The sequence below is a fragment of the Pelodiscus sinensis genome, chromosome 4 (genome assembly GCF_052426305.1).
Source record: "Pelodiscus sinensis isolate ZL-2025 chromosome 4, ASM5242630v1, whole genome shotgun sequence".
Lineage (NCBI taxonomy): Eukaryota > Metazoa > Chordata > Testudines > Trionychidae > Pelodiscus > Pelodiscus sinensis.
In genome coordinates this window covers 51518900-51663078 of record NC_143055.1, presented here as the reverse complement: position 1 = coordinate 51663078, position 144179 = coordinate 51518900, and the positions used below count along the sequence as shown (strand labels likewise).

The window sequence follows — 144179 nt, the reverse complement described above, 5'->3', positions numbered from 1 at the left end:
TTAGCACCTCACATGGTTAAGCCCCTAGAGCGGCGTTTCTTAAACTGTATATACCATGGCACATCGATGTGCACGAGGCAGTCGGAGGTGTGCCGCAGAGATATCGTGACCATACGTCCCTTTTTTTCCGGGATAGTCCCGGATTTAAAGACACCCAGCACTAGCGTGGCGCAGCAGCAACTTCCCACCTCCACCCAGCATGTAAGCTGCTCCATTGGTGCTTTGCGCAGGCAGCCAGGGTCGCTGCTGGTGGTGCGCAGTGTCCTGAGCTCAGGTGCAGCACACGCCACTATCTGGCAAGACCCTCCCCCCACCATGTGGCCCTTTCCTCTCGCTGCGGGACTGCCTCCACCATTTGCTGCCAGCCCGGCCTCCTCCATCCACAGACTGCCACTGCTGCTGCCAGAGGGGGAGGGGCGCTGGTTGGAGCTGGTGAGCTGCTCCTGGGAGCTGCCACCAGAGTCCTGGCAGAGATCGCGCAGAGCCCATCTGGAGCGCTGCAGAGTGGGATATGTTCGGGCTTTGCCAGTGTATGCTGTGCATGGCCCTTTCTCCCCCCACCCCTTCCCACTCCGCTGGGGTAGCAGCAGTGAGTAGCCTTATTGCCTTCAATGGGGTTATATGTGTGCTTAAACTGTTTGAAGAAGTGGGCCCAAGACTTTCACAGGCTTTAGAGGCATGGTGATGGTCACGTCTATCCTACAAAGCTGTGTTTCCTCTGTCTATATTCCTTTCCTTTCCTAATTACTAGAATAGTCTATCATTATATTTTACAATTTATGCTTGTTTTGTAGTTGATATTTTTAAAAGCATTGTATACATCTGTGCCAGAAAAATAGTTTGCTGTAAATTGACAGAATATTTTAGAACTTGACATTCCTACTCCTGCTTCTTTGACAGTCACTTGCCTAATGGCTTAGTTTAAGAAAATGTCTTTTTGAAATGAAAGCAGTCATAATAATAGCTGTCATTTCCCAAATGATTTAATAAGTACTTATTGATGGTTTCTGCATGACTCCCCCATTAGGAAGGTAGAATAAGGGATGCCCTGAAAGTATGGAGGTGGGGCGGGTTCTGGAGTGGCCTAGGGGGTAGGCCATTTTCCTGGGGAGCGCAGGGCTGTAGATTGGAGTTCCGCCCACCCCTTGCGGTGGTTGGATTGTCAACACCAATTGCCCCAGGATGGAGCTGGCTCCCCCATTAGGAAGGCAAGATCAGGGATGCCCTGAAGGTAACGGATTACTCCTGGGAGGGTGGGAATTCTTCATCACAGAATTCATATCCCCTTCAGATTTTTTTTGCTTTCCTGCAGAAAAATGACTTCTGACAGGAAAGCAAAGGGAAGCTGCAAGAGTGGTCTTGCCCCCTTTCCTGGCATTCTTGGCATAGAACGGCAGGGCTCTGGGGAGTTTCTGAAGAGTTAAGCATTGGGCAGGCTCTCTCCTCTCAGGCAGAACAAAATATAGCAGCCTGCCTGCTTAGTGGATTATTTCCATTGTTTTTGTGAATTCCCTCAAACAGTTGTAAAAGTTTTGAGGCTCCTTTACATTGCAAGACTGGTTAACAGCCCTCACTTGCTCATCAGTTGCCTATGATGTAGCACTGAGCACATGGCTGGATATGTTTGTTTACTAATAACTAGAAATAAAGGGTCAAATCTAGTTACATTAATTTTAGGCAAGGAAGGTTGGTGATTTCCTCCCATTCTTTATCCATTGTGTTGTAGTTTAAATAAATTACTGAACTAATTGAAAGGAGGATGACTATATTGCATTATTTTGACAAATTAAATATGCTGAATTTTAAACATTGTGTGCAGCAGTGAAAGGGGGAGTTCACTTGAAGCGCCTTTGCCTTTATGGAAAAAAATGAATGAAAATGCTATTTGCTATTTATAGGGCTAAGGGGGGGGGGGGGACAGGGCGGCCAAAAATGTTTTGCTTGGGGCAACAAAAAACCTAGAGCTGGCCCTGGGGGAGGGGAGGGGAAAAATATGGGGAAAGGGCTTATGCTGAGGGGAGGGAAGAGGAGGGGAGGAGGTCAGGAGAAGAAGAAGAAGAAAGGGGAAGGCACCAAAGGACAGGGGTGCAGGAGAGACAAATCACAGAGGGCCAAGTGCAGACAATGAGGAAAAGGGCAGGAAGGGAGGTGTCAGTGGAAGGGGGAACAGGGTGATGCTGGGAGAGGAGAGGGTAAGGGCACTGGGGGCTAGAGGGGGAAGGGGGAGGTGCTGGGAGAAGGCTTGAAAGAAGGGGTGGGCATGAGGAAGGCGGGGATGGAGCAAGGCATGTGTAAGGGCACAGGGGCATGAGGGGAATGGGGGCAGAGGGTGGTGAGGGGGTGAGTATCAGGGAAAAAGAGGGCAAAGGGGGAAGGGGCAGTGAGGGAAGGGGGAGGCACCAGGAGGGTGTAGGTGCCAGGGGTTTCTGGGGGTGAAGCAAAAGTGCAGACACCTGCAGGGGAGGGACCAGCAGCAGAGGAGAGAGGCAGGGCAGGTGTGTAGTGGCAGGTGTTAAGAGCGGGGATGAGGAGGGGTAGCTCACATGAGCAGAGTGGGGCTACTGGAGGAGTGGGCACAGGGGGGACAGAAGGGCTGGTGGAGGGGGGCAGGTCTCAGGAAGACTGAGGGCAGTGAGAAGGGCAGGAGTCAGGACAGCAGAGGAGGGTGAAGGGGTTGGGGGGCAGCAGGCACCAGGGGAGCTGATGGATCAAGGGGAAGAGACATGGCAGCAGAGGGAAAAGGTAGAGGTTTATATGATATTTATTAATAACTTGGGTGATATTTATTAATAACTTATTAGTAATTACTGTTGTTATTCTTATTAGGAATTTATGCCATTAAAAAAACACTTTTTGTGGGGGAGGGTGGCGAGTCCCTTTTTTGTCTGGCGAGTAGGGTTTTCTATAATTTGTTGAGCCCTGTTTATAGGAATAGGAGAATAGTTCGAGGAGGACACTGGATTTGTTTATGGGTAAACAGAGGTGAGACGATAGAGACTGATCATACCTGGTTATGGGTGATGTTCCTTAAAGGAGCTCACAATACAACCAGGCAGTTTCAGTATTTTGGATGTCAGTAGGATCTATTACTAGAATTGGTCTGATAATGACTAATATGGTTGTGAGCAGGCCTGGGTTCATTAGCATCTGGAGCAGAGATTTCCCATCAGGCAGTGCTTCTCTGCTTTCGGTATCCCATAGTTCAGTGCGGTTCCTGCTTTGGGAGTGCTGGTCTCCACTCTCTATGCTAATGGAGATGTCTCTGTTCTATCTTCAATGCAGATGAGGCTGGGGTGTTTCCTTAATTCTATCACCTTTGTCTGAAGCAGTTTAGGTGTGTCTTCCCCGGCCTTCTCATTGCTTTGTCTTAGCAGAGGCCTGGGGGAGGGGGTTGGTTTTCCATGAGTGTCACTCCCTGACTCCCCAAGAGCACAGGGCTGGTAGGTAACATTTGAATGGCATAAAAAAAAATCTTCTGTTAAGATACAGTTAGCCTCAGAACTTTTCATATCAGAGAGTGACATATCAGTGGCAGAAATGAATGGCAACATTGTGAAAGTTACGTGGCTCCTCCCTGTGGACTTTCGCGAGACTAGCACTTACTGCAACCTTTGCGAAGTGCCTGAGCTCCCCTGAGTGCTGGGGCCACATTGTCTAGCTCTTGCACAGAGATGCCAGGAGCAGGACTGCTGGGCTGGATTTCTCATTAGACACATTAGGCACGTGCTTATTGGTGCCCACATTCTAGGGGTGCCTAAGAATCCAAATGTTGCTCTTCTTGAGGCTGGCTGAGGGGGAGACAGCCCCATGCAATCCTGCTGGAGCACTCCTTGCTCAGCCCATTATAGAAACTGTCCAACAAAGTCACCGCCAAGCAGGGCCAGTGAGTGCAACTGGGGGACAGCGCGCAAGAGTGTGGGTCTCTGGGGGGGAGCACGCTTGGGAGTGCTGGGCAGTGGGTGTAGCGGGACAGTTAAAAGTGGTGGGGTGCCCCTGCCACCCATGGCTGTTAGGACCTGAGAGCCATTGCAGGCAGGGGGGTGACCCTGCAGTTCCTGCCTGTGCTGGACATTGGGACCCCTGGAATGCCAGGTCCATTTGGGACCCAGCAGCTCCAGTCCCAGCCACCATGGGTAACATGGAGATGCAGGGGGTTCTCCAAGGCCTCGTGCCTGGGAGAGCCTAAGATATAAATCTGACTCTACCCCGGGGAGAGCTCTTGCACGTGATTGGCTACAGGTTTCCCCTCTACATATATTCTAGAGCCATGTGAAAATTACTTTATGTTGGTGCTTAGCAGTTTGTTGGGGCCGAGTTCACCCCAGCAAAAAACAAACAAATAAACAAGATCTTTAAAAAAGTCACTCAAAAAGATATTTTAATTGTCACTTTCAAATCCATCCATATAACACTCATACCTGTAAGGTTTTTTCTGGTACATGCATACAACATACTAGGCCCAGATTCAGTAGAGCACTTAAGCAGAGGGTTAACTTTAAATACGTGAGTATTCCCATTAAAGTCAGTGGACTTTAAAACACTTTTAAAAAGTAAAAGTGCATGCATAAGTGCTTTCCTGAAGACTGGAAATATAGTGGTGACTGTATCCTTTACTAAAGCAACAAGCGGGGTCACTTATCCCAGGCAAGTCCCCGTAGAATACCAAGGAGAGGAAAATAGTTTTTAAAATTTGAAATATTGCATGGCACTGGAGCAGACATTCCATCAGAGATAGATCATTTGAATTATACATTTTCTGTGCTGTATTAAATTGCAATGTTTTTCACTTAGAAAGAGTGGGATAGTTCAGCCCCATATTAAATCACGCTAACTTTTTAACAAAGTTCTTTATCATTGTAGGCTATATCTACACTGGCATGATCTTGCACAAAAACTCATTAGTGCAAGAGTTCTTGTGTTAAAGTATCAGAGGGGTAGCCGTGTTAGTCTGAATCTGCAAAAGCGACGAGGAGTCCTGTGGCACCTTATAGACTAACTGAAGTGTAGGAGCATAAGCTTTCGTGGGCAAAGACCTACTTTGTCAGATGCATGTAGTGGAAATTTCCAGAGGCAGGTATAAATATGCAGGCCAGGATCAGGCTGGAGATGACGAGGTGGATCCAATCAAGGAGGATGAGGCCCACTTCTAGCAGCTGATCTGGAGGTGCTTAAAGTAGTTATGCAAGAGAGCGTCTACACTGGCATGTGCTTTTGCGCAAGAGCATCCATGCCAGTGTAGACGCTCTCTTGAACAAGAAAGCTCTGATGGCCATTTTAACTGTAGGGCTTTCTTGCACAAGAAATTCATGTTGCCTGTCTACACTGGCCTCTTGCGCAAGAACAGATGCGCAAAAGGACTTATTCCTAAGTGGGAGCATCATAGTTCTTGCGCAAGAAGCCCTGATTTCATACAGCAGAACGTCAGTTTACTTGCACAAGAACACACAGCTGTTGTAGACAGGCAGCAAGTTTTTGCACAAGAGTGGCCGCTTTGGCACAAGATCGTGCCAGTGTAGACACAGCCATGGGGTTTGGCAGAAACAATGGACAAGTTTTGTGGCCTTCAGCTCAGGTTGGTAATACTGGGAGGGAAGGTGGTAAATATTTTGTGTGTGTTGTGGTGTTTTGTTCTGTTTTTTGTAGGCAGCAGCGATCCTGTTCTGAATTTGGGAAATTTGTATTTAGAGAAATGATAGCAGTCTGAACTTAAATTGCTGCAATTTGGGCCGAGACTATATTCTGTTCCAAAATAAATATAAAATTAGCCTTTTCCAGAGAAGCTACACAGAAGCATTAATTTTGTGGGAAAATAGAGATTCTGTTCAATTGTATAAGAGTATCAGATTTTTTAATTTCATGAACATATATAAATAGGAAAAACTTTAAAAACAACAAATAGACTTTTTAAAGTTTTCCCTGTTACAGACTAACTCTGCTACCCCTCTGAAGCTTTTGAATATACAGATATGCATACACTACGTATTCACGGCAGGCTTTCTGCGCAAGAACAGCCATTCTTGTGCAAAAACTTGCGGAGTGTCTACACTGCACATGTGTTCTTGCACAAGTAAATTTACAGTAATGCATCGGAAAACAGGGCTTCTTGCACAAGAGTTATTCTTCTCCCCACAAGGAATAAGCCCTCTTTTGCAAGAGCTCTTCCACAATAAGGCAGTGTGGACGGGCAACAGGGGTTTCTTGCGCAAGAAACCCCTATGGCTAAAATGGGCATCAGAGCTTTCTTGTGCAAGAGAGTGTCCACACTGCCATGGGCGCTCTTGTGCAAAAGCACATATCTTCCACAAAAGCACATGGCAGTGTGGACGCACTCTTGCACAAGAATTTTTGCAGAAGAACTCTTGCACAAAACAGTTCTTGTGCAAGAAGCCTGCAGTGTAGACGTAGCCAACAGGTTTAGAGAGAGATGGTAGAGAAGAAAATGTTATCCAGGTGCTCTCAATCATAATGAAATAACTGGATAATAAGAAATAATAAGGGTTAAGTGATAGAAATGTAGCCGTGTTAGTCTGGGGTAGCTGAAGCAAAATGCAGGACAATGTAGCACTTTAAAGACTAACAAGATGGTTTATTAGATGATGAGCTTTCATGGGCCAGACCCACTTCTTCAGATCAAATAGTGGAAGAAAATAGTCACAACCATATATACCAAAGGATACAATTAACAAAAAGGAACACATATGAAAAGAACAAATCACATTTCAGAACAGGAGGAGGATGCGGGGGGGGGGGCGGAGGGGAGAGGAAGGAAGGTAAGTGTCTGTGAATTGATGATATTAGAGGTGGGGAGAGTGGGATGTTTGTGAGTTAATGGTATTAGAGGTGATAATTGGGGAAGCTATCTTGGTAATGGGTAAGATAGCTTGAGTGTTTGTTCATTCCTTTTTGGAGAGTGTCGAATTTTAACATGAATGACAGTTCAGAGGATTCCCTTTCAAGTGCAGATGTAAAAGGTCTTTGTAGCAGAATGCAGGTGGTTAAGTCATTGAGAGAGTGTCCTTTCTGGTTCAAATGGCAAGAAACTGTTTTTTCTTTGTGATCTTGTCTGATATCTGTTTTGTGGGCATTGATCCTTTGACGAAGTGTCTGAGATGTTTCTCCAATGTACATAGCAGACGGACACTTTCGGCACATGATAGCATAGATTATATTTCTGGATGCGCAGGAATATGTGTTCTTGATCTTATAGCTCACTTGGTTAGGTCCAATAATGGTATCAGCAGAATGAATATGTGGACAAAGCTGGCAACGGGGTTTGTTGCAAGGGAAGGTACCAGGGTTGGTATTAGTGTGGTATGTCCTGTGGTTGTTGGTAAGAATCATCTTGAGGTTAGGTGGTTGTCTATAGGAGACTATAGGCCTGTCTCCCAGAGCCTCTTGGAGTATGGTATCCTGTTCCAGTATAGGCTGTAGTTTATTGATAATGTGTTGGACAGGTTTAAGTTGGGGGTTGTAGGTGATGACAAGTGGTGTTCTATTGTTGGTTTTCTTGGGTCTGTCTTGAAGTAGATGGTTTCTAGGTATTCGTCTGGCTCTTTCAATTTGCTTTTTTATTTCTCCGGGTGGGTAGTTGAGGTTTATAAATGCTTGGTAGAGATCCCGAAGCTTCTGGTCTCTGTCAGTGGGATTAGAGCAGATGCGGTTGTATCGAAGGGCTTGGCTATAGATGATGGATCGTGTTGTGTGTTCTGGATGGGAGCTGGAAGCATGTAGGTAACTGTATGAGTCGGTGGGTTTTCTGTAGAGAGTGGTGTCTAATTTTCCATTGTTGATTTGTACTGTGGTGTCCAGGAAGTGGATCTCTCGTGTAGAATGGTCCAGGCTGAGGTTGATGGTGGGGTGTAGGTTGTTGAAATCTCTGTGGAATATCTCCAGTGTTTCTTGGCCATGCGTCCAGATCATAAAGATGTCATCGATGTACCGTAGGTAGAGAAGGGGTGAAAGGGGACGGGAGTTGAGGAAACGTTCTAGGTCAGCCATAAAGATGTTAGCATACTGTGGGACCATGCGTGTACCCATGGCTGTGCCGCTGATCTGGAGGTATAAGTTGTTCTCAAACTGGAAATAATTGTGGGTGAGAACAAAGTTACATAGGTCTGCTATCAGGTTGGCAGTAGTGTCCTCTGGGATAGTGTTTCTAATTGCTTGTAATCCGTCTTCATGTGGGATGTTGGTATATAGAGCTTCTACATCCATGGTGGCAAGGATGGTGTTATTGGGGAGGTTATCGATGTTTTGTAGTTTCCTTAGGAAGTCAGTAGTGTCTCGGAGATAGCTGGGGGTATTGGTTGCGAAGGGTTTGAGAAGAGAGTCTACATAGCTGGATAGACCAGTAGTGAGCGTGCCAATACCAGACATGATGGGACGTCCGGGGTGCCCAGGTTTATGGATCTTGGGAAGTAGATAGAACAATCCTGGTCGGGGGTCAGAAGGTGTTTCTGTGTGGATTTGTTCCCGAGTAGCTGTGGGGAGGCTTTTAAGGAGACAGTGTAGTTTCTTTTGGTATTCCAAGGTGGGATCAGAGGGGAGAGGTTTGTAAAATGTGGTATTCGAGAGTTGTCTGGTTGCCTCCTGGTTATAGTCAGCCTTATTCATAATGACCACAGCACCCCCTTTGTCAGCTGGTTTGATTACAATGTCCAGGTTGTTTTTGAGACTCTGGGTGGCATGGTGTTCAGCGCGGCTGAGATTGTGTGTCGCTTGTTGTCGTTTGCGAATAATGTCAGTCTGTGCGTTGTTGCGGAAGCTTTGTATATAGAAATCCAGATTGTAATTCCGACCGTCAGGGGGAGTCCATATAGAATTATTTTTCCTTTGATGTTGATAGGGGGGATCTGGTAGGTCAGATTGATGTTCATTGGTGGTTTGGAAATATTCTCGGAGGCGGAGGCGGCAAAAAAAAGCCTCAAGGTCACCACAAAATTGTATCCAGTTTGTGGGGGACGTGGGGCAGAAAGAGAGACCCCGGGACAAGACAGACTCTTCTGCTGGATTGAGTTTGTAGCTGGAGAGGTTAACAATATTATCCGGTGGGTTGAGGCAGTTGCTGTTGTAGCCAGTGGTATGGAGCAGGTTAGAAAATTTATTGTCTTTTCTTTGTTGTAGGGAATAGAAGTGTGTATAGTAGATTTCTTGTCTGGTGAAACAAAAGTCTTGCAAGGTGTCAGTCGGTGTGGATGTTTGTCTTGAGATGAGACGATCTAAGTTAGAAATGTCATTCTTGATGGTTTTCTGTTTCTTGTATAAAATACTTATCAGGTGATTTCTTAATTTCTTGGATAGTGTGAGGCAGAGTCTTTCACTGTAGTCAGTGCAGTATGTTGATCTTAATGGATTGTTCACTTTCAGTCCTTTGGGTACGATGTCCATCTTCTTGCACTTGGATAGAAAGATGATGTCTGTCTGTATCTGTGCAAGTTTCTTCGTATGGTTGATGGATTTCCATTCCAAACGGCTAAATGTAGTGCCTTGCATGTAGAATAGTGATAGAGATGTAGCCGTGTTAGTCTGGGGTAGCTGAAGCAAAATGCAGGACAATGTAGCACTTTAAAGACTAACAAGATGGTTTATTAGATGATGAGCTTTCGTGGGCCAGACCCACTTCCTCAGATCAAATAGTGGAAGAAAATTGTCACAACCATATATACCAAAGGATACAATTAAAAAAAATGAACACATATGAAAAGGACAAATCACATTTCAGAACAGGAGGGGAATGCGGGGGGGAAGGGTTAAGTGTTTGCTTTTGAGGACAGTGGTGTTATCAGGTTAACAGTAGATAAAAATGAAAAGTACATAAAGTGACAGTTGCCAACAAGAATATAAAAAAGAATGTATTGTCAAGATAGAAGTTATGTTAGTGTGGCTTCCCATGCTGACCAGTGTTGTTTCAGTGTCTCCATCTCTGCTTTAAAATTCATCTGTTATTTGTCATCTTACACTACAGTGTGGACTGTGTAGTTGAGTGTGTAAATTGTAGCACGTCAAAGTGTTGGGGGTAACTGCCCATTGTGTACATTCCTGGCATGAACAAAAAGGTGCCTACTTCATAATTTGGTTTCAAAGGAGAGTAAGTGACCAAGTACTACAGGTTGAACCTCCCTGGTCCGGCACCCTGGGGACGTAAGTGTACCCAGAAAAACAGCTGTTTTTCCGGGAAAACTCTGCAGTGTAGACATACCCAATTAAACAGCCCCTTAACCTAAGCCAAGTCAGCTGGCATGGGCCAGCCGTAACTGTGTAATTGACGTGTAGGAATACTCTTATAGGTCTCTATTCAATTTTTATTACGGGCTTGTCTATGCTCTACCACAGTGTGGAATATGGGAAGTGTGAGATACACTGCAGAACACATTAAAGTGCTGCGTTGTAACTGCCCAGTGTAGAAGGTGCTGGAATGAATGAAAAGCTTCCTACAGGTTGAACCTCCCAAATCTGGGACTCTGTGGTCCAGCAACATCCATAGTCTGGTAGGGGCATGGATGTTGCTTGACCAAAGAGCACTAGAGGCATCAGTGGGAGACAACGTGAAAGCTGGGGAGCTCAGGCTGGATGAACAGCAGCTGTGCCAGAGCTGGGGAGCTCCTGACCTGGCTGGGGAACCCTGGGGAGTCCCTGCCCCGGCAGGGGTATCCTCAGTGTTAGCTGCAATTGTGTTCTTTTGATAGAAAGTTGAAAGAACACAGGGGGTTTCCAACAGCGATAAACCTCTTCTTACGAGGAAACAGCCTTTTCCCGAAAGAGCTCTTTCGGAAGAAGGTGTGCATAGACGTGGAAGAGGGTGGGTTTTTGTTTGTTTGTTTGTTTTTCGAAAAAGAGGCCTCCAGGAAAAAGCACAAGTGCCCTGGTGGCCACTCCATCCATAGTAATCACAACTTAAATGCGAGATAGTATCCGATCAGTGTGGACGCTATCTTCTGAAAAAGCACATCGCTTTTTCGATGGGCTATTGCTGTGTGGACGCTGTCTTGCAGAAGACGCTGTCTTCTGGAAAAGCTTCTTCTGAAAGATGCCTGCAGTCTAGACATAGCCATTGTGTTGTAGACATTTGGGGTCAGGCCATTTTTAAGAGCATACCACACAGGAAGTACTATTTTAGAGCACACTGCCCTGCCCAATTAATATGACCTCAGACACATGATGCATAGGAGGTCACAGTTGCTGGGATGGAGCAATGCACTCTTCAGAATGGTATCTGATACCGGACAAAACCACACCCAGTTTTATCTGAGAACTGAATGGGGGACAAACCCTAGAAAAAAAGCAAGACTCTCTAGTTTGAATGGCCTGACTGTTGGGAATCCTTTTCTTCAGCTGCATCTGATAAGTTAACAGTCTGACCCTGTTCCGGGCAGGCCACCCTGCTATGGGAGCTTTTAAAAAAAACAAGTGTTAAACACCTGCCAAGTCTGACATTTACTGTAAAATCTCGAGTATAATGTGCACTTTTTTTCCGATTTTTTTCTGGGTCAAAGTCAGGGTGCGCATTGTACGTAGCAGTTATTTTTTAAAGTTTTATTTTGGCTCCCGGACAAGGCAAGGAGCCGGCAGCGCCGCCAGGCTGCAGCACCCTGGCTCCTTCAGGCTGCGCCCCGGGGGCCCCCGCAGCAGGCTGGGATTGGAGAGCAAGCCGCAGAGCGCGCCACCCCCCAGGCATAGCAGGGCATAGGAGGAGAAGGCGGTGAGGCACTCTGCCAAGGGGCCACCAACTTCCCTGGCCCAGGGTGTCCTGGCCGAGCCGTCCCCCTACTCTTGGCTGCAGCTACCAATGATGGCCGGGTCCAGGCTGCGGGTCTGGCGGAGCGTCCACTTGAAGAAGCTCCTGAAGGAGGTAGTTGCGCCCAGGGCCCCCCACGGCAGGCGTGTGCTGGGTGCGGCGCGCAGACAGCTGTCCAGGGAGGCAGGGGGCCCCCGCGGCAGGTGCGAGCTCGGTGCGGAGCATGGGCAGCCTGGGGCCAGCTCCGGGAAGCAGGCGAGGCTGGGCTTGGTGCTGGTGGACCTGTTGGCAAGAGTGTAGATATATAGGTGTGCATTATATATAGGAGTTCAGTTTCTTCTATGATTCTGACATTGAAAAGGTAGGGTGCTCATTATACATAGGTGTGCATTATATTCGCGATGTTACGGTATTTTGAAGGGCTAATATTCTCTCCACAATGAAGGTTGCAGTCAGTATCCATTATAAGCCCTATATAACTTTGACTTAGCAAATTTGGTTTGGCCTGAAAGCTGACAAATTTCCCTTAAAAACTAAAGAGAATATATTTATTTCCCTGCTATAATTTTAAATCCAAGCAACTGCTCTAACTGAATCAGCATCACTCTCTGCAGAACACAGAATGATAATTCCATTTAATCCTAGTTTAACCTACCACTAAATTAATAAATAGGAACTCAGATTTCATTATCCTTAAGAAAAAAAATAAACCCAACATTTTTTTAAATGAGGAAAATATATTATTTTGTATAATAGTATTTTTGGTCTTTTCCATTTGTGAGCTACAGAAATAAATCAGAATGGATGGGCAACTGTTTTATGCTGTCTTTGTCAACTTTCTGAACTGATTTTGAAAGATTTCTTAGTGTGATATATAATGCAAACACTGAACACACTGTAATAAATGAAGATGTATTTGTAAACCTATTTCTAATTAATAATTTACAGTGCAGCTATTGGAAGAGTAACAGTATGAAGTTTTTGTACTGCCTAGAAATCAACACATGGTTATTCTCTGTTGTTTTATCTCTCTCAGATCAGTGAGTGATCAGAGTGCATTTTTATCCCTAAAAGAAGTCACTTAAAATATTTTATTCCCTATTAGTGTGTATAAAAGTGAATTAAGCAGTCTCAGAAAATGTTCACATTGTCATTACCGGACAGTCTGGTTTTTGGGGCCTCTGTCCAGTAAAAAAATTTAGAAAATACCAGACATGTGCAGTGTCCGGTATTTTCTGGTTTTCCAGTTGGGCGCCAGACGGAAGCCTGGCGGGGGCGGTGGGAGTGGCTGGGAGGTGGGGCATGTTCAGCACTGGGAGCCTTGGGTTGCATCCAAGGAGGAGGGGAAGCCCTTTCCCTGCTCCTGAGCGCTGGTCAAGCGCGTAGTGGAGCTGCAGCCAGACTTGCTTTGCCGGGACCGTGTGCAGGATGGACAGCACCCTGGAATCTGCACATGCCCAGGTCAGTCCCGCTGCCCACCAGCCAATTCGCTGCTTCCCCTCACCCGCGCCCCCCCCCCCCCGGCCAGTCCCGCTCTGTCCGACTCCCCACTTGGACCAGCTCTACTTCCTGCCGGCCCCCCTCCCCCAATCTGGCCAGTTCTGCTGCCCCTGACCCCTCCCCCCCGGCCAACTTTGCTTCCTCCTCCCCTTCCTTCCAGCCAGCCTCGTTCCCCTCCTGGCCAGTGTGTCCCCCGCCCCCCCCCCCCCCACCAATCAAGTGTGTCCGGTATTTTGTTTGAGACTACCTGGTAACCCTAATTGTCATTGAGTCTTAGCCTGAAATGTAAAAGCACGCGAAGTTTTTTTTCTTAAAGTTACAGAAAAAAAGCAGAACCTTTGTTATTAGCTTAACACCTGAGAAGCTCTGCTAAATCGCTGTTTCCCCGCTGTCACTTGATCACTTGTGGAGGCCTGTGCTAGAAATTTTTAAAATCTATTTGTGAAAAGGTGATTGTAATGGTGTACCTGGCCTTTGTACCTCCCCACTGGAGGCCCTGCAGCCTTACTACTCCCCATCCCACAAAGTAGCAAAAGTAGGTCCTCCAGACCTGCCGAAAGAGGCTTCACTAGAGCAGCGATCTTGGCAAGTAGAGAGACTTGGTTCTCCAGTGGATGAAAGAACTAATGACAGTCAGTCACAGAACAGCAGGCTCAGATAAAAGAGGCTGCAGGGGCTTAGCAGTTGAGTTGCTAGATGGAAATATAGGAATGAGGGATAATGTTTGTCTCTGGCTAAAGATACTTGAGTGATAGATAATGGTTTTCTGGCTGCATTTGAATCAGGTATGTGGTTGCTGTTGACAGGATCTCTACAGTGGAACCAAAAGTGGTGTTTGGGCCTGGGTTCCCCTACTGGCCACAGGTAAAATAACATAAATTGAGCATAAACAAGGGGACAGATTAGTTGGGTGTGGTCTGAAGAAAGGGCTGTGTTTAAAGGGCCCAGCACCAGGGCTTAAGACTCTGAAGGCAAATAGACTATTTATTAGATTCTTTTAATACTCTGGAAGATGTTCGTTTGACTTTAGGATTTGACAGAAGGCCCAAACCTCTGAAGACCCTGCCAAGATTGACTGGTAGCCTGTAGGGGAATTGGGTGAGAAAAGGACCATATTATCCTGTCCTGCTGCTTGGAGGTGCTCCAGAGGTGAGTGCCTGTTACAGTGATGGAACAGCATAATGCTATCCATGAGTTTGTTGTTTTTTCACAATTATTTTAATTCCCATTTAAGGTATATTTCACTTTTACAGAAGTAGAATACAGCATGCAACATTAAAATATATGAAATGTTGAAACCTTCCCCTCCAAACTTAGGAAAAAATTCTAGTCCACTATAAAATGTCCACTCATATAGCCCTTTCGTGCTCCCAATCATGCCTCTAAAATGAATAATTAGAAAGATTTGCAACTGAACATTGATTATCCGAGTGACATTTTTCTGGCCTTCATTCTTCCCTCCAAGCAATAGGCAGGTTTTGCCTGCTTGTTTCCACTGGCTCTGTATAGAACTATTGGATTTTGTCAGAAAAGAAACCCAGAAGCTGTGGGTCTGAGACTGTTATTACTCCAAGGTTTCTCAGAGAACAGCCTTGCCTATGCTGTCTATTAACTCAGTTTGTGAGCAATACAAAACAGCTTCCATGGGCATTCCCTTGTGAGCAAATTATCTCCATCTGGAAAATTCACTGCTGATCATTTTGGTTGTAACTGCTTCTGAAAAGATGACTAGCTCCAAATCACTAGCATCTATAAAAAACCCAAAATGCTCTTTAGCTGGCCTTGGTTTTCTTTTAATTTTATATTCCAACCAGTGAAATAATTGACACTATTTTAAAATCTCATATATAGAAGTTTCCTCATATTCTAACATGAACTATTTTCCTGGGCTAGGAAAAAGAGGGAAAGAACAGTTGTTGAATGGAAACATATGCAAATATCAAGATAGAGAGTTAATAATAACTAAATATACATTTCTAAAACCTTTCACTCAATGTGTTGGATACAGCACATGAAGTCTTAGGAGTGATGAAATCAGTGCCAAAAAGGTTAAGAAGGAAGACTGTGATGAGACCCTCATCTTAAAGAATCCCTTTAGTGGAGGGGGAGATAACCTTCCAAAAAATGGCAAATTTGACCAGTGATAAAATTGTGTACAAAGAGGCAAAAAAGTAGTGACAATTCATCACAGGGCACACTTTTAAATATTCTCTTCAGCTACGTCTACACTGCAAGGTTTTTGTGCAAAAATGGCCATTTTTTGCAAAAGCCTGCGGAGCATCCATACCTCAAATGAGCTTTTGCGCAAGTACATCAGCAGTAAAACGGCAGAACAGAGGGTTTTTTCTGGTGTACATAAACCTCCTTTTACGAGGCATATCTCCTTTTTGTGCAAGAGTTCTTGCACAAAAAGGCAAGTGTGGACGCTCCACAGTTTCTTTCTTTGCACAAGAAACCCTATGGGAAAAAGCGCAGGTGCTCTGCTGGTCATTCTGTGACTGACCATCAGAGCTTTCTTGTGCAAGAGCATCCATGCATTGTGGATGCACTCTTGTGCAAAAGCACATCGCTTTTGCAATGCACTTTGAGGTGTGGACGTGCTCTTCTTCAAGAAATTTTTACGCAAAAACTCTTGTGCAAAAGGCTTCTTGTGCAAGAAGCCTACAGTGTAGATGTAGCCCCTCTCTCTCTGACCTTGTGTCTCTTTGGGTATGTCCACACTACAAAGTTAATTTGAACTAATGGACGTTAGTTCGAATTAACTTTGATAGGCGCTACACAAGCGCTCCGCTACTTCGAACTTAATTCGAACTAGCGGAGCGCTTAGTTCGAACTAGGTAAACCTCATTCTACGAGGACTAAGCCTAGTTCAAACTTACTAGTTCGAATTAAGGGGTGTGTAGCCCCTTAATTCGAACTAGTGGGAGGCTAGCCCTCCCCAGCTTTCCCTGGTGGCCACTCTGGCCAACACCAGGGAAACTCGTATGCCCCCCTCCCGGCCCTGGACCCCTTAAAGGGGAACGGGCTGCACCTGGCACGGCTCGAGCCAGCCACCCGATGCCCCCCAGCCCTCCCCCTCTTCCCGGGACCAGGCTGGCGGCTCCCGGGAGCTTGCCCGGGACCGCAAGAGGTGGGCACCCGCCTGGTCTAGTGCGGACATCGTGGACCTCGTCCACGACCTCCGCACTAGGCACAGGAAAGTGGCCGTCTAGGGCAGGAGAGCTGCCAGCCTGGCCACCCAGGAGCAGGTGTGCATGAAAATCAAGGTGGTCCACTGAGACCCCCGACCCTGATCCCTGAGCTTACAATGGCCGTCCTGAGTCAGACCAAAGGTCCATCTAGCCCAGTAGCCTGTCTGCCGACAGCGGCCAACCCTAGGGACCCTGGAGGGGATGGACCGATGACAGTGACCAAGCCATTTGTCTCGTGCCATCCCTCTCCAGCCTTCCACAAACTTTGGGCAGGGACACCACTCCTACCCCCTGACTAATACCACTCCATGCACCCAACCTCCATGACTTGATCTCACTTCTCTTTAAACTCTGTTCTAGTTCTAGCCTTCACAGCCTCCTGCAGCAAGGAGTTCCACAGGTTGACTCTTTGCTTTGTGAAGAACAACTTTCTGTTACTAGTTTGAAGCCTGCTACCCATTCCTTTCCTTTGGTGTCCTCTAGTCCTTCTATTATGGGAACTAGTGAAGAACTTTTCTTGATGCACCCTCTCCACCCCACTCATGCTTTTATAGACCTCTATCATATCCCCCCTCCATCTCCTCTTTTCTAAGCTGAAAAGTCCCAGTCTGTTTAGCCTCTCTTCATATGGGACCTGTTCCAAACCCCTCATCATTGTAGTTGCCCTCCCCTCTCCCACCCTTTCTCTTCCTCTCTCCCACCTCCTTTTCCCAGTCTCCCCGAGTTTTGTTCAATAAAGAGAGATTCTATTTTTGAACACACGTGTCCTTTATTTTGTACATCAGGAAGGGGGGCTAGGGAAGGGTAAGTGGGAGGAGGTGAGGGAGGAATGGGGTACGAGCCCCCGATGGGGAGGACTGGGCTGGCTCTGCGGGGTTCTGGGGGTGGAAGCTCTCCTGCAGCCCCCCAATTGCCCCTTCTCCCCAGATGGCAGCCTGCGGCAAGTGCAGCCGGTCTGATGGCCGAGTGCTGTGATGTGCCCAGTGTGGGTACTCCGGGCAATCCAAGCCAGGACTGCTTTGCAAGCGGGGCACCCCTGAGAATTGTCTGTCCCGGGTGGGGGTCGGGTCCCTTTAAGCACAGCCCTCGGCTAGCCTGAGACAGCAGCTCCACGCTCTAAGTCCTCATCTGATTCCCTGCCGGCACTGCTTCCGGCCATCCTTAATCCCGGTTCAGGGTCCACTCTGTGTGGACATGCTAGTTCGAATTAGTAAAACGCTGATTCGAACTAGTTTTTTAGTCTGGATGCGTTAGTTCAAATTAGCGCTGTAGTGTAGACATACCTTTTGAGGCTCATTTCTGCCTTTGGAAAGGCTCTTCTCCCATGGGTGCTAACAGCCTGACAGTGCTGTGCTGGCTCACCAGGGAAGGACTGCAATGTACCAGAAGGGTACAGCTCAGAACATCCGCTTGTGCTTCCTACTACACTTCCATACTTAACCACTTCAGATCCCCCATTAGATCTTTAGTAGCATCATTTAAAAGCTCCAGTGCATTGTTTCTTAAACTTTTAAAGACCGAGGAACATGAAACAATAATTTTTTTTATGAGGAACAAGGATTTTTTTGTTGAGCAAAAAAAAAAAGTCGGGGGGTGGGGGGAAGGTCAGAGGAAACATTGAGCATAAATAAATAAATTAATTAATTAAATAAAAGGTTGCCTGCCCTTTAAGGGTGGCCATTTTGAATTCTGTTGTTCTCCGTGGCACACCTCCGACTGCCTTGCGGCACACTGGTGTACCATAGAAAACAGTTTAAGAAACACTGCTCCAGTGCCTTTTCCAGACTAGGGGCTGTCCCCATGCAGAACAACTTGCAGGAGGGATCAGAGCTTTCCTTTGTGAAGTCTTTGGGTCAGGAACTGTTGATATGCATGTGCACAATACAAAATTGCTGATGTATTATTCCTTTTGGAAATGAAGACAACTGTAGTAAAATTAATACATTACATCAAACCACTGGAGAGGGTTATTTTTTGTGATAGAGTACAGAGAAACCCCAAGTTCTCAAAAATATATGGCAAAAGACTACATTTTTTTTCATGCTTCAGTGATCTATCATTGCTATAGGGTGACAGAAGCTCCATCTCAAATGTTAATAACATTGTACATATACAATAAAAGAACGTGTCCATATGGACCAGGAGTTTTTTAAAATTGTGTGCTTGTATTCGCTATAGTCAGGATAAAAAGAAATGTGTATCATGACCGTAGAGTGGGTTTATTTGGTTTAAAAACTAATTTAATGAGTTATGAAGTCTAGCAGATCTTCTCAACAAATGAGCCCATGACAGTTTTAAAATACAAGTTTAATACATGAAAAGATTTAATATGCATTTCGTCTTGAACTCTAACTATTAAATTAAGAATGAATTATGCATAAATGAAATTATTAATGAATTATCACAAGTTAAATTATAAAGATTTTATAAGCAGTAAAACACCATGGAAAGAGATGATTGAATTTACATATGCCTTCTTCTTTTAAGGGTTTGCTGCAATGTTTATGTATCTCACCTTGAGAAACAACCACCCAACAAGGAAGCATAACAGTGTTTTTAGTACTTAGGCATGCACCATGATGTGAAGGGATGAACACAAGGTTCAGTATCCAGGGAATCCAAGTTCTAATACTGGTTCTACTAATCAGGCTGTGGGCAAGTTTCTTTGCTCCTCTGCTGCAGCTTCTCCCTCTGTACAGGAAAGGATAATCATACTTTATCACTTCAGGAGGTTGTGAGGAATATGTAGCCTTCAAAGGTGTGAAGTGTGATATACACATTGAGTGCTATTGATAGTCTCAGTGTGTTGTGCATGGAATAGACATATTTATGGAGGTAGCCATTCTCAAGCTCTCAGCACTGCGCAGAGCGTGCTGCGCTGCTCCCCTTGTGTCTCCCAAGTAGCTCTCAACATCATGGCGTTCCAGCGAGGATTTTGAGAGTCCAGGGCTCTGGCCATGGCCGCAGTAGCAGCAACAGTAGCCAGTAGCCCTGGGCCCTTTTGAATCGCGAGGCCCTGGGGCAACTGCCCCCTTTGCTCACAGGCCTGGTTGTATAACTTTGCTTACCATAATGGGTGCACTTAAGCGAGGTAACACAATGATTTTGGTTTTACTGTATACAATTTTAAACTATATAATTCCTAACATGCCCTGAGGGTGTTCTGTGTAGCTCTGCACTACATAAGAGGGGGTAGCTGTATATTTGCTGTTTAGTTTACAATTGTTCAGTTGATTTGCTGTTTTTATGCCTGTAATTCAAGTGTATTATAGTCCATGTTTTCGCTCTCACAGACATTCTCAGCTATTCTTCTTTTGAACTCTGACATTCAAAGACTGTTCAGTATTCCTTGTAAGTTGGGTGCTTATGTGGCTGCGCAAGAGAGATTTAAATGCTACCCAGTTGATTAGCAGAAAGCGCCCACAACTAGGTTTGTGTTTCTACTGGTGCCGTGGTGCACATTAAAAAAATATATTCTGCACATGGATGGAAAAAATTAGAGGGAATATTGACTCAGTGGTGCATTCCAACCAAAGCAGGGGCTCAGCTCCATTCCTATCACAATCTAGGGGTAAATCTTGCTCACAGATGCCTGTGGTGCATTTCTAATGATTCAGAATTTTGACTTGAAATGTTGCACCAAAATTAGTAGAAATTTTTGGTAGGGTAATGAAGAGCAGAAAGGGTGAATTTTGTCCCAGAATGTCTGCCTGACTATAAAGATATTAAAATACCGTCACCACTGACAGGGAGTTAATGCAACAAAAAGAGTGCATACTGCTGGGAAACTGTTATTACTAGTCTGTGATTATGGAGCAAAAGTAGAGGGGGAAAGATACCAGAAACAAGCATTTCACATTGGAAGAAAGCTGAAAGTCATTGAAACTGGCAGTGATACAAAAAAAGAAGCTACAACGAATGAGAACAGGCCAAACTCTCAACCACATCTTCTGAGGAACTGGAAAGTGGAGGAGAGAGTTCTGTCTCTGGCTGAATGGTGCATTAAAATATTTTGGCAGATGTTGTGGATTTGTATTTGTGCATGGTGGAGCTCTTGCAACAAATGGATTTAAATGCCTCCTAATTTGGGTATCCAACAAGTAGAACAATGAGAGAACCACCAACACTTGCACTCTAAACTAACTTTACTGTTCAGCACATTGAAATTAGGAAGAGGAATTATATAAACATATTGGCCATGTCTACACCAGGAAATGATTTCAAAATTACTAAATTCTGCTTAAGAACTCCGGTTTTAACAAATTCAAACTAGTGTGTCCTTACTACGGGGAATCCTCAATTAGCCTGAAAGGGTATGTCTACACTGCCACCCTAGTTGGAACTCGGGTGGCTAATGTAGGCATTCGAACTTGAAAATGAAGCCCGGGATTTAAATATCCCGGCTTCATTTGCATGTTCCCGGGCAGGCACCATTTTTAAATGCCTGTAGTTCGAACTACCTGCCCGCGGCTACACGCGGCACGGACTAGGTAGTTGGAATTAAAGCTCCTAATTCGAACTACTGTTAAACCTCCTTGCAGGAGGAATAACGGTAGTTCAAATTAGGAGCTTTAATTCGAACTACCTAGTCCGTGCCGCGTGTCGCCGCGGGCAGGTAGTTCGAACTACGGGCATTTAAAAATTGCTCCCGCCTGGGAACATAGAAATGAATATTTAAATCCCGGGCTTCATTTGCAAGTTCAAATGCCTACATTAGCCACCCGAGTTCCACCTAGGGTGGCAGTGTAGACATACCCATATAGCATGTCCACATTTAACAGAGCCTGTCTCAGATTTGGAGCCCCCAGAAGCACTTTGGGGAGGGCACCAGGAGGGCAGATACTTGATCTGGCAAACTGTGACAAGTGCTTACAGGGGCTCCTCTTCACGCCTGTGTCTCACATGGCACTCCTCCACTGCCTCCCCCGTCATGGGACAGAAAAGGGATGCAGTGGACATGCACCTTCTTATGCTGTGGTTGCTCATGCGGATGCCACAGTACTGGCATCATGGAGCCAGAGCTGCTGCAAAGCAATGCCATGCTCATGGCCCTTGTGCTGCGTCTCATAGGGCAGTACTTCCAGACTGCCCGCATGTTGCTCCAGCAGGACCAGGATGAGGATGAGGAGGACAAGGAGCACAGACCGCAGGCTCTGCTCAGCCAAGTCCTGGTTCTCCTGCTACTGCACATGTCCCTCAATCCCCTGGACACAGTAGAACATGGATTCTGGCTTGGACTGGTGGGACTGCATCATCCTGCAGGGATGGGACGATCAGCAGTGGCTGCAGAACTTCTGTGTGCAGAAGGCTGCCTTCCTGGAGCTCTACAAGTGTCTCGCCCCTGCCCTCAGGTAACAGGACACCCGCATGAGACCTGCCATCCCCATGCAGAAGCATGTGGCCATCACCCTGTGGAAGCTCGCCATGCCAGACATCTACTGCACATTCAGGAACCAGTTCAGGGTGGGGAAATCCACAGTTGGGGCCGTGCACATACAGAGAGCCAAGGCCATCAACCACATCCTGCTATGGAGGGTCGTCACTCTGGGTAACGTGGACAACATCATAGACATGGGCTTCTCTGACTGCGGGGGAATAGATGGCACATACATCCCCATCATGCCCCTGTGCCTTAGAGTTCATCAACCAAAAGGGGTATTCTCTGTGGTGCTGGAGGTGCTTATGGACCATAAAGGACACTTCACTGACATCCACGTTGGATGGTCAGGAAAGGCGCATGACACATGCATCTTCTGGAACCCCTACCTCTTCTGAAAATTGTACAGCGGCACTTTTTTCCTAGACCACACCATCAGAGTCGGAGAGGTGGACATGCCCATAGTGATCCTGGGTGATGCAGCTCCCCTGGCTCAGGAAGCCCTATATGGGCAGCCTGGACCCCAACAAGGAAGAGTTCACCCCAGGCTAAGCAGAATGGTGGTGGAATAAGCAGTCAGGCATTTAAAGGGGAGGTTCAGGAGTCTCCTTTCCCATCTGGACCTGAGCGAGCACAACATCCCCTTTGTGGTGGCAGCCTGTTATGTGCTCCACAGCCTGTGTGAAAACACGGGTGACACTTTTCTGCCGGGTTGAGGGCTGAGGATGAACACCTGGCCGGGGACTTTGAGCAACCAGACACCAATGCCATCAGGAGAGTACAGCAAGGAGCTGTACTCATCAGAGAGGCCATGTAGGACAGTTTCATGCAAGGCCAGTTCTGAGACTCTCCCCAGTGCCTCTCCATAAGGGGCCTCTGTATTTCCTGTGTGTGCCTTTCATCTCCCACCCCCTCTTCAGCTGCCCTCCGCTCCCACCTTTTCCTCCCTCCCCCCTTGCAGAGCAAGCAATAAAGACATGATGGTTGAAAAAACAGGAATCTTTTGGGGGTACATACAAAAGAGGAGGGACTGGGTAAAGAACTGGAATGGAGGAGGGGTGCTCAGGGGCACGGCTGGGACTGGCGCCTGTCTCCAGGTGGCCTGGAGGTTCCAGCTGTCCTAGAGACCTCCCCCGCCACCCCATGTTCTGGAGCCCTGGTGGCCCCTGGGGACACTTGCAGGGGAAGTCATTGGGCAGGCAGAGAGGTGGCTGGAGGCCTGGAGTTCTTGTGTGTCCATGGGCAGTGAAGGCCATGGGTGCATCAGAAGTGCTGGCAGCTGGCAGAGGGTCTATGGGCATGTTGGGGGCACTCATGTCTCTCTGGTGCTTGCTTGCACAGGGCTTGCGAAGCTGGCCATGTGGGACAAGCCATTCTTTTCTTCCTGGGACTTTTACAGCTCCGCAGGCGGAGGAGAGCAGTGGAGATGCCAGGTGTGGCTATAGCAGTCAGAGCTGACAGCTGCAGGAAGCCTCCAGAGGCCAATTAGTTCAAATCAGCAGCACCAGAGCATTTACTAACGTTATTTCGAATGAACAATTTTGGAATTAGCATTATTCCTGATGAAAAGCAGGAATACAGAGTTTGAATTCTGTGGCCTGTTATTCTGAAATAACGAGCTTGGTAGTGTGGATGCACTTCTTACTAATTCAGACTTGGGGGGGGGGGCTATGCTGAACTAAGGTGTAGACCAGGGCAAAGTGCTATATGGATGCCTTGTGTAACTCCAACAAACTCAATGGTATTTTACTAGGGATAAATGTGACACATGGCATGAGCCAATGGGCAATTCTTCTATAGCTTTAAGCATACAGTTGTAAAGACTTCGGACTCATTCCCTTTTGTGACCTTGCTTTAATTAGTAAACTGCATCTGCTTATTTCTTACTGTGCAGAGTCATGGGTGTGATCAGCATCACCTTTTTCTTTTGAGTGGTGATGGAACAGGGGAAGCAATGGTGTGCCTAAACTTGGATCTTAAGATCTCTTATATACCTCAGAATAGAGGGGGTAGCCAGGTAAATGGCTGCCACACTTTCAGGGTGAACATGGGTTGGGCAGTCATCCATATGTGTCTGACAATTTGCACCACACCACAGTTGCAGTTTGGTGATTCCCTCACTTCCCATTGATAGAGTAATTGTGCACAGCTTCCATGCCAAGTGTTACTACAAGATCAGAGCTGACTAATATATGCCATGTGGAGAAGCCTGGCACTTGCAAATGGTTTTTGTTTTGCTATGTCAGCAGCTGACCAGGCTTTAGGCCATCCTCTGCAAAGATCCTTATGCCACAGCTCACTTTGTGGGGAGGAAAGTAGAAGTTATTCCTTTATTTTAGTAAGTGGTGGTGGTGCTGAGAGGGAGGGTGTTCTAGGTCATGAGGGAGCAGTACTGTGGTACTTGCTGTGATCTTTATGTACCTCCAATGTCTCAGATTGTGCTAGCAACTATGTTAGCCAGTACCAATAGCCTTGGAATTGACCACTGCCTAGCAACTTTACAGAAAAACAGACATGATGTTCAGCCCCAAAGAACTTATATACAACACTTCGTGCCATTAGAGCTTTCCATTGTAATCAAACACATCTGATTATAGCAATGAACAAACAGATACCAGCCTGAGTATAAATTAAACTTTCAGGGTCATTAATCAAGAGAGTTCCAGAGCAAGAAAGTTTTTAAAAAATATTTGAAGGCTATTTCACAAATCCTCAGGAAAATCACATGCACTCGTGTTGTCCAGACTGATCAATTGTGTAAGCATGTCGGGGAGGGGAGAGTAAATTTTCATTTCTCTGGAATGCCAGCAGTGAGGCCACCAAATGAGGCTCCATCAAGCATACTCCAAGTCATCCAGACTACCTTGTATTATGCTTTTCCCCATGATTAACTTGTGATTAGGACACATGACAAATAAGCCGAAGGGTAGTCAGCAGCAGTGGAAAAGGCATTAACAGTTTCAGTATGTCATGTATTTCAGAATTCAGGCTGTGTAATTGGTTTGAAAAATGTCAGAACATTGCACTGAACAATAAGTTTCTGACAGACCCAGCCTTGCTCCTTGCACACTCCCCATGAATTTGACTGGAGTCCCAAATCTTTTCAGAATAAAGCCCTGAAACAAAGTGCACTTGAGTGTTTTCAGTTTAGCTGTGACTGATGCATAACAAGCGAATAATAATTTCTGCGGTGCCCTGTGAAACATTTCCTGTTTTGCTGAAGTGCACATTTAAGAAATACAGTAGAGTTAGTTAAATCTTATTAGCTGGAGCTCATTACCTTGAAAATCAGCCTGGACTTGTGCTTTTTTTTCCCTACCGTCTTTCACGCAAAGCCTGAAAATCTGTGTTTACTCCTCCCGACGTGTCAAACTTGATGTTCCTTAGTATTATTGGAGAACTTATTTGAAGGGGAGAAAGGAGTAGAATTTACGTATTGGCTTTTCTATTTTCTATAGCCCCATTTCTGTAGGATCTGAATGGGAGGCTAAGTCCATGGATAACTGCCAGCCATCACTCCTGTTATGGATGAAAGATAAAGCTCTTAATCAAACTGACTTTTTTGCTTCTCTCTCCAGAAGGCCCATCTCACCACCCTGGCCTTATCCCCAATTTCTGCTTGCTTCACTCTTGCTGCTGGTATTATGGAGACTATGTCCATTGCAAGTCAGTTTTCTCCTACCTCCATGATGCTCTTTTCCTGGTCCAGCAGTACAACTGGATACATTTAAGGACACTCCCCCAGAGCAGTGTATCGCAGTGTGGAATGAGCCACCCAAATATTCCAAGAAAAAACATAAATAAAACTCTCTCAGAACACACACCTCTAGTCATCACCTAGCACCCTACATTGGAATCCCTATGGTTTACGATCAAATAATTACAACACATACTCAATGAAAACCACACTCTAAAAGGAAACTTTTCCTGAATCCCCTCTTCCGACCTTCAGATAACCCCTAATGCCATTACAAGCAAGATCCTCACAACTCAAATCAGCACCATGCGCAGCCAGAACAGATGCTGTAAATATAGCTGCAATGCTCAATTATGTCTGGGTTTCTCTTAACCCAAAGACCTCGATAATTTTTAGGGTGTCTCCACAGAGCCACTGACCAGTGTCCCCTATAAGCTGAGCACTTAGGTGGCCACCCAGGGGAAATTCAAATACTGCCCAGCTGATTAGCAGAGTGGTCACAGGTGGCAGCATCTACCGGTGGTGCATATCCCTACATGACTCAGTGCACATAAAATTTATACCACACATAGGTGAAAGAAATTACAAGGAACATTACCACTGACCATCCCCAACAGATATATTCCACCCACCTGCACATCTAGTCTGGAGCTCCATGGACTCACCTTATTTAACCTCAGGGTCACTTGATGAACATTAATATGTGTTGGTCAAGCATGACACATCAGGATACCTTTGTATACATGTGTGTTTATTCAACCCTTCACTTACTTCTACTTCAAACTATACTAGAAGAGTTACCCGGCATTACCCGAGTCCTTCAGGGCAGGGTGCGGCAGTGCAGGGGTGCAGGAGTCAGGGCAGGGCCTTGAGGATGGGGGGGCAGGACAGGAGGTGGGAGGGTGCAGTACTCAGGGTGGGGGTTTAAGGAGGGTCTCAGGGTAGGGAGCTGGGGATGTGGGGGTGCTAGAATGTGGGTTGGGGTAAGAAGGGGCTCATGGTGGGGATCACATCTGGAGGGGCTTTCTGTCCTCCCCCGGCCATCAGGGGCCTTCTTTCTTCCCCAGCCCCTCCCGCCTGACAGGAGTCTCCTCTCCCTGCCCACAGGGGCCTTCTCTCTTTCTCCCAGTACCCCTCCACCCAGCAGGGGCCTTCTCTATTCCCCAGTAACTGGCAGGGGCTTTCCCCTCCTTCCCTGCCTCCCCTGTCTGGCAGGGCTTTCTCCCTCCTCCCCTCTGGTGCTGTGGCCAAAGGCCGGGGGGGGGGGGGGGGAGAAGGATGTTACTGCATTGGTCTGGTGGCAGGCAAGATGGTAAGCCCCGGCCCGGCTGGCCACTCTCTTGGTGGTGAGGCTGTCACGAGTGGTCTCTCTGCACTATAGCACTCCCATGTGCTCACTGCCCCATTGGCCATTCTCACTATCGTTTCCCTCCTCTCTGCCTTCTCCCTTGCCATGTTACAAAAAATAGTCCCATTTTAGGGATTTGGTTTTCCTGGCACAACCAAACCCTGACTTTGCTTTAAGTTAGAAGAAGAGGAAGCTATATGCCAAATTTATTACACCTAGTTCATGCCGGTTAGGAGGAGTTCTTGAGCAAATGGACTTGCAGACAGATTCATAGACAGACATACTCTAATAGATAGATTTCATAGAACTTGTCTTATGAAACATTGCTATGTAGGAAAAAACTTGAACTATTGTTAAACACCTTGGGATACAGTATGCGTTTCAGATCATATATCATTCTTTTGTAAATCTTGGCTGTAACAGGCCTAAATTTTACGCAACATGGATTACTTATATCAGTGCAATGGAAAATAAAAATATCTGTAACTATTAAAGTCACAGAGGAGCTCCTATTGTCTCCAATGACAGGTTAGTAAGTCACCCCAATTAATGTATGAGTGGGAAATGTCCAGGGCTGGTAAGTCATTCCTTACTGCTTTGAAGTTCTCCAAAAGGTTTATCAAAATATTTGAATTTTAGTTCCTAATATTAAAATCAGCATAGATCAATGGTGCAATCTAGTATCAATGACTTTTCCTCCTCCACATAAACAGCTACTCTTTCTTTGGACTCCATTTGTGAGTGGTGGCCTTAGGTGTATGATAATGTATCTAAATAATAGTTCTACCGCTCAGTAATTTTCTGCACTGGTTTGGATATACACATGCTAGCTCAGCGCTTCAAAATCAGCAGTTTGATAGTTGGTTAGAGACCATTGTCATTGCAACATGAAAATTGCTTTCACTCTTTCATGTCAGTGATCTAGCACCAAAAGCACTTGACTTCACATATTTTAGTGTGAATGATTTATTAGACTTTTCCATCACAAAAGAAGGAAGATGAGGGAAAGTGCTAAGAGCTCATAAAACATCCCTGGCTGTCCGGAAGGTGCTCTATCTCTGAAATACCCTCTCAGACTGCATATCAAATCTTCCCTGAGTACACAGGGGAGGAGATTTTATTATACATTGCTCGAAATGAATTTGAGGCTTACATGTAATCATGAAAATTTTAGATGATTTCTACAATATTAAAAAAGTCTGATGTGACATAAGTTATTTACAATCTCCAGTGTGGGATCGTATTTATAATATGGCAAACTCTGTACATTTTATCATAAAATTAATTGTCTAATTTCTGTTCCATTTTAATTACTTGTCCTGTCTAGAGAAAAATCTGAGATGAAATGTGGATCGAGGAGTTAAGAACTCCAGTTAAGAATTTTGTTACGTTGTGAAACTTCCCAGTGTGGCTGGAGAGATGGAGTCAAGTGGACTGCAGCAGTCACAACTGGGACATAGGTGGTCAAATCTAGTGGTTGGAGCAGGAGTTGGGAGTCAAGCCTAGTCAGTTACCAGGAGGTCAGAGTCCTAGTAGGTTAGAAGGCAAACTAAGGGTCAGGCATCAGAAGTCAGGCAGGGTCAGAAGTTGGAATGTAGAGCAGGTGTGGACAAAATATAGCCCGTGGCCCAGAGCTAGCTCATCAAACATTTGGATCCAGCCTGCAGCCCAGTGGGACTATCAGGCTGCTGTGGCTCCACACGCTGCTCAAAGCAGCCAACTGCAGGAGCCAGCGTGTATCTCTGTGCAACACATGCACCTTGGGTGGAGATGGGTCTCCATGCCCTTCCCCCACCCCCAGTAATATCCTCTCAGCCTCCCACTGGCCGGAAACTGGCCAATGGGAGCTGCCAGGCAGTGCTTGCAAGCATGTGCAGCACATGAAGACCCACTGCTCCCAGCGGGTGCCATGCAGGGACACATATGTTGGACCAGCAGTCAGCTACTCTGAGTGGCATTTGAAGCCGTGGCAGCCTAGAAGCCTGCCCAAGGGCCCTACTGGGATGCCAGCTGGGAGCTGCCTACTGCAAACACCTCTCAGCCACAGCCTGCACCTGGCACCCTAACCCCTCCTACACTCCAACTTCTTGTCCTAGGTCACAACCACCTTCTGCACCCAAAGCCTTTGCACCTGTGCCCCAGATCACAACCCCTTCCTTCATCTAAACTCCCTCCCTGACCATGCACCCCTGCCTAGGTCAGAACCCCTTCTTGAACCCAGACTGCCTCCCAGGACACTCCATGGCCATGCAGAAGATGGACAAGTCCTGTCCCTCCCCAGCCCAGTGAGGAGTTGGAGCTTGGAGCCCGCTGGATGAGACACTCCTAGAAGCAAGGGGAGATCAGATTTCATGAGAGAGGGCTAATTTCACAGTCTGGTCCAGGACACATTTTTCACAGCTGTGAAATTAGTAGGGCCCTGTTTATAGACAGGTGTATTGAGAACAAGACTCCAATGTGGTATGCATTTATAAATAGATTAATGGACCGTCTCTGTCCCTAAGACTTTACTATTTAAACAGACAAGACAGACAAAGTAGGAGAGAGGGAAAACACTTTGTTAGTTCCACAATTATTTTTAATTCTTTGGGGTGGTTTAGTTAGGAGGAGGTTCACTAAACAGATACAAGGATGGATGTGAAGGGAAGTAAGACAGGAGAGACAAGGGAAGGAAGTGTCAGACACCTCCATGTACTTTAAAGAGAGGGTAAAGATTTAAAAGTTTGGGTTTTGTTTCATTTTCTCTCTTAAAAGGGGGTGTAGTATGGAGAGAAGGCAATGGGGCCTTGGCAGTCCTGGAGGCTGGAGGATGCTATTTCCCAATAGAAAAGATGCAGTACAAGGCTTGTAGATTTGTACTGTCTACATTCCAGAAGATGCATAAGTTAAAAACAAATGGTATCTATTGAAGAGAGGGGCTCTGGCTTGGTTAATGCTGTCAGTAATATATCAGTCCCTATTTGTGTAATAGGGACATACCATTGCTGTGTTTTTGTTGCAATGCATCTAGCACTGAAAAAACTTGCTGTACAATTTCCAGGCCTTTTACTGAGGGTCAGGAAATGTCATTTAAAAAATAAAAACTAATGAGGTCTCCTTTGCAATATCTGTCTCTTGTAGAAGCTCCTAAGTTATTTGAGCATGTCTGCTCCACTAGCTCTTGCCAGACTTCAGGAACTTTGACATGTAATAACTGCACAACAAAAAACTCATGTAAGCAGTGCAAAAAGAAATTAAATTGCATTAAACAATACACTCCCTCAGCCAATATATTAAATATGTATTAGTTATGCCAAGAAAGCAAAGTATCAGAAAAGGTCAAATATTAGTCTGTTGAATCAAGACTATAATTCTGAGATAGTTTTTAGTATCCTACCATATTAAACAGAACAACTTAAAATGTTAAACATGTAAATGAATTATTAGTATTCTAAAGGAAAGACATTCAAACCATGTTTAAAATGGGCATTACTTCTATTTAGATCCACAACTCGTATTATTAAATCCCATAAATAGCCAAAGTATGACAGTGGTAAAAATGTTTGTACTTCTGTGACTGTTTTGGAAATCTCAAAAAAAGAAAAGCATCTCCTCCCTCCGCCGTACCCTTGCTTTCCTTACAGCTTATTGGAGGTAGCATGAAACCCATGGAAATTCATCTCTTTTTAGAGATTTCAAGTGGAGAAGAAAGAAGGAAACATGCTTGCTGGCACAGTGGAAAGCTCATTCTAGTAATGCAGAGTTGCTTCCTCTTTTCAGGTGTGCTTCTTTCATCAGCAAAGATGTTACTGACATGACTTCATACCACTCAGGAACCACTGTTTTAAAACCAGTGAACTGGCAACTACTCAACCATTGAAGTTCCAGAAAAAAATCACTTAAATATCTAAAATACCACAGCATAGCAGAACTGATAAATAGTGATCTTTAGTTAGTAATCTTCAGGCAATTTATCTGTTAGCAGAGATGTGTGCATTCATACGTTATATTATTTTATGTACGGATATATAAAAACATTATCAGGCCTCTTCCCTTTTGGCCAGTCAGTTCTCACAATGCCATGAGTGGTCTATACTATCTTGATTGCTGCATTACTATTGGATGGAAATTGCAATTCTCTATGTGATACATCAAGATCTCACGTGGTTTCTATATTCAGGGAAACACTTCTAGTAGGTCAGTAATCTGGAGAGAGTGCTCCCTTTCTCCTGCTTGTCAAAAGAGGAAATAGAATGGGACAGTCAAAAGAATTCAAGGCTATACGGAGGAACTACAAGGAAACTTGGTTTCTCATTCTGTTGTAGTTTCTTCTAGGAAAGCTGTAGTTCTCAGGCATTTGGAATCCAGTTCTTTCCAGACCTACAAAAACATTATTCCTTCTCTGAAGGCCACCAGACATAACATCCTGCTTCCTTTCTTTTATTTCCTGCACCTTTCATTCTTATTTCCTGCAGCTAGAAGAGACCTCCTGCCCCTTCCAGTCTTGACACCCGAGATAGAGGTTGTTGGGTATGTGGGCTTAAGAGCTGTACCCTTAAGAGCTTTTTTAGTTTTCCAGACAGAAAGTGTGGGAAAGAGAAGTTGAAAAAACATTTGGAACTCTGATAGGGTATGTCTACACTACCACCCTAGTTCAAACTAGGGTGGTTAATGTAGTCATACGAACTTGCAAATGAAGCCCGGGATTTGAATTTCCCGGGCTTCATTTGCATGTTGCCGGGAGCCGCCATTTTTAAATGTCCGCTAGTGCGGACTCCGTGCCCGCGGCTACACGCGGCACGAACTAGATAGTTCGGACTAGGCTTCCTATTCCGAACTATCTGTACGCCTCGTGGAACGGTTGGGAGAATTGACCGGTGAGCTGCAAGAGTTTGTTTACATTAAGCATCTGCAGTTCACTGTTCCCTGCTAACGACAGTTGTGGGAAGCAGTGTGGGCTGCAGGAACGTGCTGACCACTGCTTCCTGCAACCCTCATTGGCTGGAAACGGTGAAGTGAAGCCATGAGGAGCTGTGGGTGGCTGTGCCTATGGATGCTCGAGGACACAATTTCTGATGAGCAGGGGTGGTCTCACGAGTTGTGGACTTGGCATGCTCCAGACAGACTGAAAAATGGGGCTGTTGCAAACTGTATTTGCTTTTTGGATACTAATTTTAAAAACTCCTATTTCAAAACACACAGTTGTTACAACTTTTAACAACTGGATCACTTGCCTTTTAGGATTTGTTGCTCCTGCTGCGAACACTATTTAGGGACCTTTCTCCATCCTCTTTCCCATGGCCTCCTGCTACTTTCCAACTCATTTTCTCTCTCCGTTGCCTCTTCCCTCTACTTCCTCACCACACCACCATATCTCCCTCCTCTCTTGCTCTTCCTCTCCTGTCTGCCTGACTTTGCACACTCTTAAGATAAAATGACTGTCCACACTTACCAACTTTCTCTCATCCTCTGCTGTCTTGTTTATCTTAACTGTAAACCCTTCAGAATAAGAATAGTCTCTTACACTTGTAGAATTATGTACAAAATTTATATATTATCTACTATATATTTGAGAGCATTTGTGTCTATCTGTGAGTCTGTTTGTTCAAGAGCTCCTCCTATACAGTAAGAGCTAGGACCACCTAATTTGGTATGTAGCTTCCTGTGATCATAACTTAAAGCAAAGTCATAGTTTGGTTGTACCAGAACAATGGGATGTTCATGGAATGCAACAGTTTTTCATCAAACAGAGAGGGAAGGGTGTGGTAGTAGGGACAGTTATACTCATAAATGAGCACAAGGGAAAGTTATACCCCAGAATGAGCAAAGGGAGACAGCAAGTGCCCCAGAACCAGGAAGCAGTTACTGGCCAACAGCATGACCCTTGTCACTCCTGGGAAGCAGCCACTAGCCAGCCAGCGTGCTCTGCTGGCTGCATGGCCCTTGCCACCCCAGCTGCTTCCAGGGAGCAAGCAGTGCACTGAACTGCAGATGCTCAATGTAAACAAAAGAAGCAACGTGATGAGGGAATCCCAGGAGCTTCCTGCCTTTCATTAACACCATGCAGTGCACATTTAGGATGGAAATGAGTGGTTGCAAAAAGCAGTGGTGTTTTGTGGGGGATGCACTGTGATTTCACAACGTTGTCAATGCCAGATAGATGTATACTGAGGAGTAATATCTGGTACCTTTTCCAGTATCAAGGGGGATGGGAGATATGGAGCATTGTGTTTGCTCTTTTGCTGGAGGAGGACTCAAGGAACAACCAAAGCAAGTCAAGACAATCAAGCCCCAGGACATAACATTGCTAGACCAAATGGACTCACTGAGCTCTGACGATAATACTGATATTTCAAAAGAGACTCACGAGTCTAAACAACAATGTAAGGCACCTCAGAGATTAAACAAGCATTGTTAGTAAATTCAGCTAACTGACCGGTTATAACTATTTAAAACTGCGTGTTATATAAATGATGTTCAAGTGTTGTTCTTATTAAATGTGAACAGAGTCTGAAGGAATATTTCTCTCGCAGCTAGTTGGAAAAGGGGAGAGACCCTGGGTGTCTCTATTTACTCCTGCTTTGCTGAGATTTTCTGGATATTCAGGAGATGGGAGTGGTATTTCACTCATTGTAATCAACTTAATTTGTGACCCAGCACCAGTTATGTTTGTATTAAATGTATGGATAGCTAAAATATAGTTACTAATGTTCTTAATTTTGTGGGAATACAGAAAAGCAGGACTATGCTAAATCTGTTCCAAAGGAAAGGGCTCAGAGTTAGCATAAAGAACCTTGCTAAACAGTGGCTTGACTTTCAGAGCTCTATGAGAGTGTCAACCCTTCAGCCCTCCCCCGCAGGAGTGTAGGATGGGATCTCCCTCATACAAGAGACCAGGGCATCCCGTCCTGGGTTTAATCTAGGCCCCTCGGCTTGGGTGTGGGCCTACCTGTGCAGTTGGGCAAGGCACTCGGCGCGGTAGCCCATTACTACCTGAGGGCCACTCGTACCTTTCGCTAACCGGCGAATCAAGGGTCACTTCTCTGCAGCCCCTTGGGGCGAAGTCCCGCAGTCTCTGTGACCCCACCTCCAGGCTGTGACCCCACTCAACCGAGCTCCAGCCCAGGACCCTGAAGGGTAGGACGCCTTCGCACTGTCGGAGTGGTGAAGTGTAGGTTGGCAGCTCACCATTCCTCTCAGAGGGGTTCTCCGCAGCTCCCCGTCCTGGGCTATTCCTACTAAATCTAAATGCTCCTCCCACACCTGCCGCTCACTGGCCCTGTCACGGTGCTTACCCACCGAGTCTGTTGTCGTCTTCACTGGGGCAATGGTGCTTGGGTTGCAGGCTCCTGTGGCTTCTAGGGGAGTCCAGATGTCCCAAGGCTGGACTTTGGCTCTTCTCCCGAGGGGCCTCCCTGCCAGCGCTCCTGGGTCCACTCACCCAGCTCTGCAGGGGTTGGAGCTAGCCCCGCGGCTGTTCACCCAGGAGACTTCCCGCCCGGGATCTTTGGCAGTCCCCTCCTGGGGCTGCTGGCTGATGCGTGGCCTTCTCCAACATCCTGTGCTGCCTCTGGTTTCCTTCAGACCTCTGCTGCTGCACCTCCCTTTGCTCACCTTGCCGTCGCGGCGTTGGCATGCTCTGCCCCCCTCCTCAGCTGCACCGGCCCAGTTTTTAAATTGCCCGTGGGGCCACCAGAGCATGCGCAACAGTGCTGGATAACACCGTGCGGCTTGTCCCCTAGTGCTGGAGCCGCCGGTGCCTTCTTGCCTTGGGGATGGGGTGGGCTCGCCCCGTCACAGAGAGTAAGAGAGATGAGGAAAGGTTATTCTGAGCAGAAGGCTATACCTCCTTCCTGGACTAGTTTGACTGTAGGGCCAGATTATTCATTAGGCACAATAGACACAATGCCTAGGGCCTACGAAAAGTGTAGGGCCTAAAAAAATCATAATTGACTCAAAAATAAGAAAAGAAAACTGCTAAATCACACTTAATAATTTGCTATTTTTATTAGAATACATGTGCAAATGTTGAAGTTCAATTAAATGCAGGTGTATTAAATCTTTAGTCAACAAACAACAAACAGGGATAACACAACTAAATATTTACTTTTCAACTCTTTGTTAGCAAAATCACAGATTGCATCATCAAATGTCATTCTTCTCAAAAGCTCACTCAATTGAAAGTAGTGCATGGGAAGATAGCCATGTCTGTCTCATGGTAGACCACAGTTCTTTATGGCTCTTTAAGGGATGCAAATTAGACGTATTGCAATTGCTAATGAAGCGGGGATTTAAATCTCCCCTGCTTCATTAGCATAAAAATGGCTGCTGCTTTTTTTCGACACGGAGCTTTGCCGGAAAAAAGCGCCAGTCTAGATGCGGATCTTTCGGAAGATAAAGCCTTTTCCGAAAGATCCCTTATCCCTCTTAAAATAAGGGATAAAGGATCTTTCGGAAAAGGCTTTATTTTAAAATAAAGGATAAGGGATGTCAGGCTCCTGTAGAACTTTATTCATAAGATTAGTCTTTTGTAGTTTGTCATTCCAAATGATGCACATCAAAGCTGTCCTGAACTGATCCAGGATCATAGTGACTTTGCCTCCTGGACAGCTGCTGCTGGCTGTCAATCACTTTCAGCTATGTTTATCAAAGCCCAGTGAATTTCATAATAGCTCTGGTGACATTTCTCTGAGCTGACCATCTTGTTTCTGATCCTCTTTGTACAACATAGGTATTTTTCTTCATGTTATTGCTAATTTAGACCACCTCTAGGATGAAGCTGAGAGGAATGTAAAGAGTGACTGCAAAATCTCAAAAAAACTGACTGCTGCAAGACAACACTCAACAGCAGCTGATCCAACCAAATTCATACTATGGGCAGCACCTGGACCCGATTCAGCTAAACTGTTTTTGAAGAGATACAAATATTAAAAACAGGTGAAATATAATTTCAAATGTTTTATTATATAATAGAGTTAAGACTTTATTATATAATACTGTTGTTTACTATCATCAAGTTTTCTTTTTTTTAATTCTCAGGGTACCTTTGAATTGGATTGAATGTCAGATGGTTATAAAAGGAAACATGATTCTGGATATGTAAAGCAAAAGAAAAAGGAAGAAAGGAACAAGCTTTAAAAAGATGATGGGTTCTCTGCTGAATTTTATGAGAGAAGATTTGAGTGACAATGCAAGCTCTCCCATCGATCCATCATCATCATCACTCCAGTACTCAGATTCAAGCATTTGTCTACTATTCACTAATCTTAAATTTGTTTTTAATGCTGAGATAGTAAAGGTCAATTTAGAGCCCTACTTCACACTACAAGCCTCAGGACCTAATCTTTTAAATAGTTTGAACACAACATTTTGTAATGTTTCCACTGCTTGTATATAGATTTTTAATGCCACACCTTTCTACTCTGTCAGGCTAAGAGATTTAAGAAATGTCTATGTGCACTCAAGTCACAGCTGCAGGCTAAGCATCAAAGCTTAAAGTTGTTTTCTTATATAAAGCAGTTCAAAAGCTTAGACCTGCCAGGAGAAGAGATGTCAAATCAACACTTGACTTTTGGAATCAGTAGAGTCCAGGGGCATTATGTTGTGTTTGTGTGAGGGGTTTTTTTTAGTTTGTTTGTCTGACTTAGGTGGTGCACAAATAATTAGATTACTATATGTGCCTACAGAGGTAGAACAAGAAATCTAAACCTTGTTTTGTCTACTATTGATCAAGAAGTGCCCATGAGACATCTGAGATACTGAGTGAGTGATAAAGTTGATTGAAAACCTGAGCCTAGTATTTCACATTATTGGGTACACTTATTTCTAAAGTTATCTATTCTCTTAGAAAGTTTTTTTTTCTCAGTGGGTAAAATTAAAGTATTATATAATGTCTTTTGCAGTCAGTCAGTAGCAATATACCAGGGATGAATTTGGCCCAATGTATTTAAACAGATATAGAGGAATTAATATATTAAAAGTTACTTTCAGAAAATGATTTGCAACAACAGAAGGCTGCTGTGGTTTAGTTGTTCTAGGGAACTGCAGAACTATGAGTTCTGGGACTATGGGTGCGTGGAGTTATCCAAATTTCTACCTCATTACTGGAAGCTCAAGTCAGGTTTCTGCTGAAGAAGCCTATAATGCTAGATGTTGTAGGAAGTACCACCCAGTGAAACCATTGTGGTGTCTTCCACAGCCCACTGATTGATTGATTGTCTCATGTCAGGATATAAACCAAGAGGCCTGTGTGGTGAGCCAATTGAGCAATGAGGCAGAATGTTTGCTTCTGCTCAAGATCTTGCCTTGCTGTGAACCCTGGATACCATTTCTGACCCCAGTTACTTGCCTGTTATCTGTAACCTGATACCTGACCCTGACTTCCTGGTATCATGACCTGGTTTGGCACTAACTCTGCAACTTGCATCCCACTTGGCACTTTGTGCCTGACTGATTTTCTGGTATCCTTACCCATTTTGACCCTAATACTGCTGCTTGTCTCCTGACTGCAACTTGGTAACTGATCAGTGCACACAGTCCAACCCTGGACTGACCCTGACCGTTTGAATGTATGTGACTTGTATTCTCTGAGGGCTCGTCTTCACTACATGGTGGATCGATGGAAGACACCGTAGTATGTACATTAACTTCAGCTACGCTAAGCACATAGCTATAATAGCATAAGATAGATCAATGGGGGCACTTAGTATAGACTAGCCCAAGGTATTGGGATGGGGTTACTGGCAGATATCATTAATATGGGTAGGAAAGTGTTAACTGAATTACACAAACCCACAGCCTTTATGACTGACTGATATTTTCTGCAACACCTTTACTAAGTCATCATGGGTACATAAAGATCTTGTGAAAACAAGCATTTTTAATTTTCTTATTAGTGAAAGACTAGGCAAGAAGCTTAAGGCTGTCATTAGTTTCAAATATTAGTTGCCGTCTCTGTAGCCTGAGACAGCTTTACACTGGATAACAACAGCAATCATTGATATCTGTGGGTACGCATATACAGCATGCTTATTTTGAAATAAGCTATTTCCGAATTTTTTTTCAGAAATAGCTTATTTTGAAATAGCACGTCTACACTACAGGGAAGCCTCAAAATTACTGTAGTCCGTAATGTGGACGTAATTCCCTAATGTGGATGTGCTACCCGAATTAAAGCTCCAGGAGGCACTGGGAAGTAATTACTTTGAATCACCCTGGGAAGGAGCTATTTTGAAATAGCAGCAGTAGAGCATCCACACTACCGCTATTCTGAAATAGCTATTCGGAATAAGCGTTATTCCTCATGGAATGAGATTTACAGATATCAAAATAAGCCATCTATTATTTCAAAATAATGGAATTGCTCTGTAGAAGCTTGCATTAGTACAATGTGATGCATAGTATCACATGCAATAGTACAAGACCTGATACCTTTGCCAAGAGTTCTTGGGGCCAGAGAGCCTCACTTCTTGAGGTTAGCAATCCTTAAATTTTATCAGTGTAATTCCAGTTTTTTTCTTTCACAGGAACAATGGTAGGAACTGGTAGTATTGTCCCAGCATTTGATCAAGCAAACTGCAACTATGTTGTGTGCATTCTGCCACCATGAATTCATAAAGTAGAACACCACCTAGTAATGGTTATGCTGAACAAGCAGGGATTCTGCAGGTAAGGTCAAATGCTAGCCACAGGCGTACCATTTCTGCTAATCAGAATGGGAAGAGAGGTAAGAGAGTCAATAAATAGAGACTGAAGGAAAATAAGTAGGTGGACTCCTTGCATTTAGGCACCTTTTTTTAGGGTTGCCAGCTTTGCCAACCAGAGAGACCCAACACCATTGAATGGTGTCCAGTCTGTTCAGTTTGGAAAGTTGGCAACTCTACTTTTGAGTGAGATTGTTAGGAATGTTTTCTTGATAAGTAGTTTACTGAAGTTAAGAGGAGTGATGACCTAATAGGGGTCTCTATGAGCTACACTTTTATAAAAGTTAGTCATAAAAATAAAATCAGATAAAAATAGAGCATACTTTGGAGCAGTAGTCTGGAGCTACCCTGAAAGACTTTCCTGACCTCCTCCTTCCCAGTGACCTACTGGTAGTTATTCAATACCATCAAAGATTTTTAGTAATTATTTGGAATGGTCTAAGTCTATTGCTTATGTCTGTATGTGCTTAAATCTAATAAATTGTAGTTTTAGGTAAGAGTGATACAATTAAGTGTAATCTGTCATCAGCTGGAAGTGCTGTGTTCCCATTGATTTATTCCTGACATTGCCTGGAGTGAAACAATTAAGTTATCACTGCTTTGGGATCTGAAAACCTCAGGTAACAGTGGAAGAATCGTGCATAATCTAAGGCTAGATTCTGATATCAGCTTTTAATTCAATGTATTTAGCCTGGATTTACACTTTTGTAAATGAGAGCTGTCACTAAAATAAGCTAGCATGACTTTGGGCTTGATTCTTGTTTGCATTGATTGTGGCTACTTCATGCTACCAGAAAAAAAGGCCATTAAATTACATTTATACTCACTTTATGCTGGCTTTGAAGCCACTCTGCACTGCAAGAGTACATCTACACAGCACCATTATTTCGGAATAACTGACATTATTTTGAAATAACAAAGTGTACATTTACACACAAGGGGTTACATCTAGACTGGCATGATTTTCCGCAAATGCTTTTAACGGAAAAGTTTTTCCGTTAAAAGCATTTGTGGAAAAGAGCGTCTAGATTGGCACAGGCGCTTTTGCGCAAAAGCACTTTTTGCGGAAAAGCGTCCGTGCCAATCTAGATGCGATTTTGTGCAAGAAAACCCCGATCACCATTTTCGCCATCGGGGCTTTTTTGCGCAAAATGGTTCTCAGTTGTCTACACTGGCCCTCTTGCGCAAAAGCATTTGTGGAAGAGGGCTTTTTCCTGAACGGGAGCAGCATAGTATTTGCGGAAGAACACTGACATTAGATCGTCAGTGTTCTTGTGTAACTTCAAGTGGCCAGTGTAAACAGCTGGCAAGTTTTTCCACAAAAGCGTATGTTTTTGTGGAAAAACTTACCAGTCTAGACGCAGCCAAGCAATTATTTCGACATAATGTTGAAATAATATCCAGCCGGAGGGCTTCTTACTCCTGTAACCCTCATTTTACGAGGAGGGAAGGAAGTCAGAGGAGGAGCGCTCTATTTCTGTGTAGAGGTGCCCAAATTTGAAATAAGCTATTTTAACTTAAAGCTACACAATTAGCATAGCTCTAGTTGCGTAGCTTATTTCAAGTTTAGCCCTGCTGTGTAGACATACTTCAAGAGAAGTGTAAAAGGCCCTGATTGCAAATGAAAACTACAAACCAGGCTGTTAGAGCCCTAAAAGGAAGTTAGAATAGTCCAGCACACCCACCACAGTGCACTATTTGCTGGACTGGCACAGAGCTCTGCTCAATGTTTTTCTAAACTTACAAAACGTCTTGTGTGCTGTGAATACTTGGTCATATTAGGAGGGCTGAAAAGGGCTTTTGTACTAGGGCCACAGCTTGTGACACCTAGTTTTTACATAGTGCTTCATTACATGAAATCCTACTGCCTTTATAAAGCTGTAAATACTTCATGATTTGACCCAGTAATTTATTTGGGAAGTGCAGATGCTTGATGCTCATCAGGATTTAGCCTATTAATACACTTCAGTGGAAGCTCTGAGTGAATAATAATTCAGTCAAGACTTTAGGTTTTGTGCCAATTGTTTTGACTATTTTAAAAAAAAAATACCATTCTTGGGCCTATGACGTGGTGAACACTCACTTCTTCCATCATCACAGGAAAATCTTACTGCGTTTCTACATTTTCATTTGATTATGTACTGAAATACAACAGGGGTTGCAAATCTGTTAAATCCTTTACATGGTCACTTTTCCTATACTCAAAGGATTTTTTTGTTTATTTCCTATGGTTTGTGTCCCCTGGAGTCATCTCTCACACCGTGTTTTAAAAGATCTGATCTACCCATTTCAGACACCTCAGAGAACCTGCTGCCTTTTCTGGACTGAATTCATTTGCAGATCAAAAAGAAAGAACTGACCTGTCCAGCACATTGCTCCTGCTTCTAATGGGGGCACTTACTGATTCATCTCCACCTGTGTTACCAACATGCACACCTCAAATCCCAAGGTGAGGAAACATCATACTGCTCCTTCAATGAATGCCTCCTCCCCTGGAGCTATCAGGGAGGACACCAAAAGTTCCCTAATATATGTACCCCTCTGATCTTGGAAGCACATACATGGAAGGCAAAGAAGACTTATCTTATTCCATGACTTACTCAGGAGAACCTTTTACTTCATGGCTGTAGCTTCAGGAGGAGAAGAAAGGGTATCTAGATGCTGAACTTAATAATTAACATCAGTACACAAATACCTACTATTTAGGTTCAACCGTTCCTAACTGCAAGTTCATAGCCAATATCTTGTCCACTTTCACTCTTGAAAATGGAATGGCCCTTCTGCTTTCTGCATCTCCAGATTATATGCTAGATGGCATCCACTGTGAAAAAATAGAGTGGTGGAAGTGTGTATCATGCCACAATTTTTAGACCACACTAAATTATTTAACTATCATCTTAAAACTAACTGGACTCAATATAAATGAAATTAACTTGATAAAATTTATAAGGAAGATAAATAGCAATTGTGTTGAATATCTGGCCACCACTAGTCTTCTTAGTGAAGATTAAAAGGCAATAGGCATTAACAGAGCTTGACAAATGGTGGTGAAAGCTGCTCGCCAGCCCCACACTGCACACACGCAAGAGCCGCGTTGCGCAGGGCAGTAAACAGGGCACGTGGCTGAAATCTACTCGCCACGGGTGAGTAGATTCTGTAGTTTGTTGAGCCCCGGGTATTAAACACTTCAACCTTCCTGATATCTGTTAGCTCACCTTCCTCTCTGTGCAGAGGATTTACACTTACCTTTGTGTTTCCCTTCCTAATAATGTATTTTAAAGTACCTCATTTTATCGCCTTTAATGTCTCTTGCTAGGTGGGATATTTTATGCCTTAACTTTTCTGATTTTGTTTCTTCATGCTTGTGTTATTTTTGTACCCATCTGCAGGCCCCCCTCAGACGAGGCCAAGGCTCCTCCCCCAAAAGAATTGCCCAGGGCTGTGCCTCTCTTCCCCCAAACCAATCTTCCACTCCAGGGAAAGCAGCAGCAGCAACATCTTTTGATTCAAAGATGCTTTGGATATACCCCATGCAGGTTGCTGGGCCCAGTAAACCCCACCCCAGAACCTGCATGGAGCATGTCAAAAGTGGCTTTGAATCAAAGCATTCTTTTCCCAGAGCAGGCCAAGATACAGCGGCTGGGGCTCCCAAGCTCTGTTAAATCACTATGCCCTCTGAGCAAATGCCCTATCCCTGTGGCAGGTCGGCCCATCTGTATCAATTTGTTCATGTCCCTTCTTTTTTGTAAGATTCCTTTTTGCCTTTCAGGTCACTAAAGAGTTCATGAGGGAATCATATTGGGCTCTTCCCAGTCTTCCTATCCTTCTTTGACATCTGGATAGTTTGCAGTTGCACCTTTAATATTGTTTTTGAAAAACTGTCAGAAGATGAAGAGAGAGATTCCACTACGCTTTCTCTGAGAACTGATGCAATCTACCGCTAGGTTACTGTGGATGAACAATGCAACAATACACATGGTACATCAAGCTCACAATAAAAAACTCTGTGCTGGCTCTGAAATAACTAGATGTAAAATGTAATTGTTTTTTTCTCTTCATCCCACAGTTCATGGCTTCTGAACTGGTGGCAAACAAATACCTCAGTAGCAGCCAGCTAGCAGGGATCTGGCTTGTTGCTTATCCACCTGTAGGCAATTTTAAAGGTTGGGAGGCAGGGGCTACTTTTTTGCTTTTTTGACACTTTCATTGTGCACTGAAAGGTAACTGCATCACTAAGACAAATGGATTCTTTGTTTATTATTCTTTTGTTAATATCCCTTTGTGAGATGCCCCCCCAAGCATTCAGGTACATGTAAATGTTTTTTGAGCAGACCTTTGTAAACCTCTAACACTCAGATGTATATCAACAGGCAAATTTGTTCTAAAACAGAATTTTCAGTCAAATTAGAAATGAAATAAATTTTAAGAAAAAACATAATTACCAAAAATTACACTGAGAAAAAGGTATGCCTATAGGTGGAAATTGAAATTAGCTATCTCAGAATAATTTGTTTTTAGATGTTCAGGCTGGACAATGACCTAGTGAAATCATGCTTTCTAAATGCCACTGAAAACTGATTTCAAACTGCTTTCAGTTTTGACTCAGCAAAAGTAAGTTATTGATGCTAAAATCATTAATAAAGTGACTAAAAATTGAATCATAAGGAACAATAACATAGACAAAACAATTCCCATTATTTATGGTTTTATTTTTTAGGCAGAAGCTGGAGTTAAAATGACTAAAGAATTCTAATTTTTGTCTGTAGAAAGATTCTCTTTTTTCATGCTAATTGTGACCCAGAGCTGTCAAGTCTGAGTTGACAACCTATCTCTATTTATTGCCTTCAGTCTGGGGCCATAATCAGCGTTCAGTCAAATATTCTGGATCCTAAACTTTCATCTCCTTCTTTAAGGAGCACAGAAAAATCCTAAAACAAAACAAAACAAACATTACCGCCTCACACAATAGCAAGAACAAACATATCTAAACCAAACCTACTTTTGCTATCAGGGACAAAAGAGAACTCCTGGGCACAAGAAATAAGTGGATCCCAAGACATCCTTGTTCCTTTGCAATTTTTGTGGAGTTCTGCAATATTCTAAATATAGATTATCGGCATTCGTTTTAGTTATGTATGTTGCTATCCTTTTTTCTTGGGAGAGATATTTCAATTCCTGCACCTGGCACAATCAGGTCCCTTAGCAGCAGCAAAGGGAGGAGCTCCCTTCTCCCCATCAATTCACCTCACCTTTGTCAACATTTTGAAGCGTGTTTGTGGCCAAGATTAAGACCAGCTAATTTTTTTTTGTACAGTAGTGTACAGACATATTAAGGCTGGATTCTGCACCATTGAATTCAAGGAGTTTTGCCAGTGACTTTGATGGGTTAGACCCAAAGATTGCTGTAGAATATGAGGACACTTGTCGACTAGCAACTAGTCTCAAACCAATAGCTCATTTACTCTTCGCATAAGACACTAAAGTTATGTTAAATGACGACAACTTTCATTCATGTTCAGTTTAAATTGAATTTGAACCAGTTACATAGAAGTGAAAGCCTCAGTATCTTAGGCTGTGTCTAAACTACATGGCTCCATCGATGGAGCCATGTAGATTAGGCTGATCGGCAAAGGGAAATGAAGCCGCGATTTAAATAATCGCGGATTCATTTAAATTTACATGGCTGCTGCGCTGAGCCGACAAACAGCTGATCAGCTGTTTGTCGGCTCAGCACGCTAGTCTGGATGCTCCCGCGCCGACCTGAAAGCCCTTTATCAACCTCCCCGTTATGCCTTGTAGGATGAGGTTTACCGGGGAGGTCGATAAAGGGCTTTCATGTCGACAGGGGAGCATCCAGACTAGCGCGCTGAGCCAACAAACAGCTGAACAGCTGTTTGTCGGCTCAGCATGGCAGCCATGTAAATTGAAATGAAGCTGTGATTTAAATGAAGCCGTCAACAGAGCCATGTAGTTTAGATGTACCCTTAGTGCCAGAAATTCGCAGAGCTGTTGAGTTACTTTATAATACCCATCTTAGTTAAGATTTCATTGACGCCTGAGTAGTGTGTCTAATAATCCGCCCAAATGCTCATATATATACCAGAGATTAGAGAGGAGAATTCAGGGGATTTATTACTAGCTTTTTTTCATCTTGAATCTAGATGTTGAATCAAGCTTTCCTCCAAGCAAATTTGATCAGGCATCTGAAAAAAATACAGTAGAGTGTGAAATGAATTTTATGTTTCACATCATGAAAACCACATTACATTCAACTCAGCTTTGTGTTAAGAAAAAATAGACAAAGATCTAGGAAAGCATTTAGCTAGGCAAAAGCTATGCTATTTAAAAGATATATACGTTTGTGCCTATGACTATGGGAACAACCAAATGAAATTATCACTAACAGCCATCAAAAAGAGAACATAATACATGCCAAGTTGTGTTTTTCCAGGACCTTTCTGCTCCAGTGCAATGGAAGAGAGAAATATTTGTAGTGCCAGTCAGATCCTTAATGATCACGAAGTAAAATATGTTATAGCATACCTAGTCACCTTTCAAATAACCTGGGAGAATATCAATAATGTTTATAGATCCTGGCAAATTATTAGAGTTCATCAGCAAAGAAGCAGTAGTGAAGGAGCTTCTGGAAACGGTCTGGTGCTGGAAACCATCCAGGGAAATCTTAACATTCCAGGGGAGCAAGATACAAGAGAAAAAGCACAAACTCAAATGAATAATACAAATACAATACTATTCAACTGAAGGCCTAATAAATTGAAAGGAAGGAGTAATACTCTGTGTGTATTAAAATATTAGAATGGATGCAGATGTTTTGGTATTTTCACATTGTGGACTGGTTTTTGTGCTTAGCTGTACAAATCTGAATTTGTTGCCAGGATAATTATAATGTAAATGCAACAGCCTTTAAGGCACACTCTCAAATAATATATTGGTGACTGTGACCTCTGCTTTAAGAAGGAAATGTACACAGGTGTAGATATTTTTATTTCTCTTATTCACTGTCTCTCTAATTGAAAATAAAAAAGGTAAAAGACTGAATCTGTTAAGAAGGAGAGAAAGTGTCCCACACTATCTTCAAAAGAGTGCAGTGAGGAAAAAGGCATGGGTAGTATAAGGCTCAATAGGGTTAACTCTTATGTTTTGTTTAAAAAATGGTTTTAGACTTATTAATGTTTAGTGGAACAAAGTTCAGGGCCTTTGCACTTTTATGCATAGTAGCAGTGAACAAACCCTACAGGGAAAAGTAAATTCCTAATAGATGTGGCTTTCAATAATGAAAACTCTAACAGGTCTTTCTCAAGTGCTAGGAGTCAGACCTCTCACATATGCCAAAAAGATTTCAAATTTTAGGGTACGTCTACACTACGAACCTCTTCCGCACGAAGAAATGCAAATGTTGAGCATCTTACGCAACAGTTCTTGTGCGAGAAGTCTTGTGCACACTGTCATGTGCGAGATGTACTTTTGCGCAAGAACATCCATGGCAGTGTGGACACTCTCTTCCTCAAGAAAGCTCTGATGGCCATTTTAGCCATAGGGCTTTCTTGCTCAAGAAACCCCTGCCATGCTTCCACACTACCTTCTTGTGCAAGAGCTCTTGCACAAGAGAGCTTACACCTGTTAGAAAAGAACGTACCACGTGGTACTGTAAATCTTCTTGCGCAAGAGTGGGTGGGCAGTATGGACGCTCTGTGGATTCTTGTACAAGAACGGCCATTGTTGCACAAGAACCCACCATTGTAGACATAGCCTCGGGGTGTTCTTTTCCTGTAACAAAAACACTCATGAAACCAAAAGATATGTAACTGTCATCATACTTTCTTGATTTAGGCCTATTGGTAGATTTGTCATCAGCTTTTCGCTTACCACCCAACAAAAACCTTTCCATGTTGTAAGGCTAGAAATTTAAAATAACAGATAAATGTTTTTATAAATGTATAATAATTGATAAAAGAATGGAACTTCACATACCCTCCAAGGACTACTAAAGACATGGTGCTAGTAAACACTATGGAGAGTTGGCAGAGACACCAGAGACATACGAATATTTGCAAAATAAGCCGAACCCGACCGTTTCAGATCACGGGATCGGCGTTTAGATATTGGAGACACGTGAACATTTGCAAGAGAAGCTGAGCCCGACTTTTGGTAATCACGTGATCAGTGTCAATGGATTGCTAGTTGAGATTAGGGTTGCCAGATGGTTTAACAAAAAATACCGAACACCCGCTCCCCTCCCCCCCCAAAAAGCCCCCAAAAAACCAACACAACGGGAAAAATTCTGTCGAGGGGAAAAAAAAGGGGGGAGAGCAAAGTTGTTAAGCAAAAGTTGCATCACTTTGTCCAGTTTGGGACTGCACACTAACCGCCAATGCACCCACCCCTCCCCCGAGCAAGGCTCCCCTAGTAGTCCCCATCCCAGTGCACTCCCCCCTGCCTCAGACCCAGGCCCCCCTAGCACCCCTCCATCTTCGGGCACTCCCCCCCCCCCGAGGCAGGCATCCTCAGCGTTGGGAGCCCTGCTCTAATCAAATCTCCCCCCGCCCCCCCACAGAGCCAGGCACGGAGGAGCAATCTTACTTTTAACGTGGCTGCTTCTGCCACCCACCTCGGCTGACTCAGCTTGCAGCTTGTATGGGAGGCATCACGTGGCCAGCTGCCAGTCTCTGCTGGTTACATGGGCCAGAGTAGCATGTGTTCTGCTTCCACCCAGCCCGGTGCCCCCCTAATGTGGCACCCGGCAATTGCTCCCTCTTGCCCCCGCTTCACAAGAGTCTGCGGTGCTCCTCACTCCCCTGCTCCTGCCAGACGTGGCCAGGGAAAATTGAGCAGACTGTCCGGAGATGCCGGGGAGACACAAATGCAAGAAAACAAACGGATCCAGCTGCGACCCCCCTGTAAGTTGCTGGAGGTTGCGACCCACAGTTTGAGAAACGCTGCTGTAAGGGTTTGAGCACACACCAGCACAGTGCCTCCTGCTGGTCTATCCAGGAATTAGACCATCCAACCCTAGAGCATCCCCAGTATCTCACCTGTTTTTTCTCCTCCTCTTCAGGCACCATGACCCTCCCAATCTACAGTGTCCCTTTCCTTGCAGTATTTGAGCTTTCTGTCTGGGAAACAAATTGAGAAAATACAGGGCATAGAAATGTCCGGTATTTTCTAATTGCGTGAGTATGTCTACCAGCCAGGCAGTACGCAACTACGCAGTAGAGAGGGGGAGGGGGGACTGGGGCCGGGGCTGGATGGAAGCAGCAACCTGGGAACTGCGTGTGCCCAGGCCAGCCCCACTGCCCACCGGCTGGTTCTCCCACCTCCTGCTTCCCCCCTGGCCAGCCCCACTCCCCACTGACCGGTTCCCATCCAGCCAGCCCAACTCCTCCCAACCCCGTCCCAGCCAGCCCCATTCCCCTCAACCCCCTCCTGGCCAGCCCTGCTTCCTGCCAGCTGGTCCCCCCCCCCCCGATCTCCTCGGGCCAGCCCCGCTCCCCCTGGCCCCCTTCCCCGCCAGCCCCACTCCCCCCGACTCCTTCCCAGCCAGCCCTGCTTCCTGACGGTTGGTCCCTCCCACCCCCGATCTCCTCGGGCCAGCCCCACTCCCCTTGACTCCCTCCCGGCCAGCCCAGCTTCCCACTGGCCAGTCCCAACCCCCATCTGAGATCAAGTGTGTCCGGTATATTTTTTAAACCATCTGGTAACCCTAGGCCTATCTAGGCCCTGATTGGCTCTCGCTAACCCTTTTCTGATTGGACCATGGTCCCAACCCTTCTCGGGCTGTGTTTAACCCTTATTTCACTGGAGCAGGGTGACTGCCCTGCTACAAGCCCGTTCATGTTTTTAATGATTATGATTATTTAGCAAGTGAAAACTAAACAAGGAGCCAATTGTGTTGTCATTTATACCATTGCAAGCCCACTAACTCCAATGTAATTCAGAAGACAATTAGGGTCAAAAATTTTGGTGTGATGTTTAGTAGCCTGAGCCATGAGCCATTAGGTTTTAGGGACACTTCTTAATTCCCTGGGCCACGTCCTGAGCTGGTATAAATCAGGGTAGCTCCAGTAAAGCCTTTCCTTAGTAGAACTAGCGTGATTTGTACCAGGTGAGGATTTGGTCCATTTTTTAACTTTAATACTGTTAAAAGCCAGGAATCCTTTTAGTGATTTGAACGCCTTCTGATCCAGGGTGTTCATGACATCGGACTGTATTTTAGGAGCTGTCATAATGAACAATATGAAAATAGAAAAACTCTCTAATTATTATTGTGTATATATATATATATATATATATATATATATATACACACACATTAAAAGCTTCTAAAACAGAGATAGTACAGAGTGAAGACTGATCCTCCAGTCTTTTATTCCAGTTTTATGCCAGTGTAGATTCACTCATTTTAATGGAATTTCACTGGTAACAGAGCAGAGACTCGGACCTGTAATACTACAGCAAATATATATTTTTAAACATTTCTTAAGGGGCTGATGCTGATGTAACTAAATGTTTTAAAATATGTTTTAGGAAGGCCATTATGCTAAGATATTAGGGGGAAAAACTGTCTCTGTTTTTTCTTTCTGTCTGGTTACATTGAATATAGCCTGTAAGATTTTAGTACTTGGAATGGGATGCACATTTCTTTTTTCTTTGTATATTCAAAGTCTCAAATATGTGTTTTGTTAACAATTATGTTGTGTTTGGATATTTCTCCCCTGAACTGACTTATTTTAAATCATTGTAATAAAGCCTTTTTTTTCTTTCCATCCTTTTGTTTTCTTCAATTCTTATTCCTTTCTTTTTTTTCTGTGGCATTTTTTCTCGCTTGGAAAAGGTCATAACATTTCAGGGTGCTCACTTTCTTTAGAACTGCTATGAAACCTGAATCCTTGAGGTAATGAGATGCAGCTGATCTGTCAGTGACAATATGCAGTGAGTGGAAAAGAAATACAGCAAACGTAAAGCAAAAAAGCACCTATCCTCAGTAGCTTATGATAGTATAATGGCTACTCAATTTCTGAACATTCTTGCAAAGTCACCCAAGGGGACAAAAAACATGATTATGTGTCACTTAATGTTATTCTTTTAACTTCAGTAGTGTTTCCATCCTTCATGTTAATGTTATATAGTGATTCAAACTTAAGAAAACTTTGCTTCCTAATAGCCCTAGAAAGTGCTGTGTTATTCTTCAGCCCTTTAGTGATTGTGTGTTGTATGTGTTAGAGCTTTTCCTAACTGAAATTTTCTGGTCATTCTTTTGAATGTATATGGCTTAGAAAAATAATGATTTTCACCGTAGAGGTAGCTAGAATTCAGCAGTGGTATCTGTAGAAAAAAATATGTGGCATGGTAATTTAAATTATATCTGTCTGGTACAAAGGTGCCTTGCCATTAGTGCCTTGCATTTTGTATGGACATTTACCGTAGTAAAAAGAGGGTATAAAATGCTTCAATTCTGAGTATGTAGCATCTTACACTCACTTCACAAATAACTGCATAAGGTCCAGACAGAAGTGAAGTCTGTAAACAAGCTACTTTGTAAAACAAGCTACATCTGAAAAAGCCAGATACTAAGCCCAAGTGTAGTTTGCAGTTCCAAAATTAAGCCCGGTCTTGGTGTCAGTAGGTGGGGCAGGCGAGATAGCCTTTCTCATAGTCAGGCAAAATCTGACTCCCATCCCTCATAGTATGCACTTGGGGTATCTGCTTCCTGGAAGTCTTTGTGGATGATTTCATGGGAAAATACTGTCCTGTGGCTTTTCAAGCATAGAAGAAACAATTTGACCCCATAATATATTATATCCCTTAGGTAATGCATCTCCACATATACTACTGTATTTTCTTTTTAACTGCTTTTGTGATTTGTGCACATGTCATTATCATATTATAAGCAGTGCCATCAAGATCTTCTCTTTGAGAGATGCTTTCAGTTTTTAACCCATTTACAAAGTAATTTAACCTGTATTCCTGAATATGCATTTAACTGGGACATTTCATCCTGCATTTAACTGGGACATTTCATTTACCCTACTACTGTACCTGGTATGAATACATCATTCATTCATCCTTTCTTTTTCTTTTGTGGTTCAGTCCTGTTTACTTTTTGTAAGAGAAATAAACTCTAGCAATTTTAATTATAATTGAAATGATCAGTAAATCTGTTTTCTTAAAGAGATTATCTTTTTGTACAGTCATCTTGTGTGAGACAAAAACAATGTTAAATCAAAAACACATTGCAAATGGAAAATAATTTTGGCAGGATATTCATATTGGTGAAGGTCAGACTGATTTTTCACTATAAGATGTGATATTATTATGCTGTATCTGACAGAAAAAATGAAGCTTTGTTGTCAGATCTTCAATTTTTAATTGCCTTTTGAAAAACAGAGAAAAGAATCTGTCATGATTTTCAGGGTTGTCCTGTTCTTGAATCTTTATCCACATACAAAATATTTCTCTTCCTCTTTACTGGTTATTTATTTCTTAGCTTTATCTGACTGCAACAACTCAGCAATGTCAGCTTTACTGTTCTTTGGCAAGAAAATGGCTGTGCAATGGGTTTACAGTAAATAATCAGTTGGTACCATCTCACTCTAAGGAAAGAGAAAAGATTTATAAAAGTACAATTATACCACTACTGGTGTATAGGTACTGATCTATGGCTCAGAGTGCCCGATGAGGCTGCTACTCTAGGTTCCTCTCTAACCTTGAAACTGATTTATTTACTCAATCATGGCTTCCATGGAAAATCGGTTGGCAGCTACCAGAGTGAAGCCTGTAGCTTTGCGCTCCTACTGCTGAGTCTCTGGATATTGCTTCTTCTCCACTTAGTATTCAGTTTTCCATATTCTAGTCAGCAGTTCAGCTTAATCCAGCCCAAACTTGCCTGTCATGATATCAACTATCTGTTGTGGCTAGGAGCGCAATCAAAATCCTGATCTTTCTCCCATTGATGTTAACAAGAAAAACACCTGTTGTGTGAGGCCAGATCTACACTAGGGGAGAAAGTCAACTTAAGATATGCAACTACAACTACGAGAATAGAATGGTTAGAGTCAATGTCCTTTAGGTCGAATTTCCATGGCATCCCCACTGCTGGAGGTCAACGGGAGAAACTGTCCCATTGACTTCCCTTACTCCTCGTGACCCAGTGGAATACCAGAGTTGTCAGGGGTGCCATCAGTGGTCAATTTAGCAGATCCTTAATAGACCCACTAAATCAAACCCTGGGAGATTGATCTCTGCAGCAGCGATCTTGAGGTAAGTGGAGACAAACCCTGAAATGGTGCAGGATCTGATATAATCGAATGGGAAGGGACAACCACTGGCTAGTACAGTGGAAGTAATAGTGCCTGATCCGGTAGGTTATTAAGGACGCTGAATGACAGTATCTTAGAAAATTAGGCCCATAACTGGTATAGCTGACTGAAAAGGCTGGGAACCATAGCATTTCCATCCTGTGGACTGACTGAGAATGAGTCTTCTAATGCAAATTACTTTATTACAGCTCATGTGTGTAGCAAATTTAAGGTAAAAAAAGTAAACCTCTGAATGATGTATTATTAAGATTTTTTTCTCTTTTATAATATAGCTTCTGTGCAGTATCTGATGTGTAGCCCGCTCCAGGTTTTTACGAGATTTTAAAGCATTGGTATCCTTAACTATGCTTGCTTTCATGCAAAAAAGTGAAATTTTCCCCCGCTTTATTTAGAAAATACATTAAAATGACCTAGATAATATCAACATTTATGCTATTTACTGGATAGAAAAGACTACAGCATTAAAAGTGATTTAAAATTACTATTTCTATCCTTGTTTTTTCCCTTTATTCAAAAAATAAGCTGTCAAGTAATTTTTTTATGTTTTTCATTTTTTTCCCATGCTGTCATTTGTTCTAGTAAAACTTCTCTTGAAGTCTGAAAGTAAAATTTCTTTCCCACTGATTTTGTCTTTTTTTCATTTGGCAACTATTGATTTTTTTGCTTCTCTGTGTTTCAGGAGGCATTGAAGTTAACAATAGCAGCTTTCTTTTAACAATACCTTTGACTGTCATTGCACTTCTCATGTCGAAGTATAATTGTTTGCACACTAGAATAATCAATTTCATCACACCTCTAGGAATAGTGGTAAACACAGTTTTAAGAGATACTGCAATCCCAGCCAAGTGTGTATAACATATTGTTTTTTGTGTGTTCCACAAAAGCATTGGTCATTTAAAATAACATTCCCAGCAATGGAATGACCAATTAAAGGAAAACTAGCTAAATTATTAAACCCAAATGTTTAATATAAAAGTGTAATTATTTTGGTCTTAATGCACATTAAATCATAAACTCTTCAGGGCAGACAGTGTTGCCTATGTATTTATACAGCCCTGGACACCCTTGGGTACTCATTCTGATTACATCTTTATCCTTATTGGAGCACTAACACAATAAAAGTAACAGATGGTAATCATAGTAACTCCAGTGCCATCTCTTAAAATATAAATATGGACTGGACAGAGGCACCTATTTTTGCTAGCTTTTGTGATAAAAAAATGCCTTTTGAAATGACAGTAGTGGTAGCTCTACTTACATGGCCTTTATAAATACTTTTTTTAAAAGAAGCTAGTACTTGATCATAATCTTCCGCTTTACCTGTTTCTTATAAAGGAATTTATGTGTCTAAACTAAATAGCATGAGATTGACACTGGGATTTTTGCTAAGGAGAAAGTAGATAGTGATTAATGCCAATTCATCCTGACAGGTTGTTCTGAGCTATCATTTTAATTGCACATACTTTATAACCAGCTACATACATACACAGACACAAAAATGTCAGCTAATTGTATATGTGCCATTGGAAGTAAAATTTATGACCTTCACATTCAGAAACATAGGTACCATCACCACTATGACAGTGAGTTAAACTTGTAGTTCTTATTTCAGCCAGTAGTACAGCTTATAAACTGTTGAGCACATTCACTATATTGTTGTGACTTAAGAGCAGTCAGGATCCGTTGAATTTTTAGAAGGAAGGAAATGGATTTAGACACACAAATAATAAATGTTTCCAATCTTCTCTATGAGTGATATTGTCATAGTTTCCTGATGAAATATTTTATTTATTTGATTTATTTGTTTGTTTGTACTGTATTGAATTAAAAAAGGATCAGGATTCCATTGTGCTAGACACTATGCACTTATCTAGTGAAAAGATGGTCCAGACTTCCCAAAGCCTAGATTCTATGACTACGTCTATACTGTAGTCTTTTTGTGGAAAAGCATATGCAAATGAAGCGCAGCGTGGAATATCACTGTGCTTCATTTGCATAAGTAATAATCAGACCTTTTTGCACAAGAGGCAGTGTAGATGGCTCCTTTTTGAGCAAAAACCCCCTCTTGTACAAGAGCTGTTTTTCCTCATTACTGCTCGTTTTTGCACAAAAGCCTCTTACATACATAGCCTATGTAAGATAAGCTTCAGAGAGATAGCCATGTTAATCTGTTTCAGCAAAAACAACTAGGAGCCTGGTGGCACTTTAAAGTCTAACAAATGTATTAGGGCATAAGTTTTCATGAGTATAACTCACTTCCTCATGTGCTGAAGGGAGAAAGAAAGAAAGACAAAAAGAAAAAGAAGGATACAGAAATGACACTCCTGTTTCTTTCTTTCTTTCTTTCTTTCTTTCTTTCTTTCTTTCTTTCTTTCTTTCTTTCTTTCTTTCTTTCTTTCTTTCTTTCTTTCTTTCTTTCTTTCTTTCTTTCTTTCTTTCTTTCTTTCGCTGTGTCTACACCACACAGTTCTTCCAGAAAAAGATACGCAAATTGTGAACCGCAATTTGCGTAGCTTTTTCTGGAAGAGGTTCTCCAAATGTTTCTCAACATTTGGCCCATCTACACTGGGCCCTTTTACGGAACCCTTTTTCAGAACATCCCTTCTTTCTTGTAAAATGAAGTTTACAGAGATGCGGAAAAAATGCATCTGCTCTTCCGAAAAAAAATTCCAGTATCCTGGAAAAACTCTGGAGTCTAGACATACCCTTCCTTCCTTCCTTCCTTCCTTCCTTCCTTCCTGAGGAAGTGAGTTGCGGTTCATGAAAACTTATGCTCTAATACCCTAATTAATTTGTGAGTCTTTAAAGTGTCACTGGACTCCTTGTTGTTTAAGCAAGATAAAGTAGTAAACTAACATAGTTTAATGGACCAAGTTCGTTGATAAAAGAAAAGTTTTTGAGCTTACACAGAAGTCTTCTTCACGTTTAGGAAAGGTACTCAGAAGGTACCTCTACATTACAATAAATGACCCACAGCATGGCCACGGCTGGCCAAGGTCAGCTGACTTGGACTTATAGGGCCCAGGCGTCAGGACTAAAAATTGCAGTGTAAATAAGCTGGAGCCCAGGCTCTGAAACCCCATGAAGCGGGTGAGTTTCAAATCCTGAGCTCCAATATCTACACTGCAATTTTTAGCCCCATAGTTCAACCCTCACGAGCCTAAGTCAATTGACCTGAACTCTGAGACTTGGTGCCACAGGATTTTTTTATTGCAGTTACCTGAGTGTCACAGCTAAATAAAAGTTGGAACAGATCAGTGGCTCTCAACCTTTCCAGACTACTGTACTCTTCCAGGAGTCTGATTTGCCTTTTGAGCCCTCCAAGTTTCACCTCATTTAAAATCTACTTGCTTACAAAGCCAAACATAAAAATAGAAAAGTATCTCTTCATATTATTACTGATATTGCTGATTTTCTCATTTTTACCACTTAATTATAAAATAAATCAATTGGAATATAAATACCATATTTACATTTCAGTGTATAATATATAGAGGAGTATAAACAAGTCAGTGAGGGTGTGTTATTTCAGAATAATGGCTGCTATTCCGGAATAACTTTGAGAGAGTCTATAAAGCAAAACCGCTATTTTGAAATAATTTCAAAATAATGGCTGCCTTATTTTGAGTTCTGTAAACCTCATTCTACGAGGAATAGCACCTATTCCGAAATAGCTATTTCAGAATAGGGGCTGTGTAGACAGGGAATAGGGGCTATTTCGGAATAGGGGGCCTCCAACTCTTCCCAGGGTGCCCTGCTGGGCCGCTCTGTCCACACACAGGAAAACTATCGCCCCCCTCTCCCCTGGAGTCCTTAAAGCTGCAGACTCTGCAGACAGCCCTAAGCCACCCTGGAGCTGCCCCTGATTGCATTTAGGCTCAAAATGAGCCACTCTTATGCAGTCCCCCAGCCCCCCACTGCTCCCTGGGAGCATTCAGACAGCTCCCAGGAGCCTGCAAGGGGCTGCAAGAGATGTGCACCTTACTAGTCTGGTGCAGAGGTCCTGGACCTTCTTGAGGTTTGGGGGGACGAGACCAACCTCCAGGATCTCCACACCAGACACAGGAATGCGGAGATGTATGGCCAGATGGCAAGCAGACTGGCATCCAAAGGCCACATCCGCACCCAAGAACAGGTGCGGATGAAGGTCAAGGAGCTCCACCAGGCTTATGCCAGAGCCAAGGAGGGCAGCTCCTGATCCAGGACAGAGCCCCACACCTATCCTTATTTTAAGGAGCGTGACGACATCCTGGGGGGAGAGACGGCGGCGAGTAGAAGGAGGAGGACTAGGACCTGGTTGAGGCCAGCTTCAGCACGCAGCTGACCCAGGAGCCTCCAAAAATCAGTTGTCTTCAACTGTGGGGCCAACAGCCATCATGGGCTGGGGCCAGGTGTGGGGGAACCGAGCTCCACAACTCCCCTGCCCCCCCAGAAGGAGCAGGGCCAAGGACGGAAGGGGCAGGACCGAGGGCAGTCAGTCCTTAGCACTGCCCATAGCACAGTGTAGCATCCCCCGGAGCCCTCAAAGCTGCATGGAGCAGTGCTCTAGCGCTCCTGTGGCAATTTAAAGGGTCCTGGGGCTCTGGCTGCTGCTGCTGCCACACTATGGCTGGGAACTCTGGGCTCCTTCGAAACACCGGACCCCGGGACAATTGGCCCCTTTGCCCCCACTGTCGGCGGGCCTGGTCTTCAACTCAAGTGACATCTTGTTTCCATTCAAACACTCCTTGTTTATCCCGTCCTTGTTATTTGCTCTAGTCATAGTTTGGGGAACTGCAAGTGGGTCATTCCCCCCTGCTGAGAGTGGAGCCCCTGTATGGAATCAATCTTGCAAGGTTCTGAGTGTTATACAAAGCTTTAAAACTTGTGAGTGGTTCCACTGAGTAGGAGTAGTCACATGTTTAAAGTTGTATGTAAGTGCTTTGCTGGATGGAGGTCAGAGTGCTCAGCATCTTGCAGGATTGAGCCCTATCTGAAGAATAGATTAAAATACTTGACAAGACTGCCAGTTTCAATAAGATCTCTGTTCTTAGTGTGCCAAACTCAGCTCAGTGGGTAGCTTCTAATGCAGGGCTGCACAAGACCCAGGGATCAGATCCAGCCCTCCTAACACTTTGATCCAGCCTGTGGACAGCATCTGGCCACTTTCTATTTATATCCTGCTACTCATGCCACCACATTTCCAGATGGTAGTTCAAGCAGCAGGATCCTATTTAAATGGACCACAGCTCCCAGTTGAGATGAACTGCAAGCCCTTTGCTCTGTTTTTACTTTAAACTCTCCAGCCCAGGAAACTCTGTGGGTAGGCCAGGCCCTGCCCCTTCTGTGTGTGGGGGAGGGAGGAGCCCCCCTGAGAAAATTATTGCCCACCCCTTTTCTAACGAAACCAATGATTTTTGCCAAAATGTTTTAGAGTCCTGAAAGCAGAATTTCTCATGTGCCAGGTTTGCTCATGGAGAAAAAGATTTATTATGTATTTTGAGTAAAATTGATAGGGATTCTCAATATCATTTATGTCTTCTGAAGAGAAACAGCATTTCTTAAGTTCTCTTTAGTTCCAGTTCTGAAGTTCCAAATTCATGATCATCTGGAAGACAGGACAGTTTTTAGAGTAAATAGTCATTTTGTTTCCTGTTTAACATCTTATTAGTTATAAAGCCTGAAAACTACGGATCAATGTGAGATTGTTAGTATTTTAAAATAATATATTTTTCATTGACAGTATACTCAATCATTCGTTTCACCAGAGTAAAGCTGAAGTCAACTAATCTTTCTAAAGTCTCACTGTTGCTGATGTCCCTTGGGTTGTGTTAGACCACAGTATGATTTGTTCATATTCAGACTGTGTCTCTGAGGGACCGTCTACACTTCAGGGCAAAAGTTAAATTAAGATACGTAACTTCAGCTATGTCAATTGCGTAGCTTAAGTCAAAATAGTTTAATTCAGTTTTTGTCACTGTCTACACAGCAGGAAGTCGAAGGAAGAATACTCTTCCTTCATCTTCCCTTACTCCTCATGAAATGAGTCAGAGTAAGAAGTCCTGTATTTCAACATTATTTCAAAATAATGGTTTGCTGTGTAGACGCACTCTCTGCTATTTTAGTATAACGTCAGTTATTCCAGTATAATGCTGCTGACGCTGTAGCCATACTCTGAGACATTTCAGTATTTTGCTCTGTTAGACATTTTTCCTACATCGCTTGGGGGACCACACCTAATTCATAAATGACAATGCCTGTAGATGTTCATTGTTCTACTCTGACTAAATATATTTACAACTTTTTTGTTTTAATATCAGAACTTCATAAAGCAAATAAATCATTCTGTTCCATGTTCTGTTTGGTATGTGGAATTAATGAGGAATGGTGGGGGGAAATTGAAGAATTGCTTGGTATAAATGGGGTGAGAAAAGTTTATGGCCCATGACCAATTCTGCTTTTAAACTGAATGCCAGGCTATGAAAATTATGTATTTTATTGCATATATTTCTGATGTATTCTGCCTGCTCTAAAGATGGGGATTGCTTTTGATGGACTGGATGGTTCAAGGGATTATTAATGGATGCAACACTTTTCACTTCTAATAAGTGATTGATTTAAATCTGTTCCTGGTAATAATGACGGAAGCTGTTTAGTGGCCTCAGTGAAGTCATTTTAGTTTAGTTCTTATTGAGCAGATATCTTCTTCATAGAGTCAGACACTAAGAAATGGCACTCTTTTTGTTGTCTCAGCAATGAGGCCAGTGACCTCCTGTACTCTGAAGGGTCCCTTCATGATAGGATTGAGGGACACTGGTGAACAGATTAGAGATATATGCACTGCCAATGCCCATGCTGTACATGTTCTGTGGATAGGAAATTTCAGACTCAGATGCGCACAACGGATCAATTAAAGGTCTCAAGTGATTATGAATCCATTGACTGTGGAAGACTTTCACCTACTTATGAGCTGGCTGAATTTGGCCCTTTGTGTATATTGTTACACAGAGTTATTTCACCTATCTGTGGGTTTAGTTATATCTTTCTTATGCAAGTGCCTGGAAAAATCCCTGAACATCTGGTGCACTCCATGGAAATGTTCCCAGAGATAAACCTCACTAGCATGGGATGCATCAGATATTAAGTCAGACAACAGCTGCCACAGGTTTAATTTCCATCCAGGATTCCAAGTCAACTCACAGAGGCACTCCTAGTTAGGAGCTTAGAGTTGCAGCTTTTAACCAAGTTCCTTACATTAAATAAATAATACTACTCTCAGAATGGAGACTTGAGGAGATCAAGGGTAGTATGTTATAGGGAAGCTTGGGAACTGTTGTCTGTACTACATTGTTGGTACTTTGTTTTTAAGTGCACTGTTCATAAGGAGATGCAACAAAAGGCTTTTTTCAAACTGGTGTTAGTTTGAGTTGAACCAGAGCAAAACTCAGTCAGAGATGCTGATTGTTCATATCCAACCCTTTAGTGAACTTCATGGCTCTACCTCTGGTCCCCTTTCTTACTCTTCTTTTCTATGAGTATGCTGTCAGTAAGACATTGAGGAAGTATGTCAGACCCAAGTATTATTGAGCAGGGACTGACTGACCATCATGGTCTTGCCTATTCCAGACTTATTTCTCCAAAATAGCAATGAATTCTAATATAGACAGGATGTCAGTGTTTTAGGCATCCGGTAATGTAGATCTGCTCTTAGAAGATTAGGCTTGAAGCTATCATCACTGAAGGCTGGTCTCCTCCGTTGCCCCCTGTTGTTACTGTTGGCGAGTTGGAGTAGTGGTAGCAATGGTAGGAATTGTTGGCAAAGTAAACCCAACTGTATATACCACTTCTTTGTGTTACATTCCACTATGGGTGGAATGATTCCCTACTATATGAGTACCAAAGAAGTGTCAGACCCTTATAGGGTTCCCTATATCTGCACAAAATCTGGATAGATTCAGAGTTGCACCTCTTGGTCCAGACTCTTCTGGTGACAGAAACAATGGTGACTTCACATTCTGAGCTGTGTGATTTCTTTTCCATTAGCCATATTAGTGTTTAGTCAATCAACAATAGGAAAATGTTCATATTCCAACAAAACTAATTTCAGTCATCACTGCTCAGAAAGAAATAAACTCCAAAACATCCTAAATTGGAAATAGCCTTTTAATAAGGATGTGCCTTACTCCTGCAAGCTGAGTAACAGCAATTTCATCAAGCAATTAAGCCAAACAAGAACAGATACAGCATGCCACATTGTCTCCTCCTTCTATTACGGATGTCCTATTACTTGCAATTATGAAAGTTACTGTTACAGTTTTTCAGAACAAAGTTCATCATCATAAACTATGAAAGTTTTATGAAAACTAAAGATCAATTTCAAAGTACTTAGAGCTTTTTCTGTAAGGCAAATTACAGCTTTGCAAGCCAAAGTGTGAATTTACAGCACACAAAATTGATATGTAGTAATATTCCTTACAGGCTCTGGTACAGCACAGAGTGAAGCTTGGCTTACTGTGGTCACTTTTAAAAACTGCCATTGACTTCTGTAGGAATTTTGTCTCAGTACAGACTTCTGATTTAGCCTCTGGGAACATGTCTTTTCATTATTAATTGTATGTGTTCTCTGGTGACATGATCAGAAAGATTATCCTTTCCGTCAAACCTATTCATATTACTCTGCCATCAGGAAAGAACAGAAATGCATTGATTCTCTTTATAATTAGTAAGAATATATAGGCTAAAATTTATGGATGGAGCTTTTTCTAAAAGAGTAATTAACTTTAGGTATTTTCTGTCCCCAGAAATACTGGAAGAATTTTTGGGATTCAGAAGAGGAGGAGAGGAGATAAGTGTTTTGTCAGCAGCATTACTTCAGAGTAAAAACAAGATTTCATGTTTAATTGTTATTGAACGTTTTTATGCATAAAATTCAACTGTTAAAAAAATTGGGATTGGGACAGAAGATTTGGGAGATAAGACACAAAATCAAGGGTTAGGCATAGGAAGGTTCATATAGGTTCTACTGCAGATCCATAGGAAACAGAGAGATGAGTGGGCAGATTATCCTACTGGAGAATTTTGTAATAGTTGTGGAAATCTCATTTAATATATTCTTGTTTTACCAGATTCAGTAGAGTGAATTAGGATCTTAAGCTTTTATTCAGATTTCAGATGAAACTCAGTTATCAAAACAAACACAATTTCACAAATAAAGTATTGAAGATTGATGGAAAATTACAGAAATGTAGGGAGAGACTGTGGATTTGAAGACACTGCCTTGAGTAGGGGACAGCGTGAAGCTGTGCCATCACAGAAGGTGGAGCACAATCTTTCTATAGATGCTCCTTGCATGCAGGTGATGAAGTAAGTAAATTGTTTCATCCTTTATATAGGACAGATTGTGGTCCCTGATGCATCTGCCTTTCCATGTGCTGTGCCTTGCCATCTCTTCTCTGCTTCCCAGGATCATGTTCCCTTAGAAGTATGTGTGATCAACCTCTGTACTTCCCAGTGTGCAAGAGCTACAGAAGGGGTGGGCAGACTATGGTTTGCAGGCTGGATTCAGCCTGTCAGGCTGTCACATTTGGCCCGTGGCCCAGCGGGAGCCCCTTCTGGACCCTGCACCCTCTCCTGCACTTCAGTCCGCTGCTCCAGGTCACAATCCCCTCTTTCATCCAAACTCTTTCCCAGATCCCACATCCTCTCCTACACCCCAATTTCTTACCCCAAGATCCTTTTTGTACCAAACCTTCACTTCAGACCCTTGCACTTCCTCCATTAATATTAAGGAAGAAAGAGGTCCTTGACTATTTACCAAATTCTTGGAGTGGCCTCCCATCAAAAATTATTGCCCACCCCTGTGCTAGGCAGAAAGAAAATTTCTTATATGTCCCTGTGGGCAAGTTAAAACTCTCCTTTACTTTGATGGGAGCAGAGTTAGGATAACATAAGTGCTTCTGAAAATCTTATTTTGAAGTTCTACTGGAAGTCTATAAAATGGATGAATATCACAGATGGTAAATAAGGCTATGTCTACACAGCAGCATTATTTCAGAATAACTGATGTTATTTCGAAATAACATAGTGCATAGCTACACTGCCAGACATTATTTCTAAAGCTGGAGGACTTCTTACTCCGACTCCTGTAACCCTCATTTTACAAGAAGTAAGGGAAGTTGAAAGAAGGGTGCTCTTCCTTTGAATTGTAGACTGTACCAAAAACCAAGTTAAGCTGTTTTGACTTCAGCTAAACAATTGATGTAGCTCAAGTTGCATAGCTTAATTCTACTTTAGCCCTGCTGTGTAGATGTAGTCTAAGGCTATGTCTACACTATCAGTTTTTACCAGAAGAAGCAATGCAAATGCACTGATTAGCATATTATCACGCTTTATTTGCATAATCTATTCCAAGCCGTTTTTGCACAAGGGGTTTTTGCGCAAAAACAAGCAATGTGCATGTTTCCTTTTTGCGCAAAAATGGCTCGGAATAGATTATGCAAATAAAGCGTGATAATATGCTAATCAGTGCATTTGCATTGCCTCTTCCCGCACAAGCCATAGTATAGACAAAGCCTCAGAGTATATACAGGATAAGAAATGAAGTTTCAGGGAAAACCTTGTTGATTAGAATCTATGTGATTTTAATCCACAAACACTGCAATTTGCATGTGTTTAACTGTATATCATTTTTATTTTTATTTTTCTAGCAACACTAGGAGTGATCATTTTTGTTTTTAAAATGGTTTCCATTATGAAAATCTATTTTTAGACGCTTAGAACTAGAGTTGGTCAGAGAAACTATGATAGAATCATATTCCATTGAAATCAAAATGCTTTACATCAGTCCAGTTTCACCAGAATTTTTATTTCTGAGTTGTATTATAACATATAATGTAGTTTTTAAAAGTAAAAATTGAGACTTTCTATTCAACTTGAACCATTTTTTATTTTGGCCTTTTTCTTCTTAGAAAATTTCAAAATTCTGTTTCCCCTCCAGTTCGGAACAAAGCCATATTTCAAAATCTTGAAATTTTTCATGAAACAGAATTTCTTTCCATCCTCCTCACTGTTCTCTTTAAAACAGTTCTCCACCATACACTTTAAAGATGAAATTCACCAAGACTGCTCTCCTCTTAAAGATGATTCTTGAGGAGAAAAAAAAACTACTAGTTCTTTTAAAAGTACACAAGTGTGAGGAAAAATATGTTTGAGCAGGTGCCTTTTGCACAAGCTCTGACAGGTGAGAAGACAATACTTCAAGTTAGCCACATGCTTAAGTAGTTTCCTGAACTGGGAAGCTAAAGATCTTAACTCTGCCATTCTGCTTTCCCTTTTGTTGTAGGGGAAAGTAGAAGGTAAAAGTCAGCTTTAGATGCTTATTTTCTATGCCTCTTTTCCAGTTGTGTTAGGGCTTGTTTGCACAGAGACCGGAATCCACATAACTTAATTGATTTTCATTTACTCTGTTAGTTACTTGGGTGCAAATCTAACCCACTTATTTTGGGTTAATGGTGGTGTTAGATTTCTTTAAAACTTAAAACATGTCATTTTTACAAAAACACTCCATTTCAAATGCAACACCCTATAGTGCAAAAGATAATGTTTTAACCACGCACAAATGACTCAACAGAACGGAGCAGTCACCCCGGAGCACTCGCAGGGAGCAGAATGTCGTTTCGTGTGTCCCCCTTCATAAACCCAGAGGTACTGAAGTTGTTTCTTACGGGAAAAGTCCCTTGAAAGCGAGGATCCAAATTTGAGACTGTGTGTGTGGGGTGGGGAGAAGGTGTTTTATTGCTTGATCCCTTCCCGCTGTGCTGTGCGTCCAGTGGAACCGAGGTGCCCCCAAGCGGCCGTGGCTTTTCTTCTGCACTTCCCACCCACCCAGCAGCAGCAGCAGGAGCTCCGCGCTCGTGCCCTCCTGGCGGTGGGGCAGGATTCCTGGCCCGGGATGAGTCACGCGCTGCCCCGGCCGGGCTCGGCGGGACTGGGACCCGCGTGGATGCGGAGGAGCGGGGATGACGCGGAGTCTCCGTGAGTCAGGATGACGCAGGCCACGTGTCCGGGAGATTTAAAAGTTTGGGAAGGGCCGGCGGGCTCCGCAGCGTGGCGGCTCCGGCGGGGGAGTCGGGACCTCAGCAGCAGCAGGTGAGGTGGGGAAGGGCTTCGCGGCGCATACTCGGGGCCAGCCGGGCCCTTCAGCAGGCACCATGCTTGGGGACTCTGGCCAGCAGCGGACCCCGGTTCAGCAACACGCCGCCGGCTCCCGCGGCAGCCAGCCCGGCCTGAGGAAGCAGCCGGCGAGCCTCAGCGGCGCGTCGGGAGCCCTGCTCCTGCTGCTCCTGGCCTCCTGGACGTGCGCTAGCCAAGGTGAGAGCTAGCCCCGGTCCTTGCCCCTGCTCCTGTGGGTGGGAGGGCGCCTCCCCTGCCCCGGTCTAGCTGCACCTCAGCCCCTCTCTGCTTCCCGCGGCGGGGCGCTGGCTAACAGAGGGGTGTCCCCGCCAGTCCCTTTCTTGCCCGGGTGCTGAGGCTACGGGCGAGGCCAGGTGGGTGAATGAATATCTGTGGCGGGACCAGCTGCCTTCTTTTGGTGAGAGAAAGGGACAAGCTGCCCAGCCACGTTGCACCCCTGGTTTGGGCAGGGTAAGCCTTCGGGGAGGTGAATCTCTGCCCCATCCCCTCGCCCAGGGCCTGGGACAGTTGCTTGAGGGATGCAGCTACCTGAAAGGTACGAGAGTCCAGAGGCGCAAAGCGCCCGTGGAGTGGGAGCCCCCCTCCTGCTATGTGCTTTGCCTTGGCACCACCTAGCCAAGGTACCGGGACAGAAGGGAGAGTGGCATTGAACCTAGAGAGACGTTTGAGTGAATCGTCCCATTCTGAACATGCGGCTAGAGAGGCAATGGCTACCACCATGCATTAATACTGAATACAGAAATCCCTCTCTCGAGTTCAAGAGTCATGAAATTGGGAGTCCAAGCAGATGAAGATACCTTATCACTCACTGGAACACAGAGAGGTATTCTCCCCATACTCTGCAAAAGCGACGAGGAGTCCTGTGGCACCTAATAGACTAACTGAAGTGTAGGAGCATAAGCTTTCGTGGGCAAAGACCCACTTCGTCAGATGCATGTACACTTCAGTTAGTCTATAAGGTGCCACAGGACTCCTGGTCGCTTTTGCAGATTCAGACTAACACGGCTACCCCTCTGATACTTGTCCCCATACTCTGACAGCACATTCGTATGGAGAAATATTTTGGTACATACTACCATTTGCCTTTGAAATCGGGGAAGTCTTAGAGAAATGATCTGTGATGGCACAAAGTCCTGTAAATATTGCTAGTCACTGTTTTGTTTGAATAGCTATTGTATTTTCAGAACAGTACTCCAAACCATGGTACCTGCAGTACATCTTGCAGTATCTCAGGACATCACAGCAGATTATAGACAATGCTCTGGCAACCTTAAGTGACTTTCTTAGCATAGATTTAATTCTGATTTGCAGTGTTAATTAATGCAATTTTTTTGTAGATGAATTCCCTTTTATGTGTACAGAGGTCCCAATTTCAGTTCCACCTGTTGGTGGTTATATACAAAATTTGTACAATTTCTTATTCATGTTACAGCTTATACATTTTATTCATGTGAAGCAAGACTAATGTAACAAATCTGATTATATCTTATTGAAAGGTTACAAAAATAAGTACAGGTTGAATCTCTCTAGTCTAGCACTTTCTGATGTGGCTACATTCGTGGTCTGGCATAGGGATGTTAAACTGCAGTTATCTGACTAATCATGTAGTTGATTAGTGGTACATCACTGGTGGCTCTTACTACAACTACATTTAAAATGGAGAGGTGCTGCATCCTCAACCAGTGCAATCCAGGACTGCCCGGTCCCAGCTCACGCTGAGTCCAGCAGTTCCTGTTCCCAGTGGCTAAGGCCCTGTCTGCTGCAAACAGAGGCTGCTCCGGCACTACACACAGAGGCGGTGGCTCAGCAGCTTCCCCTTCTCCTTCAGCCCACCTGCTGCCACTGATGGGGGGGGGGGGAGCAAGGCGGCACCATAGAGCTCCTGATTTCCTTCCCCTTGCTCCCTCTGATAGAGGCAGCAAGAGGGGGGAAGCAAGTAGTGGACTACTCGCTAACATCCCTAGTCTAGCAAGATTTTAGTTAGCTGGATGTCCACTTACCATGAGTGTGGCCGAGTTTCTTGCAAGGTATGAGACATTAAACCTAAAAATTAAGCATTTATAAAGGAAATGCTGATAAGTAGTGTTGTAATAGAATATAGCTTTCATTGTATAGTCTTTTCCTGTTCTTCAGATCTCAAGGTGATTTGCAGTGTAGCTTATAAATTTATAAAGGCTTAATTTTTAGGTTTAATGTCTCATACCTTTCAAATAAAATCAGATTGCAGAACAGTTTATTTTTTTTCTGTAAAATAGTTTGAGAACAGAGCTCTTTTTGACTCAAGAGTAGCAATAAGAAATAAGTATTTCATGCCTTGTCCTTTGCTTTCATGCCATGTTTTTGGTTCAAAATAATTACTATATTTACTTTTTTCAGCATAACTCTGAATTTCTTGAGCATTCAGTCTGTTTGAAGTTTTTGATACTTTTTCCTTGGAAAGCGTCTACTTGAAATAAAATGATATTTACTTTACCCTCCAAAGGATTATGGGACCCATTCAGTGGTGTGTCTCCGATTTCAGCTCATGGGAATTGCATGCATTCAATACCTCACAGGATCAGGGCCTTATTGTTTAGTGTTGCCATTAATCTTTGCTCAAAGAAGACTGGCGATCTCGAGCTCTAGTACCTAATTTGTGTACTTAAGAGACCATAGTTGTTAAAATATATTCATACTAATTGTTACACATGATCAAATATTCGATTAATGAATATCGCCATTGATTTTAATGGGAGCAGGGTTATTCTCTGAATCTAAAAAGGGCATAGTCTTATGTTCTTTGTACAGCCAAAATTCCCCTTGACCTAAAAAATATATATATATATCATATTACCAAAGTATAAAATGCAGTGGCTATTAGAGATTGACTAAGCATAAACTTGTTATGGTTGTGCACAGATATGTTAAAATTTCTGTGAATCCTTTGTGTTAAATGAAATTCCACAGTAGTCTTCAATGGTTAGTCATGTAGGGCCTATAGAATCGTTTAACAACACCAATATAAAAATAAGCAAGGCTTTAAGTACCTTTCCTTGTCAATATTGTGACTTTCACCTTTTTATCTCCATTTTATGTACTCAATATAAGAAGACAAGTGTTACGCGTGTGATACTTATACAAAATGATTCTCAACAACCATCATGATTTAAATGGTAGAATTCCACTGCAATCCTTGTTTGTGCATCCCAAATCTGAATGCGAAGTTCTCTAAATCAGTGTTTCTCAACCTTTTTTTATAAAGTACCCCTTTAAAAAAAATATAAGTACCCCCCAGTACCTACATTTTTCAGACACATACATTTTTTTTCTACCATTGCAGCACATTTGTTTAAATAACTGAATCGTAGCAGGGCGGGTGATGAAATTTTTGGGTGTAAAAAGTACAAAAATAATAATGCACTGTAAAACTTAAAACAAATTCAGTTTTCTCCAAATTTCAGTTATGTTGCTGTACCCTTCGGACTTCCCTCGTGTACCCCTAAGGGTACTCGTACTGCTGGTTGAGAAAACATTGCTCTAAATCTTTTTATTTTCCAGTACAATAAAATTTCATACCTACAGTAGTTTTTTTTCCCCCATTAGACACTCAAGAAAGCTACATTTCATTTTTCTTAACAAAAGGGTAGCACTTTAAGGTTTAAAGTTACTAAAATTCCAGAATTAGTGTTAAAGTTAATTAACTTATATTCATATTAATAGACTTGATCTGATATCACTCAGCTAGTGAAATAGTTTATCTTCTTTACACTGTAAAGTCAGTTTATTTATGTTAACTTGGAGTACTTGCCACACTGAAATGTGAATCCTTTTGGTTAATAAACTGAGATGATTTTGAAACCATATTTAAAATACATGTATTATTCTTTTGGAAACTGCTGCTTGGAAGTGCAAGAGAGTGAGGTTCTCGTGGGTGTTGGAATCACTTGCTCACTCACTGTACAAGTTTAGAACCAGTGTTGAAATCCTGCCATCCTTGTTCATGTAAGCAGTCCCAGGGTATGTCTACACTATAGTTGGAGAACTGCAGCTGGCCCAGGCCAGCTAACTTAGGCTGGTGGATCTCTTGCAAAGGGGCTGTTTATCTGTGGTGTACATGTTCAGGTTCAGACTAACCAGGACTACTAGATCCAGCATCAGCATGTAGACCATCAAATAAAAGTTTCAAGAGATTGGTAAATACACTATATACAGAGTAGAGAGAAATTATTTAGGGCTAATATTTATTTTACATTTATTAATGTAAAATCTGAAGTGTGATATTCTGACCACTCCATCGTATTTTCAGGTAAAGCAAGATTTAAATCCTTAAGGTGTTCGTTTTTTTTCTTTGAAAATTATCATTCCCATGCTTACATTTCTGCATGACTGAACATTTACAGATCTCTCCTTTTAAAAATAAAATTCTTACAACACTTAGATTTCAGACTTCATAATTATCATGCTTCATTAGCTCTCCCAAACAGACTCATTTTAAAAATCAGTCTTCTAAAAAACAAAAATGTTAGTTATATTGTTTGATGTTTATCTTCTCTCAAATGTAGCTAATGGAGAAAATATCCCTTGCAGGATAAAGGTTCTCCCACATTTCAGCTATTTAAATAATTCACTGTTTCACTGGCTGAGCTTGTCTTCTCAGTCTCTCCTAACTTAAAGTCTTCAGGATGATATTGATGTTCTTCTGCCAACTTCGTAATGGCTTTAGAAGATATGCGCACCACCAGGTGTTCTCCTGGACTTTCTGCACACTTTGGGAAAATCTCTTGCCAAGTGCTCCTTCATCCAATGCCCTTTAATCTCCAGCACCCATCTCCCAGAGTATCTTCTACCATATTTACATGTTCCTGGCTGTAAATTAAGGCCCTCTTCTTCCCTCCCCCAGGAAAGCATTTAAGCAACTAGTTAGCGCTCTATCCAAACCCCAAGCATTTAAAAATCATGCATCAGGACCCCCAAAATCAATAGATTAGTTGAAAATGATGTAGTTTTTAATATAAAATACAGAATTGGGTTTTTTTGGTTTTTAAGTTTAAGGTGGGCTATTCTTTCAAACTTTTGTCAGGAGGTATGAGGACTAGAAATTTAATTTCAGCTTTCATTTAGAAAAGTCGCACCAAATACCTCCAGAGGCTGTGGGTTTGTGAAATATATATGTATGAGCGAGAGAGAGCTATTGTTACTATTTTCTAATCTTTGATGGATGCGTTCAGGATGAGATGAGCTATGAGACTTGATAGATTTTTAGGAATTGGATTTTTTTTTTTTTTTTTTTTTTACACTGGGGTTTTAGGTATTTAGGTCTGCTAGATAGGTTTTTTTTTTTTTTTTTTTTTTCATCCTGCCACATGCAGCTGAGCAGAGTTACATCAGTGTGAATGTTGATGGAACTCAACTGCAGGATAACAATTTTTGAGACCACGGGCTCCCATATACTATAACTCCCTATATTTCAGAAGCTCAGCATCTTTCACTTTTACACATTCTGGGCATCAAATCCTTAGGAATATAAACTATTTGGCATACTATATACAAGAAAAATAATTACAAACAGAATAATTTTAACCCTTGTTCTTTGGTATCTGCCCTTTCTGTTTCTAGGTGTCCCAATGCCATCTCAAGAATTACAGACAGAACAAGATTCGCAGCTGTGGCATGAAGTAAGCAGCAATATCTTCAAGTGCTGGCTCAACCATGTGTTTCAATAATATGCTATTAGTGTTTGACTGTTGTGGATGATTTATTGTATAAGGGGCAGGTATAGATGATCACAACACCACTGATGCATTATCACAAAGCCTATCCACACACAGCTATATACTCCATATGATCCTTATTACATGGCAGGAGTTTGAGAGCTGCCATTGTTTCCTGACATCCTCAATTAGAGAGATGGGTTTTTTGTTGTTTTTTTGGGCATTCCACATCCTTTGCACAAGTATTCCCCCACAGAAGAAAACACTGAATTACACAAACTAATCAAGCCATCTCTGATCATAAGCAGTGTAGATTCAGATTGGAGATCACAGAAAAGAGTTCTTTCTGCTGCTCCCACATGTAACCATCTTATATTTTAAATAGTCCTGACATACAGGAGGAGTCTTTCCTCTTTTCATTTTGACCTTGCCTACATAAATTGTATACTTCTATATTATTCTGGGGATGGGATTGCTGAATATTAAACATTTCATCTAATACAAATATCAGAGTAATCATTAGGCAGGGAGTCGAAGTCATTAGAGCAAGGAGAAAATTGTGTTGGCTCATGCAGAAGTAGACTTAGTATGCCTAATCATTGCTAGTTAAATGAAACTCATATCTATGGGTCCCAGAGAAAATATGTATAATTGTAATGTAGAATAAACAGTGTCGTTTTTGTTACAGGAAAAGAAGTTAAGTCTGTAAGAACGGTACACTGTACAAAAACATTTAATCATAGTCTTATATTTTGGTTCACTTAATATTGGATTATGTACTGCTTCAATTATATATTTTGGGTGTTGACTGATGTTACGGTATGTTGTATTCTTAATTCTGGACATGTATTTTGATTACAATATGTGACTTGGGTGTTAGGTGGCCTGAGAGTATTGTCCTCTGCTCTGTAATATGGACAGAGCATTGTCATATAACATTTGGAATATTATTACATTTGTCACCTTTGTAAGGTGCTATGTAATATTAAAAAACAAAAGCCTTATCCTACGAAGAAGATGCATTATATACATGTAGTAAACTTACTGTTCAAGATGTTTCTTCTAAAATGATGCTCATAGTACAGAGCTAATAATACAACAGCAGCCATATACTTTCTTGCAGACTTAAACCTAAAGAAAAATGCAAGATTTGTCTAATAAATTAATAAATGTAGGCTCTGTTGGTCTAAGGGGCTGGGGTGAGAAGGAGTTCTAGTCACAGGCCCCTTGCCTTCCTGCCAGCCTCTGCTATCTTTTAAATCCAGGAATCTTCTAGTAAACACTTGTACAGATTACAACCATTGTGATATTGATCATATGAGCTGATGGGCAATCTCTCAGGAAAATGAGTCCCAAACCACATAGGTGTTTATATGAAAAAAACATTTAGAAGACATTATTTTATATATCCTTGGAATTGTAACAAAAGACCTGCGTCTAGTCTCAGGGAAGACAAAAGCAAAATTTCCATTGCCCTCAATGGATTCAGAATCAGTCCATAATATAACAAAATCAATTACAAGATGTGTTTTACACCAAAATTAATGTGGGATTGAATTATATATGGCAAAACTGCAACTAATAAAAGATATCTCCTGATGGTAGGATTCTTCAAATCACAGTTGTTGTCCTGGTTATGAGAATAACACATCTGCTGCTGCTGGAAGGGATTGTCCTGGGTGGGAATCAGGCTCAAGGCTTAGAATCCCAAAATGTGTTTTTTTTTTTTTTTTTTTTTAACTGGTCTGTTTTAGCCACGTTAATTCCAATTAGCTGAAAATTCCAGTTTTCTGAAGCCACATTGGGTATGTCTAGACTACATGCCTCTTCCGACTGAGACATGTAAAATAGGCTACCCGACATAGTCAATGAAGCGGGGAGGGTGGCTGCATTAAAAAAAAAAAAAGGCCACCATGCTATGCTGGCTCAGCTGATCGTCCGCCTAGTGCGAGAGTCAAGACATGGCTCGGTCGACAAGGGAAGCCTTTGTCGACTGCTCCTGTAAACCTCATTTCCTGTAACTTCTGCTAGCCTTGACTGTCGGCAGAGGCATGTAGTCTAGACATACTGCCAGTGTCCACCCATGTAACCCTATATTAATCACCAGATAATAAGGTCTCAATGCTAATCAATAGCTTTTATATATGTATAGTGTTTCTGAGCAATTGAGGAGCAATAGCATATTGGTAGGACAATGTCAAAAATAAAAAAAGATCTGCTGGATCTAAAAGATCATTCTTAAGCAAACAGCATGTTAATTCCTTCATTCTCCATATGTCTGTGTCGTCATAACTGCAACTCAAAATTGTGCTTCCAATGTGGATGTGCCCCAGACCATTTGGATAAAGAGAGTATACTGTATTCTCGAACTTTCTTTACTGAAAATTTTAATAACTTAATTTATATGCTTTTTAGTCCCCTATTTCCCTTTCCTTACTCTCCACTGGATTACTAGAGAACTGATCAATAAGTGTCTGTTACTGTCACTGGTGTTGTATGAATAGCAGGTGGTACTCGGTTCGTAATCAGTTACACCTCCTGCAATGCTCTTTGGTCTGAATTCAGCTTCCTTGCAATGTATCTCTCATTGGCATTCTGATTTCCATATTATATAGCATCCCCTGTGAGGCATTGAGTCTTGTCAGTGTCAGCTGAGATCAGTGGAGTCATTGAGCATGGAGGGTGGCATATATACCATAGTTCCAGTGAGATACACATATTGTAAATCCCCAGGAAAACTGAAATTCAGTTTGAAAGGCACAGTTGTGGAGCTAACATTGTGTATTTCCTGCATGGCATTATTATTTTATTTATAGACTTGAATTCCAAAATTTTCCAGCTACTTCGGAGGTGATATCACAACCCCTGCCCAGAAAGTTTATAATTCATTTTTAAGATATGACTGTCAGTGAGGTGAGAAACAGTAGGATGTAGAAAAAGAGAGAAGAAATATGACTATGTGGTTACTGACATCGGTCATGTACATATCTTAGTTTTTCAGTCAAAGTTTTTAATTCAGTAAAAATATGTTTACATGCAGGGAATATAATAAAGAAAATAACCCAGGTTTGTGCCTCAGCATGCATGCAAAGCATATACAAACCCATCACATCTTTTGCTATACTGAACACTTTGAAAACATGTATATTTTGTCTGTTCACTGTCTGACTTTCTAAGATGCAATGCCAATTTTTACAGATAGACGATGCATGTTCTGCTTACCTGTCCATCATAGATCCTCACCCTGAGGTGAGTCTAGTTAGAAAGATATTGTTTTAATTATATATTGTTTTTCAAGTGCCATTAAATAAGAAATCTGTTATCTGTTTTCATGTTTCCTTTTCAATAGGCATCCAATGCACTGGAAGAACTTTGCTTTATGGTCATGGGATTTCTACAGAAACCTCAGGTAGTGCAAATTCAAAACTATTTTACATTTTGAAGCGTGGTTTTCAGTATACAGTAAAACTCCAATAGTCCGGCATCCAATAGTCCGGCACTCCTGATAGTCCGGCATCAAAATGGCAAGAGCCTAGTGAGTGAGCTTCGGCAAAAAATGATTCACAAGGTAACAGCGGCAGCAGCTGAACTGAGCAAAAAGGGTAAAAAGGCTTAAAAAAACTAAAACATTACAGTATACTGTATACAGTATGTACAATAAAAAGGGTTAAGAACACTTTATATACAGTATATACTGTATACAGTATATATATAATCAGCTTATAGTACCTCCTGATAGTCCGGTATATTTGATAATCTGGCACCACCTAGGTCCCATAGGTTCCAGATTATTGGAAGTCTACTGTACTAACTTCCTGAAACTTTAGAATAAATTGAGGATCCATGCAAGCAATAACAACCTCCAGCTTTCTGAGTTGAGCAGTCCTTGGATAGTTATGGATATTAGCTTGCCACAGCCTTCAGTTCCATAGGCTGTGTCTACACTGGCCACATAATCCGTAATAGCTATGGAAATGAGAGAAGTCAGAATAGGGAAATGCGTGGGGGATTTAAATATCCCCCGCGGGATTTAAATAAACAGGGCCGCCGCTTTTTTCCTGCTTGGGGAAAAGCCGGAAAAGAGCGTCCAGACAAGTAGGAATAAGAGATCCTCCGGAATAGGGCTTTATTCCGGAGGATCGCGCCAGTCTGGACGCTCTTTTCCGGCTTTTCCGCAAGCCGGAAAAAAGCGGCGGCCCTGTTTATTTAAATCCCGCGGGGGATATTTAAATCCCCCGCGCATTTCCCTATTCTGACTTCTCTCATTTCCATAGCTATTATGGGTTATGTGGCCAGTGTAGACACAGCTTATAGTATGTAGCTTTGCTGCTGCTCAAGGAGGAATAGTATAAATCCATACCTCCCTCACTCTGCAGTGCCTTGTGAGGATGCAAATCCCACTGAATGCATCTGAAAGACTTACTTTGATTGGTTATGGACCAATGTTTGGGAAGCTATCTGTCTTTCAGTCTTTCACACTCTGGTTATACAAGCTGTGGAGACTTTGTAGCTCTAGGGTTAGAATAACCACACTTTCTTCTTCAAGTGGTCCCCGTGGGTGCTCCACTCATGGTGTCAGGCTCGTCCTGGCGGTGCAGCTTGGAGGCTTTGCATAGCTGTATTCAGCTGGGATGCGCATGCGTGGTGTGCAGCATGTGCTGTTCGTGCCTTTGAGCTTCGCATGCACCTGGCTTACCTGTCAGTTCCTATCAACTGTCCCTGGCCATAGAGGGAGCTTCGATTCTCTCATCCCTTCAGCAATTCTCCTTCTCCTCAGGGGATCTTTTTAGGTAATTGAAAATAGTAATAGAGATGTAGCCCTGTTAGTCTGGTCTTGCTCAATCAAAAGACAGGACTGTGCAGCACTTTAAAGACTAACAAGATGGCTTATTAGGGGATGAGCTTTCCTGGGCCAGACCCACTTTCTCAGATCAAAATTGTAAATAGCCTTTTCCCTCACTGTTCTTCTCTTATCTTAAAAAAGAAAAAGAAAAAGAATAATAAGAAGAAAAGAGACTTGTTAGCACTTCATTGAAGCCTCAGCTTCCCCAGCTTCCTGCTGTCACTGACTAAGCTTAGCCTTGGGGAATTTAACAGAAAAACTTGAACCCAGTCATGCCTGGATCTCCAGGTTTTAAAAAGTGTGCCCTATGCAGTGAGCCCGTGCCAGCTTCTGATGGGCATTCAGCGTGTATATGCTGTTTAGGGAAAAACCGTGTTCCCCAAAAATGCGGGCACTGCTCAAAAATGACAGCCCGCACTCGCTGGGACAGGGAAATGTGCCTCAAGATGCTCCTTCTGGACAAGGCGCTGGACCCCAATACTTTGAATGCTGGACAACTTGGGGAGACCCAAAAGAGAAGGGTCTCTTCCTCCAAACCGCTGGCAGATAAAAGAAAAAAGATCTCCCCTGCCAGATTGCTCCCACCTGAGAGGATGGCGAGAGATAAGCCAGGGTCCTCTGGCTCTGTCCCGCAACCCTCAGTACCTGGGTTGGGGACAAAAATGAAGAAGGCTGCGGCGTCCGAAAGAGCCTCTTCGGTGCCGAAAGCAGCCTCAGTGCCAACAAGCAGCGCCCACACTACAAGGGCGCTGGCACTGCTCCGTTCAGCTCCACAACCAGCGCCGGAGCAGCAGCTACCTGTGCAGACTGCAGTGGCACCGGAGGGAACTCTCCCGGCACTGGCAACACAGCAAGCACCGTTGCCGGCGCTGTGTTGTACTCCCATGTTACGAACAGCCCCGGCACTGGCAAATACAGGGTTCTTCAACTCACTCAAATACCGGCACCGGAGCAGGAGCTGGAGCCGGAGCCGGAGTCGGAGCCAGCATTGATACAAGCAGAGCCCCCCGCGAAGGCATCTGTTAAAACGCAGAGACAGGGGACCCCCCACTTCCCTTCTCCACGATTTTCACCAGGTCCTTCCCCTTCTCCTCCAATGTATGTGTCACCTCTGCACCATACCTACCAGCACCACAGCCCAAGACAGCAGACCTATCACAGATGCTATTCCCCATATGGGCACCCATGCTACAGCGACTACTACAGTCACCGATCCTACTCTCCACCACGCTATCACTATTAGGCCATATAGATGGTCACCATACTATCACTATTCTCCGTGTGCCAGCTACAAGAGACGACATACCAGTTGTAGGTCATCCAGGTGTTCGTTGCCTCACCTATTGGATCGATATTACGATCATCACCATGATTCTCCGTACTCATTGCATTTACACTCCCATCACCAACAACCCTCACATGACAACCCATCGACAGCAGGGCACTCTTCGCCACAGCAGCACCATAGTCATCGAACTTTCTGGGTGTCTGGCTGGTGAGTCTTGCCCACATGCTCAGGGTTTAGCTGATTGCCATATTTAGGGTCGGGAAGGAATTTTCCTCCAGGGTAGATTGGCAGAGACCCTGGAGGTTTTTCGCCTTCCTCTGTAGCATGGGACACAGATCACAGCTGGAGGATTCTCTGCATCTTGGGGCCTTCAAAGTATTTGAAGGCTGCAATATCTGAGACATAGGTGAGAGGATTATTCTAAGAGGGGTGGGTGAGATTCTGTGGCCTGCACTGTGCAGGGGGTCAGACTAGATGATCATAATGGTCCCTTCTGACCTTAAAGTCTTTGAGTCACCTGACTTCTCCAAGACGTAGCCTGGGTGTCACAATACAACAGTCAGACTTGGAAGATGGACAGTTGTCAGAAGCAGAGGACCAGAAGACTGAAAATATAATTCCTGACTGTTCATCCTCTTCACCAGATGAAGCGGTTTTCCCAGCGGACACGTCTCCGCTAGACGACTTCAAACAGTTCCAGGACCTCTTCAAGTGTGTGGCCCAGTCCCAGGAAATCTAGCTAACAGAAGCACAAACGAAACAGCATCGACTGCTGAAAAATTTGCACCCAAGGCAGAGTGCGAAAGTTGCCATCCCTATCGATGAAGCCATTATGGAAGTGGCAGACATCATCTGGCAGACACCAGCTTCAGTGCCACCAACCTACAGGAGAGTGGACAAGAAATATTTTGTCCCTTCCAAGAATCTAGAATTCCTTTTTAACCACCCACCGCTGAATTCGCTGGTGGTAGACTCAGCACAACAGCGGGCCAAAAGAAAACACTAGATATCAAAAAGCTAGATATATTCAGCAGGAAAGTATACTCCTCGGCAACCTTGCTCCTACGTATTTCTAGTTATGCCACCTTGTTATCGAATCACAACTTTGACAATTATGAAAAGATAGCATAGCTTCTTCAATACCTGCCAGTAAGCAAGCGCCCCCTCTTAAAGTCCCTAGTGCAGGAGGGTTTTGCGGCGGCAAGAGCGAGTTTGCTAATCTCACTGGATGTGGTGGACACAGCAGCCTGCGCAACTGCAATAGTGATGAGATGCTCATCTTGGCTTACTTCCGCAGCAGTTCCAAAGGAGCTTCACGCAAAAGTGGAAGACCTACCCTTCGACAAAAACAAGTTGTTCGCAAAAAAGATGGATGAGGTCCTCCACTCCGGAAAAGATTCCCAATCTACGCTCCGCACCCTGGGGATGTATACACCCCCGTTTCGACACAAGAGATACTACCCATACCAGAGGAGGTACAACTACTCCTATCAAAGACAACACAGCAGCAGAGACCCATAGACCAATCGCGTGCAAGACAATGACCGCAATGTAGATGACCTCAACCATCCTGTATGGGCAATCAACAAAATTCCAAGCAGCAAGTTTGATGGTTTGGTCCAGGGCATGCAACAAGTCCTTATGGTGACGGAACAAGTCACTCACCTTTTCCACCATCAGCTTTGACCTTTTCAAGATCAATGGGCAGCGATTACATCAGACCGCTGGGGTATTAAAACTTGTGGTATCCTAGCTCACCATCCCCTTCACCACCATGCCACCCGCAAATCCACCAGCCCCATCCCACTTCAGGGACCCATCTCACGAGACCCTGTTGAAGGAAGAGGCCCAGCGTCTGCTCTGCATAGGAGTCATAGAGCCCGTTCCTCCTCAGTTAAGAGGAAGGGGATTCTATTCACGGTATTTTCTCACAGAGAAAAAGACCGACGGATGGAGGCCTATCCTCGACCTCAGGAAGCTGAACAAATTTCTCCGCTGTCAAAGGTTCGAGATGGTGACCCTTTCCAAAATAATACCGTCACTAGAGAAAGACGATTGGTTTGCAGCCCTCAACTTGTAAGATACATACTTTCACATAGCAGTACATCCCAGCTCTCAGACATTTTCTCAGTTTCACCATCGGAAATGATAATTTCCAATACTGAGTGCTACCATTTGGACTCGCATCGGCTCCCAGGATGTCTTCAAATACCCTGGTGGTAGTAGCTGCTCACCTACGGCGCAGGGACGAGATCATATTTCCGTATCTAGATGATTGCCTTATAAAAGGCAGGTTGAGACTAGGTACTGCACATGCTTGCAGTAACCAGGCAAACATTTCTATCGCTTGGGCTCATAATCAACGAGCAGAAGTCGTCTCCAGATCCTGTGCAGAGTATAAATTACATAGGTGCACGTCTAGATTCCACCACGGCCCGTGTGTACTTACCTCAAGAGCGCTTTCAAATTATACACGAGATGGCCACGGTAGTCATCCACATAAGTCACCGTACTTACCTGTCTCTGCTTCATGGGGCATATGGTGGCCACCACCTTCGTAGTTCAACATGCGAGACTTCACTTTCGCTGTCTACAGCACTGGCTGGCATCGGTGCATACTCCAACGAAACACTCCACACACAAGGTGATAATCCCAACTGCTTTAGTCCGCAGATCCCTGAGTTGGTGGTTGAACCCCAAAAATCTGCTAGCAGGGGTCCCATTCAAACGCCAAAAGCCATTGGCCCAGCTGACTACAGACGCCTCCCTTTTGGGTTGGGGGGCACACATCAATGGCATGTCCATGCAAGGCAGATGGTCTGCTGCGGAGGCAGTTTCCCATATCAACCTCCTAGAACTAAAAGCGGTATTCCTCGCATGCAAGCATTTTCACACGTACATTATTGGTATGACCAGCCGCGTGCTTACGGACAACATAGCAACTATGTATTATATCAATCGACAAGGAGGAGCACGATCCCAGCTACTCTGCCCACAAGCAGTCCACTTATAGAACTGATACGTATGAAACTGCATCACTCTGGTAGCGTCCTACTTACCAGGCACAAGCAATGTCATGGCGGATGCTCTCAGCAGATTTTTTCCCTCAAGATCATGAGTGGGAAATCCACCCCAATGTCCTGGACAACATCTTCCGAGCTTGGGGATCGCCGCAAATAGACATCTTCGCGACCTACGGTAACAAGAAATGTCACCTTTACTGCTCCAGAGGAGGCAAGGGCAAAGGCTCTCTTGGAGATGCAGTGTTAATCCATTAGGAAGACCTCTTCTCTATGCGTTCCCACCAAAAGTACTTATTTCAAGAGTAATCCAGAAAATCAGAGGACTCAGCTCAGGTCATACTACTAGCACCAGCCTGGACAAGACAACCGTGGTATCCATTCCTTCATAGGATGTCCCTTGCCACGCCTCCCAGACTTTTTTTCTCAAAACCAGGGGTCCCTGCTACACCCCAGACCAGAGACCCTCCACCTGACAGCGTGGCTTCTATCTGGTTCGGACTAGAAGAGCAACTTTGTTCAGAGGCAGTGAAGACAGTAATGTTGAACAGTAGAAGAAAAACTATAAGAAGGACTTACCTGGCAAAATGGACAAGATTCGTGGCTTGGTGTGAGAAAAGTGACATCGAACCACACTCGGCACAATGCATAAAATTCTTGATTATATCCTTTCCGTACACCAAGCAGGTCTTTCGATCTCTACTCTGAGAGTTCACCTATCAGCAATCACCACCTTCCATGCCACCATCGAAGGTCATTCCATCTTTGCTCATCTCATACCATAAAAGTCTCTTAAAGGAATAGCAAGCCTCGAACCATCGCAAAGACCCGTGCCTCCCGCTTGGAGCTTGGATTTGGTCCTCGACACGTTAATGTACCCACCCTTCGAGCCACTAGCCACCACATCGTTATCTATGCTCAACATGAAAGTGGTATTCTTATTGGCAATTACATCTGCCTGTAGAGTTAGCAAACTGGCAGCAATAATGGCAATGCCACCCTTCACGGTTTTCAACAAGGACTCAGTCACGTTGCATACCCATCCAGCCTTTATCCCTAAAGTCGCGACACAGCTTCATGTCAACGAACCCGTCATTTTACCCATCTCTTACCCGAAGCCACATGTCTCTACTCGAGACTCGCTACTCCATACCCTTGATGTACGTTGAGTTATAGCATTCTATATAGACAGAACACGGACCTGGCGCAAGACCAACCGCCTAATAATATCCATAGCGGACTGCTCCAAGGGCAATCCATTGTCTTCCCAGTGTCTGTCCAACATCATAGTCTCTTGCATCACCACATGTCACTCGATCCACAAAAAGCCCCTTCAGACTGTACCTAGGGCGCACTCCACCAGGGCAGTGACAACATCCACGGCATTTGTCAGAGGAGTCTTACTGCCGAAAATCTGCAGGGCAGTCACATGGTCGTCAAGCTTGACTTTTATGAACCACTGCGCAATAGTGCAGTGGTGTATGCCCGAGTTCTCGGTGAACACTTGAACTCCAGGAATGCAACGTGAGAACTGCTACAAAGGCACCGTGAGTGGAGCACCCACAGGGACCTTTTGAAGAAGAAGAAGTTACTGACCTTTGTGCAGTAATGATGGTTCTTTGAGATGGGTCCTCGTGGGTGCTCCACATCCCACCCTTCCTCCCTGTTTCAGAGCTGTTTCTTTTTGTATCCTTACAGATACCAAACGGTGAGAGGAACTGACAGATAAGCTGGGTGCATGTGAAGCTCAAAGGCGTGAACGGCGCGTGCTGCACACCACACATGCACAACCCGGCTGAATATAGCTATTCAAAGCCTCTGAGCTATGGCACCGGGATGAGCCTGACACCATGAGTGGAGCACCCATGGGGACCCATCTCGAAGAACCATCGTTACTGCATGAAGGTGAGTAACTTCTTCATCTCCAGTGCAGAAATGAGCCAGTTTCTTTGTTAGTTACCTGGGAGGGGAATCTCCTGTCCTCCCCTCATTGATAGTTTAGTTTTAGTGGGGAATGAGCTCACACCTTGCTGAATCCTTTACATATATTGGTGTCAAAGCAATGAAGTTCTTCTAGTCTGAATAGTGGAAAGAAGAAAGTAGTGATTTCAAAGAAGCATATTTCATGTTTAAAAAGGACATGTTTAGTCAAGTTTTCTGGTGGAAAGCAAATCAGTACACAGTACAGGTTTTGAAAGCAACAGTTAACTTGACAGCCAAATAAATATAATGTTGTCAAAAGAGTACAATGTTCCAAGAAAGTAGAAAGATATTTAATGTTACTAAAACTGACCTTGGCTTGTTTTAGAAATTAAAGCTTTACATGCCAATTATTGTTCCCTCAGAATTTAGAAGAAAAAGACAACACCAAAAGGGTAAGGTTGTCATACATATTTTGGTCACACTTATTTTGTCAAGAAAACCATAACCCATTAACCTGTCTTGTAGTAAAATCCCACTTCTAATTTTTTTCAAACAGTTCTTATTTCATTATGCTAAGTCTCATGACTCAGGCAATTCAGACATGATGGTAAGTTTCATCACTCCTACTTGTTAATAAATGTATGCTTGTACTTAAAAGCAAGAGAATGGAATGTCCAAGGAATGGTGTCTGTGTCTGAACATTGTAACTGCAAAATCTAGGAAAGATGCCACAAGACACATGTTTAGCCTAGAAAAATATATTCATGTTCCTTTCTGGTATTTTATAAACAGCATATCTAACATAATTACATGTTGAAATTAAGATTTCCTATGCCTGATCCTCAGCTATTTGATTGGTGTTGTCCCAACAAAGTCAATGGAGCTATGATTTATACTAGTTGAGGGGCTCTCCTTAAATGTTGAAAACTATTAAATATTTTATTAAAAAAAATAAGATGCTTATTAAGATTTTTGATTGCATAGTAAACAAAAAATAGAATGAATCAAATATTCTAATGTTCTGATATTAGAAATAACTCTTCATTCAACAAATAGATTACATTTTGATCAGCTCTTGTTTTTAAAACGCAGACATAACATGGGTATTTGTTTTCTTTGTGCAACAATGCTTTTTCATTGTGCGTTACTGAGTTTTGGGAGTGCAACTTTTCACTTTTTGGAAATCATTCTGTCGTGTTTATGTTCATTGTTGTCTCGCTTTATGTTTCTATTGGGAATAAACTGCATTGTGGCTAGAATTTAGAACAAGTTATTTTCTAAACCTCCAGTGAATGAGTGTTAAAACTATAGCCAGAATGTTTTCTGAATCCCACTTGATTATCATACATTGATTCAAGGCACTTTTGCTGATAGCACTTTACTAGCTGCTTTGGGACTTCAGCAGCACATGCTTAGGCTTGATTTTTTTTTAATACTGCATGAAATGCTATTTTCTCTAAGTACCTGCTCTCTTTATGTACCCTACAAATGTAAGAAAATGACAGTCGTTTTGCCTATTAAATATGCCATAACTTTAATTACAATAGCAATGTAATCAATCACCTTTTTGTTGCATATTGTATAAAAGTAATTATTATATCAGATATGTACCGTTTTTCATGTTGTCTGTTTAAACAAGGATAGAAATTTGGACTTAAAAATTAGTTGAATGAATACAGGTAATTATAATTTGAATTATTTCTGGGAACAGCGAACTCCTTATGGAAGAAATACGTTGAGCGTTGATCTCTAAGGGTTTGATCCTTTGATTCACTGAATGGGGCCCACTATTATACCCTCATGGAGCCCATTGAGGGTACGTCTACACTGCGGAGCTATTTCAGGATACCAAAAGTATCCCAAAAGAACTATTCCACATCTTTTGATCCAGTCCATTATTTTGAAATAGATTTTGAAATAATGGGAGGCTTATTCTGACATACTGGTAACCCTTGTTCCATGAGGGTTAAAGGGAATTTCAGAATAACATGTTATTTCAAAATTTGGCACTGTGTAGATAGCACCAAATTATGAAATAAGCTATTTCGAGCTAAGGTTACTGTCTAAATGTACCCTGAGTTCATTAGGGCTCTGTGCAAGCACGTCAAAGTGTCTGAGCATATGAATTACATATTATGAACCTTAGATTGTCTCTCATGAAGACAATGACCTACATCATATTTGCTGATTTTTACTTCAAATCCTCATAGGAACATTATTAGAAATTACTTTTTAATAGAAAATCACTTTTACCAAGCTAACATTACCAACCTAACATTCAGTGAAGGTTCCAACAACTCTCTGTGTGGATTCTTGTGTTAGTTCCCTTTGATCCTTATCTGCTTCCTTTTAACTATCCAATCTTCAGGAGCTTATAGACACCAGCTCTGCCTACTTGTTTTTCCCTTTGATATTTTCCTTCCCTCTGCTCCTTGTTTCCCGCACCTTCTGTTCCCCCCCCCCCATTCTTTCTTCCCTATTTATTTTGGGTCTGCACATCCTACACTCATAACTCCGGTCATCTGAAGAAGTGGGCTGTGCCCACGAAAGCTCATGATACCGTCTACATGTTTTGTTAGTCTATAAAGTGCTAGCAGACCTTTTGTTGTTTTTACTTTTATTCTTGTGATTCACACTATTTTAAACATAATAACTTTTGAGAGTGCCAGAAAATTTTGAAGTTGTCTGTGAGATTCTTAGGAACAGTAGTAATCAGAAACTTAGAATAAAAGCTTCCCAAAAATGTTCTCTGCATATTCAAATCACAGAGCTAGCAGTGCACTCTCATAAGCTGATCAAAGTCAGAATTGGGACTTGCCCCTGACATAACAATATACAAACTATAACCTATAATGAACAGAGTTGAGAAGGTTCTCTTCATTTCACTGCTCTTGTAGGTGCATTCACGGACTAAATAAAAAGCTGTACCTTTCAGGTATAAATTCAGAATACCCAAAAAGTTAACATTCAATTAACATCTTCAGTCCATTGTTTTGCATGTTCTGACCATAAACCAATGGTATTTTAAGAGACATTCTTTGCATCACAAGACCAGGATATCATTGTTGTTCATATGTCTGTGTTCATGTCCTCTCAGTCGTCTGTCCTGCATCCTTTGCTGCAACTTGTTCCCCAACTTCATGAGAGAAGACTGAAGAGATACAAAGCAGACGTATGTAATTTTAAACTATGTATGATTGCTGTGACCATTGATGTCCGGGGTGGGGGGTGGGGGGAGGAGAAGGAGGACATGGAGAGTTTGAAAAAAAAGAAAAGAGAAAAACAAGTTGCTGTCTCCAGTAGCTGACCACCCAGTCTCTCTCTCTCTCTCACACTCACACTCACACTCACACACACATATTTTTCCAGGACACAAGAATCAATCATCACCTTAAAAAGTGATTTTTATTAACAAAAGAAAAGATATACTTGATAAAGCTACTTTGTTGCTATATGTTACAGAGCAACTACGAAAGAACAAATCAAAACACAAAGAACTTAAATGGTCAATGGAGAAGGGAAGGCATGGATTCACACAGAGAAGTTTAAACCAAACAACCCAAAATAAAGAAAAATATCCTGATCATGACTAGATACACATTTTTCCCCCTGGCTGTGTCTACACTGGCATGAATTTCTGGAACTGCTTAAAACGGAATATTATTCCGTTTTCAGTTTTTCCGGAAAAGGAGCGTCTACATTGGCAGGCTGCTTTTCCGGAAAAGCCCTTTTTCCGGAAAAGCGTCTGTGGCCAATGTAGACGTGCTTTTCCGGAAAAGAGCCCCGATCACCATTTTCGTGATCGGGGCTTTTTTCCGGAAAAGACTACTGGGCTGTCTACACTGGCCCTTTTCTGGAACAGTGTTCCGGAATAAGGACTTATGCCCGAGCGGGAGCAGAATAGTTTTTCCGGAATAGCGGCTGATTTTGTACAGTAGAGCGTCGTTGCTTTTCCGGAAATTCAAGGGCCAGTGTATACAGCTCGCAGCTTATTCCGGAAAAGCGGCTGATTTTCCAGAATAAGTGGCCCAGTGTAGACACAGCCCCTTTGTTTACTCATGATCCCTTCAGTACACTCCCATGCCCCCAAATTTCTTGGAGCCATGGTACTCCTCTTGGGTTTAAATCATCCTGTATACTCTCCCACACAAAGAAAGCAGGCAAGGTGTTTGATACAATTCAGATTTCAGCACCATATCCCCATTGGTTCTTCTATCCCCTGCCAACACCCTTGCTAGCTACCTGAGTTTAACCCCTTAGTCACTGAGTGCTGGCCAGCACTCCTCCTATCCATCACATATGCTTATTGGCAGTTCTTATTCACTAAACTAAGATTTATTTTAAAAGAAAAGAGCATCTTTTAACCAAAATAATAGATACAGATATGAATAAAGTTCTTAGGTCAGTTTCATAAAAAAGATGGTGAGCTGCTGAGTTTCAAAAAGTTCTTTCCAGAATCAGTTCATCAGGTTATAGTCCAAATAGGGGATCCATAGATAGAGTTTGTTCTAATTCTTCCATGAGACTTAACAGGGTAATCCAAACTGGAGTTGGAGACCTCAGTTTTATGATTCAGATTTCTCCTGACCAAGCATAAGTAGATCTGAATTATGGGACCGGAGTCTTAGTTCTTTTATAGATCTCTGGCAGGCTATCGATAGCCTCTTGACAGCAGGTATTCCCCGGATAAAGCATTGTAGCTTTGAAATAAAATCTTCTGTTTCCTATGCTTACATAGGTAACTGGTTGCATTCATCAGCAGTTCTTAGAGAATTTACTCCAAACCTTCAAAGAGAAATATAGACAATGATATTATTACACAGAAGTTTCATCTAAATGTTATTCCCTTTTGATAGCTGAATCAGTAGGGGTATGTCTACACAGCAATATTATTTCAAAATAACTAACATTTCGAACTTACTTAGTCCATGTCCACACAGCAGGCAGTTATTTCGAAATAATGTCGAAATATTGTCAAGCTGGAGGACTTCTTACTCTGACTCCTGTAGCCCTCATTGTGCAAGAAGTAAGAGAAGTCGGAGGAAGAGTGCTCTATTTCTAAATAAGTGCTATGTAGATGCTCCCAATTTTGAAATAAGCTATTTTGAAATAAGCTATGCAATTGATGTAGCTCAATTTGAGTAGCTTATTTCGAGTTAAGCCCTGCTGTGTAGATCAGTGGTCTCCAACCTTTCGGGGCTGCCGGGTGCCCAGGGGCAGGGTCAGCCCAGATGAATCGGCAGGCGCACATAAATGCCCTGGTGGGTGACATGGCATCCACGGGCACCACGTTGGGGACCACTGGTGTAGATGCACCCTCGAATATAGTAACAAACAGGAGCCATCTGGTTACAATGTTAATCTCTAACAAGATATAAGTAAATACAGACAAAGGAGTCTTAGAGGGGTTATCATGTTAATCTGTATCTGCAAAAACAAGGAGACTTGTGGCACCTTAACTAAGAGATTTATTAGAGCTTAAGTTTTCATGGGTAAAATCTTCTCCTTGTTTTTACAGACAAATAAAATTACCGTCTTTTTCTCTAACAATACAAATCCACAATTCAAAGCTCTTCTAGTCAATGTAACAGTATCATCAGCTTTTATAATGAATAGCCCTAATTACCATTTACATAATATGTCTTTCAAAGTAGAATTTGAGTTATTTAGCCTGCTACTTGGGTAACCCTTTCTGGCTCAGTGTCACACATTCACTCCCAAGTTTTGTGGTTTCATTACCTTTCTGAAAACATCTTATTTAAATGTTTCTGATCATAGCTCTTTTTTTCAAGGTGCATCATCATATCAGTATACTATTTAAGTGAGGTTTTGTATGTCCTATTTACTGGAAAATACTCATACTTTGAAGGGTTCAGCTTGACCAGCCTTCCCCTGCCATCCCCTGTCTTGCTATGAGGCAGGGGGTGGTATTTATTCTGTTTCCTTTCCTAGAGTTCATCCCATTTGGCTGGGAGAATGAAGAACCTTGCTCCACCCATTATGCAAGGCCCCATGGCCCATGAAGAGACCGTAATGGGATGCTTTCTAAATACTACTTACTCCTGGGACCATTTCTTCTCTCCCAAAGCCTCCTTGGTCTTTGCCTTTCAGATGTCCCAAAATCTTAAAGGGGCCACACCAATCAGTGAGGCTGAGCTGACCCCTAGACATCACTGTCCATAAGGGTGCTGATCATCCTGACTTTAATATGTAGATGGGTTCTGTCCTGAAAGTTACTTGGAAATCTCAAATCCTAATGATTCAGCCAATTGCCGAATCCGGCCCTTTAATCCTTGCATATCTCTGAACTCTGTATAAATCCTTTGGGAATGCTGTAAAATTAATGTTCCTCTTGGGTACCTTGTTATATTATTTTTGTAACCAGTTTAGATCTCAAACCTATAAACACTTACTCATGCTTTTAATTTTAGACAATGGAGTAGTCCCAATGACTACAGTGGGATTTGTCCCTTCATGCTCTGTTTATGCAGCTTTTTCAGATGCTGTTCTTGGAAAACATTGTACTATGCTACTATCTTGAGGAAAGCTAATCATTGGTTAAAAACTGTCTTCAGGCTGAAACAGAAAAAAAAAGTCCTGTTTGTTTTTATTTCACTAACATTATTCCTAATGGACTAATGTTCACTATCAAGATAGTGAGCGTCAGAAGTCTTCTACTGCTTTTGCATTCTAATCAGATTAAATCAACAGGACTTCTGTTCCAAAGTCTTTGAGGACTGATTTTGATCTTTTTTAGGCTTGTGTTAAATAGGAGTAATTCCACAGCATAAAAGTGTAATAAATTTGACCAGAATCAATTCTTATACTCATACACAAATATAGATTGCTATCTTTTTTACATATTCCAGAAAATGTTCAGTTAAAAGAAAGAAATATTTTCCAATAGAGGAATAATACTTGTAGGGCATAAAGTACAGCTGGTCCCCGAGTTGTGAATGGTCGACTTACAACCGTTCGCAGTTACGACCGAAGCTGTCGTAAATGGCGGACCCCAAGTTATGAACGCGATCCGCGCTTACGAACAGCACGGTCACGTGTAACTCTATGGGGTCTGACTTACGAACAAACTGAGTTATGACCAATAGCTTGATCTGTAACTGGTTTGTAAGTCAGAGAGAGGCTGTATCATCAAATTGGATATTTTTGTAGTAAATATGTGCTAGAAGTGGTTCCATAACAATACTGCAGAGCTGAACTCTGAATATAGTGGCTTTAGAGCTTAATTTATCAGTAAAGCTTATCTCTATAACAGGCTAAAAACTCTATAAATGGGCTAAATACTGATCCCCCAACACAGTGAAATGCAAAGACTGAGATTTTGATTTCAAATCCCTGAATTCTTTTGGACCTAAGATTTTGATAGGCCTCATCTCAATATAAGAGACCAATAGTAGCATGCCTAGTGCACCATAACTCAGAGGCAAACTTTGTTATCATTCCATTGGGAACAATAAATTGCATTCTGGAGGATATATTCCTCTACAGAGTTTTTAGGTCTTTGGAGAGACAATATAGTTCATCCAAGGGAATTAAAAAAAATTTTTTTTATTAACTTGTTCCTAGCTAGCTTTCTGACTTACTGATGAGACAATTCTGTTCTCAGCATCTGACGTAGATTCTGTATGAAAGGTTTGAAAATGAAGAGGAAATGACTGGAAAACAGGGACTTTATTAACAGATTTTTACCTCCCTTTTTAAAAAAGCATCTCAAAATATTTTCAAGCAAACAAAATACTCATATAGCAGTATTAAGCATGAGTGCTTTACACTTTACGTGAACTATGCCATTAATTTATATTAATTCTTACACAGAGTTGTCTATGCACATTTCTGTTTCTCTTCTTTATAAAGTTTTCTAGGAAGTGGTCACATTATAAAAATCGAATTTTATTGCCTAATATTAATTCCTGTTTTGATTCTAATTGTTAGCCCAGATTCCATTATGCCATCTGAGTCAGACATAATATTGGCTGCGTCTAGACTGGCAAGTTTTTCCGCAAAAGCAGTTTTTCTGGAAAAACTTGCCAGCTGTCTACACTGGCCACTTGAATTTCCGCAAGAACACTGACAATCTCATGTAAGATTGTCAGTGTTCTTACGGAAATGCTATGCCGCTCCCGTTCGGGCAAGAGGGCCAGTGTAGACAACGCGGTATTGTTTTGTACAAAAAAGCCCCGATGGCGAAAATGGTGATCGGGGCTTTCTTGTGCAAAACCACGTCTAGATTGGTACAGACGCTTTTCCGCAAAAAGTGCTTTTGTAGAAAAGCGTCCGTGCCAATCTAGACGCTCTTTTCCGCGAATGCTTTTAATGGAAAAACTTTTCCGTTAAAAGCATTTGCAGAAAATCATGCCAGTCTAGACGTAGCCAATGTCTCTATATTTCATTTTTCTGCTTTCCCCTAGTCTGATGATTTTGTATAATTTTTTCTTTTCTGTTTTGAAATATCTTCAAACATGCATTTATAATTAACATTTCCAAACAACTGATGAAAAGACATTTAAAATAAATCATTTATATTACATGATTTATTACATATTAAAGATTTCTCTTCCCTGTTTCTTAAAAATTGTTCACTTAAGCTACCTCCAGACTGCATCTCTGTCGACAGAGCGATGCAAATAAAGCACTTGGAAAGTGCAAATGAGCCCGGGATTTAAATATCCCGGGCTTCATTTGCATACTCAAGTTCTGGTGCTGTGCTGCGCCATTTTGAAAGTGAAAGTGCTGTTTAGCCGCGGTTCTGCCAATAGCGGGGAGCTTTTTCGACAGATCCTGTACTCCGAGTTGCTCCACTGCACTGGATTGCCAGTGGTGGTGGCTCCCTGGGGTAGATTGGGTCATGTTAGTTCCCTGTGGCACCTAGGGTGATGGTGACTCCCCAGGGTGACCAGGACTATGCTGGCTCACTAGGCCGTGCTGGGTCACTGGTGGCGGCAGCTGCCCGGGCCACACTGGGCCGCCAGCCACTCCCTTGTAGTCACTCTGCAGTATAACTGTCCCTCCTAGCAGCTCACTCCCTTTCCATGTTATGGAAAACAATCCCATTCCAGATACTTCCCGTTTTCACAGCACAACCAAACCCTGATCTTGCTTTAAGTTAGGATAAGAGGAAGCTTCATTCCAAATTTGGTGGTCCTCCTAGCTCTTACTGTTTAGGAGGAGTTTGTGAACAAATGGACTCACAGACAGATGCACATTTCTAAAATATATAGATAGATTTATTTATTGGTAATGTGATGGTACCAGGATTACAAGTGGCATTGCCTAGTGATGAGATCACTGGGCCTTTAGTTTCCCTTATCAGTCTCTAATACAGTGGTCCCCAATGCGGTGCCTGCAGGCGCCATGGTGCCTGCTGGGGCATTTATGTGCACCCGCCTAGTGACAAGGGCTGCCCCGGGCCATTCTTGCGCCGTAGGCCCTGAGTGCCCAGCAGCCCCAAAAGGTTGGGCACCACTGCTCTAATGCATCCTGTTTTCAACTTTACCAATTCTCAGACAGCCTTTCAGATGAGTTTCCAAAATTATCTCAATTTAACAATGTTCAATGAACTGTAGATGGCTTTTCATCCTTATGACTAGGGTGTCCATATTTGCCTAAGGGAAAATGGGATACCTTGTGGGACTAGCCTGAGCAACATCCCCACAGGGCTACCTGAGCCACTCATCTGAGCCCTTTCTTCCACCTTGCACATGACTGGCATCACAGCTTGCCCTCCCGCATGTTTTTTCACACCCTACTTTTTTGACAAAAGTGAGCATTTATTCTGTTTACTTTTTCCAGCTGCTCAATTGGCAAGAGCAAATGAGACATATACCCACTTTTGCCCCTCAGTTCCTCAAATCTGGAGGGCCAGGACAAGGCTTAAAAAAAGGGAGTGAGCTGGCCAAAATGGGATGTATGGTCATGCTTCTTATGACAGAGACAGATGCTCAGTCTATTTCTTGGCCTCTGTAGGTAGCTCATCCTTGCCGTGACTCTTTCATTGTCTCTATTTTCTTTTTATTCCTGAAAGAGTGAAAATAAGAAAATATTAGATTTTATCCAACCTGTTTTGCTGGGTGGAACATTACATAAACTCTCAGTATACTGGGAGCTTCTGATCAGATCTCCATTTATTACCATGTATGTTATTACCATTTCTAAGACAGAATCAAAGATGGACATTGATACTAGATATTTCTAGCAAAGGAGACTAAGAATATTATACTGATCTTTTGAGACCTTTGCAACAATATTATTTTAAAGTGCAATACAGAAACTTTAGTGCATATTAGCATGCTTTGCATGGACTAATTAATGCACAACACAATTAGTGCACTTTTGGAATCACAGCCCACAGTGCATATTGCAGCTTCCTATAGACAAGCCCCCAAAGTGTGATTTAAAAAAAAAACACAACAGGTTTGGCTAAATTGATGGAACCCCTTTGCACATTCTTATTTTGGTTTAATAACACTTTATTTTACTGTAGCATAAGTGATTTTGAAACAGGCTTAAGCTAAACTAAAATAAGCCATTCATAAACTGAAAAAAAGGGGTCCACACGTGAGTTTGCACTAGTTACATGAAATTGGGTTAAAACCTGTTGAAGTTAAATTAGTGCAATTACTATTTTGTGCATTCCATCTTGGAGAAGTGGAGCTGAGGAAAACTACTGAGGCTTCTTTTTTTTCCCTCTGGACCTCCCCTAATCCAGCAAAATCCCTCATTCAGGACCCATCAGGTCTTGCGGGTGCCGGATGAGGGAGGTCCAGCCTGTATTGTACTTACGATCAAGAGTCAAAACTGTTGGAGAACATAGTGTAGGATGGGCCTGTTTGCTGCAATCCTCTGTTATGCACTGACGTCTGGGGATACCTAATTTAAATGGATGTATCTGATCAACTACAGTCAATTGAAGAGAAAAACAGCCATGCTGTTTAATGTCCTTGCATCTGGAACTTACTGAACGCTGATTTTTAAATGAGACCTGTTAAGCAGAAACCCTGAAAAATCCTGTTGAGAACCACTCTGTATATTTAGGCTGAGAGCCGATGCATTACTTGGGGCTGCACTATGTGGTAATGTACACAACACTTTAACAACTATTTGATTTTTATTGTTAATTATTGTAATCATTATTTTATCCTTGGGTTGCTATTTTAAAGATTGCTGTTTGATAGCATGTACCTATTTTTATTATTGTGTCACCTGCTCCTGAGAACTTAGTGCTCTTGCTGAACCTGTAAATACCACAAGCTTATTGACTTTAAATTCTGTGACACTTTCATTCATTGGCCCCCAAATTTTTTGAAATAATGCAAATAATTACTTACACAAACATTTCTAGTTCTTGGATAAAACTCCTAATCCATTACCATTGTGGAAGGAAAATACAAGGTGAAATCAAAACCCTGTTGAATAAGTGGGAGTTTTGTAATTGTTTTCAGTGGGGTCAGGATTTTCTTTACTGCATTTACCCCCATTGCACCGTCCCCTCATTTGCTAACAACTTGATGCTCCCTTGAAAAACTCTACCTCTCAAACAAGATGGAGGAAGGATATAGAGATGGCTTGATACTGGTATCATATATCTATTATTTTAATTACTTTACAGCTTTCTTTCTTTCTTTCTTTCTTTCTTTCTTTCTTTCTTTCTTTCTTTCTTTCTTTCTTTCTTTCTTTCTTTCTTTCTTTCTTTCTTTCTTTCTTTCTTTCTTTCTTTCTTTCTTTCTTTCTTTCTTTCTTTCTTCTGAATCTAGTTCAACATACATTCTTGCAGGACAACTCATATATATATATATATTATCCATTTAAAACATTGTTATTTTAGCCTTTAAAAAAAACCTAGTATAGTTGATATAAATATATGTAACTATAGAAAGGATATGATGTAAAGAAAACCATATAGGCATTCTCTATATGTCAAAGCACAGCTGATCCATGGTGATATGGTGTACCTTGTGACAATAAAACAGGGCCTTACCATGCTTTAAAAGACTTGAAAATGATGTACAATTTACTTTCTTAGAGAGGTTCCTGGGAATTGGGAAGTCCTATGGCTGGAGGTGCCTGGGTTCATCTTGGTCAAAGAAATCTTAGCGCTGTTATAGATGCTAATGACATCAGAAGCTAACAAAGCATGTTTTTCTATTGGATAATTCTGATTTATGATTGTAGCCTCAGTGATAGCCAGAGACACGAAGAAATACCAGAGGTGACTGAAAGAATTAATGATAAATATGTGACTCTAGATCTAAGAGTATTATGGAAAGCATTTTGTACTTGAACTGTGATTGGAGTACAGTTGCACAAAAATATCTATGTGAAATATATGCTTTCAAAATGGACTCTACAAATATTGGGCTCAGTCCTCTTGTCAAAGCCAGTAGCAGTTAGCTACATCTAGTGGGCAAAATAGAACTCCATGGTCACAAGACAAAGGTCAAGAGTTAGCTGGGCAAGGAAATCAGAGGTAGGAGACAAACTGGAGATCAGAACTGGGAATCAGAGTCAGGCTGGGTCACAGTCAGGAACCACAAGTCAAGCCACATTGGAATGCCAGGAAATCAAGGCTAGAGAGCTGGAGCCCCATTGTTTGGACAGCTTCCTGGTCCTGCTGCTAGCTTAAAAGGGCCAGTGAGCCAGTCAGTTTTTTTGGGGTTCTGCCAATAGGACCTCAGGATCAGAGATTAAACTGCAGCTGGGCTTTGTGGTCCTAAAAAAAGCAGACGTCAGTAGGCTACCAAATGGAGGGTTGGACCAGGATCATTCTCACATAAATCAGAACCAAGATTCCAGCCCATGGCTCATGACACCTACAAGTTCTCTATACATATCATTTTCAGGGAAGTTAAAGGGAACTCCATGCCTGGAGGGTTTTTAGGACTGTGCTTTATATGACAAATTAGAATGTGTTTACTCATTAGTCTTTCTTACTAGATAGATAGTGGTCACCAACCAGTAGATTGGGATCTACTGGTAGATCTTGGAACCTTTGACAGGTGATCCTGAGAGATTTGGCTGGGAGGCTATCAAGTGTCAGCACTTCATCTACCCCTCTCAGCACTGCCATGCTGCTCCTGCCCTCTGCTTTGCAGGTGCTCCTCACCCCTGGGAGCCTCCTGCTTGCTGTGCAGGGCACGGGAAGAAGAGGAAGGGGGGGGGTGCTGATGTCAGGGTGCCACTCCCTCTACCCTGTACCCCATCTCCACAGAGCAGAGGGGAGCAGGGATGGAGAGAGTTTGCTGGCTGCTTTTGGGATTGGTGCAGGACTAGGGTCGGGGTGAGCCTGCCTTAGCCCCCTGCACCATCACCCAGAAGCCACCTGTAGTAAGCGGTGCCCAGCTGGAGACCACATTCTGAACCCCGGCCCCAGTCCTCAACCCCCATGTGCTCTGAACCCCTGCCCCCAGCCTGAAAAGTGAGAGAGGATGGGGTAGGGAGTATGGAGTGAGCAAGGGCAGGGCCTTGGAGAAGGGGCAGAAAGGAGGCGGGGCAAGGGTATTTGGGTTTGAGGTAGGTCCTGGATTGCACTTAAATTCAAAAAGGGATCTCATGCTTAAAAAGTTTGGAGATCCCTGAGCTAGATTATTAGATCATGAGTTCTCAACTTGTGGGTCATGAACAGTTTCAGAGGTCACAACAACCTTCCTTTTCTTGATAGCTAGATGTGGGAAGGAAGGGAGTGCTAAAGGCCACAAATTTTGAGAATTCTTGAGGTGTCCTCAAAGCACAGTCACAATTGTAAATGTTGTAACTTGGAAAGTCAAAGCCAAATTCTGTCAGCTATGTTGGTGTATTTCTAGAACAATTCTGTCTCAATTGAGTCAGAACTGGAAACAAAATTTGACCCTCAAGTGTTAAAAGGTTATTTCTTGTCAAAATTATTTTTGAAGATGAGTTGTTTCATTTTGTTTAAGGAGAGAATTATACATAATGCATGCCTATTGGAGCTTCAGAGGATACAGTGGTACTGTAAAATGTTTTTATTAGGTACACGAAGAGCCTTATATGTGTATTAAAGGGAAACTGTTAGAAACCTTCTCTTTCCATCTCAATGTTGAAATGAAATTAATACAAATAGTGTACAATTTTATTCGCTGGTGAATTCTGAGAATTGTTGTATTGGGACAATTTTCTGTATCATTTGAGTTATTCAAGTTTGTTTTGAAATGCATTGTTGTTTCAGGAGGAACTTCAAGGACTTGGAGGGATTCAAAGCAGGGGCTACTTCTTGTTCAGGGTATGGTTGTTGTTTTCATCATTCCCCCCTCCCCCCAACTGATTGTTAGATTGCAAAAAGTACAGTATTGGACATCAGTGAGAGACACGGGAGCTTGTTTCTGTTGCAGTATTCATTACAGCTAAGGATCTATCTGCATTTCAATGATAAACACCTAGAATTTCCAGAGGTGCTTTGGTAAATTCCATAGGATCGGGAATATGTATTTGTACAGTGACTAGCAGAACAGGGCTTGACTAGAGTCTTTGTGAGCTACAGTAGAAATATTAAATATAAATTAATAAGTGCTGTCAGTGGTAAGCATATTTCAGGATTAGATAGTAATTGGATTGTAAATATTTGTCCATGATAGACTTGTGTGTCTGTCTCAACATGGAAACATTTTCTCCTACACACCAACTGAATTTTTTTTTAATCTACTAAATGGATATTCTGAGATCATATCTAAATCTGGCTTTATAAAACTTTTACACCAAAAATACAGTAAGAAAGTAGGCATACTATCTTAGTGTCTGCTGAATGGACATGTTGCCATGCTGTTTCTTTATAAATAATCAATTATCATGTATAGAACTCTTAAACTAATAAGGATTTAAAGCACATGCAGATAGATATGTCAACCTTGTCTACCTAGTAAATAAAAGCTTTTTTCAAATTAGTATTTTACATGTTAATTTAATACATGCAGTGCCATGATATATATCACTAGTAGTTTTTATTGCAACAAGATACTCTGATTTTCCACTTTCCTAATTTTGTATTGTCATTTGCACTTCAGCTAAGAGGGTGTAAAAATATCTAATTGGAATATACCTAGTCCATTCCTAAACTTAAGTTGTAAGCTTATTTTGCAGTTTCTTAGCATAATGGATTAAGTTAAGTATGGCAAGTCATCCTTAATATTGTCTTTTCTGGATTTTGTTGGGTAGTCTTACTATTTTTTCTATTTATATACTAAAGTGGTTGACAAACAGTACACCTGTTTTATACGTTACTTTTCTCTTTATAAAATTTGGAGTTAGAGAGTTAAGATTAAGTGAAAGGACCTAATCAAAATCAGGGGTAACATAAACAGTGGTGTACTTTGCATGTCAGAGGAAAGGTAGTCATTCTGGGCTTTAACCAGCTGCTGTTACCATCAGCGGGAGATGATCCATTGATTTTAATGGAAATTGAATCAGCCCATTTTGAATATGCAAAATTACTGAAGTGTACACCAGTGAAAAGGGTGTAGCAAGAAAAGAATTAAACGAGTGGTGCAAAGTTAATGAGACCCTGCCAACTCTGATATACTACACATGGCTTTGGCCTAGTATGATTCACAAGCGTGGTACCATTGAGACTGAAATTGTAACCTTTCTGAGTGACTTTCTTTATATTTGTCTAATTTGCCTTGAACACCACAATAATAATAACAACTTAGAATCACATTTCTATCTACTATGAATAGAATGAAGAATAATAGAGTCAAAGATAGGAGCTATCTCCATTTTTGGATGATTTTAACAAAACCATAGTAACCCAAATGCTTTTAATGAAATATGGTAGAACTTAGAAACAAGGATTCTGATTTACCAGTATACCCACCAGTTGAGTTTACAGTTATGTCCTTGCAGTGTGTCCTAAAGTCACCAAAGTCAAATTCTAGAGGAATAAGAGAGAAGTGAATTTCAAAGCCAGTGATGCCCCATTGATAATTCCATGCTGCAAGCACCTTTCCATTTATAGGGGACTTCAACTCAAGTGCTTCATAGGACCTGAACTGTACCTGTTACACATGATCTGGTAGCTATCTAATAGATAGATCTCAAACAATTCAAGGTTTTAAAATAAACAACAACATCTTACAGTTAATCCATATGAGAGAAAATAGGTGTAATGTACTTTATGTTGTGGGTCTGTGTATTCTGCACTGGCAGCACTAGATGAATAGCAAAGGTTTAGTCCCATCTGCAGTGTGTTGAAATTATCTAGCCAAGAGGTAACAAATTCTGGATAACCATGATGAGAGCTGTGTGAGGATGGAAAGGGGAGGAAAGAATCTCTTTGTATTCTCTTCTTCCCTTTTGCAAATTCAAACAGAGTTGGGTGTGGTCTGGCTCTCCATTTTAAACAGTATTAAATTTGCCGTATAACCAGTTTTCAGAAGTGAAAAAGTATAGACAATGTTATTTGATCATTATCCTAATTTTAATTGAGAAATTATTCTGTAAAATATATGGGATAACTCAAGGGATTTGCAAAATACAGTCAATACAATATTACTATGGTGAATTCTTCTTTAAATCCTATACTGTTTTACAGTGTTAATTTCTTATGACTTATTTATTGATTTCTAGCCACGCAATGGAAGATCAGCAGGTTTCCACTGAAAAGGTATTTCTTTCATATTTTTAACCAAGGTTCACATCCAAATCCTGCCCCCTTTATACAAATAAACAAAGATCCACATCTTCAAAAATAGTCCACTAGTCTGGGTGACACCACTTTAGAGTAGCCAAATTGAGATCCCTATGGCCTGATTTTCAGAATTGCTAAGAAATCACATCTAAAATTGAAGTCAATGGGCACTTCAGATACTTCATACCTCTAAGGCTATGTCTACACTTGGAGCTCCAAGTGTGGTTCCTAGCTCAAGCAGACATACTTGGTGCTAGCTGTCATCAAGGCTAGGACACTAAAAATAGGGCAGCTGTGATACCATGGGCAGTGAGTGGCACAGGCCGACAGCCCTGAGTATGAACCCACCTAGTCATGGTGAGTACATACTTAGGATGAGTAACCCAAACTACCACAGCTACACAACTATTTTTAGCATATTAATTCAATGAGAACTAATACCGAGAATGTCTACTTGACACCGGAATCACATCCTCCTGCTCCCGGTATATAGTAGTAACCTAATAGGTCAGCTCATAGTTAGTCCTCGGGACCTTCTGGAGTATGCTGTGCTACTACCCCCCACCCCCACACACCTTCCAGGCAATCCTCAGAGCCACCCAGAGTGCCATAGGTGTCTCAGCTAGGCTATAGATATCTCAACTAAAAATCTGAGGCACTCAAATCTGTGGACAGTTTGGAAAGTTATTAAAACTAGGAACCTAAAAATCAAGTTAGTAGAGCTAGTGCTAGTGACAGTTTGGGGGGAAACATTTAGAATTGTAATCTGTGAAAATTCCATCCAGAAATAATTTTAAAAGAATGAACAGGAAAACCCACAATTATTATTTATAATTATTTTTCTGAGTAAAACTTCATTACAAATCTCATTAGCTTCAAGGAGAACTGCATGGCTACGTCTATATTGGCATCCCTTTCCGGAAAAGGGATGCTAATGAGACGAGTCGGAATTGCAAATCCGCGGGGGATTTAAATATCCCCCACGGCATTTACATTTACATGGCTGCCGCTTTTTTCCGGCTTGGGGATAAGCCGGAGAAAAGCGCCAGTCTAGACGCGATTCTCCGGAAAATAAGCCCTTTTCCGGAGAATTTCTTATTCCTACTTTCAAGGAGCACGACGCATGCGCGGGGCTTTTTTAAGCGCGGGGCCCGGGGCGGCTGCCTCGTTCGCCCTGCCCTACATCCCTGCCCATATGTATACTGCGAAGAGAACAGACCTTTGCTTAAATCCAGAGACACAACTCACAGTGAATCCAAGCCAAGTAAGGACTACAGGATTGAACCCCAAAGAAGTTAGCTAATTAGAATCTTTGGTGTGGTACATAAGTCCCCCCTGTCCTTTACCAATACTGTGATTAAATGTTTGAATATATTTTTATTCCCTTTGTTGTATTTGGGGTATATAGAATCACATCGTGTAACTCTATTAACAACTGCTATTTTATTTTCTTCAGAATTTTTACTCCTTACCTAGAACTAATGCTGTGGGAATGAGGAATACATGGACATAATGTTTTACTCAAAAATTATACCTTACTACTTGTACAATTTTAAAAAAATCACTAGACTGTAAATGTTCCTAAATCAGATTTTGTTAAAACTGCAAATGTTTCTTTAATTTCGAGTATATTAAAAGCATCTTAAAATTATTTGATTCCTAGTGTCATGATGTATACAATTGTGTGGAATAAAAATGTAAACAAAAAATTTGTGTGAAATCTTTGCATGCAAAAAACTTTGTCCCTACCAGTACTGCTATACATAATTATTTTTGTTGTAAATAAAGATACTCAGTTGAGTTGTTTTAAATGAGAATATTTTATTAGGAATTTTCTATTTTTACATAATACATTTTTTTGAGTGCAGGCATTTTTAAGTTGTTAAATTAACACAGCATATTATATAATATATAAAATATAGATTAGTTCCTATGTCGATTCACAGTCAGAGGGTATGTCTACACTACCCTCCTAATTCGAACTAGGAGGGTAATGTAGGCATACCGCACTTGCAAATGAAGCCCGGGATTTGAATTTCCCGGGCTTCATTTGCATGAAGCCGGCCGGCGCCATTTTTAAATGCCGGCAGTTCGAACCCCGTGCCGCGCGGCTACACGCGGCATGGAGTAGCTAGTTCGGATTAGGCTTCCTAACCCGAACTAGCTGTACTCCTCGTGGAATGAGGAGTACAGCTAGTTCGGGTTAGGAAGCCTAATCCGAACTAGCTACTCCATGCCGCGTGTAGCCGCGCGGCACGGGGTTCGAACTGCCGGCATTTAAAAATGGCGCCGGCCGGCTTCATGCAAATGAAGCCCGGGAAATTCAAATCCCGGGCTTCATTTGCAAGTGCGGTATGCCTACATTACCCTCCTAGTTCGAATTAGGAGGGTAGTGTAGACATACCCAGAGAGACTTATCTCTGTACATTGAATATGCTCTTGTACCTGGTAAACTAAGAGTAACTCAATTTAAGTCAAGGAACTTACATCCTTGTAAAACATGTGAAAGAGGAAAATAAGCCCCTATGCTCGGGGGGAAGGGCAAGAGGCTGCCAGTGGGCTGGATTCAGCCTGCCAAGCCACTGAATCTGGCCCACAGTTACCTTGTCAGAACCCTTAAGTAGAGAGCAGCTCATGCTTTTTAAAAAGCCAGCTGCTCTATGCTCTGGACTGCTGGAGAGGGAGGAGGGAGTCTTCACATGCTGCCTCTGCCCTCCCCCCTCCTCCCAGCAAAAATCTCTTGCTCCCATTAGCAAGTTTCTGGCCAACAGGAACTGAGACATTTTGCTGGGGCTAGGAGCAGTGTGAGAAGCCTTCTCCTTCCCTCTACCCCCTTATGTCTGGAGCAGAGCCACGTGGAACAGCCAGCAGCAGATAGTCTGCCTAAGGTTCCTGCAGGTCTGCTGGCTGGGAGCTGCCTAGGTAAGTACCTTCCAGCCACAGCCTGCATCTAGCACCCCATCCTCTCTCACTACCTGCCTCAGGCCACCACCCAAATCCTCTGTGCCCCTTTCACCCCTTCTCATAGGTCACAACTCCCTCCCAAACCCTGCACCCCTTCCTATAATCCTCCCACAGGTCAGAATCCTCTCCTACACCCATACCCCCTCCCTGACCCTGCATTCCATTCCCCTAGCCCAGGTCATACCTAAATCCTCTGCATCCCCTTCTCCCAGGTAACAACTCCCTCCCAGACCCTGCACCACCTCCTATACTTCTCTCACAGGCCAGAATCCTCTCCTGCACCCATACCCCCTCCTGGACCATGCACCCCAAGCCTCTACCCCAGATCACAACCCCTTCCTTCACCCAAACTCCCTCTCAGACCCCTCACCCCCTTCTTCCCCCAGTCCCCTACTCCAAGCTCTCTTCCGTACCCAACCTCCATACTATCTTGCATACCACCGCCATAGAAGTTCATTCCTTCACCCCTTGCCAAAATCTTGGAGTGGCTCTCCTATTAAAAGTTATTGCCCACCCCTACCCTATATGCATATGCATGCACAGACATATATACATAAAAAGCAAGGCAAAAATGCTGATTTTTCTAAAATAGCATATGAAATCTTTCTTAAAATACTATTATTGTTGCAGTGCCATTGTTTATAAAATGTACTTGAAGAGTCATAAAAGTACAATACAACTGAAAAGAATGTAAATACTTGATTACTTGGAACATGCTCTTCTTGGCTAGAACTTTGAATTACTTCCTGATATGGGCTGGTGTGATTAGAGATTCATTGCGTGAAATAATCTGTTCAAATTGCTGTTAATCAAAACCAAGCATGGTATCAGAACAGATACTCTTTTTTTAAAAACAAAAGTAATAAAACAAATATTTTGAATACATTGGCTGCTGGTCTGCACTAAGGGGTAAGGTCTAATTAAGATACACAACTTCAGCTACGTTAATTTCATAGCTTAAGTCAAAGTACCTTAATTTGAATTTTGGCGCTGTCCACTCTGTGGAAGTTGAAGGAAGCACACTCTCCTTTCGACTTCCTTTCCTCATAGAAGCAGGACTACCAGCATTGAGAGGAGCGTCCTCTCAGTTCGAATTAGTGTGTCTTCTAATTCAAACTCTGGAAGTTCGACTGCGGCTGCTTCAATCTTACCTGTTGTGTAGACATGGCCTGATAGACCAAGTTGTGGTGAAAGGATCTAATGAGCTATTTGTAGCAAACAGCATAAATCAAAATACCATGCTATTTTCACCCTCTTCTTTCCTCTTTAGTTATTTGTTTTATGTAGCTGTGATTTCTTGAAATGGCATTTCATCAGAAGAGTGGCCTAATATCAGCCATTGTATATATTTGATACATGTTTCAGACATAAATATTCCCCCTTTAGGTGCATAGGGAATAAAAATAGCTGAAACAGGGATAAAATGGGCCAACATCTGTTTGAAATTGAGTAGCTGCCATGCTTAGGTTGTTTCATGTATTTCTTCTTGAAGAGAATGGTGACTCTTTGATAAGGTCAGCTGAGACTTGGGGTATCTTTAGAAAGAAGATCCTGAGTTGTAAGGACATATTACCTGAATGGCCTGTGAAGCCACCATGAACAATTAGTTCTAGTGCTATAAAGTATGTACAGAAGTTACAGTAAAAATGGCTAAATATTAATCACACATTAGTTTGTTATGAAATCCTTGTGGGGGGGCGGAGGAGGTGTCTCTGAGCTCTGCCCCAAGTGCTAACTTTGCAGCTCCCATTGGCTGGGAACTGCAGCCAGTGGGAGTTGTGGGGGTGATGTCTGTGAACTGTGGCACACAAAGACCCCTGTCTTCTGGCCAAGGAGCTGCTGCCAGAGGAGTGTGATAGTCACTTTCAGGTAGTGTTGCTAGGTGTCCGGTTTTGAATATTGGACAGTCCAATATTTGAGCTTTCTGTTCCAGAAACAAATTGAAGAAAATATAAATGTCTGGTATTTTCTAAATAAGATATAATGTAAATTGTGATGTAATGTCAAGTATTTTTGTTGAAACCGTCTGGCAACCCTAGGTTCAGGAGCTGCCCCAGATAAGCACTGCCCCCAGATCTGCACCCCAATCTCCTGCCCCAGTCCAGATCCTGACCCATCACACCTTTCCACACCCAAAGTCCTTACTGGAGCTTGTACCCCACAAACTTGCCTGTCCCAGTCCAGAGCCTACACCCAAACATCCTCCCAGAGTCTGCACCTTGCATTTCCTCCCACTCAAAATCCTTTGCAGAATCTGCATCCTGCACCCCCTCCACAATCCAAACTCCTTTCTAGAGATTCACCCCACACCCGTCCCACACCCCAACTCCTTGCCCTAGCCTTGTGAAAGTGAGTGAGGGTTGGGGAGAGCAAGCATGGAGAGAGGGTGAACAGTGGCAGGGCCTCAAGGAAGGGGCGGAGCAGGGGTGGGGCCAGGGTCATTTGATTTTTCTTGATTAGACAGTTGGCAAGCCTAGAGGGTGGGCATGTGGAAGCCTTGGCTGTGCTGGAAGAGCAGGTGTAGCAGTGCAACCGGTAGCTTGCTGGGCTCGGCAGCGCATGCACAGCATGGCGTGTGTGTGGACTGACTGTTCGGGCCAGGAATAACCATGCCAGGCAGGTTCATTACAGGAAGAAAGATAAAGGAACATGCCACCATCAGCGTTAATGATCAGGCAACCTACTACATGTAGCTCTTTCCACTGAGCGCCACTCTCACACGGGGCCCTTGCGGTCCCAGGGAACCAGCTGGATGGACCATTCGTCGTCTCCCTCTGACATATTCCAGCGCCGGGGGTCTGAGCGCAGCACAGGGGAGGTGTCAGTCTTTGGTGCATCTAGTAGGCAGGGAGGGGCCGGTTATTTACACACTGACTCGCTCTGCATTTCCACCGCGGGCACCGCACACGTGGCGCGTCGGGGCGCTGGCGGAGCGGCGGCCCCGTTCAACTGGCTGCCACTGCTGCAGCGAAGGCGCGAACCCGGTTCTCCTAGAGGCAGCGGCAGCTCAGCTACCGCGGGGTTCAGGCGCGTGCGCACGCGGCAGAGAGGAGTGCGGCAGCCGAGCGCCCCCTGGGGGACCCGACGGAGAGAAGAGCGGCAGGAGCTCGCGCAGCGGCCGTTACACCTCGCGCAGGACGCTCTTCCGCGCCGTAGCCTGGCGAGGTGCTAACGGCCGCTGCGGCAGAACCAGTACCAAGACTACAGTGATTTGAATGCGCAAGTGGTCGTTCTCATGGCTCCGCCCACTCCTCTGTGTCTAAGCAGAGGCCGTTCTAAGACGGCAAATAACGGCCCGGCCTGGCGGTTGCTTCACATTCAGGGGCTAGGTCTGCCCTGCGACAGGGACAGTGCACGTGGCCCCCGCCCCTCCGTCCGCAGGGGCCAGCCCTGACACGGCCCGCGCCGTGAGTCGATCCAGCTGCATCGGTGGAGAGAGCGCGTGCCATGCAGGTGAGGGGATGCGGGGAGCAAGCAGAGCCCGCTTCTGACACTGCCGGAGAACTGGGGAGAGTGGGGGTGAGCCCAGCTGGAGCGGGCAGGGGAGGGGTGGGAGAGATGTGAGCTGACCTGGGGTAGGACGGGGAGGGCGCAGGGGTGGGGCTGGGAGCCGCCCCATGCGAAAGTGAGACTGGGAGCTTCGTGAAGGGGAGGGAGCTGTGGGACGTGCAGGCCCCTTACACTTGGGGCGGGGATGGGGGCGCTGTGAACTGTCAGGCGAGGGGCTGCCGGGCCGGCAGCAGCGCTGTGACGATGCAATGGGGGAGGCAGGGGGCTGCCGAGCAAGATGTGAAGCTGTGCAGCAATATGAGTGGTGTGCACAGAGGGGTGGGAGCAGATTTGCCAGTGCGTGGAAGCTACAGTTCAAGTGAGTCAAACTGGCACTGGGGAGGGAGTGTCACAAAGATCAGGAGGTGGTGGGGAGAAGTTGCAAGAAGGTGTTGAAGCAGTGACTGGCCAGACGAGTTGGGTGTAATGGTTATCAGGGAACGGAGCACTATGAGGCTCCTAGTTATCTACTGTGTCTAGTTATATGGATTCTTGCCTATGGTAACTGGACCCATTCACTGCCTGACAACACTATCCTCAAAGTCACTCAGTTTATTCCAGTCTTGTTTTTGACTTGCAGAGTAACAAGAGGTGCACCCTAGTAGGGACCAGTAAGCTTGAGGCATATACAGGCAGTCCCTGGGTTACATCAATCGACTTACGTCGGATCCCTAGTTACAAATGGGGGGGCGCAGCTGGTGTGGGGTGCCTCCTCCACTGTCGCCGCCTCCGGCGGAGCAGGGAGCACTTCCCCCCCAGCAGACCAGGGAGACGTGGAGCAGCTTTTCTCGCCGCTGAGGACGCGGGTCTGCTGGGGGGAACAAGACACCAGCCAAAAGGGGGCACCCCAGAGCGGAAAAATTAATTTCCTAGGGAACAGCAGGAGCAGCAGGCAGTGAGACCCATTGTGTTACAGTCCCCACCTTGGGAGCAACAGCTCTTTCCCTCTTCAGCACTAGAGCTGCAAGTATCTTGTTAGCGTCACGTGAAATTAACAAGTCCCTTCCAACCTGGCAGAGGTGAAGCTGAAAAATTACCCAGTGGTGTGGGTGGGCAAGAATGGGGAGGAGCAGGACAGAAGGGAAGAGGGGATAAGCCCCAACCCCATACCCTGGCTGGAGCGGAGCAGGGTAAGCCCCGAGGGGATGGGTCTGGTTGCAAAGTGGGTGAGTGGACAATGAGGACCCACCTGTGGCTAAACTCCTGTTCCCAACACAGAATTTTTCTTTAAAATTAATCCTGTGGATAAATTCACACACACACTTCACAGGAAGGGATTTCCATTTTCTGCTCAGCAGAATACAACAACAGCTTTGATTGTATCAATATTTCACTGTGCTCTCCAATGACTATTGATTACACTTAATACCCATTTCACTGAACCATCTGTAGCAAATTCTGTTTGGAACAGTAATATGCAGTGAATAAACTTTTTTTAGTTATAAAAAACAAAGATTCTGACTATTAAATGAATAATTGGGATCTTTCAGGTACTCCAAAAGGAAGATTTGGATATAGCATGAAACACTGAAACTTATGATCAATTTTTAATTAAAATATCAACCAAAAAAACCTTCATATCAAAACAGTATGTGTTTTTCTTAGAATAAGGAAGTTGTATGAGAATCAGGGTCTTTTCCACCTAACTCCAGCTCCCCGGTCCCCCCCCCCCAAAAATATGTGTAAGTTCCGACTTACATACAAATTCAACTTAAGAACAAACCTACAGTCCCTATCTTGTACGTAACCCGGGGACTGCCTGTAGTTAACCAACCTTAACCATTAGCCCCATCCCTTTTCAGGAATCCTTCTCACAAGCACCTTCTGAGACATGAAGTAGACCATCTCCCAAAATTTAAACCAGTACCAGTACTACACTGAGGGGAAGGGCTTATTTTCTCATTACCCCAGAAGAAGACTGAGGGTTGGAAGCTTTTCTTGACTTGAGAAACCCAAATTAATTAATTAAAACACAACAGTTCAGGATGGGTACTTTAGCAACAGTAATTCCAGTACTAAAATGAGGGTACTATTTCTTGGCCCTTGACCTGCAAGATGCATACTTTCATATCACCATACAGCAGAGACAAGCAAAATACAGCCTGTGGGCCAGATTTGGCACACCAAGCCATTAGATCTGGCACGCTGCTCCGTAGGAGCCTCGGGCAGGCTCCCTACTTTCTGTGCCCTGTGTATCACTCAAAGCAGCTATTTGTAGGGGCAGTCTTAACTATGCATGCCAGGGTGAGGTGGGGCTCTGTGCTTTGCCCTTGCCCCTCAGCACACTCTCATATCTCCCATTGGCCAGAAATCAGCCAATGGGAACTGCCTGGGAGGTTCTTGCAGCATGGACATTATGTGGAGGCTCCCTCTTCCCCAGGGTGCTCAGTGTGCAGAGAATATGTGGCCTCTTCAGCCAGCCACACTGAGTGGCGTGGAACACAGGGAGCCAGCCTGAGGGTCCTGCTGACTGGGAGTCCCCTAGGTAAATGCCTTCTGACTAGAGCCTGACTCTGGCACCCCAACTCCTCCCTTTTCCCAACCCTCTGCTCCCCCTCCTGCAGCCCTGCACTAAGTCACAACCCAAACCTTTTGCACCTCCACTCCTACACCCATACTCCCTCGTGGACTCTCTACTCCAATCTCCTTACCCAGGTCACAACCCAAACCCCTGCATTCCTACACCTCACTCCTACATCCATACCCCATCCTGTTTCTCTCCTCTAGGTCAGAATCTTCTCCTGTACCCATACTCTCTTCTGCATCCTCCTCCTGCACTCCAATACCCTGCCCCAGGTTACAACCCCCATCTTCACCCAAACTCCCTCCGGGTATGTCTACACTGCATTCCTCTTTTGAGAGAGGAATGCAAATGCAGCTGAGCGAAATTACAAATGAAGCGTGGGTTTGAATTTTTCCATGCTTCATTTGCATAATAGCATCCAGGCGCTATTTCGAAATACCCTATTTCGAAAAAAGAAACAGTCCAGACGCGGTTATTTCAAAAGAAAACCCTTCTTTCGAAATTACCCTTAAACCTCATTTTTTAAGGAGTAAGGGTTATTTCGAAAGAAGGGGTTTCTTTCAAAATAACCACGTCTAGACTGCGTTTTTTTAATTTCAAAATAGGGTATTTCGAAATAGCGGCCGGATGCGATTATGCAAATGAAGCATGGGAAATTCAAATCCACGCTTCATTTGCAATTTTGCTCAGCTGCATTTGCATTCTGCTCTCGAAAGAGGAATGTAGTGTAGACATACCCTCCCAGACTCCACTTTTCCTCCTACAACCCATTCCTTTCTCCAGAGCTTCCTTCTGCACTCAGCCTCCATCCCAAGCTCCACACCTCCTCCATTAATATCATGGAAGAGTGCTGCCCTTGACTACTGATCAAAGTTTTGGAGTGGCCCCCCTCAAAAATTATTGCCCACCCCTGCCATACACATGAGGTTTCTCCAATTTGTATTGGGACAAGATCCCTATCGTAACAAGATAGTGTCGTATGGGCTCTCATGATCCCCCAAATCTTTTTCACAATTCTAGTATATTTAGATAACTGTAACAAGATGTCCCATATTTAAAGCCCTCCTGCAGGTCCCCAAAGGGTCTGAACTGGGACCAAACCTATTCAACTTATTTATAAATGATCTAGAGAAAGGGGTAAATAGCGAGGTGGCAAAATTTGCAGATGATACCAAACTGCTCAAAATAGTTAAGACCAAAGCAGACTATGAAGAGCTTAAAGTTCTCACCAAACTAAGTGGTTGGGCAACAAAATGGAAAATGAAATTTAATATTGATAAATGTAAAGTAATACACATTGGAAAAAATAATCCCAACTATACATAAAATATAGAACACTGGAACTGGAAGGGACCTTGAGAGGTCATCGAGTCTAGTCCCATGTCCTCATGGCAGGACACAGTGCCATCTAGACCATCCCCGATAGATGTCTATCTCACCTGCTCTTAAATATCTCTAGAGATAGGGAGGTTGTGGAATTCCCCAGGCAATTTATTCCAATGTTTAGCCACCTTGACAATTAGGAAGTTTTTCCTAATGTCCAACCTAAACCTTCGTTGCTGCAATTTAAGCCCATTGGTTCTTGTCCTATCCTCAGAGGCCAAGGAGAACAATTTTTCTCCCTCCTCCTCATGACACCCTTTTAGATAACTGAAAACTGCTATCATGTCCCTTCTCAGTCTTCTCCTTTCCAAACTAAACAAGCCCAGTTCTTTCAGTCTTCTTTCATAGGTCATGGTCTCTAGACCTTTAGTTCTTGTTGGTCTTCTCTGGACCTTCTCCAATTTCTTCATCTTTCTTGAAACTTGGTGCCCAGAACTGGACACAATACTCCAGTTGAGACCTAATCAGCATAGAGTAGAGCAGAAGAATGACTTCTCGTGTCTTGCTCACAACGCTCCAGTTAATGCATCCCAGAATCATGTTTGGTTTTTTTGCAACAGCATCATACTGTTGTCTCATATTTAGCTTGAGGTCCACTCTGACCCCTAGGTCCCTTTCTGCAGTACTCATTCCTAAGGATGTTAAAATGTGGTTAATTAACTAGTCAACTAGTCAAGGGAATTTTCATCAACTAGTCAATAGGCACTTCCACATTTCTCCTTCAAAACATACAAGAGCCTCTGCTAGGGCTCTTGTACATTTCAAAGGAGGAATGAGGAACTCTGCATACAGCCCAGGGCCAGTGGGAAGTCCTAGCGGGAAGTCATAGTCCCCTGCTGACCCTGGACTCCATGCTACGCTGCATGTCACTAGGACCCTGGGGTCAGCTGGGGACTCCCCAGCTGACCCCGGGTTCCACGGCTGCCCCTTTGAATCATGCAGAGGCATCGTTTTAAAGTGGCAGCCCACTGCACAGCTGATCCATGGATCAGCTGTGCAGCTGCCTTGGGGTTTCAAAGTGTCAGCGCCTCTAGCATGACATCACTCTTGTTTACTATCCCTTTTTGCCTGACCCAGAGACTGTCAACACATCTGTCTTCTGTGTCCATCTGCACCTCAGTCCAAGTATATACATTTTTAATATATAAGGCTACACCACCGCCCTTTTTTCCCTGCCTATCCTTCCTGAGTAAGCTGTACCCTTCTATACTTATATTCCAACTGTGTGTATTATCCCATCAAGTCTCTGTGATACCAACGATGTCATAGTTGTGTTTGTTTATTAGCACTTCAAGTTCTTCCTGCTTATTACCCATACTTCTTGCATTTGTATATAGGCATATAAGATACTGATTTGATCTTGCCTCCCAATTCTGCCTTGTCCCTCCTTTTTCTCTCCTATTATAGGCCACACTCCCTCCCATCTCTGGCCCATCTCCCAGGTTTCCCATGTTCTTTACTTACCTGTGGGCTTTGGTCACCTGCCCCCATCTAGCCTAGTTTAAATCCCTCCTCACTAGGTTAGCCAGTCTGCATTCTAATATGGTCTTCCCCTTCCTCGAAAGCTGAACTTCATCCCTGCTTAGCAGTCCTCCTTGAAATATCATCCTGTGGTCGAGGAAGCTCTCCTGGCGACACTATCTTCGCAGCTAGGCATTCGCCTCCAGGATGCACCTGTCTCTGCCTGGGCCCCTACCTTTGACAGGAAGGACTGAAGAGAACACCACCTGAACTCCAGACTCCTTCACCCATACTCCTAGAGCCTTGTAGTCACTCTTGATTGCTCAGTGTCACACCTTGCAGTATTATTATTGCCTACATGGATGAGTGGTCAGAGGGCCAGTTAATCCTCGACAATGCCTCTGTAACATCTCGGATATGGGGCCCCGGAAGGCAGCATACATCTCAAGATGACATGTCAGGGCGACAGATGGGCACCTCTGTTTCCCTCAGAAGAGAGTCTCTGACTACCACTACCTCACATTTCTTCTTCGCAGTGGTGGCAGCAAACCCAGCTTTGGGGGTACGAGGCTTCTCCTGCTCAGCTGTGGAGAGTGATTCCTTATCTCCTGAATCAAGAAGAGCATAATGGTTTCCAAGTACCACGGTGAGAGGGTTGGAGCACTGCCTGCTGCTAGAAGTGACCAGTTGCCAATGTCCCCTCTCAGTCATCTCCTCCTCTACCAGCGCTGTGTCAGCAGTCTTGTGTAGTGAGACAGCTACCTCAGCTGTCTCCACATGAATACTGTCCAGGAATTGCTCGTGGATTCGGATGTTCCTCTGCCTAGTCACCTCCTCTAGCTCTCGCACCTGCTTCTGAGAGATTTTACCAGCAGGCACCTTTCACATTGGATGGTTTCTCCCCCCGCCTGTATTTCTGTAAGTGAGAATTGCAAGCCACAGTCCTTGCAAAACCACATCAGGATCTGGATAGAGGCATCCATGGTCAGATGGTCTGTCTGGCTACAGAGGCAGGCGGAGGAGACAGAAGCAGTGCTGGTACAGGTGTTGCGGGTGTTCTTGACCACAATAGGCCTCCCTCTTTCAATCTCCCTCTTAAACTCCCCGTCTGCTTTGCTCCCCTAGTCACTCTGCCTCTGGCTTTTAAAGCCTGCTCATCTAGGTCAAGCCTACCCCCTCGTTAGTCACATGAGGAAGGCTGATCTTGAGGCTGATCAAAGGAACGAAGGATCAAACACTCCAGACACACCATCCCCACTGCAACAGTAACTAAAACAGAAATCACCTGAAATCAGAATCAAAATTCAAACAGTTAAGCAAAATCACTCACACCAAAAGCTACTATGCTCACCTGGTAGCCTGTTCAACAGTGGGATCTCTTGCTCTCCCTCTTATACTCCCCTGTTTGCAGCCTCCTGCCCACTTGATGGGGACTGATTTGACTACAGCTACTCAAGAGAAAGATCTTGGAGGATTGTGGATATTTCTCTGAAAACATCCATTCAATGTGCAGTGGTGGTCAAAAAAGAAAATAGAATGTTAGGAATCATTTAAAAATAGATAGAGAATAAGAAAATATCTTATTGCCTCTATAAAACCATGGCATGCCCACATAGTGAATACTACATACAGATGTGGTCACCTCATCTCAAAAAAGATATATTGACATTGGAAAAGGTTCAGAAAAGGGCAACAAAAATGATTAGGGGTTTGAAATGGGTCCCATATGAAGAGAGATTAAAGCAGTGGTCCCCAACCTTTGAGGTTGTCGGGCGCCAGGGGGCGTGACCGTTCGCCCGCCGGGTGCCAGGGGGCGAGGACACTTGCGCGCCCGGGGGCGGCCCCCCCCATAGCCTCTTGCCTGGGGCTGGGGGCCCCCCCATAGCCACATGCCCGGGGCCGATGCCCCCCCCCGCAAGCACCCCGCAAGCGCTGCACGCCCGGAGCCGGCGCTTCCCCCTCCCCCCTGCAAGCGCCGCGCGCCCAGGGCCAGGGCTTCCCCCTCCCCCCTGCAAGCGCCGCGCGCCCAGGGCCGGGCCTTCCCCCTCCCCCCTGCAAGCGCCGTGCGCCCGGGGCTGGGGCTTCCCCCTTCCCCCTGCAAGCGCCGCATGCCCGGGGCCGGGGCTTCCCCCTTCCCCCTGCAAGCGCCGCGTGCCCGGGGCCCACGCTCCCCGCAAGTGCCGCACCATGTGCCCGGGGCCAAGCCAGCCCCGAGCACCTGGCAGGCGCATGCAAGTGCCCCCGCAGGCGCCATGGCGCCCGCGGGCACCGTGTTGGGGACCACGGGATTAAAGAGAATTGAACTTTTCATCTTAGAAAAGAGGAGACTAAGGGGGGATATGATAGAGGTCTATAAAATCATGACTGGTATAGAAAAAGTGATTAAGGAAAAGTGATTTACTTATTCCCACAATATAAGAACTTAGTGAAATTAATAGGCAGCAGGTTTAAAACAAACAAAAGGAAGGTTTTCTTCTCTCAGTGCATAGTCAACCTCTGGAACTCCTTTCCAGAGGATGTGGTGAAGAATAGAACTTTAGCAGGGTTCAAAAAAGAGCTAGATAGATTCATGGAGGTTAGGTCCATCAATGGCTGCTAGCCAGGATGGATAGGAATGGTATCCCTAACCTCTATTTGTCTGGAAATGGGTGACAGGAGAGGGAGAAAGTGAGGATTACCTGTTGTGTTCCCTCCCTCTTGGGCATCTGGTATTGTCCACTTTTGGCAGACAGGATACTGGGCTAGATGGACCATTGGGCTGACCCAGAATGGCTGTTCTTATGTTTTTAAAGACAAATTATCCTGTATTTTCTGCCTCCCTTGCCTCCCAACTCCCCGTCAATACTAGTAAGTCCTGCTGCTGTCTGGATCCTGCTTGCCAGCCACCTGACCACCAGTGGTGAGTGGGTGGTCCAGTGGCTGATGATGGGGGTGGGTGTGCAAGACTGGAGGTGAGCTAAGATGCAGCACATGGGGGGCAGGTCACTCCCCCTGCTGGTCCCATTAGTACCCCTGATGTGATAGCTCTCAGCCAGCAGGGCCCCACCCCCTGTCCCATTTTTGTCTGGCACTGGCTGTGAGCTGCGGTGACTGATGCCAGAAGGAAACTAGTTTTTTACGTCAAATGGTCCAAACCATTCAGAAAAGAATCAAAACTCTTTCAGCTTTGCAGAGATCTAAAGGAGAAACTACATCTAAGCAGAGAATCTCCAAATGGCTTTCAGAGTGCATTCATCTCTACTATTGTCAACACAAATTGCAAACCCCACAAGGAGTTGGAACACATTGTACCAGGTTGCTTTCCACACCTGGAGTGTCTTGGAGAAACTCTATGGGAAGTAATACTAGAGGGCATGTCTCACATCAATTGCGTAGCTTAAGTCAAAATAGCTTATTTCAACTTTTGGTGCTGTTTACACAGCAGGAAGTCTAAGTTAGAGCATTCTTCCTCTGACTTTCCTTACTCCTTGTAAAATGAGGATTACAGGAATTGGAGTAAGAAGTCCTCCAGCTTAACATTATTTCAACATTATGTCGAAATAACTGGTTACTGTTTAGACATGTACTGTGTTATTTCGGAAAAATGCCAGTTATTCTGAAATAATGCTGCTGTGTAGACATAGCCAGAGAGAACAACTCTCCTCAGGCCCTTTTCTGAACTCATTTGTGACCATCCAGATGTGAACAGATTATTCTTCTTTGAGTGCTTGCTCATGTCCATTCCAGTTAGGTGTGTGTGTGCCGCGTGCACGGATCTCCGGAGCTTTTTTCCCTTGGCAGTACTCGTCGGGCCAGCCAGGGAGCCCCCTGGAGTAGCGCCAGTATACCGATGCATATATGCCCCTGCTGGCCCTCCACCTGCTCAGTTCCTTCTTACAGCCCATGACGGTAGCTGGAGCGATTCTCTAATTGTTCTTCCCTTAGTGTTTGCATAACCATTAGTTTAATTCATTGTGATTAGTTTAGTGTTACTCTCAGTGGGGATTTAGCGTTACTCAGTGTGGATTCACCAATTTTTCTCTTATGTCTGGGGAAGGTAATGCCGGGGTCACATGGCTTCAAACAGTATTTGAAGTTCATGAAGCCAATGCCTTGCGGTGACCCACATGACACTTGTTTGAAGTGCTTCGGGGAGGGTCACCATATAGATAGTTGCCAGATCTGTAGAAGCTTCAAGCCCCAGAACGAAGCGGGAACATGACTCCTGCCAGAAGCTCCTATAAATGGAGTCAGCTCGCCAACCGATGGCACCAGATGCAGTACTGAGCGTCCATAGCACACCATCATCACTTGGAGACCTGTCGGCACCAAGACAACTCGCACCAACAAGACCTTTGTCATCGAGGTACCAATGTCAATCACCGGTGCACTCAAGGAAGAAGCATAGGGGAAGGTCCCCAGTGAGATGTGGCCAGAAGGTGCGCCAGAAGGATTGGCACCTTGCTGAGGACCCTCTCCATCATGCTCTTGAGCCGCATAGGCACCGGTTGAGCACAAAGCATACGGAGGGTCCAGTATCCGATCCGGAAATCGAGGAGCTCCATCAGCTGTCTACGCCAGAGGCTTTTGACACGGCACAGCAGTTGATGGAACTCACCGTGGCCCAAGGGCCCGGTTTGGTCATGGGTGTAGGTCACCACCTCTGGCACCAGAGACTCATGCACCATCAGGGCAACCAAGGACAGCCCCAGGTGTGGCGCCTGTACTGAGGTTGGCGCCGGTTTTGCCTCCAACTACATGTCATCTTGCTGCTCACCGATACCGTTGATGGCACCACCCTGATCGGCTTCTGAATACTCTTCTGAGTCAGAGGCCGAATCAGCACACTCAGGGCACTGGTCTTACAGATCAGGATCCTGGCACCAGTCTCAATCATCATACTGATCTAGGCGTCACAGCTCAACTTCCCTCCAATCATGGCCAACACAGTGGCAACCTAACCAGCAGTGGCCCTTCTGGATACCCTGGGCATACCACCAGGCCCAAGGACAACAGCAAGTAGCACATGCTTCAGTCCCAGCACAACCCAGGGGTGCTCCATCGGCAACACTGTTAACCAGACCACCAGAGTCGGAAGCGGGTCATTCGGCCTACACAAAGGTGGCCAGATCAATGCAAGGCCAACAAGGGGTCCCACAAGCTCCCCCACTGGTAACCACGGAGCAGCAGCAGGTCCCTCCCCCTCAAGGGGATTCCTCATCGTTGTCACTGGACGAAGCTCTGGCCGACCCAGCCCCCGCAATGCCAGCCATGGATGCTAGGGCACATCAAGACGTATTCCGTCAGATGGCAACTAATCTTAGGTGTTCAGGCAGAAGAGATAACTGAGGACGTGGACCCCATAGTTGACATTCTTACAGCGGACACTCCAGCGAAGGTGGCACTGCCACTGAATAAGACGGTGTCCAAGTTAGCAAAGACTCTACGGTACACCTCGGCCTCCATCCCTCCTAGCCAAAAAAGGGGTAGAGAAGCAATACTTCATCCCGTAGCTAAATCACGAACACCTCTATTCCCATCCAGCACCAGGCTCGCTTGTGGTCCAGAGAGAGACAAGGCCCTCCAGGTCCCACACTGAAAAACAAGGAATCGAAAAAGTTAGACCTTCTGGGCAGGAAAACCTACGTGACAGGGAGGCTCCAACTCCGAATCGCAAACCAACAGGTTATGCTAAGCAGATACGCATATAACACGCCATCAGCAATGGACAAGACAAGAGGAGAGGCAAGAATTTGAGGCCTTGCTGGAAGAGGGTATAGTAGTATCCCGCACAGCACTCTAGACCGGATTGGATGCTGCCAATTCGGCTGCTCATACGATGGCCACGGGAGCGGTCATGATATGTAGTGCTTGGCTGCAGGTATCGGGGATACCACCTGAAGTCCAGACCACCCTGCAGGACCTACCATTTGAGGACACAGGATTATTCTCGGAGCAAACCGATTAACGGCTGCATATCCTTAAAGATTCTAGGGCCACTCTTAAATCTCTAGGGATTCATACCATGGCCCCTCAACATAGGCCTCTGCCCCCTAGGCAGGCCCAGAGACCCTTCCAACAACCCTTTAGACCAGACAGAGGCAGGAGGAGGGGATACAATTTCAATGGCAACACCAACAGGAATAGGCATAGGAGGTCTAGGTCAGACCCTGAAAGAGGGCCCACCCAGCCCTCTAACCATCAACCAAAAGCATCCTTTTGAAATCACGCTTGAGGACTGCATCCCAGCCTCCATTATATCCCCACCGTTTGGGTCCTGGCTTTCCCATTTCCTCCCGGCCTGGTCTAAAATTACCTCGGACCATTGGGTTCTTGGCCTAGTAGAAAAGGGATATGCTATTCCCTTTCTGTCCCACCCACCTCTTCCCGTCCCTCTTTAGGGACCTCTCTCACAAGACCCTGCTTGAGCAGGAAGTGTTGACCCTGTTGTTATTGGGGGCTGTAGAACCTGTTCCAATGGGTTTTAAAGGGAAGGGGTTTTACTCCAGATATTTTTTGATCCCCAAGTCCAAGGGAGGTCAGCATCCCATCCTGGACCTAAGGAACCTAAACTCCTATGTGAGGAATGTAAGCTTCAGAATGGTAACTCTCGCCTCCATCATTCCATCCCTAGAAAAAGGAGACTGGTATGCCACCTTTGACTTCAAGGATATGTATTTCCACATTTCAATCATCACAGCCCACAGAAAATTCCTCAGGTTTATGTTGGGCAAACACCATTTTCAGTTCACGGTGCTACCATTTGGTCTTTCTATGGCCCCTAGGAGATTTACCAAATGTATGGTGGCCGTGGCTGCATTCCTGAGGCAACACAGAATTCAAGTTCCCCTACTTTGATGATTGGTTGATCAGGGGGTCGTCCGGAAGTCTAGTAATGGCACACATAGGCTTTATCAGAAATTTATTCTACAAACTGGATCTCCTCGTAAACTAGAAGTCTACACTCAACCGCACACAAGGCAAGTCTTTATTGGGGCACACCTGGACTCCACAGTTGCGAGAGCATCACTGCCAAGGGCCATGTTCATGGTTATCAGAGCGATTATAGAAGGCCTCAGGGCTGTGCCGCTTATGACGGCCCGCACTTGTATGAGATTACTAGGTCACATGGAGGCATGTAACTTTGTAGTACAACATACCAGACTACTGGTATGACAACTTTAAGTGTGGCTGGCCTCACTCCACAACCCAGCCCACACACCACTGGACGAGCTCCTCACGGTACCAGAGGATGTCTTTCAGTCTCTTAGTTGATGGCTCCAAGAACAGGTGGTGTCCATTCACCAGGCAAATTCCATCAGTGTGACTGGTGATGGATGCATCAGATGTCAGATGGGGGGCCCATCTCGTGAACCTCAGGACCCAAGGAATGTGGTCCCACAATGAACGCAGACTACATATAAATGTCAAAGGTTTCAGGGCAGTCAGACTGGCCTGCCTAACGTTCCTACCTTACCTGGAGGGCAAGGTGGAGCTCATTCCTCTCCCCCGTGCAAGGAGGCCCTCCTGCTGTGGAATCTGTGCATCGCACACCAGATTCACTTGGAGGCATCTTACCTCACGAGGAACCAGAATGTGCCAGCAGACAAGCGCAGCAGATCATTCAAAACCCACGAATGGGCTATCAGGAGAGATATCTTGCAAGCTGTTGTTTTCCAGAAGTGAGGTTATCTCCTTTTAGACCTGTTTTGCCTCCCAAGGGAACTCCAAATGCCCGAGTTACTGTTCATATCTGGGACTAGGGATGGGCTCATTAGGAGATGCCTTACTGGTGCATTGGCCCAGACAACTCCTGTATGCATTCCCACCCTTTCCCCTTCTACACAAGGTAGTCCTGCTGATCAGGAGATGGGCGGTGGAGGTCATTCTAATAGCCCCAGTGTGGCCGTGCCAGCACTTGTACCCCATGCTCATGGACATGGCGGTGGAAGAGCCCTTTGTACTACTGCTAGTCCCGGACCTGATCACACAGAATCTGTGGGAGGGGAGGTTATGGCACCTAAACCTCCCATCCCTCCATCTGGTGGCCTGGAACCTCCGTGGTTAGCGGGCCAGAAGCAACTTTGCTCAGAGGAGGTCAGGAGAGTCCTGGTGGAGAGAAGGAAACCTTCGACCAGGGCTACTTATGAAGCCAAATGGAGACGTTTCTCCCTGTGGCTGAGTGCGGCTGGGATCGACCATCTTAGGGCCCCTATACCTATTATCCTAGACTATCTCCTCCACCTCCATCAGCAGGGGTTATCAACCTCATCCTTAAGGATATACCTAGCTGCTATAGTAGCCTTCCACCCAGGTGAAGGGAGTAGGTCAGTGTTTGTAAATACATTAGTCAAACGATTCCTCAAGGGTGCAGACAGGCTATACCTACATGTAAGACAGCCACTACCAACGTGGGATATTAATTTGGTCCTCACAAGGCTTATGAGCCCTCCCTTTGAACCCTTAGACACTTGCTTCTTGAAACACCTTTCGTGGAAGGTGGTGTTCTTGGTGGCCGTCATGTTGGCCAGAAGGGTATCAGAACTAGGGGTATGTCTAGACTACATGCCTCTGGCGACAGAGGCATGTAGATTAGACTACCCGGCATAGGAAAATGAAGCGGCGATTTAAATAATCGACCGTTCCGCGGTCGACATCAAAGGCATTTGTCGACCTCCCAGGTATGCCTCATCCCAGGAGGCATACCTGGGAGGTCGACAAATGCCTTTGATGTCAACCGCAGAACGTCCAGACTACCGTGCTGAGCCGACAAACAGCTGATCGGCTCAGCGCGGCAACCATGTAAATTTAAATGAAGCGGCGATTGTTCAAATCGCCGCTTCATTTTCCTATGCCGGGTAGTCTAATCTACATGCCTCTGTCGCCAGAGGCATGTAGTCTAGACGTACCCTAAGGGCCCTCACTTCTGAGCCCCCATATACAATATTTTTCAAAGACAAGGTTAGGCTTAGGTCTCATCTGTCATTTCTACCCAAGGTAGTGTTATATTTTCACATGTCACAGGATATCTACCTCCATTCTTCTGAACTGAGGGGGTGGAGGGCCAGCAGGGGCATATATGCACCGGTATACTGGCACCACTCCAAGGGGCTCCCTGGCTGGCCTGATGGATACTGCTAAGGGGAAAAAAAACCCGGAGATCCATGCATGCAACGAGCACACACCTAACTGAAATGGACATGAGCAACACAGCTCGAAGAACAACAGTTACAAGGTAAGTAACCTTTTCTACGTGTGTAGGCTTGACAGATTTTGGTTTTGTTTTTATAATTTAGAAGGATAATATAAATGTTTATTTTAAGCACTCTTCTGTTTTAATCAGTTTAAATTTTCACAGTTGTGGATGTTATGGGTAGTGGTCAGACAAATATTTGTTGACTGTAGAGATTGAGAATCAAAAAGTTAAAGCTTGATAACCATTAAAATACCGATTGTCAGCATCACATCAGAATGTACAAGTAAATACCTATAGACTCTAATTAGAAAAATGTTGCTTGAGAACTTACTTTGTTTATCTGTAAATTTCTGTTATTGATGGAAACTTTTGTTAATTTGTGTGTTCAGTAAAATCTATGTTTACTGATGGAAACTATAATCTTTCAAAGTTTATGTATGTGCCTCTGCAGTTTTGAGAGTAGGGGGTGATGCCACCCAAGCTTAGCCCTTCCCTGCTCTCACATTATGGCTCATTCTTGTAGGCCTGCTGTTTTCCTTCCCTCTCTAGGTAAAGCTGCATTATTTGGCTCGTTATTGAATACCTTTTTATTATGTCTCCATAGGTTATAACCTAAATTGCCCAAAATGTTTTGGGCACGTGTACATCAGTGTTCCCTCTAAGCTGTGCGACAGCACAGCTTCACAGGTGATTAATTAGTCTCGTCCAGTCAGTGAGCACTGGTCTACACTACAAAATAATGTTGAATCTTAAATGATTGATTTTCTACCACCCAATTTTGCCAAGTTGGAGGTCTATGTCCTCACTGCGAAGAAGAATGAAATGTAGTCTCAAGTAGTGTGTCCCCATTAGGGAGCCTACTGTTGACTCAGAGAGTAAGGCACTGTGGTCAGCTTTGAGTTCTGGGCTATGCTCATGGTGTCCTCTGAGCCCAAACTTCTGCAGAGGGTGGCTAGTGGGGCTCATGTCAACAGCATCTCATTAAGCACTCATCTAGTCCCTCCTTCCTCATGTGAGATAAAGGAGCGACAGTGTGCTCGTGCCTTTTGGTCCATGGTCACCTGCGGACACTTTTCCACAGAGTACCTCAATCGCAAGGTGTACTTCTCTGTGGTGCTGCAGATGCTCGTGGAACACAATAGCCATTTCACCGACATCTACGTGGGATGGTCAGGAAAGATGCATGATGCCCACATTTTTAGGAACTCCTGCCTTTTCCAAAAGATGCCTTTTTTAGCTCAGTGGGAGATCAGTAGAGGTGTAGGTTCTGGCCAGAATGGAAAGCTGTGTGAGGCCTCCAAGAGGCCAATAGAGTCAACTTTCTGGCAACACTGCATCTACACTAGTTTAAATTCAATTGAGCAAGGTTGGGAATAGTGTTACTCCTTATGAAAAGCAGGAGTACTTAAATCAATTTCTGTGGTAATGCGACAGTCTTAGTAGTGTGGACACATCACTTAGAAAATCGATGGATGGGGCTAAAAGCGATGTAAAGTCCTAGTATAGACCAGGCCTTTGTTCTGTTCTGAAATATTATTGTAATTTTTCCTACAATACTAGAAATTTTGTGGAGAAAGTGTGATTATAGAATAGAAATGAAACACTAGTATTTTCAATGATTCATTGTGAGTCAGTATTTAAAGGTAAAAAGTGGACTTGAATTTGTTTAGAAATACATACCAACAACAAGAATAAAAATTCTCATTTACTTTCCCATTTACTTTAATTTTTGTTGTGAGCTTGTAGACCCCACTTGAGAAATCATGAATCAGACTGATTTTTAGTCGCAGCAGAAAGATGAAATGTTATTTATTCTTAAATGCTCACTTACAGTTCTACTGCACATGAAAAGTTAATAGAATTTGCTAGCAAAATTGGAAGACTTCATAAAAAAACAACTAAATTCAAAGAGGGGAAGAAAAGTACAAACACCGATCTTTCAAGTGGCATAGCTACCTATTAGAGTGAAATTGTAGTTCTTAGTACAAAATCTGAATACAAAGACTTTGTAATGGGAACCAATACAAGGGAATTAGGGATAGATTCTTTCCCTCAACTTAGTGGCTGGGCACTAGATATTTGCAAGAGCTAGATTTATAATAGTGGCTGCAGCCTCCTGAGATGTCTGGGTTCATTGATCCTTAGATTCCAAGGCCAGAAGGAACCATTATTATCATCTATTTTGACTTGTTCTACTATATATTTTAGATATGTTTGGTTGACCATTTGAGAGTCCATTTGTGCAAGAACTCCTCCTAAATGGTAAGAGCTAGACACACCAAATTTGGTTTGTGGCGGTTTCTTCTTAGAACTTAAAGCAAGGTCACTATTTGGTTGTGACAAGATAATGGGATGGCTGGCCTTGGGGAGAAGCTGGAAGGTGGAAGCCCCCCAGCAAGCCTGGACCCAGGCAACACCAGATAAGTCTTCTAGTATTCTATGGGCTCATCTAGACTATGCAGAAGATTCGAAAGAGGATATGCAAATTCCCAAGGAATTCTCATATTGCTTTCGAAAGTGAAAGTAATCAAGATGCGGGTTTTTTTCCGGCAACTTCCCCTTTTTCGAAAAGCTGCTTTTCCTCAAAAAATTAGGTTTACGCGGCTTTTCGGAAAAAAGGGAGGTTGCCGAAAAAAAGTCTTGTGTCTTGATTACTTTCACTTTCCATAGAATTTGCATATCCTCTTTAGAATCTTCTGCGTAGTCTAGATGAGCCCTATAATTCTAGACCATAGAACTTCACCAAAATAATTTTTGGAACATACCTTTTAGAAAAAACATCCAGTCTTAATTTAAACATTGTTAAAAGTTGTCATTGTTCAAATGGTTAGTTACTCTTACCATTAAAAATGTACACCTATTGCCAGTCTGAATTTGTCTAATTTCAACTTCCATCTATTGTATCATATTATACCTATCTCTGTTATACTGAAGAACCTGTTATTAAATGTTTGTTCCCTATGCAGATAATTACAGAATGTAACCAAATCATCAATTAGCCTATGGTTTTTAAACAGATTGAGCTTTTTGAAATGCTCACTGTCAGGCATGTTTTCTTTTAATCATTCTCATGGCTCTTCTATGGACCTTCTCTAATTTATCCGACAAGATTCTCTGAGAGTTACATTGACTATTACTACACACCTGCCACTACTTAATCTGCAAAACTCTTCTGTGCTTAGAGATGATGTGAAAAGGTGCTCAAGGTTCTGTGCAGTCTCTCTATTCAGACACTCCGCTTTCTTTCTCTTGCGTGACGGTACTGTTGCATTTCCTGCCTTTTGGGGCTTTCTTAGGTATATATTCCCCTGCACCCTCAAGGAACTATTTCACCCTTGGCAAACTATTTGAGAGAGAGATATTTTAGCGTTTGAGTTGTGGGGTTTTAAGACTGACACACTTATGTTTACCCAGCAAGCAAAAAACTAGGTAGAATTATAGGAAAGCTCTTGTGTTCTGTTCTTGTCCATAGGTATCATATTCCTTTCCAGGGATTCTATGTTGGTTCAAGTGAACAGTGTTTATGAAGCACTTTTTGTATAACCTTTTGTCTTATATGTTAAAACAGAGCTATTTATTTCTAACTTACAACTTTGTAGCATTTACAAATAAGGTAGTATATCAGAATCAAATGTGCATGTTTTAATTAACTACCTAATTTAGCAATCTGTTTTGACAGTAAGTGAATATTTTGTCAGTATCTGAAGGTATTCATCAATTGTCCTATTCAGATATTCCATCATTCCCAAATAAATTGTTATAATTAGATTCTTCTAATAGCATAGATAATCTCAATTAAATAAAAGTATCATTTTGTCCAATTGCAAGCAATTTCTTTCTATTGAGTATCCTGTTGATGTTGCCATATTTTTTTACATTCACATGTGCTATATTATAAAAAAAATAACAATTTGTGATAGTATGGTGGTTTATTAATATTAATACTGATTTAAAAGGAAATTTATTTTTGTTTTCAATTTTCTAAGCTTAATTTTACATTTAATATTCATGACTTCAATATTTCCTCCTTAGCTATAAATACAGAAGTTGTAATATCAAATGATCTCCTGAATAGAATAGTCTATGAGAGTACTACTGTCTTTTCTTTGTCCATGCTTGGTTATTGTTTTGACCTATTTTACTGTAATGCCATGCCCTGTATTATATGTCAAAGTAAAAAAGGGAACATTCTTGTTTAAACAAAAATATGTGAGTAGATGAACCTGTGATTTTTGTTTTGTTTAATAATTTCAAAATAGGATCCTAATGAAGATACAGAATGGAACGACATATTAAGAGATTTTGGAATTCTACCTCCAAAAGATAAGCCAAAAGATGAAACTGAAGAATTGGTTTTGCGTTTACAGAAAGAAGCAGAAGGTAAGTAAAGTTCAAAATTTATACACTTGATATATCATAATATGAAGATCTGAAGATTTTTCAGAAACATTTATCCTTACACGAAAGCTCTAATGTAATTCCACTCTTAAAAATAGAATATTTTGGTTATTTTATTTGATAGGTTTTGATTTTTATTTTAAATTTATTTGAATTTGAGACGGTTACTTTATTCAGTATAAGATACTTATAATAGAACAATAAACTATAAATATGCGCTTATAACAAATACTATTGTACATTGTATCTACAATGACAAATCATCTATTCACCATTGGAAAAGGAAAGATCTGCTTTCAGTTTTTACCACACATTCTGTGTGACATAAGCACTATTGATGTTCAAACAACCTACCTATCAGTTAGCCACCTACACAGGCTGGTAAGAACAAAGGGTGTCTAATCAGAAAGTCTTTTGGAGGGAACTGTGTTTCAGAAAGTTATCTCCTTATAACTGCTTTCCAGTACTCAACACTCCCCAGGTGTTTTGTGTATCCAGAAGTTCAAAACAAATTTTTACACAGTGTATGTGACCCAAAATAATAAGGGCTTAATTTTCAAGAGACCCCCTGAAGTTGTGTCCACTGTTTGGAATATCAGATATTTTCATTCTTCATTACCTCAGATGTGGGCATGCAAACTAGGTCTCTATTATGCATGTGTCTAACTCTGTGTGAGGAGGTTTAATAAGACTATTCATTGTGCAGGGTTAAGCACATTTTAGTATTTGCAGGATTGGGGTCTGGGTAGTTTATGATCTATTCAATATGTATACCCAGGGCTCGACAAATTATACAATCTACTTGCCTGCGGCTAGTAGATTGTTACCTGGAAGAGCTGGGTTCGGGTGATCTGCGCATGTGCAGATCGCCGGATAGCGCAGCTGGCAAGCAGGGCTTGCTGCGGGTCAACGAGCCCTGTGTATACCTAAAGCAAAGGTTTAGGAGCCTCAGAATATCCATATGCACATCTGCTAGTGCCAGTATAGATACTTAGTATAGAGGGTTCAGTGCTGCCCTCTTTTTCAGCCCTGTTTGATATACGGTTTGGGAGGCTGTCAGGAAGTTATTTACAGTTCTCTGATTCTGTGCTAGCTCTTAGCATGAATTAGAGCAATCTAGGCCAGGGGTTCTCAAACTTCATTGCATCGCAACCCCCCTCTGAAAACAAAAATTACTACATGACTCCAGGAAGGGGGAACTGAAGCCTGAGCCTGAACCCTGCCACCCTAGGCATGGAGATCAAAGCCTGAGCTTCAGTGTGCCCTGTGTGTGTGGGGGGGAGGAACAAAGCTGAAAGTCAAGGGCTGAGGGCCTGTAATCTGAGTCGTAACACCCAGGGCCAAAGCCCTTGGTCTTCAGCTTTGGTCCTGCATAATGCAGCTCAAACTTCAGCTTTAGCCCATAGCCCAAGGAAGTCTAAGACAGCCCTTGCAATCTGATTAAAATGGGGTTATTACCTTTGGGGTCCCAGCCCACAGTTTGAAAACTGCTAATCTAGGGTTCTTACCTCCGTTCATTTGTGGAATGGAGCACAGTTATGTCCTGCCCCTCCCTCATTCTTACTCTGCCTCCTCCAGCTCCTAGCATGCCCTTTATATTGGTAGCAGAGATGCAGCTAGTGTAGTAGCTAGCTCAAGTTGCTTTATGATAGTGGGAGTTTCTCCTGTTATAAGGAGAGTTCTCTATTGGCTGGTTTTGGCCAAATCCAAAGACTTTGTGTTACTTGGAAAATACAAAATCACTGGAACAAAAAGGGAAATCTGGGGCTCCTATGAAAATGTGATCTCAGTACAGCACAGGTGTTCCTAGCTTTGGGAGCAGTGGCAGAGGTTCCTTAGGTAACTCAGAGGCAAGGGATTTTACTCCAAGTACTTCTTTATCCCAAAGGCAAAGGGGAGGTTTCAGACCCGAGAGAACTCAAAACATTTGTAGCCAATCAGAAGTTCTGTATGGTCTCTCTGAGCTTCATCATTCCCTCTCTGGATCCAGGAAATTGGTATGCTGCACTCAAATGAAGGATGCTTACTTCCACATTGCCATCAGACCAGTTCACAGAAGATATCTCCATTTCCAACAAAATGTGCACTATCAATTTACAGCCCTCTTGTTCAGCCTCTTCACAGCTTCCCACATCTTCACCAAATGCATGGCAGTAGTGGCAGTCCCTATCAAATTCAGGTCTACCTCTGCCTGGACAATTGGCTGCTCAGAGACCAATCAGACCGATTGTCAAATTCAAATGGTCCAGATGATCTTTACTCAGTTAGGTGGACTGCTTACCCAAGGACAGATTTGTTAGTGTTATGTCTAGACTACAAGCCTCTTTCAAAAGAGATCGTCTAGACTACAAGCAGATTTTTTGTAAAAGCGAGCCATTTTTTCGAAAGTGTCTAGATGCTCTCTTCAATAAAGCAGTTTGCATTCAATAGCACCTTTTTTTCAAAAGAGTATTTTAGAAAAAAATGTTTTTCCTCATAAAATGAGGTTTATCGCAATCGAAAAAACTGCCGTGTTCTTCCGATTTACTTGTGAAAGAATGTGGCTGCAGTCTAGACACAGGGGAAGTTTTTTAGAAAAAAGGCTACTCTCAGGGGTTAGAATTTATAGGAGTTATCCTGGACACCGCTTGGGCATGGACATTCCTAACTGCACAGCGGTTCTTGATCATGTCAGAGATGATTCTGTCCCTCTCCAAGTTTCCCACCAGCACAACCATATGTCATATAACAATATGGGTTTTCTGTAGCCATATCGGAAGACCTGTAGCCATATTGGAAGGCCGAAAGCCTTCCTCTGCACCAGATTGAAAAGCAGCAGCCATTAGCTATAAAGCTTGGGGTCACATGCTCACATTCCATCTAAATTGCATTAAAGTAGTGTCACACCAGCCTGTTAAGAAAGAGACACAGTCCTAATGGCACCCTCTGTCACCAGATAAAGAAACAGATCTCAAGATGGGTAAAGAGAACTTAGTTTACCGTGTTTTGTCTGGCAAGAAACTGTTTATCAGTAGTTGAGGTTATGGACTCCTCATTTCGTGATTATGGCCCTCACTTTCATATTGTTTGTCTATATGATCTCTGTCTAGTTTTTATTTCTGTCTGTTTTATAATAAGTTTTGCTAGGTGTAAATCAACTAAGGTGGTGAGGTACGATTGATTAGGTAATTTTGTTATAGTATGTTATGATTGGTTAGTAAAATTTTACTAAAATAATTGGCTACGGTCTAGCTAAGCAGGACTGAGGTTTCACTATATAAACTGGGACCCAAAAGGATGTTAGTTGGGAACTAATTCCCGGACACAGCTCCAAGGTCAGACCAGTCAGATCTCAAACCTGTGCCAATAACACCGTGTTGAAACAAGTCCCCCAGATTGACCTGATTTCACTAACCATCAAGATGAGTTCCTCTGTCTCATTGGGAGTGGTGAGCATTGTATGCCTGGGGTGTGCATATTTTTTTTTATGATTGTTAATAAATAGAGATTAAGTAGGATATTACTATGTAATGCTCGTTCACTGTAAAAGACCTTACAAACCCGCAAAGTGTAAGGTTACGCATAAGCCTGCAGAAGGGTAAGGGTGGGTGCCTATATTGGAAAGATTGTGCCTGAGTCCTAGAAACAGGTAAGGGTGGGTGCCTACGGTGTGAGGGTTTTGCCTGAACCCTAAGAATGGGTAAGGGTGGGTGCCCCTAGAGAGTGTGAGTGTTTTGTGTGGGCAACAGTCTCATTCGTCAGACTCAGACTGCTGCAAATCTGGTTAGCATCAGTATACTACCCATGCTGCAACAGCATATAGATCAGGGCTTCTCAACTTTGTAAGCCCTAGGGGCCACAATGATACCCACAGTACATGCCAAGGGCCGCAACTTAAGTTGTATATTTATACAAATATTTATGCAAAGATATGCAAATAGCTTCTTTCATATTGATGGGCATGAATACAAAGATTAAGGCAAGAGTACACAACACGCAGGCCCCATTTAAGTCAGTTCTGCTAACATTAATAAAATGCAATATTTACCTGATTTCTGCTCTTATGACAGCATTTTTAATGAGCAATGACAGTCCAGGAATTTAAGTTTTTTTGGTGGACAGAAGCTGACTAATTATCTTGTTCTTTCTAGTGAAACCATATGAAAGAATGACTCTTAAAGAACTAAATGAAGCTGAAGATGACTTTGATGAGGATGATATGAAAGCTCTTGAAATGTATAGGTATGGTAAGATGTTTCTTGCCATATTAACTGTCTATATTTAGGATGTTACACACATATAGGATAAAGAAAAATGCCACCTATAAACTGAAAGAAAACTTACTACATATTTGAAAATTAAATGTTCTGCTAAAAATTATTGCTGTTAGTTAGAAAAATATTACTTTGCCTTCTGGATGATTTTAGTTTGCAGATAAGGGTAAATGTTTTTAAGATACATTTTTCTTTATTGCCAGAATATATCTGTGAAATGTTCGGTCACAGAGATACCCTTATGACTATCACTTGATGTGCTGAAATACCATAGATCCTACTTTCCTGTCCTTGTGGGCACTCCTCAACCCTCTGTTCTGCTGAGTCAGGCCCTCTGGACTCCTGCAGCACTGGCACAGAGATGGGGTCACAACCCTCAGAAAGATAATACAGACGCTGAGATCGGCTCAGCTTGGGGAACACCCAGTTAAAGGGACTTGCCTCAGCACTCAGGTGCATGATCCCAGTGGGATCTGACCCCAGATAAAGCCATCTTATTCTGTCTTACTAAAATTTTATACAGAGTAAACTCATGTTGTTTGCCTCCTTTCTTATGTAAAGAGAAATACTCACATATGCCTCCTTTCCCCAGTAACAATTATTTATACTGGGTTTATTAATAAGCAACAGTGATTTTATTAAGTATAAAAAGTAGGATTTAAGTGGTTATAAGTAATAGCATACAAAACAAAGTAAATTACTAAGCAAAATAAAACAAAACACACCAGCTAAGCTTAAGCTAAGAAACTCGTTACATGTAACACCTTACTCTAAGAAGTAGCTCTAATTATCTTTCACAGACTGAAAAGCTTCCATTCTGGGCCCCAGCCACCTTAATGTTCAGTTTCAGTTGTTTCCAGCAGACATCTTAGATGGTGAAATGGGCATTCTCAGGACTGGCAGCTTGACTCTAGGGCAGTGGTCTCCAACCTTTTTATGCCCAAGATCACTTTTTGAATGTCAGAACAAGCCAAGATCTACCCCATCATTTCCCCCAAGACCCCACCCCTTCCTTGAAGCCCCGCCCTCTCTTCTCCTCCTCTCTATCACCTGCTATCCCCAGCCCTTATACACTCTCAGGGTACGGCTCCACAACCGCTTTTTTTCAATTCTTCTGTAGGAAGAGGTTCTTCTAACATTCGGCCTGTGTAGACTGGGCCAAATGTCAGAAAACCCCTTCTTTTGGAATGGGGAATACAGGGGTTGCTGAAAGAGCATGTTTGCTCTTCTGTTAAAAAAAAGAGGAAGAACAAACGTGTCCCTGGATGCGGAAGTCTAGCTGTACCTTCACTGGGTTGAGACTGGATGTGTGGGCTCTGGGGTAGGAATGAGGGATTTGGATGTGGGAAGGGGTGAGAGGTGCAAGCTCTGGAAGGGAATTTGGATGCAGGAGGAGGTGGAAAAGGGGGATGCTGGCTCGGGGAGGGGGCTCCAGGCAGGGGAGTGTTGGGTTCAGGTTGAGAGTTGGGGTGCTGAGCAAGCCACAGGCTTGTGGATGTGAGGGTGCAGTAGTTCAGGTTGGATTGTGTGAGGGGCTCAGGGCAGGGAGGTTGTGAGTATGATGGGCTCAGGACACAAATTTGCAGTGTGTGGATGGTGCAGAAGTATTGTGGCAGAAGACTGAGGATGTGGGGGTGCAGGAGTTTGGGGATGTGAGAGGCTCAGGACGAGGTTCCAGTGTATGGTAGGCTCAGATTTGGGGTCAGGGAGCAGTACAGGAGTGTTCTTCTTCGGGTAGTCCCCGTGGGTGCTCCACGTCTGGTGTCGGGCTGGTCCCGGCGCCGCGAATCGGAGCTTGCCATAGCTGTCATCGACCGGGTCGCGCATGCGCGAGCAGCCTTCGCGCTTTTGAACAGCCGCGCGCGACCCGGTCCCCGCCAGTTCCTCTCATCCGCCCCTGGTCGCGGACGGAACTCTCCTCATCTCCTCATTACCTCACAAAAAGTCTAAGAAAGATTTGCAGAATAACTTCTTTTTAATGCTTTGCTCTTTAAAGAAAGGAGAAAACAAAACAACCCGGATATATTTAATCTTTAAGACCGATAGTTCAAACCGCGGCTCTCGACACTCTCGCCACAGCAGCCTTTAGCCTCGCTGGCTCACTTCCAAAATAATAATAATAATATAATATAAATAGAAAATAAATTGTAAGAATAAAAGTAGTAAAGAAACGGGAGCAAGAGAACAAGTTAACACAGAGAGAGACACGAGACAAACCCCTCTCAGCCTGTTAAAACGCCGGGTTCCCCCGGTTTCAAAAAATGTTCCATATGCAGAGAGTCTATGCCGCTCTCGGATGGTCACTCTGCCTGTGTTCGCTGCCTTGGGGAGGCACATATTCCCCAAAAGTGTGTACATTGTGCGAAACTTACAACTAGAGCTCGCAAGGAGCGAGAACGGCGGCTCAAGGAAATCCTGTTTGACAAGGCACTGATGCCTTCTACTTCAACAGGATCCTCTGCCTCAGACCCCACTTTGGAAAAGCAGAGGGCTCCTTCCCCGAATGTACCTTCCCCAAAGAGGAAGAGAGCCTCTCCTGCTAAGTCCCTGCCAATAGCCCCTCAGTCGCGGGGCAGCGCAGGAGGGAAGCCGGGTGCCTCTGGTTCCAGGGCAGCCCGCGCACCGACAGCAAAAAAGCCGCCCGGCACGTCCAAGCCTCGGCCGCCGCCGGCACCGCAGGAGCCTCTTAAAAGGCCAGCTCCATCGGCACCTACGCTCCCGGTGCCGACTCCACCAGCCTCCTCAGTCAATTCTCCTCGCAGGGAGCTGTCCTCAGCACCGTGCGCACCGGGAGTGCAGGCTTGTAGCCAGACACAAACCCCATCTTGTTTTTCCACAAACCCCATCTTGTTTCCCCCCCCCCCCCACCCAGAGAGCAAGAGAAAGGCAGTCAGCCTTTGATGCCCTGGGAACACAGGTGTGCTGCCTGTCCCTGACTCTATCATAAACAGAAACCAGACAGTAAATGGGCTAGCTGATGACCCGGGGCCTCCCGTTGCCCTGATGGCTAGTACCAGTAATTGACACGCCTGCACTGTCCCAGGAGAGGAATCTTCACCCATCACATACCAGAGGTGCCCATTGTCTGCATTTTCCCAGGTGTAAATTATGCTTTGCACCCTTCGTGGGAAACTTGGTGTTCAAAGCCATTTTTCCTAATTGGCCACTTGAAACCAGGAAGAAGCCTTCATGACCCAAGGGGTATAAAAGAGGTTCAGCAGCCCACCCCATTTGAGCTCCAATCATCTATACCTGCTGGCAGGTATTGATTGTCTCCCGAGGTCTGTGGGACGCCCAACCTCGCCCTACTTCTTCCCGAGGGATTGAGAGAAAGACGCTGGCCACGCCAAGTCTGGAACGCAGGGGTGAGAATATATACCTACTATGTGTCTATTTTGCATGCATTTAATAAGAGCTCAGAGAACCAAAAGGGTTTCATGGTACCTGTAAGTGACTTATTAGTGTAATTTCTGTCCTGTCCTTTGTAGTGTCTGTGTTATCTGTAACACAGCAGTAGCATTTAACAACTAAGTTTACCCTGTAACAATAAAATAGTAACTGTTTAAGCTTTAACCTGACTCCTTCAGTTGCTGTAACAGAACCAAGCACAATTTAAAAGAACTTCAGCCGGTCATAAGGGACTCACTGCCCTGACTGTCGGCTGACAATCACGAAGCGCCCACCGCTAAGCAGGAACACTGCTGTATAGTCACCTCGGTGGAGCAACCACGGGGACCCTCGAAGAAGGGAAGGTTACTCACTTTGTGCAGTAACTGGAGTTCTTCGAGATGTATCCCCATGGGTGCTCCATACCCACTTTCCTCCCCTCTGCTCCAGGCTAACGGAATCCAACGTAGAGAAGGAACGGAGGGAACGGCCACCAGCACATGCTTAACTGTCAGCCTAAGCAATTGTGCAATAGTGCAGGAAGCGCTGGTGGCTGGGGACTGCTACCAAAGATCTCCAGGCCATGTATACAGCAGTGCTGACACACCTAAGTGGGGCACCCATAGGGACACATCTTGAAGAACTCCAGTTACTATACAAGTTGAAACAAAATACAGGACTATGTAGCACTTTAAAGACTAACAAGATGGTTTATTAGATGATGAGCTTTCGTGGACCAGACCCACTTCCTCAGATCAAATAGTGGAAGAAAATAGTCACAACCATATATACCAAAGGATACAATTAAAAAAATGAACACATATGAAAAGGACAAATCTAATTTCAGAACAGAAGGGAGATGCGGGGGGGGGGGGTATATGTCTGTGAGCTAATGATATTAGAGGTGATAATTGGGGAAGCTATCTTTGTAATGGGTAAGATAACTAGAGTCTTTGTTAAGACCCCGGCGTAAAGTGTTGAATTTTAGCATGAATAACAGTTCAGAGGATTCTCTTTCAAGTGCAGTCTTAAAAGGCTTTTGAAGCAGGATGCAGGTAATTAAGTCATTGAGACGATGTCCTTTCTGGTTGAAATGGCAAGAAACTGTTTTTTCTTTGTGATCCTGTCTAATATCTGTTTTGTGGGCATTGATCCTTTCTTTAGCACTTTTATTTAGCACTTTCTTTTTAAAAGACATCTGCAGACTTAAAACAATGGGATGGTTTATTTCACTAATATTGATAAAAGTTGCCCCGTAGCTGTGTATTTCACTCATTTTCTACATTGTTGTTATTTTTATAGATGAAGACTGCCATCTAGTGCTTTTCAGTTCAACTAAGTTTAAACTCTGGTTTACTTTATTCAATATATAATTTTGTTTTAAAAATCATAAAAACCCATTTTGGGCATTTTTTTGAATTTGTATTGCTTGCCTTGTCTTCACTACATTATCAATATAGATATTATAGTATGTTTGTGGCTTTAACATTCTTATTCCTTAATATTTTACAGTTGGTCCCCGAGTTACGAACGCATCGACTTACGACCGTTCGTATTTATGACCAACCTCCAATACTGCCGGTCCCCGAGTTACAAATGAAATCCACACTTTCATTCACTTGACATACAGCTGTTTGTAATCCAACTTAAGAGCAGATCGAGTTATAACCTAGTGTTTGGTACGTAACTCGTTCGTAAGTTGGGGACTGGCTGTATATCCTTAATGTTGCTTATAAGTACATATAGTTTCTTTCCTATTTTCAAATATTGACTGAATGCCAGCACTAAAGTCTTTCTATAACAAAATTATTCCAATAAACTTTAAGGCATTCAGATATAGATTACAGCCTCTTCCCGAGTTACGAACGAGTTACGGACCAAACAGTTGGCTGTAACCCCATTGAGTTACACACAACCGCGCTGTTCGTAAGCGCGGGTCGCATTCATAACTCGGGGACCACCTTTATGACTGCTCCATGGGAGCTTTGGTTGTAAGTGCGAACGGTGGTAACTCAACCGTTCGCAACTCGGGGAGTGGCTGTATTTAAAAAATTGATACCTTATTTCAAAATCAGTTGCCCCTTTCCCAAAATGTATAGCAGTATCTCTCTAAAAGCTGGCTGAAGTATTAAAAGTTGAAAATCATGGCTGTGACATTTCAATTATAGATGATAATGGGCTTAATTCAAAGGAACTAAGAGATACAACATTTATATTACTGTAAAATATATTTTAAAAAATTGTACCAATGTGTTGTTTCTGAAATAGGCAACAACGGTTACAAGAATTGAAAATTCTTCAGAGAAGACAAAAATATGGAGAGCTGAGAGAAATTTCTGGTGAACAATATGTGAAAGAAGTTACAAATGCTCAAAAGGATGTGTGGGTTGTAATTCATCTATATAGATCAAGGTAATGCTATGATTATATTTTTTCAAAATGATTTAAGATTCTAAAACATTTAGCAAAAAAGATTCAAGGTAATGAGATATGAAAGATGATATATACAAAATAAATTATGTCATTGTTTACTATATGTCCACTTGGGGGGAAGAAATTGTAGGGAAAAGAATTCTTCTGCGTTGGTCTTCCTTGCTCCATCAGTGCAGTACATAGGATTTCTTCACTTTTGACTCTCACAAAGATAATGCAAAAGATCCTTCTTGCTAGGTACTATTGGCAGACATGAAATGTGCTGGAGGGCAGAGTTCTTCTGCAGCCCTCCTCTGGGTTCCTCTCTAAGGCCTGGTCTACATTAGTTTAGATCAAATTTAGCTGTTTAGTTAATTTTCTAAACAGAGATCCACACTACCAAGGGCTATGACTTTAAGGGCCATTGAAATTGATTTTAGTACTTCTGCTTTTCATAATGGGGAACATAAAATTCAACCTGTCATGGTTGAATTCCTGGTAGCGTAGACCCAACGTAGAGAAAGTTGAGGTTCTTGGCCTCCAGGAGGCATGACACAGTGCCCTGCTCTTTGCAGAACTTGTGTCTCTACTGTTCTCCAGGTGAACAGGAAAATCCCTGGGAAAGTTTGAATTTCATTTATCACGTGGCCAGCGTTGAGAGCATACCTCAGAGCAGGCAGCACACATGACCATTTTCGCAACTCGGTTCGGTGATGTGATGGGAGCCCCCAGGGGTTAAAGCCGACTACCCGGTGAAAACTACTGGATGATGGTGAAACAAATTATTTTTTTATTAAACAGAATGGTTCTTTTATAAAAAATCAAGTGACTTTTAAATGAATTTTAAATCAAGCAATTGCCTAATGCTTTTACAGGAGGGGAAAACTGAACCAAACTGCACTTAACTGATTACAAACTTTATGATTATAATTTGATTATATTACATTACTATCTCTAATTCGCTTAAGGCAGCGCAGCATGCAAGCAAAAAATACAAAACCAAAGCCAATATAATGATGATAAAAACTCCGTCCACAGCCAGCCCCTCTATGGTTATTTTAGAGCAGCTGGTGGAGTTAGTCATTAATCTGCCTCTACAACTTAACAACTCCTGGGTTTCTGTTTCTAACACTTATACTTGGCCTAAATACAACACCACTACATAACACAAGATTATACAATTTACACAGTGTGGTTAATAGAACTCAGTTACACTCTACAGAATTACACAATGAAATTAACATGATTCAAATATTAACTAAACCAATAACTAATATATTTAAGCAATACTTACAAATCCAGCAACGATAACAGCGTAAAGATACACTAGAACTTGGAGCATGCTCAGAACTCGCGCACTCCTATCTTTGACTCGAAGGGTGGGGAGGCAGCCTCAGGGTGATCAATCCTTCAGCCGGGCAAAAAGACACGTGCCCTCAATACACGGAACCTCCCTAAACAAAGGGGTCGAGGGTCTTTTATAACATAACCTGATATCCGGTACATTATTAGGGTCTGTTCCCTGGCTGGGCCTGATAGGCTGGTAATGAGGTAATGTGCAATATTGCCCTATAGGATTTTTCATGACGTCCGCCTGATGGCCCCGTGGACAGTGCCGGGTACAGACATGGTCAGTGTGCATGGCAGTTGTCTTATCTTCCTCTTCCTACCTCCCTACCTTCAAGGACTGGTCAAGAGAGTCTTATTTATCTCTTGCAGCTGTGCTCTATCTTTTCATGCTCACTTCCCTGTTCTCAGATGCCTACAAGGTTAAATTCCGTTCACAGAAAGCTGCATTGTGCACTTACAAGTTATGCTTTCTCAGAGTGTGTCAGCGGCCTACATTTTCTGTGAGGGCTCTTTGTGTGGCAGAATGGGCAATGCGCACGCGAGGCCGTGGTCAAAAGGACCTGTTCTGTGACAACCGTGACATCCAGGAGTTCATGGACCATGAGCTCCAGTTCCTAGGGATGCAAAAGAGTGCCGGCATGAAGTGTTCAGGAGATCTGAGACCTCATCAACATGTGGGGAGAGGAATCCATTCTCTCGGAGCTCCGAAACAGCAAAAGAAACTATATCTATGCAAAGATAGCAAAGTATCTGGTGGAGAAAGGATACTCCAGGGATTCCCAGCAGTTTTGAGTTAAAATAAAGGAGCTGAGGCAGTCCTACCACAAGACAAAGGAGGCAAATGGACAGTCTGATGCATCTCTGAAAACAAGCTGCTTCTGTGACCAGCTGCATGTGATCCTTGGGGGGGACCCAACCAGCTTCCCAAGCCAGACTGGAGTTTACCCAGTATTCTCTGGGCTGCAGTGTGGAGGACAGCATGGTGGTGGAGGGGGAGGATCTCTCCCTTTGAGCCACTAGCCACCGTCTTCCCACAACATCTAGCTGGCCTTCATAGTGGCAGTTACTTCTGTGAGAAGGGTAAGTGAAATAGCAGCCCTGATGGTTCAACTTCCGTATACAATTTTTACCAAGGATAAAATCATCCTCAGACCTCATCCCAAGTTCCTTTCTAAAGTTATATCGGACTTTTATCTCAATGAACCCATCTACCTTCCCACCTATTTTCCAAAACCTCACAACTCCCTGAGGGGGAAGGTGCTAGTGATGAGGAAGATGATGGCCAACACCTTGGGTTGTTCTAGAAGAAATGGTGTGAGTATACGGTATGGAAATATAGATGTACATTCCCTATTGATCACATGAAATTGGAGTGTTTATGACTCTGCTAAACATATTAATAAACTATATTTGCAAATATACAAGAGTTCCTGTAGTATAAGTGTCACATCTGAGCACATCAGGGTTCCCATCCATAGAATAATCAAACACTGGGCTTGATCCTGGGACAAAGGACCTGTCAACCGTAAAGGTGGTGATTGGAAATTAATAAGCAATCTTAGATCAGGCAACTGTACAAAAGGTGAATGTGAAGTGATTAAAGAGGTAGCAAACAGAACAAAACACATTACTAAGGATACGTCTACACAGCAACATTATTTTGAAATAACTTTTCTGCATCTACACAGCAGGCAGTAATTTTGAAATAATGTGAAAATACTGTTCAGCTGGAGGACTTCTTACTTTGTCTCTTGTAACCCTCCTTGTACAAGGAGTAAGGGAAGTTGGAGGAAGAGTGCTCTATTTTGAAATAAGTGCTGTGTAGACACTCCCAATTTTGAAATAAGCTATTTTGAAATAAGTTACGCAATTGATGTAGCTCAGTTTAGCTCAGTTTGGGTAGATTATTTCGAATTAAGCCCTGCTATGTAGACGCACTCTTAAGAAAATAAAGCAAAGCACATCATGCTAAGCTAGATTAACTAAAGAAACTGGTTACAAATAATAATTCCTCACACTAGATATTGATATAGATAGATTCCTTCACAATACAGGTATCTTTCTAGCTTGGGTCCAGCCATTGCACTCCCCTGCCCCTTCAGTCCTTTTGTTTCCAGATGTTTTCATGTATCTCTTTCAGTAGGGTGGCGGAAGAAAAGCAAACTGAACACCTTGATTGTTTTCCTTCCCCACCTTATATAGCACTTCCATAAAATGGGAAATCATTGTTTGATTCTACCACTTCCCAGTGGAACAGTTCAGCAGTCTAAGATGGAGGTTAGTATCTGATGACCAGATCACCTGACCGTGTAACATCTCGTGTCCACGAGTCAGTGATGGTCTGCAGGAAGGTCTTGCCTTTTGTCAATACATTGTCCTCACTGTTGGGCCATCTTTTCCACTGTTGAACCTGAAGAATTAATGGTGGATGTCACCCAAAGTACCATAGTTGAAATACAGATACATGGTTAATATTTCTAATTTCAGATACAAAAATAATGCATGCATTTAAATAGGATAATCTTATTCAGTAAACCATAACCTTTCCAGTGATATCTTTTTTGAGCTCTTACATAAAACATTTCTTAGTTATGTCATATTCATATCATATGCATATTTTCATAAAAATGTGGAGTGTAATATCAGTCATTTCTTAAAAGGTTATTTGAATAGGTTCTAGTATTTTATTGAATGCTACCTACTATTGTCAGAACTTTCATCAAACCTATCCATTCTTTTCTAGCATCCCAATGTGTTCATTAGTTAATCAGCATCTCAGCCTGCTAGCCAGAAAGTTTCCAGAAATAAAGTTTGTCAAAGCCATTGTGAATAGCTGTATTCAAAACTACCATGACAGATGTTTACCCACAATTTTTGTGTACAGAAATGGTCAGATAAAAGGCAAGTTCATTGGAGTTACTGAATGTGGAGGGACAAATCTTAAAATAGAAGGTAATATATCAAATATGTTCAACATAATTTTATAGTAATCTTAATGTAGTTAATAATTACTAGTTTATAAGATCACTTCTTGGGGTAAAAGTCTTTTATAGTGTTTTTGTGCACTAAATAGGAAACATTAGGAATTAGCTGTTAATAAAGCTTATGTATTTCTACTGTAGCACAAATATCTTATTGATAGCTTGCAATGCTATACATAAAGTGGGTACGGATGGTACATGTGTAACATCTGATCTTTGCTATGGGGAGGATTTGATCTAAAAAAGGATATATCTTCTTTGTTAGGTGTGAGTCCCCAGCCCATTTCCATGAGACCAGGTTATACAGGAGCCTTTCCCCTATACTATCCCATTTCACACAGGGCTTTGTGACCCTACTAGGAGAAAACCTCATTGCCTGTATGACGGTCTGAGGAGTAAGATGTCACTTGACAAACATTTTTGTCTTTTTGTAAACTATCCAAGTTCATTAATATATACTCTGTGGCTATTGCAACACTATTCTGTCTCTACATTGTAGGTACTTATATGGCCCCCATTACCATAATAGCTGAGCAAATCACATTCTTTTAATGTATTCTCATAATACTGCTCCCCAGTGCTATGAAAATTTGTGTTTTTGCCACAGAGTAACTAACATGCATTTGCTATTCCTTTGTAAAAACATACTGGAGACAGGACACTGTACTTTCACCAAGAGTAGGGGAGAGAAGTGTTGTACTCCCCCCCTCAACAATGCAAAGGAGTCATAGAATAATTCATTAAAAAAATTCTTTGATTTTGGCATTACAAAATAGTAAACTAAGGCTACGTTTAGACTGCATTGCTTTTCTGGGATACCTCTGGAAAAGTAATGTTGCGTCCAAGGAACATGTCCACTTTTCTGAAAAGTTTTTTGAAAAAGTGGATGCGCTCTTTCGCCATCCCTTTAAACCTCATTCTACAAGGAATAAGAGATGTGTCAAAAGAGCACTTTTTTCTGAAATTTGGTGCTGTGTAGACACGCCACTGAAATATACCCAAAAAAATATGTAGCGTACAACAGCATATAAAATTAAAAGGAAAAAAGATGTATGCAACAAATGAAGTAATAAAGTATGTGTTTCAATGTTTGCATGATGAGGAATTACTTACATAAGCAAGAACCTGTAACAAATTTTCAATTAGTGTGTGTGTGGAGGGGCTGTTGCTAGAAGTCCAAAATGGTATTGAATATTATAGAAATGTACTTGCATATGGATACTTTGGGAGATGGAACAGGGGCGCCATTTCAGATTTGAATATGGGGCAGGGGACTTGTGCATGCTGTGAGGGGTTGAAGGAGGCGGGGAGAGAGAGAGAGAGAGAGAGAGCATGGGAGGCAGATTGAGGACAGTGATTTCAGCAGTGTTACTGAGCATGCTCAGTATATGCCAAGCACCAAATATGGGGGGGGGAGGGGAGGGAACAACCAATTCTTCCTTCTTTGACGGATGTCCTTGTGGGAGTTCCACATTAGGTCAGTATGCCGCTACTGAGCCATTGATCAGATTTTAGAGAAGTGAGCCTGGGGTGCACATGCATTCATCGGCATCTGCATGTTTCTAGGTGACAGGCATCACACATGTGTGAACCCACCCCATCCTCAGTTCCTTCTTTCCCGCCTTCAGCCAGAGACAGAAATTATCAGTGCTCCCTATCTCATTCACGTTTTAGATAATAATCCCTTTTAAAACCAATTTTTTTCTCCCTAGTTGATTCCTCAGTAGCCTACTTCAGTTTAAAAAAAAAACCAACAAAACAAACCCTGGAATACAGTAGTTTTTCTCCCAGTTTATCTCCTCACCTGTGGTTAGATAGCTGTTTGGCACCATGCCTGGCTTACTGGGTTTCAAGTGCTGCTCTACATCCAAAAATCCTATCTCCTTCACGGACAGGCACACACAATGTGTCCACTACCTTGTAGAGGCACAAGTTGCTCAAAAATGCCTGTATTGTGCAAAAATGAAGTCGCAGGCTTGACAAGACAGAGACCCGCATCTCAAGTTAATTCTCCTTGAGAAATCTCTCAGACATGGGTCAACAGCCCGAGGAACAGAAATAAGGCGGAGGCAAAAAGCCTGCCAAAAAGCGAGCCTCATCCTTGCCTCAGGAGAGCTGGCACCAAAGTGACAGTCTCCCAAATAGCCAGTGCCGAGACAGGCGGTGGCACCACGCCTAAGCACTTATGATGCTCCCAGCGTCTCAGGAGCCACTAGCGCAACTAGCAAAGTGGTGCGCTCAATATCCCACTCTGAGGCATCAGACCTTAAGTTGCCTGCCTCATCAGCTGGAACAAATGATATGACTTTGCTGATGCAGCATGAGAGCACAGTACCAGCCATATTACCTGGCACCAACATTTACACTACAGAGGTACCTAGCATGGCTCTAGTCCGCTCGGCATTGGATTATGCCTCAAATGCACCAGTGCTTCCTACTATGGCACCGTCAATGCCAGCTCAGCAATATAAGCAACTGTGACGTAGAGAGGATTGTATTGCTGTGTTGCTTTATACTGTGTGTGGTTCCTATGGGTTTTGGGCACAGCAACATTGTTTGAAGGAAGGGGGATGACTCACTACAAAAGTGTATTTGGTCTCTCACTCCTGAGGGCCAAACATAGGAGATAACTCCTGCCCAGGAGCAGGGCCGGCCCGAGCCCTTTTGGCGCCCTGAGCCCGGGTGCACAGCACCTCCCCGGAGCACACGGTGCATGCGTTGGCCCGCCCTCCCCCCGGGGAGCGCGCCCCCCCCCCCGGGACGCATGGCACATGTGCGGGCCGGCCACAGCCACTGGCGCGCAGTCCGGGGCCCGCCCCCGGGGCGCATGACACATGTGCTGGCCGGCGCTGCTAGCGCGCGCTGGGCCGTGTAGGGCCCCTCGGCCATGGGGGGAAGGGCTCTGCTGGGCTGGAGCCGCAGGGCTGGCGCCACGGGAGCTGGGCGCACAGCTCCTGATGGCAGCTGTAAGGGACGCCTTGTGCCCCTTACAGCTGCCATCAGGTGCCCCCCATCGGTTGGCAGTTGCCCGGCTCGCCCATGCCTCCGTCCGGCCCTGCCCAGGAGGGAGACAAAGGGTAGGTGGGGCTGACACCAGGCTGGGGATTAGGTCCTGGGGAATGAGTCAGTCTCAGCTGGGTTAGGATGAGAGAAGGGGCTTAGAGCAGGAAAAGTGGGGAGAAGGGCCCGGGATCCCTTTTCCCAAGAGGAACAATGCTAGCTGCTCTTTGTTCCAGTGTTAACATCAATCCTATGCTACGCTGTGTCCCTGTCCACGAATAAACTTTCTCTTCTATCTGCTGCCTGAGAGTTGCATCTGGCTGCAGATGGGGGTGCAGGGCCTGGTGACTCCCCCACACTCCGTGACAGCAACATGCAGACTAGTAAGTCTCTTCCACATTCAATTCACCATTTCTCAGATCTGAACATTCTCCTGCTATGTTAACATCACAAATGACATCTCAGGAAAGTTTTTCATACAAATTTAAAGACGACCTTTATGTGGGGTTCTCTCCAGAAAACTCTCTCCCCCCCATCAGTTTATTTACGCTTCCAGATCATGCTTTAATTATGGGAACTTTTCTTCATGGTATGGCAATCCCTGGGTATCTCCACTTATGCCATACCCACAGTGGCAATATTTGAACTGGCAACCTCACAAAAAACCACCACCATAGCAAGAAACGACATTTAGTGCTATATTTCCCGTCACCACATTCCCCACCTATGAAGCAACACAGCAATAGGAACCACCCATCCAAGTTACAGACCTACACTTGGAGTCAAACGAACCTGCTCCAGCACATCATGTGCCTCCAACTACCTCAGATGACTTTGGACATATTTAGATCTTTTTAAATGTGCGGCTACTGAATTAAATATCCTCCTCCAGAAGGTCACCGAAAATCAGCATGAATTAATGGACAAATTCCACTCAGTAACACTGTCTAAAATTGCACTACCAATTAATCCAGAAATAATGGATGCAAAGATGGTGTGGCAAATCCTGGCATCAACCACTCCTACTTCCAAAAGAGCAGACAAGAAATACTACATTTTGCCCAAGGACTCTGAGTTTCTTTTCACCCACCCAACACCTAACTCTCTCATAGAGGAAGCTGTACAACAAAACTAAACAGCAACAATTCTGGTCCATCCCAGCGGACCATGATAGCAAGAGACTTGATTCATTCTGACAAAGTTTACATATCCTCCACTTCACAATTTTGTATTTCCAATTATGCTTCTTTATTATGTAAATATGACTACAGAAACCACCAAACTCCATGAATTTATTGCGGACAGTCCTCAGGAAAAAAAGACATCAGTTCAAAGCACTGACATCTGAGGGTCACATGATTGCCAGAACAGCTTTGCAGACTGTGTTAGATGCTGCTGATACTATCCTTAGGCCAGATTTTAAAAGATATTTAGGTAACTAGTGGGATTTTCAAAAGCATCTAGGTGCTTTCAACCTGGTCTTTAGTGAATAGTTATATACACAAGTGGTGACATGAAAAAGCACTAAAGTGCTGCCCAGAGAATCGAAATAAATTCACAAAGGGCATCTTATTGTCAGATCAAAGAAAATGTTGACACCCAATCCAGAAAGTCAGTCACCCTTTAAATCAAATAACTGTAAGGAATAAATTGCTGCTTTGGAAAAACAAAAATGTTGACCCAAAAATTATCATTACAAAATCACAATAAAAACCAGAAGAGTTTATATTAGAAACATATTCTTGATGATGATTCACTATTAAAATCTAAGTTAAATAGCATTCAGTCCTCCATCTGCACCATTTACAAATGTAAACAATAAAGGCTAAAAACTAATAAGAGCATCCTTTGAAGAAGTAAATTAAGACTCTAGTGAGACTTTCCTTGTCATCAGAAAAACGGTGGACCCAAGTCCGTCAGTTGCTACAAGGCTTTAGGCATCCTAATCCCAGGAGGATGGATTGTTTTTAACACTAAAACAAATGAGGCTTGCCAACTGCTGGTCCAGAGGATCTGTACGATATTTGACCAAACCCGGTCCCCTTGCAGCTCAGTGCAGAACTTCAGCTGAAGTGGAGCTGCCCTGTCTGGCTAACTGGAGCCTTCAGCCTGGCTGAGTAGTGCCCTGCCTGACGGGGCCAAGGCCCTCTGCCTTGCCTCTCCCCCTTCCCCTGCAACCAGCTCACCCCCAGCCCTGGTCCGGGTTGCCGCTGGGACTTTCCCTTAAATCAATTGTTGCCTGGCTGGGACTCACCTGGGAGTGCCCAATTCCAGTCCAGCCTATAGCAGAGCCCAACGGGCAGTAGAAATCCAAACCCAGTGTGAGGGGAGGAGGCTGTGCAGTCACTCAGGTGTCTGGGGCCGGTTCCTGCTCCCTCCTGGCAATGGGGTCCAGCCCACCCATGCCCATCCCGGGGCACCTGGCACCGCGCTGCTACCAAGCCCATTGCCCCTGGTTAGGGCTGCCAGTGCTCCACGCGGCTCTAGCTGTGGGCCACCCACCATTTGGCATCTGGCTGGGGCTTCCAGAGCAATTGCCAGCCACTTGCCATATGGCTCCAGCTCTGGACTGCAGCTACAGCCCTAGAGAAGGGTTGAAGCTACTGCTCCCAAGCCCCAGTTCCCCAGCATCCAGACCTCCTTGTTGAGCCCCAACCATATTCATCAGAAACCCCCAGCAGAGTCCCATCGCTCCTGCATCTGGGGCCTCAGCAGAAGGGGCAAAGCTGTCGGTGGGCCTAGGTGGGGAGATTGCCTCCCCTAGCCCTATCTTCACCAACTACCCATGTCACTTTAGAAGATTTGACAGGGTCAGGCCAGAGGGGTACAAGAGAGTTACAGAAAAGAGATATATTAGTCTTAGATTAAATAAGTTTCTTTTCCCAAGGTAAACTGTCAGAGGCTAGTCCAAAACCAGTGGGAACTCACCAGAATAAATCAGGGCAATTAAGCACATGGAGCTAATTAAGTGGGTTTAAAGAGTCAAGCCAAAACTAATTGGAACACCTGGGGCCAATTAAAGAACCAGTTGAAACTGGTTAAACAGAGCTTGTGGGGAGCTGAGAGGACAAAGGGAGCTCTGCAGAGGATTGAGGAGGAGCAAGCACAAGCAGTACTAGAAGGAAGAGCCTGTGATAAGGAAGGAGTGGAGAAGTTGCTGAGTGGTTTTGTAGCTGTCTCACAACTTGTATTGGAGACATTTACAAGCAGCTGCTTGTACAGGTCCCTAAGCACACTGTATGAAAAATGCATATTGTTAATTTTTTTCTATTCTGTTTTAAATCATTTTGTTGTTACAGAGCTTGAATGGAAATTAGCACAAGTTGGAGCAATAAAAACAGACTTAGAAGAAAGTCCCAAACAAAACATAACGGATATGATGATGTCTTCAGTTAGAAGTGCTTCTATTTGTGACACCCACGCTTCTAGAAGGGACAATGGTGAAACCAAAAGTTACTTGCATGGGCATTTTTAACACTAGTACTCTGTGCTGATGTGTACATGTGTTTGGTCAACATATGTATGTTTATTACTGGTTTCATAAATCTGAAGCAATGCAAAGATTTGTTCTATATTTATACTTAGTTTAAACTTGTAGAAAATAATTAATATATTGTAAAAAGGCCAAAATCTTCCCTTGGATACACACATGGCTCATACTGAAGTGGAGGGGCCTTGATTCTCCACTTCATCTAAGGTTCCACTCAACTGGAATGAAGAGGTGGGGTCAGAGGGAGCTATTGTTGCTTTCTGATTCAAGAGTGATGGGCATCAGTGCCAGTTGCGATACACAGGGGTAATACCAACTAATGTCATTGGTGTAGCTGAATTCCACTCTGCCAAATTTCTTCCTCATTTTTTCCCATAAAGAAACTGGCCCTAAGTGTATTA

The 144179-nt window shown here is 43.5% G+C and overlaps 1 protein-coding gene and 1 long non-coding RNA gene across 2 annotated transcripts; one reads left to right on the top strand and one right to left on the bottom strand.

The window, feature by feature from the left end:
- The first annotated feature begins 63830 nt into the window (after positions 1-63830).
- Positions 63831-143849, top strand: LOC102451787 (phosducin-like protein 2). The gene is given in 12 exon segments (XM_089777867.1): positions 63831-63869; positions 63872-63974; positions 63977-64213; positions 69632-69690; positions 72925-72975; positions 73076-73135; positions 81223-81252; positions 122767-122887; positions 127036-127126; positions 132814-132957; positions 137051-137259; positions 143588-143849. Coding segments are annotated over 12 exon segments (1305 nt in total). The 5' UTR covers positions 63831-63845; the 3' UTR covers positions 143764-143849.
- LOC112544188 (uncharacterized) lies at positions 90044-103238 on the bottom strand. Its single transcript, XR_003087508.3, has 3 exons — positions 103100-103238; positions 96639-96695; positions 90044-90832 (listed from the first exon to the last, which is right to left on the bottom strand). It is a non-coding gene; the product is annotated as an uncharacterized LOC112544188 (long non-coding RNA).
- Positions 143850-144179: the final 330 nt, after the last annotated feature.